Source organism: Thermothelomyces thermophilus, chromosome 3 (genome assembly GCF_000226095.1).
Source record: "Thermothelomyces thermophilus ATCC 42464 chromosome 3, complete sequence".
Lineage (NCBI taxonomy): Eukaryota > Fungi > Ascomycota > Sordariomycetes > Sordariales > Chaetomiaceae > Thermothelomyces > Thermothelomyces thermophilus.
In genome coordinates this window covers 4,319,885-4,453,766 of record NC_016474.1, presented here as the reverse complement: position 1 = coordinate 4,453,766, position 133,882 = coordinate 4,319,885, and the positions used below count along the sequence as shown (strand labels likewise).

Here is a 133,882-nt window from a genome sequence, read left to right as displayed (position 1 = left end):
ATTAGCCCGTTTATACTAGTAGCTTAGGCAGTATCTATATATATATTTCTATGACACGATGCCCTCCCTCTAAGGCTTTTAACCTGAAAGCCCTCTTTAGGTCGTTTTAAATAGCGCTAATATCCTTTTCTATATATACCTCGTAATTTTTCCCTTTTTCTATACTGCTAGTAGCTAACAAGATAGTAGATCGTATCTCTAAGCGCCGATCTTCGAAATCCTAACAGCGTGCCACGCTTGCTTCTTTTATTAATTCTTCTAGCGTAGACCTCATGCCGTGTTTGTAGTGTTTTAAGCGGAACTTGGCTTATCGTATAGCGTTAGGCTCTTCTCACTATAGCGAGTACGTACGTTAGGGTCGTTCTTATAATAGTTCCGACGTAGTGTTTACTTATTTGTAACCTAGTTTGTTACCTTAATATTTATAGCTGACCTTTTATAGTAACGAGGATTATATCTAAATAAAAACGTATAGAATAAGAAGAGGCTAATATTAAAGAGGCCCTTTTCGTTCTTTAGACTTAACTTTAGATAGCTATTAGCCGATTAGCTTGTCTTTATCGCTAGAAACGTTTTTTAAAGGAGCAGGGTTCCGAGCTATTTCGTTAAGGTATATAGTCCCTAGAGGAAATAGAAGCGGAAGAACGGAAGGTATAGGATTCTAAGGTATATATTATTAGTGACGTACGGTCCTAGGGTGCTAACGTCCCGTTTAACTAGTCTTCTTTAGGCCTAGATTTATTAGAGGCTAACTTGACCATTTTATCTAAGCTAATGCCTATAGTCGATCTAGGTTCTACCGGTAGAACTGTTCTAGTTTCTTAGGGTAGTTTAAGTTTTTAACTAGTTCCTATAAGTTGTCTTCTAGTCTAAAATCAAGCTATTTGACTAGGTACTACAGTTCTCCGTTAATAATACGTAAATCTAGAATTTCTTTAACGTCCTATTCTTTCTCTTCGTCCTTTGCTTCAATATATATAATAACCTTAGCGTTCTTTAGTACTAGTTTAAGAAGTGAAATATAAAAAATATCTATCTGTAGTTATATAGATGACGGTAACGATAGTCGGTAGTTAGATGTCGAAATTCGTTCTTTGATAACGAAGGGTCTGACCTTCTTAAAGTCTAGCTTTATATTTGGTCGTTTAGTTTATAAGTTTCGTATAATTAGGTAGACTTTATCTCCCCTCTCTAGGCGAGGTCCCTTGAGCCTATATTTGTTATAGTAGTTCTTTATTCTAGTCTTGACAAACTCGAGTTCCTTTTTAAGCTTTTTATATAGTATATATATTTGTTCTGCTTTAACTACTACTTCTGGTACTATAACCTCTAGTCCTTGCTTAAGGTCTGCTTTATATCTGTAATTCGCGAAGAATAGTATAACTTTAGTTATTTCCGTTAGTATTATATTATAAGCGAGTTATACTATTAGTAATAGTATAACCTAGTCGTCTTGCTAATAGTTAACGTAAGAACGGAGATACTACTTAATAACTTAGTTTAGTTGCTCTATTTGTCTGTTAGTCTACGGGTAATATGCCGTTAATAGCTTGCTATTAACGCCTAATCGTTATATTAATGCTTACTAGAACTTCGATATGAACTTAGTATCTCTATTAGTAATCTATTCTTATAGCCAAGCATATACTAATGTAACTTGCCAATAGATTACGTTTACTAGCTATTTAGCTATCCAGGACTCCTTATAGGAAAAGAAGTATACCTATTTAGTTAGGTAATCTACTACAGTAAGAATACTATTATAGATTACTCCTATAGCCGTATCCTTAGATTCTAGTAGCTTTATAATAAAGTCTATCATGACTAAACTCTATAGTTTGTCAGCTATTAGCAATAGCTAAAGTAGCCTATACAGCTTATATTATACTATTTTGCTTCGATTACAAATGTCGTAGTTCTATATAACTTCCTTAACTTATACTATTAACTATAGAAAGTCGTAGTGTTTCTTAACTTATACGATGGTCTTTATAACTCCTTTATATCCTCCGAGCTTTAACTTGTAGAGTTCTTAAATCATTCGTAGCTATTGATCCCCGTTATAGATATATGCTTTGCCTTAGTACTAGAGTTTCCTATCTCTTTCTTCTACTCCATTAGGTACTAGTAATCCGGGTGCTGCTTAATATTATACCTCGTTAATTCTTTCTTCTCAAAAGATTACGTAACATTCTAAGAACAAGTTAAGTAGATCATTCTCTATAGGTATCTATATTTCATAATATAGCGTTCCGTCTATTCGTTCCTTGAATAACGGTAGTATTGTTTCCATTTGTCCTTCTATATAATCCGTTCGTTAGCTTAAGATGTCCGCTTGTACGTTCTCTTTACCCTTCTTATAGCGGATCTTAAAGTTAAATTCCGTAAGGAATTTTGCCTATCGTATTTGTCGTCTGTTAAGCTCCTTTATTATCGTAAAGTATCGTAAATTTTTATAGTCTATATATACTTGTACTAGTTTAATCGTACCACTAAGGTATAGTCGCTATTCCTTAAAAGCTTCGATAATTGTAAGTAGTTCCTTATTGTAGATTAGATAATTAAGACGTAGTCTATTAAGCTTCTTTAAAAAGAAGGCTATAGGATATAGCTTTCCTTGTTTGTCTCGTTATCCTAATTATCCTCCGATAGCGTAGTCTAAAGCGTCCGTTTCTACCTCAAATGACTTCTTAGGGTCTGGTAGTACTAGTATTAGATCTTTAGTAATAGTATCGCGAATCTATATAAATGCTTACTTATATTATTCTTCCTATTAGAATTTAGCGTTCTTCCTTATAAGTTTGTATAAAGGTTATATAATCGCTCTAAAGTTCCTAATAAATATTTGGTAGAAGTTTACAAATCTAATGAAGCTTTATATTTCCATAACTGATATTAGTTATAGCTACTCCTTAATAGCTTTGACCTTTAAAGGTTCTATTCGGATTTATCCTAGAGATATTTCATATCCTAGAAACACCGTTTTCCTGATATAGAATTCGCTCTTTTCCTTATTAACTAATAGTTTATACGTATATAGCGCGTCTAATACTACTTTTACGTGCTTCTGGTATTTGTCTATCGTCTTAGAGAAGATAAGTATATCGTCGAGATAACATACCGTAAATTTGTCAAGAAAGGGTCGGATAGCTTAATTAATTAGGGCTTAGAATGTTACCAGCGTATTTATAAGTCTAAATAGCATGACAAGGTACTTATAGTAGCTATAGGGTGTCCTAAAGGCCGTTTTCTACTTGTTACCTTCTTTGATCTATATATAGTTATAGGCCGATAGCAAGTCAAGATACGTAAAATATTAGGCTCCTATTAACTAATCTCGGAGCTATAAGATTAGCGGTAACAGGTATCGGTTTTTCACGGTCTATTCGTTAAGTTATTAATAGTTAATATATAATTATAGCTTTCTATCTTTCTTAGGTATAAACAGGATTAGGTAGCCTACTAGCGATATCGATAGGCAGATATATCCTCTTTAAAGGTTCTCCTCTAAATATCGCTTAAATTCTTCGTTCTAAGTCTAGCTTATATAATAGATCTTAAAGAACTTTAGTTATACTGCTTTCTTAAGCTTAATCTTATAATCCTATAGACTATATTCTAATAGTCCTAGATGTTTTGGTTCGAATGCTAGGTATCCTTCGTATTCCTTTAGTACTTCCCTAGTCTTATCTCGTCTCTTAGTTTTCTAATAGTATACAAACTTGGTTCCGTCTATAGTAATACTAGCGATTTCTCCTATCTTAACCTACTACTCTAATTACAATGCTCCGCATTCGTCAATAGAGAGAACAGCTATCGGCGGTTTAGCTCGTTCCTCCTATTGTAATATCGATGTCATTATACTGCCTCTTCTAGAGTTTATAGTGATCTATCTACCATTATCTGTCTCTTATAGTAGATTTATAGGATATGCCTTCCCCTAAGCATTGTCTGCTTGCGATCCTTATATGCTCCTCATCTTACTAGTCAAATATAACTCCGTTTAGGGTTATAGGTAGCTACTATTCCTTTAGCTAATGTCTAGGTTATAATCTTTATACTATAGTAACCCTAATATTATATCTTTATCGTTACCTATATTTATAATGCTGAATATAACTACTATAGTCTTCCCTACTATAGTGATATTAATTAGTTTAGTCTCCTTATATACCTATTACGTTAGAAATGGCCCTTTAACTATGCTATGCTTCCACTTTATTCTCTAAGGTATCTATAGCTAATTTACAAGCGTTGGCAAAATCAGGTTTATCTCTACTTTACTATCTACTAGTACGAGCATTTTATACTATTTCCATTGTACTATTATCTATAGTCGCTTGTCTTACCGCCGTTGTCTAAAGATTGCGGCGATTTCCTATATTTCTACCGAGAGGTCTCGATATAGTAGTCTCTTACGCTAGTTCCTCTTATACTACGCTACTACTTATTACTATATAGGTATTAATGGTTTCCGGGCCCCTCGAAGGGCCCTAACCCGTTTCCTAGGTTAGTACTAACCTCTTTGGTTATTTAGCTAATAGCGGCTTCGTCGATCGTATTCATTTCCGTAAGCTATTAAGTGCTTATAGCTTTTTACTATTAAGTCTGTTTTGCTTTTCGTTATATATGCTATAGCTTTATCTAAAGCTCCCGAATTTACGATTTATTTTCGTCTATATAATAGAGACAGTCGTTACTCTAACACGAGTCCTATATATCTCGTCCTGTTCTATAGTGCCTAGGCCAGGCTTGTCTTAGAACTATTGTAATGCCTTCTAGATCGCGGGCTTTAATCTTCTAGAGCAATTCGGCCGCTCTGTTTCCTATATCGTAGACCTATTCCATAGGACGTAAGCTTCTATCCTCATTTCCTTGTTAGGTCGGCTAGTAATTATTTTCGAATTTATTACGGAAGTAGTATTAGCATCTATATACTATATACTAGAACTAGGGCACTTATATATATACCTTATATTAAGGATATAGTTATATAGTATTGCCTAGGAGGTATTAGAATTCTTTCCTAAATCCTTCCTACTATATATAGACTATAGGTACTTTAATGCTAAAGTAAGAGTATTTCTTCTAATAGCTTCCCCATATACGCTTATCTTTTCCGCAGTTCGTACGTATAAATTGGTATTCTAGGTTCTATACGTCGTTACTAAGTTACTAGTTATCAAGGTACTCGGCATAGCTATTAGGCCTATTATATATTATAGGCTATCCTCCTTTGATAGTTTTTATAATATATTAAAGTTCCCTCGTCTTATCCCTTATCTTATCGCTCTACTAGACAAGTCAAATCAAGCGTCTATCCCGTTCGTATAGTTCTATATTAAGCCAGAAAACTTCATTACGGTACTATTCGATTCGTTCCTAGAGGAATAGAACATTAGGTCCAGGTCTTTCGATTCCTTAGGTATCGGTTATCTATAATCTATCTTGCCTCTATATAACCGTAAAACCCTACTGCCTTAAGGCTAGGAGAATCGAAATTGGCAGTATATACTCTCCTACCGTATCCTATTCGGCAAGACCTATCTCTAGGTCTATAGTAACTAGTTCGGAGTACGGTGCTTGTTCGTCTTTACCATTGCCGTCATATTTAAAACTATCTATATTATTATCCCTGTCTTTGTAGCCTGTGGCCGCTACTTTGATAATGTCCTTAGTAATTTCGTCGATAACTGTAATTTCCTTTCTAGAGACTGTCTTTTACTCTTTCTTTAGGCTTTAACATTCTTGCTTATAGTGCCCTTTCTTTCTATAGTTATAGTAGATAATATTAGACTTGTCTTTAGTTATCTTCTTCTAGTCTTGCTTTTATATTATATCTATATCTATAGCTCTAGGGTATATCTTATATAAGGTACTAATATACGTTTGCTTTTTCTTATTGTTAGCCTTAACTATAGTTCCGTTTATTTGACCTTGTTTTTACTACTCTTATATATAGAGTTAATTATTAATTCTAATAGCTTATATAATATATTTATCTAGGGTCTTAGGCTAATTATACTTATATAGCTTATCTTTAACCTTTTTCTTTAAGCTATTATAGAATAGTTATATTAATACTTCGTCGTTAAGCCAAGACTTAAATATATTCTATCTAAACTATATAATATAGGAGGCTATTAACTTAGTCTGTTAGAGATTAGCAAGTCTTTCTTATATATAAATCTTCTTATCTTTATTACTAAAAACCTTCTAAAGCTCTTCTTCGAAATAGTTATAAGATCGAAAGATTACCTATATAAACGCGTCTTAATTATCTTCGTCTTCCTTAGTAAGATAGTCGTTCTATATAGGCTTAAACTATCTAAGTACTTTGCCCTCTAGTCTTATAGCTATATAAAGGACTTTAGCTTTATTATCTGGAAACTTATCGTCATTAAGCCAGAAGTAGGATCAGAGGTTTATTAGGAATCCTATAAGATCCTCCTTAGTTCCTCTATATTTACTAGGTAGTTTGATCTTAATATAGCTCGCTTTAGCACCCTCGAGTGCCTTGATTCCAGCGTAGGCCTTGTTAACCAGCTTCTATAAGTGCTTTTTGCCGTTCTCGAGTTCCTTAATTCGAGCTTAAGCAGCCTTATCTCTCTAGTCTAACTCCTGGATTTACTAATAGAGTTAACTAAGCTAGGCAAGTAGCTATTCGGCTATAACGTTAGTAGCTATATCGATATCGAGGTCGAAGTTACCTCCGTTCTAAACTATAATAAAACAAAGGGAATAATAGCAACGTATAACGAACCTAACTTAGACTTCTTCTAAAAGGGTTCAGACGAAGGTAGATTAAGCAGAACAAGTAAGCAGGTCGTCTAAGGGATTCGGTAAAGCTAAAGGGTTTATAATAATACTAGAGTTATCTCTTATAGTAGTTAATAACGATGCTTAGTATAAGTATTATAATTATAAGTTGCTATTACTAGTAAACTCTTAGAGTCTACCGTAACGAGTGACTATCTATATATATATATAATCTTAGGATTACTAGTAGTTGTAGTGATTCTCTATATTAGCTTACCTAGCTTATATCGTAAGCTAGTAATCCTTTGCTAGGATTATTTCTTGCTAAGTGTAATCCTATCCTAATTAGTCTATCATTCCTTTAGCTTGATTAGCCTATTTATGCCAGTGGCTTAGACAGCATCTATATATATATTTCCGTGACATGAAGTATCGCAAATTCTTATAGTCTATATACACTTGTATTAGTTTAATTATACTACTAAGGTATAGTTGCCATTCCTTAAAAGCTTTGACAATCGTAAGTAGTTCCTTGTCGTAGATCGGATAATTAAGACGTAGTCTATCGAGCTTCTTTGAAAAGAAGGCTATAGAATATAGCTTTCCTTATTTGTCTTATTATCCCAATTGTCCTCCGATAGCATAGTCTAAAGCGTTTATTTCTACCTTAAATGGCTTCTTAGGATTTAGTAATATTAGTACTAGATCTTTAGTAATGGCGTTATGGATCTACGTAAATGCTTGCTTGTGCTATTCTTCCCATTGGAATTTAGCGTTCTTCCTAGTAAGTTTGTATAAAGGTTGTATAATTGCTCCGAAATTTCTAATGAATATCTAGTAGAAGTTTATAAATCCGATAAAGCTTTATACTTCTATAACTAACGTCGGTCGTAACTAATTCTTAATAGCTTTAACCTTTAAAGGTTCTATCCGAATTTGTCCTAGGGATATCTTGTATCCTAAAAATACCGTTTTCCTAATGTAGAATTTGCTCTTTTCCTTGTTAACTAATAGTTTATATACGTATAGCGTGTCTAGCACTACTTTTACGTACTTCTAGTGTTTGTCTATTATCTTAGAGAAGATAAGTATATCGTCGAGATAATATACTATAAATTTGTTAAGAAAGGGTTAGATAGCTTAATTAATTAGAGCTTAGAATATCACTAGCGCGTTTATAAGTCTAAATAGTATAATAAGGTACTTATAATAGCTATAGGGTGTTCTAAAGGCCGTTTTCTACTCGTCGCCTTCTTTAATCTATATATAGTTATAGGCCGATAGCAAGTCAAGACGTATAAAATATTAGGCTCCTACTAACTAATCTTAGAGCTATAAGATTAGTAGTAACGGGTATCGGTTTTTTATAGTCTATTTATTAAGTTACCGATAGTCGATATATAACCGTAGCTTTCCATCTTTCTTAGGTATAAACAGGATTAGGTAGCCTACTAGTAATATTAATAGGTAGATATATCCTTTTTAAAGGTTCTCCTCTAAATATTACTTAAGTTCTTCGTTCTAAGTCTAGCTTATATAATAGATTCTAAAGAACTTTAATTGTGCTCCTTCCTTAAGCTTAATCTTATAATCCTATAGGCTATATTCTAGTAGTCCTTCTAGATATTTCGGTTCAAATGCTAAGTGTCTTTTGTATTCTTTCGGTACTTCCCTAGTCTTATCTCGTCTCTCAGTTTTCTAATAATATACAAACTTAGTTCCGTCTATAGCAATACTAGCGATTTCTCCTATCTTAACCTACTACTCTAATTATAGTGCTCCGCATTCGTTAATGGAGAGAATAGCTATCGGCAGTTTAGCTCGTTCCTCCTATTGTAATATCGGTGTCGTTATGCCGCTTCTTCTAGAGTCTGTAGTGGTCTGCCTACTACTGTCTGTCTCTTACGGTAGATCTGTAGGATATGCCTTCCCTTAAGTATCGTCTGCTTGCGATCCTTATATACTCCCTATCTTGCTAGTTAAATATGACTCTATTTGGGGTTATAGGTAGCTACTATTCTTCTAGCTAATGTCCGGGTTATAATTTTTATACTATAGTAACCTTAATATTATATCTTTATCATTACCTATATCTACGATACTAAATATAACTATTATAATCTTCCTTACTATAATAATATTAATTAGTTTAGTCTCCCTATATATCTATTATATTAGAAATGGCCCTTTGACTATGCTATGCTTCCGCTTCATTCTCTAGGGTATCTATAGCTAATTTACAAACGTTAGCGAAATCAGGTTTATCCCTACTCTACTATCTACTAGTATAAGCATTTTGTACTGTTTCCATTATGCTATTATTTATAGTCGCTTATCTTACTACCGTCATCCAAAGATTACGGCGATTTCCTATATTTCTGCTAAGAGGTCTCGATGTAGTAGTCTCTTATGCTAGTTCCTCCTATACTACGTTACTACCTGCTACTATATAGGCGTTAATAGTTTCCAGGCCCCTTAAAGGGCCCTGACCTATTTCCTAGGTTAGTACTAACTTCTTCGGTTATTTAGCTAATAGCGGCTTCGTCAATCGTACTTATTTCCGTAAGCCATTAAGTGCTTATAGCTTTCTACTATTAAGTCTATTCTACTTTCCGTCGTACGTGCTATAGCTTTATCTAAAGCTCCTAAATTCGCGATTTCTTTTCATCTATATAATAAAGGCAATCGTTGCTTTAGTACAAGTCCTATATATCTCGTCCTATTCTATAGTGCCTAGGCTAGGCTTATCTTAGAACTATCGTAATGCCTTGTAGATCGCGGGCTTCGATCTTCCAAAGCAATTCGGCCGCTCTATTTCCCATATTATGGACCTATTCTATAGAGCGTAAGCTTCTATCCTCATTTCCTTATTAAATTAGCTAGTAATTATTTTCGAATTTATTATAAAAGTAGTATCGGCATCTATATACTATATATTGGAACTAGGGCACTTGTATATATGCCTCGTATTAAGGATATAGTCGTATAGCATTGCCTAGGAGGTATTAGAATTCTTTTCTAAATCCTTCCCATTATACATAGACCATAGGTACCCTAATACTAAGGTAGGAATGTTTCTTCTAATAGCTTTTCTATATACGCTCGTCTTTTCCATAGTTTACACGCATAAACTAGTATTCTAGGTTCTATACATTGTTACTAAGTTACTAATCGTCAAGGTACTTAACATAGCTATTAGGCCTATTATATATCATAGGCTATTCTTCTTTAATAGTTTTTACGATACGTTAGAGTTCCCTCGTCTCGTCCCTTATCTTATTACTCTACTAGACGAGTCAAATTAAGCGTCTATCCTATTTATATAGTTCCGTATTAAGCTAGAAAACTTTATTATAGTACTATTCGATTCGTTCCTAGAGGAATAGAACATTAGGTCCGGGTCTTTCAATTCCTTAGGTATTGGTTGTCTACGATCTATCCTGCCTCTATATAACTGTAAAACCCCACTGCCTCAAAGCTAGGAGAATCGAAATTAGCAGTATATACTCTCCTACCGTGTCCTATTCGGCAAGACCTATCTCTAGGTCTATAGTGACTAGTTTGGAGTACGGTGCTTGTTTGTCTTTACTATTGCCGTCGTATCTAAGACTATCTATATTACTACCCCTATCTTTATAGCCCGTAGCCACTACTTTGATAACATTCTTAGTAGTTTCGTTAATAACTATAATTTCCTTTCTAAGGACTATCTTCTACTCTTTCTTTAGGCTTTGACATTTTCGTTTATAGTGCCCTTTCTTTCTATAGTTATAGTAGGTAATATTAGACTTGTCTTTAGTTATCTTCTTCTAGTTTTACTTCTATATTATATTTATATCTATAGCTCTAAGGTACGTCCTATATAAGGTACTAACGTATACCTGCTTTTTCTTATCATTAGCCTTAATTATAGTTCTATTTATTTGACCTCGTTTCTATTACTCTTATATATAGAGTTAATTATCGATTCTAATAGCCTATATGATATATTTATCTAGAGTCTTGGGCCGATTATACTTATATAACTCGTCTTTAACCTTTTCCTTTAAGCTATTATAAAATAGTTATATTAATGCCTCATCATTAAGCTAAGACTTAAGTATATCCTATCTAAACTATATAGCATAAGAGGCTACTAACTTAGTCTATTAGAGATTAGTAAGTCTTTCTTATATATAAATCTTCTCGTCTTTATCGTTAAAAACCTTCTAAAGCTCTTCTTCGAAACAATCGTAAGATTAAAAGACTACCTATATAAATACGTCTCGGTTATCTTTATCTTCCTTAGTAAGATAGTCATTCTATATAGGCTCAAACTATCTAAGTGCCTTACCCTCTAGTCTTATAGCTATATAGAAGACTTTAGCTTTATTGTCTAGAAACTTGTTATTATTAAGCTAGAAGTAAGATTAGAGGTTTATTAGGAATCCTACAAAATCTTCCTTAGTTCCTCTATATTTGCTAGATAGTTCGATCTTAATATAGCTCGCTTTAGCACCTTTGAGTGCCTTGATTTTGGTATAGGCCTCGTTAACCAATTTCTATAAGTGCTTTTCGCTATTCTCGAGTTCCTTAATTTGAGCTTAAGCAGCCTTATCTCTCTAATCTAACTCCTAGATTTGCTAATAGAGTTAACTAAGCTAGGTAAGCAGCTATTTAGCTATGATGTTAGTAGCTATATTAATATCGAGGTCGAAGTTACCTCTGTTCTAAACTATAATAGAACAAAGGGAGTGATAGCAACGTATAACGAACCTAACTTAGACTTCTTCTAAAAGGGTTTAGACGAAGGTAGATTGAGTAGGACAAGTAGGCAGGTTGTCTAAGGGATTCGGTGAAGCTAAAGGGTTTATAATAACACTAGAGTTGTCTCTTATAGTAGTTAACGATGCTTGGTATGAGTACTATAATTGTAAGTTACTATTACTAGTAAACTCCTAGAGTCTATTAGAACGAGTAACTAACTATCTAATATATTTGTCTAGTTCTCTTATTCCTAAGTGTTCCCTATTAGGTCCTGATTGTGTGATTGCTACTATGATCCTTTGATTATTATTTAGGTGCTTGCCTTGATCGAAGTATAATCACTGTGATCACTTCCTAATTGGTCCTTGGATCTTGTGGTTCTTAATTGGTTCCATATGCCTTGTCGGGTCGCCTTATGTAGCCAAATCGTGATACGATTATTCCGGCGCTAGCTCTTACTACTACTATTATACCTATAGTTCTTATAAGTATAAAGATATATATACTAATTACCTATACGTTTAATAGCTCTTATAATGCTTATACTAACTATAATAGTAGTCTTACTTTTTATATTAGGTCGGCAAAAGATTTAATAAAGGCTTTACTAGATAGAGCTAAAGCTTCTATAAGTCCTTAGATCTTAAACCTCTACCCCTAATATATAGGCAAATCGCTAATAGTTATATATAGGATCTTAAGAAGTTATATATAGTTCTTCGGAATAATCTTAAATGTACTAATATAGACGATATAGAGGAGTATAAGCTTAATAAGGCTAAACTCACGCGTTTTACAAAGATCGCTTACTCTATATACGATATTTTCTACTAGTTAGGCAAGATCAAGGAGGCTTATAATACTTGTATTAGCGCGTCCGATAACGTATTAGGCGCTATATCGTTACCTAGCTAGGATAAAGACAAGGGCAAGGCTATTAATCCTAGCAATGGCTAATAGTAATAGATAGAGAGTATTAAGTGGTATTTTGTTTAACGAATTTAACTTATTTTCTACCCCCTAGTTATATAAGCCTATAACTAATATCTTAAGGATTAAGGAGAGCCTTCTAGCGCTTAAAAGATTATTAGCTAAGTCGTTTAGTAAGCCTATCTACTAGTATCTAACTAGTTAGTAGATATATAGCTTTAAACGTCCCTTTTGCTATTTCCTAGTATAACTATATATTATAGATATCTATATACCGTAGGTAAGTATTAATACGTTCATTCTTAGCTATTACTAGTCGAATAGTTTACTAATTGTTATAGTAAATGTTCTAAGGTTCCCTAAGCTTAAGATTAATATCTATAAATAGCCTTTTAAGTGTTATAGCCTCTCTTGCTATAAAGGAGAGCATTGGAAGTTCTACTTTAGTGCTTAACGTTATAATAGTATCCTAGTACGATGCCTTTTACATAATAGGACCTTTAAACGAAAAGAAGATATATCCCTATAATGAATATTATATATCTAGATTATCTATATATAACGTGTCCCTAGCGATTATAAGTATTGGACTATCCAGCGCTTGCTTTCCTCTATACTAGATTAATAGGCAAGAGCTCCTAAATAGATATCTTACTACTTACTATACCTCTAATAAGTAGTCTAGTCCTAGGTTAGTTAGGTATTAAGAGAGTATTAAATAGGTATATACGATGTCTAGATATAGTATAATTATATAGTATAGGATTGATCTAACAAGCTCTTAATACTCTTTAATCTATATACTAGTAGCACTCCCTTTAAACTTCTTAAGTTCTTTATAGCTTAAGGGAGTTAGCTTATATATACTAGGTATATCTAGCCTATATCTTCTTACCACCTTTCTAATATATTAGTTATAGATTAACTATATCTTATATATAGGTTAGTCTTAAATCACTCTAATACTAAGGAACTAATCGACATTACCTTACTTATGGACGTTATATTAAGCTTTAATTCCTTCTATTATATACTTAGCCGCTATAGCATTACTTTTATAAGAGAAGACTAAAAAGTCGTTAATATGGAAGATTAGGATAACTCGTTTATTATAGCTTAAGAAGAGGTACTTCTCTTTACCTAATGGTTCTATACCTAGATCTAATAACGTTTTATAGAACTCCTTATATTATTAGAGTAGCAAGTCTCTTAAGCTATATAGAGCTCTTTATAACTCTATATATTTCCCTAGCTATTTAAATCCTTCTAGCAATTTGTAGATAACAGGATCATCTTCCGGTCGTTTAATATTAAGGAACGCTTATACTATATTAAATTACTTAACTTCTAAGTCGAAGTATATAGCGATCGCCATTATTATACGGAACGACTATACCGCTAGAGTAGCTATATATATACTTTCTATTAAGCTAATATCTTATAGATCTCCTTATATATAGATTCTTATCTTACACTTTTCTAAGAAACCGTCCTTATCAAACTTATATATAAAGACCTATTTTAATAGGATAGGTTATACTTTTGTCTACTTATATAGTACGATCTTCTATATTCCCCTGCTCTCTAAGTTATATATCTCCTTATAAGCCGTGTCTTTAAACTATTATCCTAATAGGTAGTTATATAGGTCTCGCTAGTTAGTAGGAACGTAAGTAAGATTATTAATATACTAATATAGCTTATTTAAGGCTACTCTAAAGTATATAGTATCCTTCTATTATATAGTGGTAACAAACATTATATATATTATTCTTATACTTTAGTCCTTTAGGTAAGCTTTCTATTAATTAGGCAGGTAAGTCTTATGGAACTATCACTAGAGTTCCTTTATTATATAGATAAAGGAGTAGTAGTAATTGACCCTCTCCTTATTTTATAGCCGTTTACTTGACTAGATAAGGTCCCTAGGCTTATAAGCCCTCTTCCTGCCTCTACCTCTCCTTATAGGAGGTTACCAAGTAGCTTCTCCTTCGCTTCTACCTTCTAAAGGATACGTTAGCTAATCCGGACTTCGCTTAACGTTTTACTCTTCTAGCCTAGCTAGGTACGATATATTAGTAATATTATTCCTAGCTCCTAGCTCTTTTGTCTACTTATTATATATACTAGATTCTTTTATAAAAGGCATTCCTCTATTAGATTCGACGGCTCCTTTGCTCTCCCTAGCGTCTAGTTAGCTAGCTAGTAGCTAGGAAGGTTCTAATTTAAACCTTCCTACTTCCTAGTAGATATCCCCTTTACTAGCTAGTATAAGGCAAGTCACTAAGGGCTTAGGTATATATTTAGAGGTCAAGAGTCTTCTAAAGCTTTCTATCTATTTAGTAAGTTTATCTATTACTTACGTCTCTATTATAAGAGTCTTTAGAACTAATTACTTACTTATAAGCTATATATTAGAAAGCTCCCTTACCCTTTAAGTCTTAACCCTATTAGAGAGGTTAATCTACTACTAGACTCTTTTATAATAAAGGTAGCTAAGCCACTATAATAGAGTCTTCTACTAGTTATTAGGTTTATTATAACGCTTCCTAGAGAAAGTTAGTATTCTAGGAATCTTTGCTAAGATTAAATTGATTAACTTCCTAGCTTGCTACTACTAGCGACGACTCTATCTGTGACGAACCCAACTCAGACTTCTTCTGAAAGGGTCCAGACGGAGGTGGGTGAAGCAGGACAAGCAGGCAGGTCGTCTGAGGGATTCGGTGAAGCCAAAGGGTTCACAACAACACTTAGAGTTGTCTCTCACAGTAATCAGCAATGCTTGGTATGAGTACTGTGATTGTGATTGTTACCACTGGTGAACTCCCAGAGTCCACCATAACGAGTGACTAGCTAGCTATATATACACAATTGTCTGTCCTTCTTCAATAGTTATCACCAGTACCACTCCTCCTTTCACTTCGTGATTCTGCGTTGTCGACGGTGACATGTTATTATCACCAGTGAAGACCTTAGTCTTGGCGGTGATAATCTTCTGATTGGTCCGTCAAGTGATTGGCTGTCGGAATGTCCCGCGTCCTGGCTGCAGCCTGCCAGGCCGCCCATGTGCTTATTCGTGACACGATGCCCCTCCTTCAAGGCTTTCGACCCGAAAGCCCTCTTAGGCCGTTTCAAATAGCGCCAACAACCCTTCGCTTGTGAGTACTGCATTCTCCCTGTTTCTGCGTCGTGGTCGCCATGTTGACAAAATGCCGATAGAGAAACGGAAGTCGCATTCTGCACGTTACCGTGCTTCCCTTGCTCAGAACATCGCTGAGAACGGTTTTGTCGTTATGCCTTGCTCTTGGTGCGCGTCGCAAGGCCTCGTTTGCAAAATGATCGCGCGTACGAAGCGTTGCGAAGCCTGCGTTCGTCGAGGTCGTTCTTGCGATGGCTCTGGCATACCGCTTTCTTCCTGTAAGCACGTTTTCTTCTTCTTTTTTTTTTTTTTTTTTTTTTTTGAATGTGATTCCTGATGTTCGTTCTAGTGGATCGCATTCTCCAGGAGCAGCGTCGTATCAAGGATGCTGAACGTCGTGCCGAACTTGAGCTGGATGAATCTCAACGCCGTCTGGAAGAAGCCCAGCGCGAGTTGTCCGAAAAGCTTGCGCGGCTCCGGCGTCTTCGTCAGCAGAAGGAGTTTTTGGTGGAGAAAGGTGCCGACATGGTGGCGCGTGGTCTGTCGACCTTGGACGAGTTGGAGGAGGTTGAGCGGCAAGAGACGCCTGCTATGCCCTCGTCACAGATTAATGATGCCGTCGATGCTGTCGACTGGGGCGCCGTCTTTGGTTCTGTCCCGGGTTTTCCTTTGGTCGATCCGGATTCTGCCGGTGGAACTGTTCCAGTTTCTCAGGGCAGTTCAAATTCTTGACTGGTTCCCATGAGTTGTCCTCTGGTCCAAAATCAAGCCATTTGACCAGGTACTGCAGTTCCTCGTTGATGATGCGTGAATCCAGAATTTCTTCGACGTCCCATTCTTCCTCTTCGTCCTCTGCTTCGATGTGCGTGGCAACCTTGGCGTTCTTTGGTGCTGGTTCGAGAAGTGAAATATGAAAAACATCCGTCCGTAGTCGCATAGATGACGGTAACGATAGTCGGTAGTTGGATGTCGAGATTCGTTCTTTGATAACGAAGGGTCCGACCTTCTTGAAGTCCAGCTTCGTGCTTGGTCGTTTGGTTCGCAAGTTTCGTGCGATCAGGTAGACTTTGTCTCCCCTCTCTAGGCGAGGTCCCTCGAGCCTGTGTTTGTCGTAGTAGTTCTTCATTCTGGTCTTGACAAACTCGAGTTCCTTTTTGAGCTTTTCATGCAGTGCGTGCATCTGTTCTGCTTTGACTGCTGCTCTCGGCACTGTGACCTCTGGTCCTTGCCTAAGGTCTGCTTCATATCCGTAGTTCGCGAAGAACGGTGTGACTTTGGTCGTTTCTGTCGGCGTCGTGTTGTAGGCGAGTTGTGCTGTTGGTAACAGCATGACCCAGTCGTCTTGTTGGTAATTGACGTAAGAGCGGAGGTATTGCTCGACAACTTGGTTTAGTCGCTCCGTTTGTCCGTCGGTCTGCGGGTGATATGCCGTTGACAGCTTGCTGTTGACGCCTAATCGTTGCATTAACGCTTGCCAGAACTTCGATGCGAACTTGGTGTCTCTGTCGGTGATCCATTCTTGCGGCCAAGCATGCACTGATGCAACTTGCCGATAGATCACGTCTGCCAACTGTTCCGCTGTCCAGGACTCCTTGTAGGGAAAGAAATATGCCCACTTAGTCAGGCGATCTACTACAGTAAGAATACTGTCGTAGGTCACTCCTGTGGCTGTGTCCTTGGATTCTGGCAGCTTCGTGATGAAGTCCATCGCAACTGAACTCCATGGTTTGTCAGCTGTTGGTAGTGGCTGAAGTAGCCCGTACGGCTTGTGTCGTGCCGTTTTGCTCCGATTGCAGATGTCGCAGTTCCGTACGACTTCCTTAACTCGTGCCGTTAACTGTGGAAAGTCGTAGTGCTTCTTGACTTGTGCGACAGTCTTCGTGACTCCTTTGTGTCCTCCGAGTTTTGATTCGTGGAGTTCTCGAATCATTCGCAGCTGTTGATCCTTGTCGTGGATGTACGCTTTGTCTCGGTACCAGAGTTTCCCATCTCTTTCTTCCACTCCGTCAGGTACCACTGGTCCGGGTGCTGCTTGATACTGTGCCTCGTTGATCCTTTCCTCTCGAAAGATTGCGCAGCATTCTAGGAACGAGTCAAGTGGATCATCTTCCACGGGTGTCTGCGTTTCGTGGTGCAACGTCCCGTCTGTTCGTTCCTTGAACAACGGTGGTGTTGTTCCCGTTCGTCCTTTCGTGTGATCCGTTCGTCGGCTTAAAATGTCTGCTCGTGCGTTTTCTTTGCCCTTCTTGTAGCGGATCTCGAAGTTGAATTCCGCGAGGAATTCTGCCCATCGTATTTGTCGTCCGTTGAGTTCCTTCGTCGTCGTGAAGTATCGCAAGTTCTTGTGATCCGTATACACTTGTACCGGTTCAATCGTGCCGCTGAGGTATGGTCGCCATTCCTTGAAAGCTTCGACAATCGCAAGTAGTTCCTTGTCGTGGATCGGATAATTGAGACGTGGTCCGTCGAGCTTCTTTGAAAAGAAGGCTACAGGATGTAGCTTCCCTTGTTCGTCTCGTTGTCCCAATTGTCCTCCGATGGCGTAGTCTGAAGCGTCCGTTTCCACCTCGAATGGCTTCTTGGGGTCTGGCAGTACCAGTACTGGATCTTTGGTAATGGCGTCGCGGATTTGCGTGAATGCTTGCTCGTGTTGCTCTTCCCATTGGAATTCAGCATTCTTCTTGGTGAGTTCGTGCAAAGGTCGTGCGATCGCTCCAAAGTTCCTGATGAACATCCGGTAGAAGTTCGCAAATCCGATGAAACTTCGTACTTCCGTGGCTGACGCTGGTTGTGGCCAATTCTTGATGGCTTCAACCTTTGAAGGTTCCATCCGGATTTGTCCGGGGGATATTTCGTATCCCAAAAAGACTGTCTTCCTGACATGGAATTCGCTCTTTTCCTTGTTGACTGATAGCTTGTACGCGTGCAGCGCGTCCAGCACTGCTTTCACGTGCCTCCGGTGTTCGTCCATCGTCTTGGAGAAGATGAGTATGTCGTCGAGATAACATACCGCAAATTTGTCGAGAAAGGGTTGGATAGCTTGATCAATCAGGGCTTGGAACGTTGCCGGCGCGTTCGTAAGTCCGAATGGCATGACGAGGTACTCGTAGTGGCCATAGGGTGTCCTAAAGGCCGTTTTCCACTCGTCGCCTTCTTTGATCCGTATGTGGTTGTAGGCCGATGGCAAGTCAAGACGCGTGAAATATTGGGCTCCTGCCAACTGATCTCGGAGCCGTGAGATCAGCGGTAACGGGTATCGGTTTTTCACGGTCTGTTCGTTGAGTTGCCGATAGTCGACACATAACCGTAGCTTTCCGTCTTTCTTTGGCACAAACAGGATTGGGTAGCCTGCTGGCGATGTCGACGGGCGGATATGTCCTCTTCGAAGGTTCTCCTCCAAATATCGCTTAAGTTCTTCGTTCTGCGTCTGGCTCGTGTGGTAAATCTTGAAGAACTTCAGTCGTGCTCCTTCCTTGAGCTTGATCTCGTGATCCCATGGGCCGTGTTCTGGTAATCCTTCCAGATGTTTCGGTTCGAATGCTGGGTGTCCCTCATACTCCTTCGGTACTTCCCCAGTCTTGTCTCGTCTCTCGGTTTTCTGATAGTATGCGAACTTGGTTCCGTCCATGGCGATACTGGCGATTTCTCCTGTCTCAACCCACTGCTCCAATTGCAGTGCTCCGCATTCGTCAACGGAGAGAACAGCTATCGGCGATTCAGCTCGTTCCTCCTGTCGCAATATCGATGTCGTTGTGCCGCCTCTTCCAGAGTCCGTAGTGGTCTGCCTGCCACTGTCCGTCTCTTGCGGTGGATCCGTAGGACATGCCTTTCCTTGAGCATCGTCCGCTCGCGATCCTTGCGCGCTCCCCATCTTGCTGGTCGAATACGACTCCGTTCGGGGTCGCAGGTGGCCACCATTCTTCCAGCTGATGTCCGGGTCGTAATCTTCATGCCATGGTAACCCCAATATCATGTCTTTGTCGTTGCCCATGTCCACGATGCTGAATACGACTGCTGTGGTCTTCCCTGCCACAGTGATGTCGATCGGTTCGGTCTCTCTGCGTACCCATTGCGTCGGAAATGGCCCTTTGACTATGCCATGCTTCCGCTTCATTCTCCAGGGTATCCGTAGCTGATTCACAAGTGTCGGCGAAATCAGATTCATCTCTGCTCCACTGTCCACTAGTGCGAGCATTTCGTGCTGTCTCCATTGTGCTGTTATCCACAGTCGCTTGTCTTGCCGCCGTCGTCCAAAGATTGCAGCGATTTCCCATGTTTCTGCCGGGAGGTCTCGATATAGTGGTCCCTTGCGCCAGTTCCTCCTGTACTGCGCTACCACTTGCCGCTGCACGGGCGTTAATGGTTTCCGGGCCCCTCGAAGGGCCCTGACCCGTTTCCCAGGTCAGTGCTGACCTCTTCGGTTGTTCGGCTGATAGCGGCTTCGTCGATCGTGCTCATTTCCGTGAGCCATTGAGTGCTTGCGGCTTCCCACCATTGGGTCCGTTCTGCTTTCCGTCGTGCGTGCCATAGCTTCGTCTGAAGCTCCCGAATTCGCAATTTCTTTTCGTCCGCGTGATAGAGACAATCGTTGCTCCAGCACGAGTCCCATGTGTCTCGTCCGGTTCCGCAGTGCCTAGGCCAGGCTCGTCTTGGAACTATCGTGATGCTTTCTGAATTGCGGGCTTCGATCTTCCAGAGCAATTCGGCCGCTCTGTTTCCTGCATCGTAGACCCATTCCACAGGGCGTAAGCCTCCGTCCCCGTTTTCCTGTCGGGTCGGCCAATGATTGTTTTCGAATTTGTCGCGGAAGTGATATCGACATTCGTGTGCCACACACTGAAACCAGGGCACTTGCGCATGTGCCTCGTGTCGAGGGTGCAGTCGCATGGCGTCGCCTGGGAGGTATTGGAATTCTTTCCCGAATCCTTCCCATTGTACGTGGACCGTAGGTACTCCAGTGCTGACATAGGAGTGTTTCTTCCAGTAGCTTTCCCACGTGCGTTCGTCTTTTCCGCGGTTCGCGCGCATGAACTGGTATTCTGGGTTCCGCACGTCGTTGCTGAGTTGCTGATCGTCAAGGTACTCGGCGTAGCTATCGGGCCCATCATATGTCACAGGCTGTTCTCCTTTGATGGCTTCCACGATACGTCGGAGTTCCCTCATTTCGTCCTTCATCTCTTTGCTCTGCTGGGCGAGTCGAGTCAAGCGCCCATCCCGTTCGCGCAGTTCCGTGTTGAGTCGGAAAACTTCGTTGCGGTACCATTCGATTCGTTCCTGGAGGAATAGAGCATTGGGTCCGGGTCTTTCGATTCCTTGGGTGTCGGTTGTCCACGATCCATCCCGCCTCTGCGCGACTGTGAAACCCCACTGCCTCAAGGCTGGGAGAATCGAAACTGGCGGTGCATATTCTCCTGCCATGTCCCATTCGGCAAGACCTGTCTCTGGGTCCACAGTGACCAGTTCGGAGTACGGTGCTTGTTCGTCTTCACCGTTGCCGTCGTGTCCGAGACTGTCCGTGTCACTGCCCTTGTCTTCGTAGCTCGTGGCCGCTACTTCGATGACGTCCTTGGTGGTTTCGTCGATGGCCGCAATTTCCTTTCCAGGGGTTGGTTTCCATTCTTTCTTCGGGCTTCGGCATTCTCGCTTGTAGTGCCCTTTCTTTCCGCAGTTGTAGCAGGTAACATTAGACTTGTCTTTGGCCGTCTTCTTCTGGTCCTGCTTCTGCGCTGCATCCACATCCATGGCTCCGGGGTGCGTCCCGTACGAGGTACTGACGTACGCTCGCTTTTTCTTGTCGTTGGCCTTAACCGTGGTTCCGTTCATTCGACCTCGTTTCTGCTGCTCTCGTGCGTAGAGTCGATCATCGATCCTGATGGCCTGCGCGATGTATTCGTCCAGAGTCTCAGGCCGATCGTACTTGTACAGCTCGTCCTTGACCTTTTCCTTCAAGCCGTTATAGAACAATTGCATCAACGCCTCGTCGTTAAGCTGAGACTTGAGCATGTCCTGTCTGAACTGTGCGGCGTAGGAGGCTGCTGACTTGGTCTGTCGGAGATTGGCGAGTCTTTCTTGCGCATGGATTTTCTCGTCTTTGTCGCCAAAGACCTTCCGAAGCTCTTCTTCGAAACGGTCGTAGGATCGAAAGACTGCCTGCGTGAACGCGTCTCGGTCGTCTTCGTCTTCCTCGGTGAGATAGTCGTTCCACGTAGGCTCGAACCATCTGAGTGCCTTGCCCTCTAGTCTCGTGGCTGCGTAGAGGACTTTGGCTTTGTCGTCCGGAAACTTGTCGTCATTGAGCCGGAAGTAGGATCGGAGGTTTGTCAAGAATCCTGCGAGATCCTCCTTGGTTCCTCCGTATTTGCCAGGTGGTTCGATCTTGATGCGCTTCGCTTTGGCGCCCTCGAGTGCCTCGATTTTGGCGTAGGCCTCGTTGACCAACTTCTGCGAGTACTTTTCGCGGTTCTCGAGTTCCTTGATTCGAGCTTGAGCAGCCTTGTCTCTCTGGTCCAACTCCTGGATCCGCTGCTGGAGTTGACCAAGCTGGGCGAGCAGTTGTTCGGCCGTGACGTTGGTATCCATGTCGGTGTCGAGGTCGAGGTCTCCTCCGTTCTGAACCATGACAGAACAAAGGGAGTGGTAACAACGTGTGACGAACCCAACTCAGACTTCTTCTGAAAGGGTCCAGACGGAGGTGGGTGAAGCAGGACAAGCAGGCAGGTCGTCTGAGGGATTCGGTGAAGCCAAAGGGTTCACAACAACACTTAGAGTTGTCTCTCACAGTAATCAGCAATGCTTGGTATGAGTACTGTGATTGTGATTGTTACCACTGGTGAACTCCCAGAGTCCACCATAACGAGTGACTAGCTAGCTATATATACACAATTGTCTGTCCTTCTTCAATAGTTATCACCAGTACCACTCCTCCTTTCACTTCGTGATTCTGCGTTGTCGACGGTGACATGTTATTATCACCAGTGAAGACCTTAGTCTTGGCGGTGATAATCTTCTGATTGGTCCGTCAAGTGATTGGCTGTCGGAATGTCCCGCGTCCTGGCTGCAGCCTGCCAGGCCGCCCATGTGCTTATTCGTGACACTATCGGCTACTCTTTGCCTAGACGGTAGAAAGTCTTCTTATTAAAGCAAACGTTATAAGTTATAATGACCCTATTAAGCTTAGGTATCTAAATGCGATAGATATTAGATATATAATATCCTATAAGATACCTTATTAGCCTGCGTAGTAGTACCTTAAAGTCCTTTATATGCCGTTTAGCTTCCCTATCCTTATAGAGGATATATACCTAGTATCTATATATAAAGATACTACTCTAATCTAGGTATAAGTTGCTAATTAATGTAATTTTCAAGCTAGGTTTGTACTAGCGAAAATACTATTTAAACTAACTATAGAGCACTTCGTTAGGAGTTCTAAATAAGTAAGTATAGCTTAGGCTTATTATATATAAATATACCGCCGCTTATACGCTTTCTAACTAGAGCTTTATAGGCAGATTCATACTATTAAGTATCTTAATTAAGCGTAAGATTAGTTCTTGCCTTACTTACTCTACTAGTCTATTTGTCAAAAGCGTATTAAAGCAGGGTAAGAGAGTTTGTAATAGAAGAAGCTACTACTAATATTAAAGATATGTTGGTAGAGGAGTAGTCAAGGCGCCAGGCTTATAACTGCCAAATGTAGTAGGAGCTCTGGGAGCGTTAAAAGCAGTCTATAGTAGGTGGCTGTACGAAGGAGACAGTGCCTTGTTGAAACTATCTACAAAGGAGACAAAACGACTGATATTTATAGACAAAGGAACTGGCCAATGCGTTGGCAACGACGCCTTATATGCTGTGGCACGTATGTGGCTAATACTCTTAGAAGCTCTACAGCTTCTGACAGCATGGTATGACACCTAGGTATTATGCTTTACATTTCAGTCTTGCCTCGCAACTGACCAAGCCCTCCTCAACCTCCCACGACTGTGTTTAATAATCCTTTCGCCTGTCGCGTGGTGCACCAAGCTGAATTCTTCCGTCTGACGGCTGTATTGGCTTGGCTTGGCTGATGCCTAGCCTACACTAACGTCATGTCAAACGCGTCCTCGCTTGCCCCCAGGCCTGTGATTGGACCATCTCTATCCGTATGCAGTATCGTTCCATTTCGTTCTGAGAGTGTACTTCCGGGATGGATCGTCATCAGCCCTATGTTTGACGATCGTGGAAATGTGGACCTCGACCAAAGCGAGGAGATTCACGGCGAGGGATGCGGCGATGCCGGATACCGACGGATTTTAATAGGTAGCCACGCTCTGTGTTTTGGCATGGCATGGTTTAATTAAAGCCTAAATAATTGGTGCTGCATTTCAGCATCTTCACCACCGCAACAACTCTCCTCTCAAACGCAGCCGTTTAATTATCGCTGAGCAAGGTCGACGACCCCACAGCTTCCGCTTCTCAAAATGCACATCACCGTCGCTCCCGCCTCTCCCAAGACGGGCCAGGCCGCTATCCGAGCTCTGCTCCGTGACCCCTCCAACCCGACCGTCAGGGGCTACTATCGCGACATCAACAGAGTGCCCGCCGAGTTCAAGGACGACCCGCGTTTCGAGGCCGTCCAGGGCGACGTGGAGAACGCCGGGACGCTGGACTTCTCGGGCTCCGACGCCGTGCTCAACATCACCCCACCCGTGTACCAGGACATCGACAGCGTCGCGCATGCCCACCTGGTGTCGGAGAACGTCAAGGCGGCGGTCAAGAGGGCCGGGTCCGTCAAGCGGCTCGTCCTGCTTTCCAGCATCGGCGCGCAGTATGATCACGGAACGGTACGCTACCTTACCCATAATTAGTCAACTATTAAATGCCTGCTAATAACCACACACCGGACAGGGCGAGATCTTGACCAACCACGAGGCCGAGGTCGTGCTCAGGGACGCGGCGCCAGAGGTCGTCGTAGTGCGAGCCTCGTACTTTATGGAGAACTGGGCCTCGAGCCTGGAGACGCTCCCATCCGGCTTCTTCTTCACCACCGTCACCCCGGTGGACCGTCCCCTCAACATGGTAATAATTACACCTAATAATAATAATAAGCCAAAGAGAAGAAAAGAAAAGAAAGAAAAAAGACAACGAGTCTTGACATTGCTAACATGGAGGCGCTTGTTGCGCATTCATCATCATCAGATCGCAGTGCGGGATATCGGCGCGACCTTGGCGGGCGAGCTCCTGGCCACGGGCGGCGCGCTGCCGTCCAACCCGCACGTCTTTGAGCTGCGCGGGCCGCGCGATTACTCGTCGCTCGACGTGCAGAAGGCGTTCGAGGAGGTGACGGGTCGGAGCATCGAGCTGCGGGCGGTAGGACGGGACGAGCTGGCCGGCTTCTACGCCGCCGTCTTCCCGCCCTCGGTGGCCGCGCGGTTTACGGCCATGACCGAGAGCTTCCTCGAGGGCGGCGTCCTGTATGAGGATCCCCGGCCGACGCGGGAGAAGAAGTACGGGACGACGGAGCTGGCCGAGGTCCTGAGGGAGTTGCTCAACGAAGCCTGAGTTGAGCGAGTGAGTGGGCTCGAATCTGGCTTAAATAAATAGTAATTATTAGTGGTTATGTGAACTTTGCTATAATTAATTGTGTTTCTTCTCATGGAATGGCCGCCGTTTCAATTCTTCCCTCTGTCCTATTTCAGATTGCACCGCTACCATCGCTGATGCAGTTAGTAGTGCTGGGTTTTTCTTTTTTTAAGGTCTCCCTGCCATCGTAGCTCTTCTTGGTATACCTTGTTTAGTTAATTAGGCATTGTACGGAGTACAACCTGATGCAAAAATATGTGGAAGTGGAACTACCGGACGTGGAAGCCAACGAGCGGACCCGGCTGCTGGACTCCCGCATGCAGCAGCAGCACCCACCGCTACCCCTTCGCCGCAGCTCCTTTTCCTTCTCGCGCCCAAGGCCCGACAGGAAGAAACCAGTGGCAAACAGCTTTTTCGTTTGATTTTTTTACGGTTATCGTGGCTAATGTTCATAGTATCCTCTGATATTTACAATCACTCATCGAAGAAAGGAGAACGCGGGGGAAGGGACAAACCGCCCTCTTAAAAAATCGATAACTATACCCCCCCCCCTTTTCCAAAGCTCAACCCCGGAAGGAAACGGGCTTCTTCAGGCTCCTCCTCCTCCTCATTGTCGACAACGAGGTCGCGTTCAGGCCGCAGCCCTCTACCACGCAGGCCGAGGCGGTGTGGATGTACTTGATCTTGCCGTGCTCCACCCTGAACAGGTGGCTGTCCGGCATGGGCGCGTCGCCCTGGGTGCGGTCGAGGCCGGGGAAGCCGACGAAGAGGCTGGCGGCGCCCAGGGTGACGTCGACGACGTAGCGGCGGTAGGGCACGACGATGCTGCTGGGGAACGCCATGACGCACTCGCCGTCGCGCACCTCGCCCCGCGCCGCCAGGCCCCCCTCTAGCCGGTAGCACGGCTCGGCCGCCCACAGCACCACCACGCTCTCGTTGCCGAACCGGTCAAAGTACGCGTCCCCCAGCGCCTGCACCTCCGCCGCCGTCGCCGCCCGATCCGACTTGGGGATCTCGTCCCACACCTCCCCCGCGTTCAGCTCCAGCGTCCCCGTCGCGTTGAACAGCCAGTCCCCCTCGTCCGTCACCACCGACTCGATCAGGCTCGCCTTAGGCACGGCCTCCGTAGCCGCCGACGACGACCGGGCTAAGTGGTTCCAGGAGGAAGAAGAGAAGGAGGAGGATGAGGAATTCGAGGGCGGAGCGGCGGTGGGGGAAGAAGGGTCGAGGACGAAGCGGGTGTGGATGACGCGCGGGTGGGGGTCGGAGGCGCCGATGATCTCGGTGAAGGCGGCGCAGCGGTCCGGGTCGTGGATGGAGCGCGAGAAGTCGATCCGGAGCGGCTCGGCCAGCGCGCCCCCGGCCAGGTCCGCCAGCCCGTTGTTCTCGACGTAGATCTGGTTCGGGTGCGGCGACACCAGCGCCGTGAGCACGCTCGCGTCGCCCGCCTCCTGCGCCGCCACGTACGCCCTCGTCACCTGCTGCAGCACCGCGCGGCTGCACGACGCCGCCGAAACCACCACCGCCGCCCGGGTGCTGGCCAGGACGGCGAGGGAGAGACTGGTCAGGGAGGACGGCATCGTTGGTTGGTTGCGGGCTGGTTCGTCCTGTGTTTCTTTTTTTTTTTTTTTTTGTATTCTTTCGCTTGGCTAATAATTAATATAATAATTAATACTTCTTCCTGCGTAAAGAAGAGTTCAAAGTTCGATCACTCCCCAGGATCCATGGTACGGTGCTAAAGAGGTTTCCCATGTCTTATATACAGTGAGGACCGGTCAGGAGACAGAACTGAGAGCCGAATACTTACAATGTGACGGTTTCTGTTATACGATCTATTGCATGTACATACTACTTGCGGACATGCAGGTACTGTACGGTGTAATTAGTTATGCGCTGGGTGAGGGGAACCATCGAATAAGGGGCCGAAACTGTCGCCTTCCGTGACGCTCCGCTAATTACACGCGCCGCCCCTGGAGCTAAGCTTCTGAATAGTTGCAAGAGCCGTTGGACGATGGGCAACTGCCGAGCCCATGGTAATTCCCGAACCACCCCTGATGGGTAATATGGAAACACCGGATATACGGAATACCGTGTTTCCAAAGAGAAATAGGACCGGCCCTCTACGTCGATACCCGTGTCGAGCGCGACAGTGCAATGGACACCTTATGATTGATCGCTAATTATAATGAGCTTCGTCGGTATTCATCTATAACGTTTCTATTGCTCTTGGGTCCATGTTTTCTGTTTCCCCTCTCTGCGAGCGACCTATGCATAGCATAGCAAAAAGTTTATACTCTCAAACCAACTCGTCCCAGAAGATAATTGTCGAAGAATAGAAAGTGTGAAAAAAAGATAATACCCCAAAAAAATCTAACCAGATTATTATACCTCGATGGCAGACGTGGCGCTATCGCGCAGCACCGGGTTGACGGCGCTCTCGTCCCACTGGAAGACAAAGTCGTCGCCGAGCTCCTTGCGGCAGGCGGCCGTGACGGCCTCCCAGACGTCGGCAAAGACGCCAAAGTTGGCCGGGTTCTCCTCGTCGTTGTCGCCGCCCCGGAAGACGCCGGTGCGGACGAGGCAGGTGTTCCAGCCGTACATGTTGCCGCCGACAATGTCCGAGGCCGGGTTGTCGCCGATCATGTAGATGTTGTCGGGCACGCGCTCCTCGCCGTGCAGCGCCTCCATCCACGACGCGAGCACCTCGTCGGCGTACTTGTACGTCGCCGGCTCGGGTTTGCCGTAGACGACCCGCTCGAGCTCGACGCCCGTCAGGGCCTTGTACATGGCCTCGAGGCCGATCCGGAAGGCGCCCTGGCTCATGCGCGGGATCGGGTGCTCGGTCGGGCAGAGCAGGTCGCCCTGGGAGAAGTAGATGGGGATCCGCCGCGAGACGGGGTCCTCGGCGACGGTGCCGAGCCGCCCGTTCTCGGACCGCAGCAGGTCGACGATGATCTGCATGTCGGTCGCGTAGTCGCGCGAGTCCGAGAAGACGAGGATGGCGTCGATGTTGGTCTTGGAGAAGTCGCGCGGCCGCGACGTCGCCCGCTCCTCGTCGGTGAAGACGCGGTACGGCGCGATGGTCGGGTCCCACGCGACGATGTCGTTGGGCACCACAACATCCTTGAAGCCGTACTCCTCGGCCACGTCCCGGCACCGGTAGCCCTCGCCGCCGACGACGAGGACGGTGTGGTAGTACTCGGCCAGCGCCCGCATCGGCGTGTGGCTCTGGATGAACTGCTCCGTGCTGACGGGGTTCTCGAGGATCTCGGACAGCTGCTCCGTCCGCGCCAGCTCCGGCTTGCCCGACCCGTTGGTCAGGAAGATGTGCGGGATCTTGATGCCCAGCTGGTTGTCGCCGTTGAGCATGGCCAGCACCCGCCGGCCCTCGGGGATCGGCCGGTCGCCGTGCACCAGCACGCCGTCGATGTCGAAGACGAAGGCCATGTTCTTGGCCTTCTGCACCTTGTGCGAGAGCACGTCCTGCACCTGCGACGTCAGGATCTCGCGCAACGGTTGCGCCACCGCCGCTTTATTACCGCCCCCGACCGCCTCCTGGCCGTCAGCCGGGTACGTGACGCTGCTGAGCCGCGACTGCCGCTTCGACTTGGGGATGGGCAGGGCTGCGCCGAACGAGTTGCGCGACACTCTCCGCTCCTTGGTCGACGGGTTCGACGACAGGTGATGCATGAACTGCGTCGTGTCCGCATCCGGCGACCTCAGCGCTGGCACCTCGATCGTATTGTGCGAGCTCGGTGATGTCGGGATGGTGAGGCCATGCTCGATGTGTCCCAGGCTCGTGTTCCTCCTCTCGCCCCGGCTATCTTTCCTGGCGTGGCCGGTCCCGATGCTCAGCCCGTCCGGCTTCTTGGAGCGGAGTGGGAAGTCCTTGGGATGTGTGGTCTTCTCCGGCGAGTCAGGAGGAGTCTGAATCTGGCTCTTTGGAGAAGCGTCAAAGTCGACTTCTTTCAATCCCGGCTTCGACATCATGATGATGATGATGATGATAACTGGAGTCTATGTATGAAATTTTTTTTCTAATAACAGAAAACAGAGAAACGAAAGGCAAATACACAGGGTATATCTCAAAATGAAAAAGAAAGAAATACTCTTCGGATGAGATATGATATGGTGGCAGTATGAGTGATATATTTGTCAGAGACCCAATTTCCAACCGCGGGAGCAGGGAAGCTCTTATATCCCGGATGTGCGCGAGAGAACCTCTCAGGATATCCTCGGAACTATAGGGTCCATGTCGGGATTGTGAAACTCGTCTGGCGAAGCGGTGAAGTCGTGGAGCTGTACTTCGGGTTGGAGGCCTGTCTGTTCGTGCCTATCAAGCAGCGGTGGGTGTCAGATAAACCCTCCCAACATCCACCGCCTGTGCTCCGTTATGACGACAGTACGGAGTGGCGCGCTCAGAAAATTCCACAGGGGTCCTGGAGCTGGATGGAGACATCTGGCCCAGCTGGGCTGCCGGTATCCGCGCGGTACTCATCCACTCATGTCATCATGTTGCCTCTCTATGACACCTCGGTATTTCCTCAGCCGCCTCGGGAACCATGAGCGTAAGACAAGACTGCGTTGGGACCATCGAAACCGAGGCCAAGAGTTAACCGAACCCTCGAGCCAATTCACCTTGGGGCCTTCCTCCCTCTTTTCCTGGCGAGCTGGACGCATGGAACGATGATGATGTTGGCAGCTTTTCCCCTGATAGCTTAGTAGCTTATTATGCCATCGTTCAGGGGGGGAATTGCTGTTGAGACCAGCTGGGATGAGGGACAACCTGTCAGACGAACCGTTGGTGCCAGCTGGTTGATGGCGTCACACACTCCAGCGTTCCGGTTGTCTGATACACAGAGGTGAAAGTAGAGGGGCGTCGGCGGAGCCTAGTGTCCGTGATGTTCGCCGCCGTGCCGCCGAAGCGTTCGTTGACGGCATCCCCTGATAGGGTCTCTCGAATAAGCTTTGACAGGACAGGCCTGTCTTGAAGGCGAAAAAAAAGCAAAACAGTCTTGGCAAGGCCAAACCCGTCCAATTTTGGCCCAAAACAGCGGATCCGCGGAGCGACTCGGGAGATTTGCGGACATGACTCGGACCTGAAGATCGAACCTCCATTCAGCGAGAGAGCCTGCGAAAATGTGGATTTGGCGAGGTCCAGAAAAACGGGGTCAAACATGAGAGAGGCCGCGAATCTCCTTCATGCGAGATGCCGTATCTTGCCGGTCCGAAACAAAGGCCTCAGATCTTTTGGTGGGCCCCTTTGTGATCTCTCTCAAAGACGTCACACTGTGGGACCGCTTCCGAGGGGCGATCGAACGTTGACGTTATCTCAGTGGTCTGTTTACTTGCCAACGGCAAGGGCAGAGGTCCGACATGTTGCCGCCAGAACCGCGGGAATTTTGTCCAGGAACCGGATCTTGACAAGGAAGCAGACGGCTTGACCGAGATTTTTTTATTCTTTATTTTTTTCATTTACCGCGATTGTCCCCGTGATATTCCCTGAGGAAGTGACCTCAGAGGGGTTGTTAATCTGATCGACCAGAGCTTCTTTTATCCCCCTTGTCTCTTGGTCAGAAGAGACCAAACCCGAAGCTATCATCACATTTTCAGCTGCAACTCATTCTTCGTGCTGCTCTGGTAAAGCAGAAAAAGAAGAAGGAACGGAAAGAAAGAAAGATCAAGAATAGGAAAGAAAAGGAGCTTGGTGAAAGAGGGCAATCCCAAAAAGAGACAAGATGGCCTCCTCAAAGACATACACGCTCAACAACGGGGTCAAGATACCGGCCGTCGGGTTTGGCACCTTTGCCAACGAGGGTGCCAAAGGGGAGACCTACAGGGCGGTGACCAAGGCACTTGAGGTCGGGTACCGGCACCTCGACTGCGCCTGGTTTTACCAGAACGAGGACGAGGTGGGCGACGCGCTGCACGACTTTCTGAGCAGGAACCCGAGCGTCAAGCGCGAGGACATCTTCATCTGCACCAAGGTGTGGAACCACCTGCACCGGCCCGAGGACGTCAAGTGGAGCTTTGAGAACTCGTGCTCCAAGCTTCGTGTGGACTACATCGACCTCTTTCTGGTGCACTGGCCGATCGCGGCCGAGAAGAACGACGACTATTCGGTCAAGATCGGGCCGGACGGCAAGTACGTCATCCTCCGGGACCTGACCGAGAACCCGGAGCCGACGTGGCGGGCGATGGAGGAGCTGGCCGAGAGCGGGCGGGCGCGGGCCATCGGCGTGTCCAACTGGACCATCGCCGGGCTGCGGCAGCTGCTCAGCTTCGCGCGCATCAAGCCGGCCGTCAACCAGATCGAGATCCACCCGTTCCTGCCCAACACGGAGCTGGTCCAGTTCTGCTTCGACAACCAGATCCTGCCGGCCGCGTACTCGCCCCTGGGGTCGCAGAACCAGGTGCCGACGACGGGAGAGACGGTGCGCGAGAACCGGACGCTCAACGAGGTGGCCGAGCGCAGCGGCCACAACCTCGCCCAGGTGCTGCTGGCCTGGGGCCTCCGCCGCGGCTACGTCGTGCTGCCCAAGAGCTCGACCCCGAGCCGCATCGAGAGCAACTTCCAGATTCCCGAGCTGTCTGACGATGACTTCGAAGCCGTCGAGGAGGTCGCCCGCGGGAGGCACTGCCGCTTTGTCAATATGAAGGACACCTTTGGCTACGATGTCTGGCCCGAGGAGTCCAAGTAATCAATCTTCATCATCAGCACGGTTCCATCATTCATCGGCATCATTCTGCATGTCCAAAACTTCGGAGATAGGGGATTATGACTAATAACTGATGACGTGCGTAACTGGCATTGCTGTTAGCGAGGGCGGGGTTGGAAATAGAGTGCGGGGGCTAAAAAAAAGACAGGATTTAGGTAGAGCGATGCAAGTTGGTAGAAAATGAAGTTTCGCGGAAAGTGGAACACCCAAATCGCGACAGTGTCAGCATAACTAGTCTCATCTATTGGTATTAATCAGCAAAGGCCATAGGCTGATGGTGAGGCACCTGACCGCCAGCCGCGCCTCAGCTGACAAGATATCTTGTATTCATCAGGACCTGCGTAAGGTACAAGTAGGAATTGCGTGCAAAATACCTACCTTTCCTTTTCCGGCAAGTAGGTCGGTTTCCCTCCTCGCCAAACCCTGGTCCGAGCCCGTGGTATCATCAAGTAATTACACTTGGCTCTTGAACTGGGGAGCCACAATGCCTGCTTGCCATGGTTACCTTGGGTTACCTCTGTGCCATGACCGCGTCAAGGAGGATCAGCCGAGCATCGCGTGTGCCTTCCTCCCTACGGTCCTGTCCTTTCAGACCGCCAATAGTATTAGGAATGTAGCTCGAGCTTCACTGCGGATTTGACGGCTGCCCGGTCGGACCCCTTGCAGCTAGCTTACCGTCTTAGTACCTCGTCACCGTTTAGGCTCCCTTCTCCTCCCGTCCCTTTCCACCACCGTGGCGAACCGCACACGTGTGTTTCATGCGATAAGCCGTCAAGGTACCGAGATCGATCAAATCAATCCCGACTGCTCTCGGAGACTTTCCACCACGCCGGGGTACGATATAGTCCGTACACACGAGTCTATAAAGCTGTGAACTCTGCCGGCACTCGTTGAGTTAGTTGCCCTACTTACCCAATCCGCACACCAACATCGAGACAGCATAGAGTGTTCAACTGCGTTTCTCAAACCTCCCCCATTACCAAGTCGCTTGTTCAGCTAAACCCCTCTTTTGCCATCGTCCACCATGGTCAAGGTCGCCATTGCTGGTGCTTCGCGTTAGTTCTCTGCCTGCGTTCATCCTGGGCTCCCTCGACGCTGACCTGTCAACCAGAGCTCGCCAATGAGGTCATTGATGTCCTCGTGGCTGCTGCAAAGCATGAGGTCGTCATCTTCTCCCGGAGAGTATGCTGAGCAACCACCCCCCCCTTTTTTTCTTCTCAAACTCTGTCTCCCGCCTTGCCGGCTCGCTAACATCTCCAAAGGATGCGGCCCCGGAAGATGTTCCCAAAGGCACGGCGTGGGTCAAGGTGGACTATCAGGATAAAAAGGGTCTTGTCCGAGCCCTCCAGGGTGTCCATACCGTCCTGTCCTTCAATGTTCTACACACCGAGGCAGATTTTGCCGAGCAAAAGAACTTGATTGATGCCGCCATTGAAGCCGGCGTCAAGAGGTTTGCTCCCAGCGAGTGGGCAGTGTAAGTGCAAACGTGACCCTCCTTGGCCGGCCGTCACCATACGACACGTGATGGTTCTAATCAATGACCTGTAACCCCATTTCTCAGTGGCAATCTCAAGCATCTTGACTTCTATCGTATCAAGCTCGATATCCGAAGCTACCTGCGGGAGAAGAACAAGAACAAAAAGGTAAGCTTTCCCCGAATTCTTCTCGCACTTGTCCGAGACGTGATCAGAAACCGATTCTGACCTCATTACGGTTCTCCAGGTCATTGAGTATACACTCTTCCAGCCCGGATGGTTTATGAACTACCACGGTGGCGGCCGCCAGACGGCCAAGTTCGTCGAGACCCGCAGGAGCATCCTGCCGACTAACCATGATGAAGGTTGGATCCGCGTTGTCGGCGACCTCACCAGCCGGGTTAGCTACACCGCGGTCCACGACATCGCCAACATTGTGGTGAAGGCCATTGACTACGAGGGCGAGTGGCCCGAGATCGGCGGCATCAACGGCGACACCTTGTCCCGCGCTGAAGAGGTGGCCATAGGCGAGAAACTTACGGGTAAGTCCAAAAAATATGGGCGGTGTTCTGGCCCCTCCTCTCTCCCCCCTCCTTCCCCCCCCCCCCCCCCCCCCCCCCCCCGGGGGGCGCGACAATGGCACCGAGTTTTGACAGGGGGGAACAGGAAAACGGTACCGGGTGGACACTATCAGCATCGATGACGCAAAGGCCGGCAAGATCCCGGACTCATGGATTCCCAAATTCAACTGGCCAAATTTTAATGCATCCGCGGAGGAGAAACGGGCGTTCGAACGCCAGGTTTTCACCGGTCTCTTGCTCAGCATCGCCGAGGGCGGTTCCGTCGTGTCGGACGAGTGGAACCGCATCTTCCCCGACTACAAGTTCACCAAGGTCGAGGAGTTCCTGAAGGGCGTATACGCCAAGGATGCTTGAGTTGACCCGAGATATGAGAGAGACACTATTATTTCATAGATCTAGGGACCGGGATCATGGCTTCACTGAAAGAATACTTCTTGGATCTTCCATTCTTTGTCACAGATCATTTAGAGCAACCCGTCATAACCCTGCCAGTCACCCTCATGCGTGCATGATAACTCGTCTGATAAATTCTTGATGCCGTAAGCACATATCATGCCACCGCCTGGATGGCTCTGTCCACCAGCGCACCGGCAGCACCGCACCCTAATACTACCCAAATCTTTTGGTTTCAGACCTGGTCCGGGTCCGGCCAGAACAAGTTCCTCTGGCGGTGGTACTTGTCGAAATCGGCTCTCTTTGTGATGTTGTCAGCGCCGTGGCGTTGGAGCTGGGACGGGGCGGCATTCGAACCCCGCCCGGGCTTCGGCTCCTAGAGAGCGGCAGCAACATCCGGCAAGACTGTTAACAGCCCTTGCACCAGAAGGGGCGTACAAGTCGTAAGCTGACTGGCCTGCCTCCGGAGCTTGGATAACAAGGCTCTATCTGTGGTGTCCTGTGGATGGAACACGAGGTGAACAGAGGGGGCATTCGCCAGGCCCATACCCCTTGCGATGCCGGTCTCGCCGAGCTCACCACTGGAGCACAGATACTACATAATTAGCTTTCTCCGGGATACCTGTGCTCCGACCATAGGCCTGGACACAAGCGTCTAAGAGGCCGGGAGATTTTCCAAACGATCTGTATCGTTAAACCATCTCATGGGTAATGTGACCCAGCTCCGAAACTGTGAGGTATTATACGAAGGAATCCTTTATAATCGTCTCAACATTGTTTGTCCCTCTACTAATCACGAAATCATTCTCAGCCAGAGCAGCCCAAAACCCCCTTAGTCCCTGGTAAAAACTTAGAGACGTAGTAGCAACAGGAGCCCGTATCAGCCCGCTTCTTCAATAGTCTACGGAATGCGCGATAGGAGAAAAGCGAAACGGGAACGGGTATAAACTGCGGCCTCACACGCCGCCAAACGCTGTCGCCATAAAGCTATCCAACGGCTTAAGTCATAATTAGCTCACAAAGACCTAAAAAAAAAAAATCAAAATCGATTAGATAGTATCCCTCCGAACGCCTCGCGAGCTATTTTTTGATTCCGTGCTTTAATTTCCATTATCTCGCCCCCAGTGGATATCAAGAATCAGGAGGCAAGCCGGTTGAACGGCAGCAGCGCTCTCGTCAATCCCCGACGAGAGCCGAGAACTTCTGAAAACGGATAATCTTCTTTGGCCTTCATAGAGCTTGAGATGAGCATTTTTCTGGTTCCAATTGCGTATGAAACTCGGGAGATGCGGCTCCTTAGGAAATTACGCAGCGGGGACAGGGTCCAAGCCCGAAGATTTCTCGGTAAATAGCTGGTCGCGAAACCGATGCAGGCAGCAAACCCACCGTGTCCACGCTACTTCAGCTTTGTGTACGAGAGATCCCAGCCGACCACTTTGCGATTCCCGTGCTCGGGGTCGTCCTCGACACGCCTCACCATCGTAAGCCCGGTCTCGAGTACGATCACCTCCAGGGCACCAAAGTACCTCTCCACGGGCGTGGGAGGACGGTCTGGGTATAGAGCAGCCGGATGGCGCGGCGCTGCGGCCGCGGTAGCCTCTTTTCCTTCATGACGAAGCGGTCCAGTACTCGCAACGACTCGAACGACCAGGCGTTGAGGCGGAAGGGCAGCAGGGCTGTTTCGTGGTAAAGTTGGCGGCAGACGGGGGATAGCAGCGTCATGCCACGACGCGGTGGGGGTCCATCACGATGGGCTTTCCACGGGTTCTGGTTCCTCTCGAGGATGCGGCAATAGAAACCGCCCTCGATCGTCTCGTAGTACCGATGCCCGGGATTTCCGGGTTTGATCCGCAGCCTGTGTTCCCATCTCTTGAAGCACACGTTGATCTGGCCGACGTTGAGGACGAGTTCGAAGATTCGGTTGCGGAGCTCGGGCGGTAGGCGGAGAAGCGGAGACAATTGTTGATTGCGCGTCCATCTGCGGAGTCGGCGGCGCATTCATGAGCGGCGTGCTATTAACTTCATGAAAATACATGGCGAATACGACGGAAAAGACACCGGAAGCCGACTTACAGCGCGTGCTCTGGCGTATCTTCTCGAGGAAGCGACCTATGCAATGCGTTGCGGACTTTTCGCTGGCGTTCTTTGTTCAACTGCATTATCGCGCGACTGTGGGGAACAGTCGTTGAGCGGCGACGTCTCCTGAGCGTGGAGAACGAGGGCCGTTGCAAGCGCGAAGCAGTGACATCTGCTTGATGGTCCGTTAGCTGACCGGTACTTCGCTAGCAGTGCTTGGCCAGCCCCCCCGCAACCACCGGATACTGCTTCAGTTGCCGCGGGCCGCTGGCCTGTGTGGGGCGTGCAGCTGCAGCCCCCTCCCTGGCTTCTGATCGCCAAGGCCCAGAAGTGGGATGGGAATGATGCCGAAAACGCAATTATAGGTACATACCTTGACAGCCATCATGGAGACTTGTAAATCGCTTCGTTCGTTTCCAACTATCGCTTCCTATGAGTGAACAGCAATCCCTACTTAAGCCCATCGTTCCCCTTGAACTCTTGATACTCCTCTCCCACCTCCGAGCCTTATGCCTACGGAGCAATGGTGCCACTCTCGCTGCGGCATTCTCCGGTCTTTCCACAACGAAGTATTCATGGAGAGAACCTGTCTGCATCCGGCTTACAACCGGCCGTCGGGTGTTGCGGTGTCTAGGATGGGTTCAGAGGCATCCAGGAACTGCTCAGCGTTGATGCAGCGGCCCTCCTCAACAACTTGGGCGATGCCCACCACAGCAAACCCTTTGCTTCGCCCAGCAAGCTATCTCGCCGTACCACGTCCCACGAGTAATATCCACGTCTATTACAGCTCGCTTCGTGATTACCACCACCTCCCAAATGCTCGTTCGGTATTGGTTCCAGGTTAAAGACCATTCATGGTGATCAAGGGTGAATCCAGAAAATAGAGGCCCCTTGCCAAGTTACCAGATGTTCCGCTGCCTTCTGTACACCGATGTCGAAGCAAGCCAGCGGCTCTGCCAGCGGCTCTGCTCGAGGCGGTGGCAAAAGCGGCTGCCGCACGTGCGACGAGTGTTAGACCATTCCAGAAAGCATTGGATCGCTGATTTATAGGCGTTGACAGGGAACAGATTAGCGAGGTATGTACGGAGTACAGTAGATGCTTTGCGGGGTCGCACGCCACGAAGAGCGTTGGCCGCCATCCTAAACCCAGTAACTGAGCTTCGCTCCTGACAAGAAGTGGATCGCAAAACATCCCTTTTTTGGGGAGCGGGTGCGCGTCTAATGCCGATATTCTGGCCAGACGCATCATTTCTCCGGGCGTTGCGTTGCGCAACCGTTTGCGGTCTCAAAGAAAGATACGGAAGCCAAGCTCTTCTTCTAGCATTCACATGCCGCAATCGCGAGCATCACTCTTTCCCGCAACCGATAGCAATCCTGCAGCACCCCCGTCCCGATGCTGAGAAACGAACCGGGGCGGAGCTGTCACCTCAGCTAATTAAGTCAGTTTTTGATACAGTACATTTATTTAGCTGCTGAAGACGACGTGGATCCCATCAGAAGAGAAAGCGGTGCGCCAGCACCAAGTCGACGATGGGACGATCTGCTGGGCCCTTGCACGACATCCTATTGGCTGTGGTTTATGCAAGGGCATTCTGTGCCCCACACCGAGCGAGATACCACGGGCGCCCCACAGCCAAAGTTCCCGATGGCGTTCGAGGCCCTGGAAGCTCAGCCATTCAGGTTGAGCCCCTTTGGGCTCCGCCTCATCGAGGTGCCGTGGCACCGGGCCAAGATCGATCCGTACAACTCGCACATAATCAGTAAGCCCGCGGCAACTTTGACCTCTGTCTGCAGGATGGAACACAGATTGAAGAAGAACAGCGAAATACGTCCGTATTTGAAATCACTTCGGTCTTCCTTCCCAGCCGGCTACGACGGTTCCGCCTGTCGCGTTCTTGTGCCAGTTTCCAACTTTTCCAAAAATGGTCCCATCCAAGACCGGGATCATCAAGCCAAGCATGCAGGACCTCTACACCCACACCGCGGAGGAATGGCAGGAACACAAGGAAACCATCACCCGGCTATATCTGCACGAAAAACTCACGCTGAATGAAGTGATGGAATACATGGCCCTGAACCACTTTTTCTTCGCGACGTGCGTTCGCCTAGGAGTCCCTCAAAGTAAACCTGAAATTGGCCATAATAAGTGGTGAGAACTGACGAATTCCCTCCACAGGCCGAAGATGTACAGGACGAGGATAAGACGGTGGGGCATAGACAAGAATAACAAGGGATCTGAGGTGGCCTACATGCTTCGGCTGAAGAAGCAGCGTGATGCCCAGGGGAAGAAATCTTCTTTTTTTCTCCGGAACCGGCCAGTCGACTGGTATGCCAACTGGGCGATGATGCCCCGACTGTTCTGAAAAGCATTCCGTGGTTGACCCATGCGACAGGGAAGACATCGAGCGATATCTCTCCCGTACGCCTAACTTTTGGGCAAAACATGGCGGCGATGCGTTGGACCTCAGCGGCGAGATAACCTGCGTTACACCACCAGGATCCCCACCGTCGTCGCCTCCCACTGTTCCGCAAAAGCTCGACGCCGCGCGGGAGCTCCGCGTCCACGAAGAGATCTTGCGGTTCTTCCGCGATTACACCCAAGGATCCTTCGAACAGGGGGTTTGGCGCCTTTCACCTGATCACAAGCGATACTTCGGCCGCGGCGGCGTCGAAGCCAGCGCCCGCCTCAACGCCTGGTACGACAGGATACGCAATGTCTCGGACTGGCCCGGCCGGGATGCCGACGTCGTCAGGGTGGTTAATCGCCTTCTTGACGACCTTCCCCAGTTCATCAGGGACCAGGACTACACCGTCTTCCCCGCGCTCATGCGGTGCTGCTTCTACTTGTCCGCTCGGCGCCCAGCCCTGGGACGGGCTGTTGCCGAGTTTGTCGCACGGCTGTGTGGTGTTATTCTAGGCCCGAAACACCCCATGAGCTTAGCATGGTCGAGGATCAAGTCGCTTCCGCTGCCCGAGTACCTCCTGGCCCTCCAGGGAACGGCAAAGATCCGACTCGACCACCTGGAGTCTCGACAATGCGAGGATGCCGAAGACGACAACACGATAACTGCCTTGCGCGAGTATCTCTTGGCGCTCAGGTTGAGGGGCCCTGCGGCGATGGATGAGATTGAGCGCACAACGTGTCGGGCGAAGAAGCAGATAACAACCAAGACCAGCAAAGGCCTCACGGCCTCCCACTGTCGCCTCCTGCTCGGCACAGCAACTTCCTACATCACTTGCCGCAGGTTCGAGGAGGCGCAAGAGGTCCTCGACATCGTTGGAGCGCACCTGCCAACCGCTTCCGCACAAGATCCCCACTTGCAGCGCGTGCTCCCGACCTACCTCTTCGTCATGGGTTTCATCCGCTATGTCACCCGCCGCATGGACGAGGCCGTCAACTACTTTTTGCAGACATACGCTGCATTGGAGAAGGCCAGGGGCCCTCACAGTTCGGCCGTTTCTGATATCCTTCTCGCACTGGTCGACTTCCCCGGGCTCCTGCAGAAACCTGAGGATATCGAGCATTGGAGGGAGAAGTTTGCCCATCTGCAGACAGAGACGCTCGCAATGGCGGAAAAAGGTTTCAAGCAGAAGGGACCGGAAGTGGTTGACTCGTGGGATGGCCCTTTGGATACGGATGTTAACACGAGCATGTGGTGAGGGCGGGAAGGTGAGTTTCACAAGTTTTGGTCAGGTGCCGTGGGCGTAACGGACGATCTGATGTCCTCGGTAGTGCTGAAGCCACCATACCATCTTGCGCTCTCAGCGATGGCGTCGTAACAGCGCGGGTCACAATGTTTCATTGCATCGCGGCCTGGCAGTCAGTCGCCCTGCCACAGGGCTCTTGCTAATGCTCTCGAGTTGTTCTCTCGTCGGTCGATCCCGCAGCGCTGCATAATTTGAGTGAGGTATGCAGCCCTGCATATACTACCTAGTTACGACGGCATGGGCTTTTGCTTCTGATCACCTGTCACTCGTTGAGGGTCTAGAAGCCATTTTCCATGTTAATTATAGCAGGAAACCTGTGAGCTCGTTGATGAAACCAACAACCGGCGCAACATGAAGCACGAGGAACAAAGGCAGAGGGGAGGTTCACACCCACGGTACGAAGTAATATTATTTTCCAGAGAGGTTGAGTTAACCCTGGGCCGAACGAATTAGAACAGTAGGAGCGGGTGGCTGGTTGACCCGAGTCGTGATTGGTTGCCGTCGCACTCTTGTGCTCTCGTGGCCAGACCGAACTGCTCCTCCCCCGCATCGAGGTTGACAGGGATAAGCGCACCTGACCACCGGTTTCAGCGGCCCGAAACGGGGGTGGTTGTTCGTTGGGGTAACGCGACCCGTATTTGGGAGTCCAAGGGCGGTGTCTCCAACAACACCTACTCTACTCTGGTCTCAAGGTCCCAGTTGGGGGATTGTCTGTTGATACTTGCTAGATAAATCAACAGCAACCCCTCCAGAGTCGGATCTCACGCTTTCATCCGCCCAAACAAACAAACGAACAGAGACAATGGCCAGCAGCCGGTACCGGTACACGTTCCCGAGGAATCCGAAGGCCAATCCGAAGGCCGTCGTGACAGGCGGCAAGGGATCCTCTTACTATCGCTTCACCCTCCTCACCGAACGGTTGATCCGTTACGAGTGGTCCGAGGACGGAGGCTTCGAGGATCGCGCGTCCACGTTCGCGGTATTCAGATACTTTGATGCCCCGCAGTACCGCGTTGTCGAGACAAACGACAGTCTCGAGATCATCACGGACTACTTTCACCTCACCTATGACAAGAAGAAGTTCTCATCGGAAGGACTTTCCGTCAGAGTCGGCTCCGACCTCTGGAATTACGACGGCAAGAGTTATGGAGACCTGGGCGGCACCGCCCGGACCCTAGACGGCGCCTATGGCCGCGTGGACCTGGAACCGGGTGTGCTCTCGCGCAAAGCTTATGCGATTCTCGACGACAGCAAGTCTATGCTCTTTGACGACGACGGGTGGATTGCCATTCGCGAGCCGGGCCGCATTGACGGTTACGTGTTTGCCTACAGCGGCGAGCACAAGGCCGCCATCAGGGACTTCTACCGCCTCTCCGGGCGTCAGCCGGTGCTCCCCCGCTGGGTGCTGGGGAACTGGTGGTCCAGGTACCACGCATACTCGGCCGACGAATACATCGAGCTTATGGACCACTTCAAACGCGAAGGAATCCCGCTCACGACGAGCATCGTGGATATGGACTGGCACCGGGTTGACGACGTCCCGCCCAAGTACGGCTCAGGATGGACGGGCTACAGCTGGAACCGCAAGCTGTTCCCGGACCCCGAGGGGTTCCTGCAGGAGCTGCGTAATCGGAACCTGAAAGTGGCCCTCAACGACCACCCGGCGGACGGCATCCGGGCGTATGAGGATCTGTACCCGGCGGTGGCCAAGGCCCTGAATCACGACACGTCGCGAGAGGAACCGATCAAGTTTGACTGCACCGATCGCAAGTTCATGGACGCCTACTTCGACGTTCTGAAGCTCAGCCTCGAGAAGCAGGGCGTCATGTTCTGGTGGATCGACTGGCAGCAAGGCACCGGCAGCAAGCTCCCCAGCGTAGACCCGCTGTGGGTGCTCAATCACTACCACTACCTCACCAGTAAGCGCAACGCGAAAGACATCCAACGTCCCATCACATTCTCCCGCTACGCCGGCGCCGGTGCCCATCGGTACCCGATCGGCTTCTCGGGCGACACGCAGACGACTTGGGAAGGTCTCGAGTTCCAGCCCGAGTTTACCGCAACGGCATCCAACATCGGCTATGGCTGGTGGAGCCACGACATCGGCGGGCATTGGGGCGGCGTCCGCTCCAACCAGCTGACGGTCCGCTGGGTCCAGCTGGGCTGCTTCTCCCCGATCCTGCGGCTGCACTCGAACAAGAGCCCGTGGAACTCGAGAGAGCCGTGGAACTACGAGGACGAGGCGCACAGGATCATGAAGGACTTCCTCATCCTGCGCCACCGCCTCATCCCCTTCCTCTACACCATGAACATCCGGGCCAGCTACGAGAGCGAGCCGCTCATCCAGCCCATGTACTGGAACCACCCGAAGGACGAAGAGGCCTACACGGTGCCGACGCAGTACTACTTCGGGCCGGACCTCCTCGTGGCCCCCATCACGTCTCCCAACAGCACCGTCACCCTGATGGGCCGCGTGCGCGCCTGGCTGCCGCCGGGCCGGTACGTCGACCTGTTCTACCCGCACCTGGTCTACGACGGCGGCCGGTACATGCACCTGCACCGCGACCTGTCGCAGATCCCCGTGCTCGCGCGGGAGGGCACCATCGTGCCGCTGGACACGACGCCCAGGACGGGCCACGGCGCCGCGCGGCCGACCGAGATCACCCTCCTCCTCGTCGTCGGCCGGGACGCGCACTTTGAGCTGGTCGAGGAGCCGGAGCAGCAGGACCACCATCGCCACGGCGGCGGCGACGACGGCGATGACCAACCCCCGCTCAGCGCGTTCGCCCGGACCCCCATCTCGTGGTCGCAGGCGGACGGCGTGCTCACCATCGGGCCGGAGTGGAACGGCGCCGGGGCCCGCCGCTGGCGGCAGTGGAACGTCAAGCTGGTCGGGCACACCAACACGGACGTGCAGGCGCAGGTGCCCGGGTTCCGGGTCACGCGCGACGTCGAGGGCGGGTGCACGACGGTGGCGCTCGGCAACGTGCACCGGTGGCAGCAGCCGCACCAGCGGGACGGCGGCGGGTTCGAGATCTCGCTGGGGCGCGACCTGCAGCTGGACGTGGTGGACGTGCGCGCGCGCGCCTTCGAGGTCCTGCACCGGGCCGAGATGGGGTACGAGGCCAAGGACCCCGTCTGGGACGTCTTCACGTCCGGCGACGCGGTGCAGACGCGGGTGCAGCGGCTGGCGGCGCTCGACGTCGACGCCGCGCTCAAGAACGCCCTCATGGAGGTCTGGGCGGCCGACGGGCGGGCCGAGGGCAGCGCGGCGGGCTACGAGACCTGGGTGGACGTGAAGGCGTGCGCGGGAGACGCGGTCGAGGAGGCGCTCAAGGAGTACGTTATCGTGTGAGCTCTCGGTATTCGGTCTTTTTCTCTCGTATCCGGGTTTTGTTACTCTCTCTTCTTCTTGTTTTTCTTTTTTTTTTTATTTTCTTTTCCCTCTTATGACCTCTTGGGACGATGGATTGGAGTGGAATCGCCTTCTTATGTATTTTAAATCGCGAACACGCTGTTGCACCGGCTGGAAAGAATTAATAAGGGATTAGAACAGGTTTCATGATGCATCAGCTTGGTGTCGGCAATGGAAGCCCTCATGCGCTGCTGACGGCTTGCATTAATTACAGGAACAAACCGCAGGGAGTTTTACCGAGCACGGCAGCCTAATCTCCAGCCCATTGCGCGTGTTGTTGGCGTAGTTGGTGAAGTGCTGTTACCATTCACCGGCCTCGCCGAACGGTACCGTCGGCACCTGTTGTGGGTTTCCATTGGCTCGCTGAATAGGGCGGGTTTGTGTTGCCTAATTCCTCTTTCTTTCTTTCTTTTTTTTTTTTTTTTTTCCTTTGGATGACTGGGATGTCGCCCAAACTTGCCTTTCTTCCGAGTTTCTACTGTTGCTCACCGCAATTGCCTTCGATAATTAATACTTACTTAATTAAGCCCCGAACCTCGACGCCGAACTGCGTTACCTACAACCCCTCCTCATTTTCTCTTTTCCTTACAACAAGTATTCTTGATGCCTTATGAATTGCTTGGCCTCGGGGCCACATGCTACGTGACGACAACCGATCACAAGACCGTCCTGAAGGGTCACCAGGTTTGGCGAGACGGCAAATACTACATCGGCCGAGATGAATGCGAGGACGATCTGGCCCGGGAGGCTACCATCTATGCGCACCTTGGTGACCACCCCCACATTCTCAAGTGCTTCGGCCTCGAGCAGCACTGCGCCGGCGTCCACTCGCTCCGCTTGGAGCTCGCTCCGCTGGGCTGTGTCCGGCAGTTCATTGCCGAGCATCCTTATGAACCGCCACCACAACGGACCCGGCTACGGATGGCTCTCGACGTCGCGACGGGCCTCGCTTATATCCACTCCAGGGGCGTGCAGCACTGTGATATGAGCTGTCGAAACCTGTTTCTCTTTGACGGATTCCGTGTCAAGCTGGGTGACTTTGGCGCGTCGCTTCTCCAAGGCCGCGAATTCAAGCCGACGTTTTGCGAAGAGAGCCAATACGAGCTGCCTTTACGTGGGAGACGATTTAACGATAGACCGCCGGTAAAGCGAGAGCTGTTCGCGTTGGGGTCGGCGATCTACGAGATCACGGCGTGGGAACGCCCTTTTCAGGGACTCGAGGATGAGGAAGTGGAGGCGAGGTATGCGCGAGAGGAGTTCCCTTCTCTTGAGGGCAACATAGCGGCTCCGGTGATATGGAAGTGCTGGAAAGAAGAATTCGAGAGTGCTATCGAAGTCTTGGAAGCATTGACACCATTATTATAGTCCAGTCTGAAACTCCCATGGTGCTCGAACAGCTAATTAGAAGCAGAGTGCTGGAAACAAGCAGATTACTAACGGGAACTCGTTTTTGAGGATATAATTATTATTTAATCTAAAATTAAACAATGGTAAATTTTAATTGCAGGAATCGAAAAGCTTCTGGCCTCTAGCAAACAAAACTGATCCCACCCGCTTCACTCGCTTCGTGTCTAGCAGTTTCACGAAGGCCCAACACTGAATTGATCTTCTGGAGGCGGAAGATGACCAACGTACCAAGCCACGCACGTAACCATGCAAATGTCATGGGCCTATCCAGCTCTGGACATCAGGACTTCGTTGCCTGCAATGGCCCGCTGAGCAGCCACTCCCCGACCAAGTCAATCACCTTGACCGTCTTGATGCGCGCATCCTCCATGAAGACCGGATCCTTGACCAGCCCCTCGATGTTGCTCTGGTCGAACCCGTGGACGGTGTCGGGCACGAGCAGCCACCTGACCCGTAACCCCCCGTCCTCCTCCGCCGTCTCCTCCTCCCACGCGAACCGCTCGTCGCCCCCGGTGACCAGCTCCCCCTTGCCCCCCGCCTCCTCGCGCCCGACGGGCTCGTCCAGCGAGGGGACCCTCCTCCCCGCGAGCCGGCAGGCCACGCGCCAGGCCTCGTGCGCCAGCATGTCCAACTCGCAGCCGATCAGGAACACGCCCGCGGGCAGGTGCTCCCGCGGGGCGTAGCACGGACTCACCAGGGGGTCGTCGCAGCGCTGGCCGGGGCGGAGAGAGGCCCAGTCGAAGAGGCCCATCATGGGGGCGACGAAGTCGCCGTCGCGGGCGCGGAACCCGCCCAGGGCGGGCTTGTACCGGCGGGTGCGGGTCTTGACGGCGGTGGCGGTGGCACGGTCGAGGAGCGGGTAGAGGGGCACGGCGGCGCGGATGCGGCCGCGCAGCGAGGGCAGGAGGGAGGCGGCCAGGACGAGGTTGCCGCCGGCGGACCAGCCGGCCACGGCGACGCGGGCGGCGTCGACGGGCAGGGACCGGTCGGCCAGGATGCAGCCGACGAGCGCCTCGACGTCGTGCACGGCGGCCGGAAAGCGGTGCCGGGGCCCCTTGCTGTAGTCGAGGGCGATGACCAGAAAGCCGTGGCGCTTGGCGAACGCGCGGTTCCAGGCGTCGTTGTCGTGCGGCTCCCCGACCAGGAAGCCGCCGCCGTGGCAGGTGAGGAGGGTGGGCAGCTTGGTGGTGGTTTCCGGCGAGGAGGTCGAGGGGTTGTAGGAGGGTGGGAAGAAAATTCTAATAATTAATTAATAGGTGATGGATTAATTAGCATATGTTTCCATATTATTCTCTGTGCCGTAGGATTGGATCAGAGAAACAGAAAATAGACAGAGAACGTACCGGACCTTGAGAGACTTTCGCACCGGGTAAGCCTTGACATGATCCGGCTCGTTCTCGCCTGGAGGGATAAAGTATTTCTTGAACTCGCTGTAGTACAGCAATGGCTTGAGGATCAACCTCTTCCAGAGGAATGCGATGACGGCGTACTTGAGACGCGAGGAGAGCGGCCAGCGCGGCACTACGAGCCGGGTCGGGTCGCCGTCGGCTGCCGCCTCTGCCGATGTCGTTGCTGCTATCGTTTCAGCCATCGTACCAGTCCTTCTGAACCGAAATCATCCGCAAGAGTGCTGTGGATGAAGAAAATAGAAAGATAGCAGGCCAAGTGACTGACAGGTCGCGAACGAATGCTCACATATTAATTATAACATGCCTTCCCCCACTGCCCGTCGGAGGCAACACGAGCTGGTATCCGTGTGGCATCAATTCTGATTCATTCGGCGTGGCTTCGGGGCAGCATCCCCGACGTGGCCGATGCACCTGGCCTCTCTAATTAATTACCGGCGAGACCTGCAGGGACTCAAGGGGCGCTGCTAGCTTCAAAATATCAACACTGATTGGACGATTAACGAACGATGAGAACCCCCCCTCGCTGAACCAGAAGGGGGGCAATGCCTGGTCGAGACGGTCTGGATGTCCCGTGAACATTTCTATCGCGGCGTTGTGCTGCCAGGATCGTTATTCCCATGCCTTGAGCGTCTGCAGCCAAGTGATTAGTGTGTAACATGCCAAGCATGTTTCTCAAATGAGCTAGAATGAATCATCAAGGAAGCTTACCTTAGTGTAAGCTGTGTGATTTCGAAGTTCTGGTCTGGAGATGGTTTACGGTGGCGAAGGAGGTATTGGGACCTCCCAACCTTAGTAGGAGGGATTGGCAGGGGAGAAACAGATGCACGGGAATATAGTGCTAGATTTACTTTGGTAGTTTTAGCTAATACGTACTCCGTAGCCCTGAGGAGTAATTACGGGGAGTCGGGGGAAACCAATGAACGATGATGTCATTGCAGCAGATCTAGGCTGGTCAGCGAGAATCATCACCACATGCTGGCCCCTTCCCTCAATTTATCGCTCGAGATCGAATTGATGCATATTATATTTCAGGGATAAATTTGAAGAGCGAAACCATTCAGTCATCTCCTTTCAATCCAACCGAACACCAACCGAACCAAAATACAAGCAGTATGAGCATCATGAACCCGTTTCGCACATTGTCAACCCGCCGCATTGCGGTGCTCACCTCTGCACCGCGAACAACCGTCACGGCGCAAATGCTGAGAAACACGAGTGTTCCGTCGGCCCCGGCGTACAGCAATGGCAAGACATCGTCTCCAAAGTCGGCGGAAGGGCCAAGCGCCGCCAGCGGCGGATCCCGGAGCAAAGAGGCCGCCGGGACCGGGTCGAGTCCGACGGCGGGTGTCGTCCCGGACGGCCTGGCCGAGGGTGACGCGCGCGGTCGGACAGGAGGGGGGCCTCCGCTCGAGAGCTCCCGCCACGCGCCTCCCCAGCCCAAGATCAGCAACGCGAGCGTGCCGGGCCACCGTCCCAAGCTCACGCCCGAGCAGCAGGCCGAGGTGGACGAGCACAACCGGTCCTTCGAAAAGAAGCACGGGCTGGCGGAGCCGGCAGGAGACGACAGGGTGGATAAGAGCTTCTGGAGTGGGAGGGGCTCGAGGTACAACAATCCTTAAGGCCGTGGTCACGGGACTGGGTCATAGTGAGAACGGCAATTGATTGTTGGGGTCACTGGGTGGTTGTGTTATATTGTAGTTCATTATGCGTGCGTTGTAACATTACTTTTGTACTGTACCTTTGCTCTTCTCAAAAAGCGACATTGATTCGTCGGAGCCAGGGCCACCGCGTATGCATGTAAAGTACTTCTGTAGCCGGTAAGAGACTCTATTGAAACTGTACTACGAACGGCCGGTGTGATAGATTGTACATACATAGAAACCACCACCTCCTACCAAACGGTTACCTGAAAGCTCCGCGTGTACGCAGCATGACCTGTCCTGGCTAGCTAGTTCCATTTGAGCCACGCCTAGCGCGCCCTCCGCGCGACGTGCGGGGTTCATCTCGTACGGTGTTAAACATGACGCATGCGTACGAACCTAGCAACATCGAGCACTCTACGGATGTCGCTACCAAAAGAACTGGCTCACCGCCTTTGTACACGAACCATCCAAGGTCGCTAAAGTTTTAGAAGGTATCTTCACTAACAATCGGCCACAGTGCCTAGGCTTTCGTGGCTGTAGTGCTTTGCCCCACTGTACTTTATGTTGCTTTTAGCGTATTCATTCTGCCGGTCAAATTTGGCGGTGAGCCGGTTCTTTTGGTAGCGACATCCGTAATTAATATTAATTAATTGCTTAAATAATTAAACAAAACACCATCAAGCCACATCGCGAGCTGTACTGTGAGTACTCACACCAAGGGCACTGATTAATTACACAGTACGCCTATGGCACATATATAATTAATTTTTTTTGTAAAATTCCCTGCTTATCATGGCTGCCTACCTCCATCTCCCACACCAGCTCGCAGGAGCAAACAAGACGCTCACGGCGAAGTGCCACTGCAAGTCGGTCCAGTACACCATCACCGTCCCGACCTCGGCCCTGCCCCTACCCGTGCACCTCTGCCACTGCAGCGTCTGCCGTTACACTCACGGAACCCTCTCGAGCGTGCACGCCCCGCTGCCCAAGGGCATCGAGCCCTCCTTCGTCCCGCCGTCCGTGCTCGAGTCGTCCGTCACGGGCTACGTTCACTCCGCCCAGGCGACCTCGGAGCGCTACTTTTGCTCTACCTGTGGCTGCCACATCGGCGACCGCAGCCTCAAGCCCGACCCGGACACGGGCCGGCCCCACTGGTGCGTCGCCACTTCCGTCTTCACCGTCCACGACGAAGACACCTTCCAGATCCGCTCCCACATCTTCTCCGCCCCGGAAACGGAGCCCAACCTGGCCACCTGGCTGCCCGTCATCAACTCCCGCCCCATCCACCACTGGAACCCTCCGCCGCGGCCGCAGCAGCAGCAGCAGCAGCAGAACGCGGACCGGGACCGTGACCGTGACGACAAGCCACCCTCGGCGGTCGCCACTCCGCCGCCGGCCCAGGCGCCGGGGGATCCCGACCGGGACCACCACCTCCTCCTCCCGGCCCAGTGCCACTGCGGCGGCGTGTGCTTCGCCATCGTGGCCCCGTCCGAGACCGAGGCGGCCGACCCGCTCGCGGCCCGCTTCCTCCGCCGTGCCGGCTCCTCCCTAACCCTCAAGCGCGTCGCCTGCCTCTGCCTGTGCCGCGACTGCCGCCTCGTCTCGGGCGCCCACGCGGTCGCCTGGACCTTTGTGCCCCGCTCGCGCATCCGCCCACCCACGCTGCTGCCCCCGTCGCCCGGCAGGTGGGGAGGAGGAGGCTCTGTTAGCGGCGGTGATGACGAGGGTGGTGGTGGTGGTGGTGGTGGTGGTGATGGTGGTGGCAACAGCAGCGCCACCACCCTGCGGACGTACCGCTCGTCGGACAAGGTGACGCGGGCGTTCTGCGGCGTCTGCGGCGCCACCGTCTTCTACGCGCTCGACGACGACGAGAGGACAGCGGGTGCTTGGGGAAACGGCGGCGGCGAGGGGGACTGGGTCGTCGACGTTGCCGTAGGCCTGTTGATGGATCCGCGGGGGACGGTGGCTGCCGAGGACTGGCTTGCCTGGTAAGTTGAACTCGTTTAATAATATTCCGTTCTTTAATTATTAATCCCCATTCCATTCCGCCTCGTCTCTCCCCCTTCCCTCCCCCACTTCTAATTCTGTGTTATCTCTCCGATAATTACAGCAAGCAGCCTCATCCTGTTCATCATCCATTTTTTTCACTTAAGAAATACCCGGTATTAATTAAATACTTGCTAACATAATCGGCCAGGCGGACGGGACGCCTGGCTGGAATGGAATCGGGGCTGGACTATGATAAGGGGTTCGCTGAGGGTCTAGCGGAGGGGCTCAAGAACTGGGGACTCAAAACGCACGGCGAGATTACCACGTTCCACATCCCGCAGGATTGATAATTGAACTGTGAATAAGAAGGGGAGACAGAGAGAATGAGAGATCCAGAGAGGTGACCGTGACCTAACGAAACAGTTCAAACATGTGCTAATTATTGCTGAATAATATAGAACCCCCCTATTTTCCTCTCAAGTGAATGACGCCAGAGTAGAACCCATTTCTTCATGGCCCCCTACAGCCCGTCTAATTAGTTTCTATTAATTGTCCCGTTTTTTTTTTTTTTTTTTTTTTTTTTGGTTTTTAATTAGTCATGAATAATCCTCTTTGCTCACACCCCCCCAAAGCCAGCAACCCCTCTTCCCCATCAACTCTTCCCTGTTACCTCTTTCATCTTCACCTCGGGATCCTTTCCCGGCATCACCACCGCCGTACTACCTCCCTCTCCCGGACGACCCGCATCGGCGTGCCTCCCTGGGGCTAGCCCGTCCGTGATGGTGGCATGCGATCCGATCGCATCCGCGTCGTCCTCGTCCTCGCCCTCCCCTCCCCCCTCCTCCTCCTCCTCCTCCCGCCTAGCCAACCCCACGGCTGCCGCCCCCACGCCAAGATTGGCAGCGCTCCGAGGCTCCGAGGCGGGGAGCTCCCCCACCGGCTGGGGCGCCGAGTCGCCGTGGACCTCGTCGTACGGCGGCGGCGGGTCTAGGGCACCCGGCGGCGCCGCAACAGAGGCGGATGCGGCCGCCGTGGCGGACGCCGCGCTCGCCTCCTTCATGGCAACCTCGGTCTCCTTGCCCTTCCGTCGTCGGCGGTGGCGCAGGTAGGCGAGCAGGCCGCCGACGACGATGAAGAAGACGACTAACGAGACGACGATGGCGGCGACGGTGCCCTCCGAGAGGTGCTCGTCGCCGTCGTGCAGCTCGTCCCGGTCGAAGGGGAAGATGTCGTCCTTGTCGACGTCGAGGTCGTCGTCGTCGTCATCGTCCGGATGATCATGGAACGGCGGGAATGAATGGACTGTTTGACGGGCCTGTATCGTGCGAGTTACGATCTTGATGGTGCGGATTAATACGGCTGGCATGGTGAGTGAGCGCCGCGGTGGCCCCCGGTTGCTAGGGCCGAGAGACTTCTGTTCTTGCCTCTGCTTTTAAAAAAAAAAACTGGAAACAATTATAATTCCTTACGCGCGATCAGACTCCCCGTACAAAACTTTGCTCTTGGGCGAATCAATTGTAACAGAGTGAACACAGTCGGGCTGGGGAGGGATTTGGAGATGTGATAATTATAAGCCTGATGCCGGGGGCGGGTCTCAGCAAGACAAACTGCAGATTCGGGATTTGCCCGTGTCCGAAACACAAACCTATAATCCGTATAACCACTCCGGATATGGAAGGCGATCGCCCAAACAAAGCTCCAAGAGGGCTTGGTGCGCTGCCATTCCCCCGCCCACAACCGGAAAGCCACACTGCAGAAGAGCAAGGAAGCACCGGAAACCCTCCACTGGGCATGCCCGCAGCAAACCAGCGCGTAAAGGGGGTGGGGGTGGGAAGCCGTTTGCGTCGCCCTATGGAATCATTGATTGGCGTGACTCGTATGCTGTGCGATGCCTTTTGAAACGTCATCCCGACGAGTTCATGAGACCCGTGCGGTGCGACATCCGCTCCGCCGGAGCTGAAGAAGCCCAAGACCGCACCAGGGCGCCCGGGAAATTAGTGTAAGCCTACCCTGGTTACTATTAGCAGAGATAAATCTAAATAAATAAACAATTCCGGGCCAGGCTAAAACAAGAGCCGATTTCTCAAATGACTCGAGGTAATAATACGTCTGTAGGAGAAATCCAAAAAGTTCGAGTGATGTAATTATTGTTTGCTCCGGCGACCGAGTACCTATGTACATACATACAAACAAACGGAAATGCGCAAGTGACGAGCCGCGCATCTCGAGATAGCACCCGGTGGTGGCCTTCGCAAGGAAAAAAAAAAAAAACTTGCGTTTCCCGAATAACACACCCCATAGCCTCCGATTCGTGTTTCATGTGATCTAATTACAAGTCGGCCTCGTCCATGTTCCTCACAAACAAGGTGAACCAACGGACCGCGTTCACGTGGTTCAGCACGCTGACCCGCTCGTCCACGGTGTGGATCTTGCCGAGCCCGGGCCCGTCCTCGGGGTCGAAGCCGGGCCCGAAGCGGAAGATGTGGCGGGTCAGGTCCCAGTAGTAGCGCGTGTCGGTGTTGCCCGTCATGATGCCCGGGGTGACGACCACGTCGCTGCCGTACAGGGCGCGCGTCGTGCCGGCCAGGACGGCGAAGGCGTCCCCGTCGGCGGGCGTCACGGGCGCGACCTGCAGCTCGTGGGAGGACGACGCGAGGACGATGGACGAGGGGCTCTCCTTCCCGTCAAACGCGTGCAGGGTCAGGTTGTGCGCCCGCGCGACCTCGCCCGCGAGGGCGGTCAGCCGGTCCTTGACGACCTGGCTGGTCTCGCCGACGTTGATGCGGTGGTTGACGACCGCCGTGGCGCGCTCCGGCAGCGCGTTGACCTTGATCCCGCCCGAGATGACGTCGACGGCCTGCGAGGTCTGCATGAGGTACTTGATGGCCGGGCCCTGCTTGGCCGCCTCGAGGGCGAGCCGGTCGGGCCGAGCCCTGCAGGCGCCGCGGGACCGGCGGCGGCCCAGGAGCTCCCTGAGCTTCTCGGGGAAGTCGGGCGAGTAGGCGGCGCCGCACTGAAGCTGGGTGTAGTACGGGTTCGCGTCGACGAGCCGGGTCGGGTACTGCTCGGACTCGATCTTGGTGATCAGCTCGCTGAGGATGCCGATGGAGGTGTGGTCGGACGGGACCGAGGAGTGGCCTCCGGGGGCGCGGACCGTGATGTGCACGTCGGTATAGCCTTTCTCGGCCGTGCCGGGCTTGGCGAAGAGGGTGCCCCAGGCCTGCTCGAAGCCGCTGCCCTCGTCGACGATGACCGCGATGCCGTCCTTTCCGTAGCGCTCCTGGATGAAGGCGGCCAGGTGAGAGGCTCCCTGCTTGCCGGAACACTCCTCGTCGAAGCCGAACGAGAGGAGGATGGTGCGCCTGGGTTTGAAGTTGGCCTCGAGAAGCAGCTCGAGAGTCTCCAGGGTGGCGATGAGCTGATTCTTGCAGTCGCTGGCGCCGCGGCCCCAGATGTACTTGCCGTCATACGCTCCGCTCCAGGGAGGGTAGGTCCACGAGCTGATGGTCTCGGGCGGCACGGGCACCGTGTCCTGGTGGGCCATGAGCAGGGTCGGCTTAAGCGACTCGTCGCTGCCCTTCCACGTGTACAGCAGACCGTGGGTGTTGACCTTCTCGACCTGCAATTGCTCATGGATGCGAGGGAAGGTCTTCTTCAGGAAGTCGTGGAAGTTATAGAAGACGTCCCACCTGGGGTCCTCGCCGATAGCTCCGAGGTCGTCAAAGGACTCGGTCTTGACCTGGACGGCAGCCGAGAGGCGCCTGATGGTGGCATTCCTAAAAGCGCTGCTCGTGATGTGCTCGAACGCCTTGTCGAGATCCGGGTTCTTGCTGGGAAGCAGGGGCTCGGGCTGGGCGCATCCTGCTCTGAAAGCCTCCTCACGCGCCGCTGATGATGGCCCGAGCCACCACAAACGTTCCACAGACCGGAAGTCAATGAACGTGACACCAAACAACAGCAGCGCGATTAAAACGAGAGCAACGCTTTTCCCCCGAGAGCGCGGCGTCGGGCGCCCGCTCCGAGCGTTCGCGTCGATGGGCAGCACGTGCGCCACTTCAGACTTCATTTTTGGTGGTTGACAAAGGGGACTCGGTCGTTGGTTTTCAAAGAAGGGCGGAAGTCGGTGTTGACGCAAGTGAGCGTGGAAATGTCAACACTGTGGAGCACCTCAGGGAATTGCTAAAGTCCGACCCGGAACTGAGCTTGACCTTCTTGTTTTGGATGATAGCGCTATCTTCAACCTTGAACATTACGTAAGGCAACCAGGCCCCAACGACGACTATCGCCAGAAAGAAATAACTACTTAAATGCAAAAGCCGCAGAAGTCCTGTTCCTCGTGGATAGTAAGTCATCTTAACAAACAAGGAATTGAGGCGAGTCGTAGGTAGTCCTCAGCCTCCTTTGTGCCAAGCCCTAAACTACCGTAGCTACGCAGTACAGTCGCTTGGCGCTGGTCGGGTAATTACATAATACCTAAGAGCTTCGTGGCGCCCGAGTCCCAAATGCATGCTTGAACTGCCCGGTAATGACACTCAGAGCATCCACACACTCCACTCACTTCACTGCCAGGGAGAAGCACTAGCTCAAACCCTCTTGGATTAAAAACCACCAAAATGCTGCCTCAAGCCCTGACAACCAGATGCGTACCTGGGAAGATAATTACACACGTCAAGGTCCCTCTGGGCACACGAATGAGAGTCTACCTGCGAGAACAAGGCCATATATCAACTGCAGAAAAGAGATTCATTGCTGTTTTGGTTGCCTTGATGTCCTACTAGATGTATGTACATGCATACCCCGCGGAGAGGACACCCATACGGAGTACGTATGATATAATTGAGTGGTCTACACGTATGTGCATGCGGGTTCGGAAAAACAGAAAATGCTCCTCAAGTCCTTCTGATCATCCTGAGGCGCGCACCCTAGTCCTGTTTTAGCATTAAACACGTTAGTACTCCATAAAATGCCAAGATTTGTAGCTTCCGCAAACGTGCACAAATAAGCAACCGTGACCTTTTGCATTGGCGCGTGAGCCAGAGCTCGTGGGAAGCTTAGCTTCATTCTTCCTTTCGACTTAGCCGTCTTTTTGGCCCTGATTTGCTGCTCAGACGAACGTTCACATGATCACCGGTGTATTGCAAACTATAAGGGACAACACTAGTTATGGGAAATTGAGCATGGCCCTGATTAACCGCGTAGTGCGCCAGGAGCAGGAGTAGCCTCCGACGAAACTCCACTGCGGTCCACCACAATTCGCGTCGAGTGACAGACTTTGCGGACACATCGGGGACCCGAGAATGGAGCTATTAGGCTGCAATGTGACATCTAATATGAGCAGATGTTATACTGAAGCAATACGTCGTGGGACAGGTCGCGTCTTAAAATTCCTGACTCGTGTGAATGTACGGATTACACATTGCGGGAGTGTATGTACCGTAGCGAGTGTTGCAGAAAAACCAGCCGATCGTCGCTAGCGCGCTGACAACCTGCATCAGGGCCCTGAACCAACTGGAGCCGATCGCTGTCTTGGCTGCGAGGATGCGCGTGGGGCAATCTGGTTATTTCCCCGCGATCCCCTGCCGCTTCCGGAAAGTGCGCTAGTTAAGCTTAGTCGAGCTGGAAATTATGAACAACATCTCGCCCCACGTCAGCGCGAGTCCTTTCCTGGAAGGCACCGTTTCAAGTGTGCAACCCACCATTGAATCCATGGCGCATTCGAGAGATGATTACTGCTTACAGCCTAAAGATTGCTTGAAAAGGGGCATGTTGCCCAATGCTGCAAATGAGACAGCATTTCCCGCTGATTCTCACCTGCACCGCGCCTTAGTCCTTGGTTGAGCCGACTGATTGAAGCAGAAGGATCAAATTATTTTTAGCACCAAAGTGCTTCCGGCAAAAACAAACCACCACAAATCGTCGCCAGCTGAATTTTTTCTTTTTTTTCACGTTCTGTCATTTTCACCGCCCGCAGGCTAGCTATCTGAGCACAAAACTGTCACCATGCCCAGTTGTCTCCGCGCCCTCGGGTTCCGAAAAAAGAAAAGCAAAGCCCATCTCACTACGACGACAAATGAGAAGCCCAAAGTAGCCCACCCAGGGAGCGCCCCGGGTGCGACAAAGGTGCCACCGCTGGAGGAGGTGCCGCATGCCGAAGTCTCGCACGTGCAGTCGACGGGCGTCCCCGTCCGACCGGGTGTCAACCCATTGTATTCGGCCTACTCGACCCCGGTAAATACCCGGTGGGCCGATTCCGCCGCGGCGCCGCCACGGCCGTCGGATGGCATGGTCGAATCGGCGGACAAGGCTGTCGATCCCGAGGAAGCCGCCCTCCGGAAGGCCGCGCAGGAGGAACAGGAGCGCCTGGATTTCTTCCAGATGATGTGATCCAGAGGGTAATTAGCCCTTCCCGTCACAAGCCAACACCTCGGCCGACCCCGCGGTATGCACACCGACGGGAGTCGCGAACTTGGCAGTCGCCTAGGCGACTCCTTAACGACTCAACCCAGCCCTCCGCCGACGCTTTAATTAGCGGCGTGGCTGGGGCTACCAAGTCCCACCAATGACACGAACATCCGGCGAAAGCAACCCCTGTCCGCCCGAGTCTCCACGAACGGCTCCGGCCATGTCACTACCGTGACGATCAACAATCGGCTGTTGTTGTTCCTGTCGCTCATATATGCTGGAGCCTCGTCGGCGCGGCATCATCAGCGCGGATCGTGTTCGCCGTCAGCAATTGGGACATGGGAGCTGGGAAGGAGTGCCCGCTTTCCGAAACCAGTTCAAGAAACGTCCTGGTTACTCGGCGAAGTGAATAGAAGACCGGCACGCCTCGATAGAGGAGCCGAAAACAGGAGCAAAAAAGGAGTGAGAGCGCCGGTTATAAAAATCTGGTCTGCCCTGCTGAGGGAGCGTACACCTGCGCTCGACCACGCTCCCGTGGGGTGCATGACATCGTGTGAGGCCCAACATTCGTATCACTCAACTCTTTCGCAGACGTCGAGTCTGAAAAAAGGAATGGTTTTAGGACGCGGTCAAATCACTAATTTATTGCCGAACGCAGTGATGAGCTTCCGGGAGCGTTGAAAGCAGTCTGCAGTAGGTGGCTATACGAAGGAAAAGAGTGCCTTGTTGAAACTATCTACAAAGGAGACAAAAAAAGTGGTATTTATAGACAAAGGGACTGGCCAATGCGTTGAACAGCCTCATACAGCTGTGGCAAACGCGTGGCTAATACGTTTGGAAGCTCCACAGCTTCCGACATTTATCTTGTCAAAGGGGCGGTGTCTTACTTGGATTGAACGCTGCAACAACGTCAGCTGATGGGAGGTTGGGAGTGTCAGAGCCCTTCCACGTCTGAAATGAATCCACATCGAGGAGAGGAGCGGAGAGAGCGGTCTACACAGTACGGACGTAAAGGCAAGGCGGTGTACCGCAAGGCGGGCAAAAAGCTGTCAGCCTCGGCCAGAGCCGCCGAGGAATTGATCGAAGCTTCGTTGATCTCGAGTCTCGTCCACGACAAAGAATTCGGGGCCGACGTGGCAAGGAGATGAGGTTGCATGCACTGCCAGATTGATTTGAGGAATGGGTGCTTTCGGCTCAAGCAGCAGCCAATTCAGGCTGCTACGGCTCAGCCCGCCTTTGTCCACCGGCATCAGCATGCCGCTCGATGTTGACAGTTGGCCGCAACTCCTGTTTGGGCGCTGGCATTGAGCCCAATTCTTGGCGTGAGGTCCGGGCCGCAACGCGGTTGGCGGATCCGTTTCCGGGAGAGGGCAGACCCAGTTCGCCGGCGCCGGCGACTGAGGGCCCTGGGACTCGGTGGGGATTCGGGTGCCAACGAAGGCCAGTCAAGGGGGGGGGGGGGGTGGGGTTCTTCCCATGCAGGCTGAAGGGAGGAGAGGAAAGGAAAGAAGAGGCAGCGTCGAGGGGAACTCGATGACCCTTCCTCTGTCTCTCCGGCAACATTGCCAGCATCGCCGGGTATGCCCGAAGCAAGCATTGCACTTCATACTAGTATCTATGTATGTACAACGGGTGGTGTATGCTGGCGCTGCAAGTCTGTGGGGGGCGGAAGAGGCGGAAGCGGGGCCAATCAACGCCAAGGGAACCCCTGGCGGCCGAGTGCTGGCAACGGATGCTGCCACGTCAAGAGCCTCGATGGAGCCCCATCAATGACAAGGAAGCGGCCCAAGCCTGTTTCGAGTCAAGCGAATGCAGATTGACGAGGCGGGTTGCGCGACGACGGAAATGAGAATGGGACCCGGCCAACGGCAAGAACAAGCCAGCGAGCAATGCCCGGAAATCTAGCTGGCTGGTTACCGCTGGAAGGCTGGCTGCAGGTGATGAGTGGTTAGAACGTTGGGCTCCGTCGACGTCTGCCACATCTGGCATTCTGTGATGGGCTGGCCGGGGCCGGTGGGGGGACCCATCGGCGAACCACTGCGCGCTCTGGGGCAACTGTGAGCCCAATTGACACCCCCAATTTGACAATTTGGAGGGCGGTGGGCTTCGGAGACTGGGCACCGCGGCAGTCTGGTGATCGCTTGTTTGGTGTTTTTGCCCGGGTAGGTGAGTCAATGCCAGCCAACCCCCTGGGTCTCCCTCGTCTCAGCCTCCCCTTTTGTGCCGGTGTGGATGTAACCCGTACGCATGCATGAGGGTCGCCTCAGGCGGAGAAAAACCCACCAGGGGGGTTGAAAGGCGTCAGTTCGCGGTATATAGACAACTGAGCGTCGTCCAATTCCGCCGCTGCCGCACCGCAACAGCACTTCAATCACAAACCTCGACCCGAGATTGGCCATAATTGCCGTCGTCAGGCCCACGATATCCTTCCCTCTGATATCGGGCAGAGCACATCCTTAGCTCTCCCCTAATTAACCCCCTCCATCATCCCCTTCCGTGCTTCCATTAATTAGCTTCACGAAGAAACACGCCCAAGCTGGCTACCCCAAAGGTCCGCAGTTCTTATTCTTCTTTCCAAAGAACCACCAAACCACCCCCGGCCCCGCCCAGCCCCAAGCCAAAGATGGGTTCCCATGTCGATGCCGACCCCACCCAGGCGGTTGACGGGCTTGTCCGGGCCATCCGCGACCTGACGTCCGACCCCAACTACAAGTTGGTGGCCGACGTCTTCAGCGAGTTCCTGTACGTCAAGGAGCAGAACAACAAGCTCTCGAGCTCGCATCAGGTGGTCTTGGAGGAGTACCGCAAGTTCCGAAATGAGCTCGAAAAGCAGAAGGAAGAGCTCGAGAACGAGAAGAAGGAGATGGAGCTCGTGGTGCAGGAGAAGGTGCAGGAGATCATGCAGCTCAGCGCCGTCAGGACGCGGTTAGAGAGCGACCTCGAAGACACGCAAAGGACGCTCGAGGACAAGATCAACGAGGCAGCCGAGGCGGCGGCGACGGCTGCTAAGGAATATGCAGACCTCCAAGAAGCCACGGCCAAGGCATACGCCGAGCTCGAGGAGAAGACGGCCAAGGAGTACGCCGACTTGCAGGAGAAGACGTCCAAGGAGTACGCCGACTTGCAGGAGAAGACGGCCAAGGAGTACGCCGACCTGGAGGAAAAGACGGCCAAGGAGTATGCGGATCTCGAAGCGGCAAAGGCTGCGGTGGAGGAGGAGAAGCGACTTGGCGAGGAGGCGGCGGCCGCCGCCGCCGCCCAGGCCGCCGACGAGATTGCGGCGCTCACCGCGGCCAAGACCAACCTCGAGGAGATCAAGGCCAACAACGAGGCCGAGATCGAGTCGCTCAAACAGAACGTGGCCGACCTGGAGGCGGCGAAGGCGGAGCTCGAGCAGATCAAGGCTGACAACGAAGCCGAGATTGCGTCCTTGAAGGAGACGATCGCGAATCTGGAGGAGGACAAGCGGAAGCTCGAGGAGGAGCTCGAGGCGGCGAGGCAGGAGATCGCGTCGCTCAACGACACCATCGCCCAGAAGAACAACGAGATCGAGAGTCTGCAGGAATCACTGCGTGCGGCCGAGGAGCAGATCGCCTCCCTGCAGCAGACGGTCGAGGAGAAGAACGCCGAGATCGAGGATCTGCACGGCAAGCTCACGGCCGAGGGCGCGCGGGCCGACAAGGCGGAGGCACACGGCCGGGACCTGCAGGCGCGGCTGGACGAGACGACGCAGGACCTCCAGATAACCAGAGGCAAGCTCAGCGACCTCGAGCAGTACCGCATCGTCCTGAAGAGCGACAACGATGACACCTAGTAAGTCCCTTCTCCTTCTTCTCCTCCTCCTCCTCCCCCCCCCCCCTTTTACCTTTACCCTCCAGCTCTCCGTAGCCATCAGCCAAACAAAAAAACAACAAAAAAAACGCTTTAGCTGACACCCCTTTTTTTTTCAGCGTCACGGTACTCGACAAAATCTGGACGACAATCGTGACCCTGGTGGAGAGCACGTTCCGGCCCGACATTGACGAGCAGACGCTGGCGGACCCGTCGTGCTGGAGCAACCTGCGCAACTCGCCGTACCTCAAGCACGCGACGCAGCTGCAGATCCCGCTCCCGCAGTCCAACACGCCGGCGGCCAAGGGGATGCGCATCAGCGCGGTGCTGGCGGTGCTGTCGCGGGCGATGCACAAGCACCTCTTCCGGCCCGTGTACCTGCTGGACGACGACGACGAGAACCTGGTCAAGTTCCTCCGGGCGCTGGAGGACGAGGACCCGACGCGGGAGGCGCACGTGCGGGCCACGCTGCTGTCCATGATGCCGGACCGGCAGGCGGAGCAGGGGGCGCGGCGGGTCAAGATGGTGGTGCGCGAGGTGTCGTGGCTGGTGCAGCACCTGCTCACGGCGCTGCAGTTCGAGGCCTTCTGCACCGGGCTCGAGGCCGCCTGCAGGGTCGCGTGCGAGCAGTGGAGGCGCATCCAGCTCGCCAACGTCAAGATCGAGCCCTACTTCGGGCCCCCCTACGACGACTTCGACTGGCAGGTGCTGGAGCTGCCCGAGTTCGCCGAGGCGGCCGAGCGCGACGCCGGCATCCCCCACACGCGCGACGACGGGGACGATGCCATCGCCGACGACCGGCTCGAGACGGTCGAGATGGTCGGCGGCGCCGCCGACGCGGCGGACAACCACAGCTTCCGCGACAGCGCCGGCGCCGGCGCCACCGCCTCGTCCCTGCACGGCCCGGACGACGAGATGCTGGACGGCGACGTCGACCCGGACGAGATCCTGCTCGTCGTCTGGCCCAGCATGTGCGCCGTCGAGGGCGGCGAGCTCATGTCCATCACGCAGGGCCTCGTCATCTCCAAGGAGCAGGCCCGGCCGGCCCTCGAGGAGCAGCGGTCGCGGTCCCGCATCATCCCGCGGCCCGGCTCGCGGCGCGCCCGCACCATGTCGATGCCCGGCCAGAGCAGGGGCAACAGCCCCGCGCGCGGCAGCAGGTCGCACTTCCTCGCGCAGTCGCAGACGGCGTCCGAGCTCATGGACGGCGCCGACAATGTCTGAGGGCCGCCGGACGAGCGCATCGGTCGTCCCCGCTGCCGGTGTCAAACCACGTTCTATTATTATTAAGTGATTAAACCCTCAGCATGTCGTTTTGTAACTACCTACCAACGCTGGCTTTTGCTTTTTCCTTTGCTTTCCCTTCATCTCTCGTTCTTCTTCTTCTTCTTCATCATCTTCATCATTTTCCCTTTTCCCTTTGTTCGTTTTTTTCCATCTCGCTTGTCTCGCCGTGGCGTAGGGTGGGTGGGCTGGGTTCGGCCGCGGCGGCGTACACAAAAGTTTCCTTTCAGCTGTATAGGTTGATGTGCTTGCTTCGGCTAGAGGTTCTTTCTCACTTCAGCTCCTTTGATCTCCTTCCTTTCCTTTTTTTTCTCTTTTCTTTTTGTTATGCGACGACGAGGTAAAGCATCGTGGATGACGGATTATGCATTGCGTGGGGACAAATCGGTTCTCATCGGGTCAGCTTCGGTTAATGATTGGGTATTCGGGTATGTTGGTGGTTGGGCGATAATGATGGGAGATTGATGTCTGTAACTGAATAAACAATGTATGGTGCATTTGTGCCCTAGGCCTCTCTTTGTCTCTGATGGCGCTGCTGCGTTGCTGCGTTGCTGCATTAAGGTTTCCCTGGCTGCTCAAAGGACCCCATTGCCTGGGGGGACAAAGCAGGCATGCCTTGGGGTGCTGTGAGTCAGCACTGTATGCATGTCCAGTACATACATACATTACCGAGCAAGGCACTTCTGGAAAGATGCCTAATTACTCAATATTCGCAACCTCTTTGGGAAACCCTTCAACCGGTAATAGGTAGCACAGATGGTCGCTGCCAACCTTGTCTTGATCGGCAGGAGCCTGATCGTACATATTCCCTACTCTCAACCGTCAACCTCATCGCAGCTGCAATAAATCATGCGAGAAATTGTAAACCGAGCTTCTGCAAGTACGTTGTGCCATTCGACGACGACCCCTGAGCTCTTCAGTGCCTCAACCTCGGGAACTCGGGTGACGAAGAGACTGGAAAATCCCTTGCGGCCCCTCAAGCAGCTGGGAATCATCACTCGAGTAGCCGTTCTGCGAGACAAACAAATGTGCTGCAACACCGGAAGTCTACGGAGTAATTACACCTACACCCCTTATTAAGGGCCTCACAGTTGAGTTTGTGGCTACGTCGCCCATCACGATTGATGATGATCCTGTCGGGAAAAAAAAAACAAAAAAAAAAAAAAAAACCTAAGAGAGTTGCAGCATAATGTTCTCTCTCCATAATCTAAGGCAGCAAAAAAGGGATGGGGCCGGTACTTTAAAGATGCCCGTGGCCAGCAGTGGGTGGCCTCCCCCGCAGCCGCGGAGGCTGTCCCGCAACGACCAAGCGGGCCAGAGACCATGATGTAATCCGTACACTATGAACAGAGTCCAGAAATGGTTGGAAATTCAGCAGAACTACATAGTAAAGTACTCTGCACCCCATGAAAATCGTGCCTACAGCAAACGTACCTGGGTAACATAATTAACAGCCGGGTGGAATTGGCGTCTGCAAGATGCGCGATCGGCGATCGGCGGCTGCGGGGGAAGTCCCGCATCCCGTGCACTTTATTCAGGATTGGCATGCCCACAAAAAGAAACAGATTTGCATCCTTTCGTCGTCTGTTAATGAAACCATTCAGTTGTCTAATAAGCGCCCGTCTCATTCTTCTTCGGTTGCGGGTGGCACGAAGTACAGCGGCACCCGTTCGATTGGCGGCGGCTTTCTGGTAAGAGTTTGGCGCCCAGAAGATGAATGGGCAAATAACCAAGCATTGGAGACCTCCTGAGAACCCCACTGACTGACTTGCCTTGCTGTGTGTTGTGGTGTGTTTCAGGCCTTTGCTGCGCTTGGCAATCGGAGGCTCGAGCACCACTAGCTGTTTGAATTTTTTAAGTCTACGACCTCAAAGTTTGCTTTGTGAGTTTTTGTTCTCAAAGTGTAGCTAATATCCCAGAATTCCTTGCAAGTTCTCCATATATCACCTTTCTCCCCCCTCTGATCTTCGAGAGATGCAGTCGTCCAATACTTGATGCGGCGCAGTTAGTGTACGCGTACGTCCGTAGTCGCTCTCGTCGCTGGGTGGGCCTGCCCAACCCCAGACCCTTTCTTGGCCGCCGCTTTGAGCCAATCGTGGGGCACAAGGTCCGACCGCATTCTGTCGCAGACCCCGGTCGGTTCGGCTCGGGCTGTTCCATCGCGTCGATCCGACACTGCTCCTTCATTGCTGAAGGGCGATCACACGCAGGCCGCGCAGTCATCCCGAGAAAGCCGGGATCTCCTCGTATGACAACACAGACCATCTTTTATTATTCTCCGACTTTCAAAGTCCCCGTCTCTTCTCTTCTCATCAGCGTATGGGCCCCTTGATTGGCGTGGTCTCCTCGATTCTCCTTGGCCCGATGTTCCAATCCCATTGGCCAAACTGTCTGTCCATTCACCAGCGTTCTAGCCGCTCCTTATCCTCCTCGACCTGTGTCCTGTGTCCAGTCTACAACTAAAGTCTCCTTTGCTCCTCTAAGACGTCCTCCTAACCCCCCTTCTCTTTCCCCCTCCCTTTCCCTCCTTAACCCTTGATGCAACATCATGCTTTTCCTATGTCTCGCTTAATCCGACCCCTGCCTCACATCTGTCAAGTCAGGCCATTGTCCAGGTCTTGGTCACCTTGATCCCCCTTGCCTATCCTTTTACCTTCAAGTTTTCCGTTTCACTTGCACGCCGTTTGTTCGATAAACTTCGCCTCCGAGCCACCTTCGCTAGATTTCCCACTCCCCTTCTGTTTCTCGGGCGGGCCCCTCTATTTATTTTCACTTCGAGCACACTCTTTTTTTCGACCATCTGACCATCGCCTGCCTGCCTGGTAGGTGCGCTGGCCGCAGGATTGGCCAGCCGTTCATAACACGATCTTTAATACCGTTCATCTCTGGCCGAACCTTGGAGACTTACGGGCGACGAAGTTAATACGGGGGACAACGCGAGTGGGAGAAGAGAGCGACACGGGACTCTGGAGAAACACGAAGGCGGATTCGACCTCCCCGAGTCACGAAGAGATGCTTTGGCACAGGGCGCTCGTCGCCTCTTTTCTTGCGACAGGGGCACGGGCGGGGGTGGGCGGCCTCATCGCGGACGGGTTGTCGCACAGCAATCAAGCAGTGGAGCGGAGGATGGATGCGATGGCGGAAGCAAGCCTGCAATCCAGGGGCTACTTGGAGGCTCGACAAGACCAAGAGCAAGAACCAATCTTGGCCGGCGAAAGCAACACGCCGCTCAATGCCGACGGGAGCCTCAACATGGAGGAATGGAACAACATGGTGGACAAGGCATGCCAGGACGCGTTGAGGAATGTGAAAGTGCCAACGAACCCGTCAGGCACATGCGTCTGCTACAACCTGCCGCTGCTCAACAACCGGACTGGCGCATTCGAGGCGGATCTGAGGTTATACCAGCTCGGCGAGCCGACGGGTGACTTCCAGGGGGTACCGCAGAAGAACATCGAGGTCGAGCTCAGCTACAATGGTGCCTCGGTCACTCCGGTTAACCCGCAAGGGGGGAACTCCCTCAAAGCGAGGCAGGAAGGCGAAGAAGGGGAGATCCGAATGTTACAGTCGTACATGTTCGTCGGCCAAATCGACAAGGACAAAATGTCGGGCAAGGTCACCAGGTAAGCCGGTCACTATTCACGTTGTTGATCTTCTCCGTGCCAACCGCTGTACTCTACTGACACTTCCTTTTTTTTTGTGTGTGTGTGTGTCTATAGGGCTCAGCTCGAGGCCTGGGTCATGCCCGTCGTCACGCTGAAGGCAATTGACGGCACCGGCAAGGAAGTGAAAACCCTCGTGTCGACCAACGAAGCCGCGTTCGTCGTGGGCGAGTTCGCGAACGACCAGGTCATGACAAATCAGCGCCTGGCCGAGCTCGCCGTGGAGAAGATGGTGGCCGGTCTCGAAAACGGCACAGTCGCCTTTGTGCTTCCCGGCGTCCAGCTCCTGATTTTCCCCATCGGCCTTATCATCACCAGCATCTGGCTAGCCTTGGGGCTCGCTGCCTACGGATTCGGGACCTACGAGCGTTACAACTTTAGGGAGGCGCACAAGAGAAGAGTGGCGCTGGCCCAGAAGGGAGGAATGCCGAGGATTTGACCCATGGGGAGAACCAGGGAAAACCGCTTCCGTTGTCTATTATTCCGTGAAACCGACCCGCACACACACACGCCAAAAAAAAAAAAAAAAAATACATGCGACACGTCGCTCTTGCGCCGCTAATGTACAAACAAGCATAAAATTTTGTATAAACCTGATTTTATAAGCCGAATAGGTTCAATCAAGAGGAATTCGAGTTCGCAGTGTTGCGCACAGTCGCACAGTCCCGTCTGTTGACGTTTCCACGGGCTTTCATGTGAAACAGCCCTGAATCCGTCAAGAGTCAGCATTTGCCACAGTTAACAAGGTGCCACCCCTTTCCTAGACTAGACATCTCGTTCATACTACTCAGAACCAGACGTCGCTTGCCCTGAGCATATGCGCGACGGCAACTCGTGAACATTCAACAATCCAACTCAAACGGTTCAAGCCCCCTTTGCCTTGACAAGACGGCCCAAGTTATATCTTAAGATTTTATCATGGGTATCAGTTCTTCTGGATCCCTTTTCCACGGCCTCTTTCGAGTCCATAAGCTTCCCTAGGGACGACAACGGGTCCCCTGCTTTGTCGCAACACTCTGTGTTTAACCAACACCCCCAACTGTGGGGATTGTAGTTCCTGGGTATTGGGAAGTGGCTTGCCCGCTCTACTCCCTCCCGTGAGAGACATGGATGGGCCGGCTCTTGGGAATAATATGTGCTGCAATGACAACCAGCTTTCCCCGTCGCCATAAATCTGGCGGCTCAAAGAATCCCCCGAGGTAGCTCGCTCGATCTCTTTTTCCCCCCTTCCCCTTTTAGAGGCTTGTACTTCTACCTCTGATCAGCAACGGTGATGATGATTACAGCCCGCGCCAGACAATGATCACAACAACCATCCTCCCTCCTCAGCTGGACCTACAATTCCCCGAACACACCGTAGAGTGCTCTTAAGATCCGCCCAGAGGCTGCACACAGGGCTCCAACCGCCCGCGAAGATGGAACCCTCGATGGACGTTTCGGCGCTGGACCTCGACGACTATCTTCGAGAGACATATCACGGAGACGACAGCCGCCAGTACGAACTAGAGCACCAGCATAGCACCACGGTGCACGGCGAGGACGAGCTGTTTGACGATACGGATCGGCGCGAGGATAATCGCGTCTCGCTGGAGAACGCTGTGATCGAGCACCTCGGTATTGATCCACAAGGGGCTCAGGCATTGCGAAGAAGCCTAGGACATCTCGAGCAGAGCGCGGAGCTGCATGCCGACGAGAGTGACGAGGGAAGGGCTCCCGAGCATCCCGCGGACGGCACCGGCACCGGCACCGGCACGGCCGCCGCCGCCTCCTCCTCCCCCAGACGCACCCGCTTCTCCCCGCTCACCAGCCCGACGACCACCGTCGCCCCTCCTCCTCCTGCTCCTCCTCTTCCTCTTCCACTTCTCCATCCTCACGACCGCCTCGGGGGCGGGAGGAGGAGCGAGAGCGATGGTCCTCCGCTGCGTCCGCATTGACCACGCTCGGGCGCGGAAAGGGAGGGCGGACGGGACGGAGGAGGCGGGGCGATCGTGCTGCGGGACAACTTTGATCGGCTCCGCGTGCTGGCCGTCGCCAGGGAGGAGGAGATTGAGGAACCGGAGGGGCCGGGACGCGCCGAGGCCGTGGGCGATGCGAGGCTGGCGTGGAGATGGGTCGAGGGCTGGCGGGCGAGGCTGCGCAGGGGGGCGGACGTGGTCGAGCGGGCCAGATGGGCAGCGGCGGTGGAGGAGGAGGCGGCGGCGGTGGTGGTGGTGACACCGGCGGATCGCCAGGCGCGCGGTGCTGAGTATAATAATCCGTGATTACCTAGGTACTCACGGGTTCTGACTACCACGCTATGCCATCATGGGGGCGGGGAGCGTCCGGTTGGTAACCTTGTTTTGGGCACTTGGGTGCTTGATTGAGAGAGAGTCGTGGAAGCGAAAAGGGATTGTGCGGAGTTCTACGACACCACGGCAAGATCGGCAGCGAGCTGGCTTGCGACCTCTCTCGTTCGGCTGGGGAGTGGCCCACATCCCGCCCGTGAATCTCCGGGTAATGGGATTTACTGTACTCGCTCCGCCAGTTTTGCATGTACAGAGTAATTACCTTCCTCCGTGTACGGATTACTCCCAGAACAATCTCCGAGGCACGGAGTCAGGAACTCCTTTGTAGACGGCCAGATTGGGACGAGGAAGAGCGTGATTGGATCGCTCCCCTGTAGGCGGTCCCTATCCGGCCCACTCGTGTATAAAGAATGCTGCATCCGATGCTTGACTGTACTCCGTAGGCGAGGAGCGACTCTGCACCTTACTTCGTCGCCTCTCGTACTCGCAGCTTGATGGATACATTTTCCGGAAGCGGGGCCCAATAATTACATCAGGAGGTCCTTCTCGACGCCTTTAAAATATTGCCAATAGGGATCGTGTTGGACAAACATTCTACGGATAAAGTCAGAGAGAGGGAGAAACGGCAGGACCATCAAGATAATCATTTCTCGATCATGACCACTAATTACCCTAGGCTGTGGTTGGTAGAGCGGTGATATCAAGAGGGGCAACCAAGCCATCCCCACAAAGCGGCTTCACCTCTACTTAAATCATCTCGCGTAGTAAAATGCTCCATCAAAACCCGGAGCGAAAGCCGCCGCGTCATTCGCACGCCAAACGCGACCGTCCTCAAGGAGACTTAGAAACGATCATACAGTGACACCAAACAAAAAAAAAAAAAAGAGAGGAGAAGAGAAGAGAACGAACAACAATAACAAGTGTAAAACAGTGAAGGCCCAAGCAACGCGGGCAGCAAAAGCTTGGGTGCAATGAGTGCCGACTTCTGGTCCCGGACTTTCAGTTCCTTCCCTTCCGAGGTCGAAGCGTAAATCCGGGGTGCAGGGGTCGGCGGATTCGTCCGGATAAACCTGGTTATTATAGACCCATTCTCGTCCTGATTGGACTTCCCTGGATTTCCTTCGCCCTTGGAAAGTAACCACGGGGCAGGACCGCAAGCAACCGCCGCCGACAACGTGGTACCGGGGGAAGGGAAGTGCTTATGGATATGATCTTTTGGGGAGGGGGAGGTTGTTTCAGTTATACATTGTAGGATGCCGAAATAGGACAGCACCACCACAAACGACTCTCTCGATTGATATAATTTTACGTCATCCCCCCGGTTCCCTTCCCAGCTCCCCTCTGCTACTGCTGAGTGATGTTAATAATAGTACGAGTCGTGGAATCTGTGGATACTGATCCAGGATAAAGTCGCTTCCATTTGGCCCGACCTCATACTCGCGACAAACTAAAACCGCCCCGTGTGACGACAAGATGAAGCTCCTGAGCCAACTCTCGGCGGCACTCGCCCTCGCGGGCGGCAGGCTGGCTGTCGCGCACCCGGTCTTCGACGAGCTGATGCGGCCGACGGCGCCGCTGGTGCGCCCGCGAGCGGCCCTGCAGCAGGTGACCAACTTTGGCAGCAACCCGTCCAACACGAAGATGTTCATCTACGTGCCCGACAAGCTGGCCCCCAACCCGCCCATCATCGTGGCCATCCACTACTGCACCGGCACCGCCCAGGCCTACTACTCGGGCTCCCCCTACGCCCGCCTCGCCGACCAGAAGGGCTTCATCGTCATCTACCCGGAGTCCCCCTACAGCGGCACCTGCTGGGACGTCTCGTCGCGCGCCGCCCTGACCCACAACGGCGGCGGCGACAGCAACTCGATCGCCAACATGGTCACCTACACCCTCGAAAAGTACAACGGCGACGCCAGCAAGGTCTTTGTCACCGGCTCCTCGTCCGGCGCCATGATGACGGTGCGTTCTAATTACGCCTCCCACTCCTCTTTTTTTTTCTTTTTTTTTCCCTTCCTTTTTTCTTTTTCCCAGGAGCGTCTTGGTTGATTGACTGACTTGTTCAAATCCAGAACGTGATGGCCGCCGCGTACCCGGAACTGTTCGCGGCAGGAATCGCCTACTCCGGCGTGCCCGCCGGCTGCTTCTACAGCCAGTCCGGAGGCACCAACGCGTGGAACAGCTCGTGCGCCAACGGGCAGATCAACTCGACGCCCCAGGTGTGGGCCAAGATGGTCTTCGACATGTACCCGGAATACGACGGCCCGCGCCCCAAGATGCAGATCTACCACGGCTCGGCCGACGGCACGCTCAGACCCAGCAACTACAACGAGACCATCAAGCAGTGGTGCGGCGTCTTCGGCTTCGACTACACCCGCCCCGACACCACCCAGGCCAACTCCCCGCAGGCCGGCTACACCACCTACACCTGGGGCGAGCAGCAGCTCGTCGGCATCTACGCCCAGGGCGTCGGACACACGGTCCCCATCCGCGGCAGCGACGACATGGCCTTCTTTGGCCTGTGATGATGAGAGGTTCGGTGGGCTGGGAACCAGAGCGGAAGTACGGTTTAATTAATTAACCATTGAGAAACGGGCAAAACAGGCGCCGGAGATGCCGGGCTGTACATATATACATAAGTACGTAGGTACCTATGTATGTACATCACTAATTAAGTTTCGGAGCTCATCAATACGAAGTCCCACGATCTTGTTCAATCTACCCAACAAACCCCATGAAGTGACCAATAATTATAATTCTGACAAACAGCCTATAATCATGACTCAAGCCTGTGAACTCCCTTCCCGCCCGCCCGCCCGCCAAACCCCTATTAATTAGCCCAAGCTATTAATCAATCCATCAAGACGGCAGCCAAACCACCGCCACAGGGGAAGCAGCAGATGAGGCAGCAGCACAAGGAGGCAAAAATGCCCGCGTCCAGCACCTTGCTGCCCGAGAGCGAGCCCAGCTCGATTCCTCTCTTCCCCTTTGTCTCCCTTCTCCTCTCCTCCCTCGCCCTCTCCTTCTCCCTCTTCTTCTCTTCCTTCTCTCTCTTCTTCCTCTCCTCCCTCTCCTCCGCCATCCTTGCCCGCTCCTGTGCCCTATCAGCCTTTGGGGAGGAAGCCACCAGCGGTTCCTTCTTCTTCTTCTTCTCTTTTCCTTTGTGCGGCTCGTCTGCGGGCTGGTACGGTGGTAACGTGGCCACGGACTCCGAGTCCCGTCGGTGGTCGAAATGAGCTGTTGCAAATCCAGGGAGGCCTGGAGGCGGAGGGAGCGGGGGCGTAGTCGACATGACTTCTCTTTTATGCTTGGTCTGCCCTTTCCTTTCCTTTTTTTTTTGGGTTGTGTGTGTGTGTGTGTGTGTGTGTGTGTTTTGTTTCCTTTTTCAGTCGACGAGGAATAGAAATCTCGCGGAGAATAGAGTGGAGATGGGCCAAGGCTGATTATTATGAGGTGGATGGTTCGCCGAAGCAATGGCGGCCGTGGTGGACTGACTCTCTTTCCCTTCTTTGTGATAAATTCCCGGCCTCGTTGTTGAAGATACAGTACTAAGCAGGCAAATTCGACTCCAAAAAAGGTGACCTAATTACAAAGATCGGCGATGTGGCCGGCAAACATTTCTTTATTGTAGAACGAGCGCTACAAGAGTCACTACCCGCCTCGGTAATTATTAATGACAAAGAACAGCGCGCTTGACTACTTATTGGTGTTGGCCTACTTTGACTCTGCCTTGCTTTGTGAGCTTCTCCGGAGGCTGAGATGAGCTGTGTATCACTTCCGGGCATATTCTGTCCTCGAACAAAGGTCCCGGCCAATCTGACCAAGCGTGATGGCGCCACCGGTGCTTGGTTTGTAACAGTTGGGGCGTGGTGACTGCATTGCATCGTTGGTCTCGGATTGCCAATCAAAAGAAACAAGAACCCAAAACCAATCACTAAGAAACAAGAATCCAAGAGCGAGGCGGAATTGTGGACGGATCCAATCAGGAGCTCAGACAAGAGCAACGACGATCGCAAACAGGACCCGACAATCTGGATAGGCCGACAGGGGGAACGATAGCAAAGCTTCGTTGGCGCATGGCTTTTTTGGTCACGGGAGTGGCGATGAGAGCCGCAAGAACACGCTAGCGGGCTCACGGCCCATAAACACGGCCAGGTCAGGTCTCCTCCCTCCCTCAGGGCCCGCCCTTCAGGATTCGCTCTCCGCAACATTGAGGTTTTCTGATAGGAATGCATCGAACATGTCTTTCTCAACCTGTCTCCTCGAAGTTGGGCAATTGTGGAGAACCACTCTGTCAGCCGCCTGTCTGCCCTACGGTTTTGGGCTGCACCCCTATCCGTATTTTAGTAATTAGTCATTAATATTCGAACAGTGCTTTCTTCAATTTCGACAGGCAGGACTCCAACTCGCAAGTGTCTCTCCCGCAAGCAAAGGCATACCAGCCATGGGCACACCTGGCCAAACCAGCCCAACAAGCGATGGACAAAGCTCGCACTGTGGTCACCGCCCTCAAAAGAGGATTTTGATCCTCGCAGCCGGTGCCGGGGCGAAAACGGCCTCCTCTTCTTCCTCTTCTTCTTCCTCGTTCTCATCGTTGTTGTCGTCGTCCGACAACGTCACCGTGGGTGTATCATTACCATCGCCGTCGCTGATCACGAACAGGATGAGGATGGCACGGCCTTCCAAGGCCTCCAGCGCAGGTTTTGGGACAGGAAGGCGCCGCCGCCGTCGCAGTGAGACTGCATATGGATTCAATTACCTAAGGTACCATGCGCACTCCCCCGAGAGGGAGAAGGCGGGCACGCTCAAAGAACGGATCAAGGTCATCCCTATCAAGCACATGGCTTGGTGCCGTCCGCTTTGCAAAAGTGTCATCCAAGATGCGCGTGGTGGTGTGCGTTGGGTGGATCGCTGTTCCCATCTGCACGGGGTGCAACTGGCCATTCAAGCAAGACATTTTTCTCTGATCGCCTGATCGCAGACCTGATCTGCTTCCCTTGACTGTTTGCAACTTGAGCCTCATCATTCGAGCCAATCGGGCAGTTGCCCTTACCTTCCGCCTTACCCAAATATTACATTCAGTGTCATTTAATTACGTCCGTACTGCGCGGCTTTTCTCCACTGTTTCACACAGCGCACAGGTCCTGGGAAAAAGGGGCAGAGAGCAGCAGGAGGTTGTGCCATTCATAACATAAGAATAGAAATGGGGCAGGTTCTGAACGGACTTGCTCTCTGACTCGATGTTTTGACCCTCCGGCTGACTGTTAGCCAAGGTAAGGTATCTTAAGCCATTTGCCGTAATTACTTTAATAATTATGCAATACTGTAGTAGTAGTAGCGAGTTGCTCGATCCCAGATTTTGTACCTTTTGAACTGGTAGGGAATCCATGAATGTCAACTGACTGCCGTGAATTATCAGGCATTTCATCTATCACATAATTATTCCGTTGTTTTACAGTTGCTGCAGTTTGAGAATTGTTTGTGAGCGAGGTGCTGTGCAGAGGCGACCGATCGGCCATTACAAACAACCACAATTTCTTCTTTGTCTTTGGGGTTACATTGACAAAAAGAGGACGGAGCAATGTCCCAGACAGTCTATATATGGGGAGATCGGAATACAAAGCACGCTCTAGAACTCGGGAGCTCTGGTACTGTTGGGGTCCGTGGTGGAGATTCCAAGGTTGGCCAAAGCTCACGAGCGCGTATGCAAAGGCGCTCGCTAGCGAGGAGCACCGTGCACCGGGAAGAACTGCGCTTTGAACGGACGAACTACGGAGTAGTGTAGTCGGTGAAACTAGACTACTGCACCTGCCTGGCGCCAAGGACCAAGGCGCTTTTCCCCGACGAATGCCTCGGCAGTGTAGATGGGGCATGTCGGACAATGGATCATGGGCCTCCCGCACCCCCCGGTCACCTCGTGGCATCTGAAAGGAAGCCCGCCAATTGGCGTGGACCCCGGTGTCTGGGTAAACTGAGTACACGTGTAGGTGCATTTCGGTAGTAGGCGATCTGTGAGGGTTTCCATCCATGTATGTACACTATGTATGTACGGATTACATACGTACACTGAAATTTCCCAACTTATACACACGACATACACACTGCAAGGCCCAGATACAGCATGCAAGGGGCTATTACTCCATAATTCATACAGACTTCTCCGTATCGGAGATTCATATTCCGTATTGATCCCTACCGAACATGCAGTTATCTTGCCTTGGTCAGTAAACTACGGATTCCATAGATTTGAAGCAAACAGCAGCACACCCGTTGCCCAGCCAGGCCCAGGCACTCTTACACTAGTCGCGTGGATAGACATCTTGGCTGCGGGACCGTTGCGAAAGCTGGTTCATAGCGCCAACATCGGCGTCCGTGCTAGCAAACCTTTTTGCTCCCACGACAGGGTGGGCTGTCAAGAGCACCCCCGCCTCTTCTTCCCCCCTTTCCTATCCCAACGCCCTCAAAAGCCTCGATAACGTCTCCGCCAACCTCCGGTTCCAATCAGGTCCACCCCCTGACGCGCATGTGCAGCAGAAACCAAGCTTTTTTTTTTATCAATAATGACGGGACTTCCAAATGTCCATCTTAACCGGGCAACAATACTTTACTCGAGTGTACTACAGTATGTTTGCTCCCATACCTACGTTGCACCCAAAACACACTATTCGTAGAAATGTCGAATCAATGTCAGCACGGCCATGCTTCAGGCCGAATTTGGTATTTGCCCCTCGTGACTCTGGCGGGGTCTGAACTAGTCGGGGGCGAACAGACCCCTTCGGTCACCCGGAAGCTCTCGACAGGAGGTCTCATGTTACATGGGCACTACTAGTACACTACACTAGCCACCCAACAAGCGATGTCCAGTCCGGCCTTTCTCCGGGGACCTACGGAGTAAAGAGGTCGATCTTTCATGGCTTCGATACCCTAATGGGCCGTCCCAGTTGAGGGCGGACCCGGCTCCGCTGCCTGGACCCTGCTAATACGTAGACTCTCCACTACCGAGGTTGCCAAGGAGCAGCTGTCAATTGCGAGCCTGCACCTTTCCTCGAGCGAATCCACCGCGCCAGAGCGGATGCCGTTTCAAAACAGATAACATAACACGATGTCTGGCTGCTGGCCGACTTTTCCTCCCGCAATACATTGGGGGGTACATATTGAGCCGCCATGGAGGGACCGACTCCTGTTCACATCCCTTCCGGGCCGACGATGCTGCCTTTCTGATGGGCCCTGAACGCAAGCAACACCACGACCCGGGCTCCAGGCGCCCATCCAACCGCAGCCGAAGACTCCCGGACTCCTGAGAGAAACCATACGCGCGCGTGGCCGAGAACCGATCCGGGCCCTGAACACAAGAGCGCCCTGTCCTGCGGCAACCACCACCGCGAGATCAACGAACCATCGACACTGAGAAGCACCCCACCTCAACCTCGACGACTCACCTCTTCTAGCCCGGGGCATATTCTTTTTTTTTTTTTTTTTTTGAATTTCATCCTTTTCATTTTCCAGTAGTTTTTAGGTATTTGCTAGGAGACGAAGCAACCCGGCAAGATGGCGATGTCTAGCGAGAGCCGTGCCCGGACGCTGACCGCCGTCAACATTACGGCACTGGTTCTCGCCGTGACAGTCACGGCGCTCCGGTGTTTCGTGCGCATCTACCTCCTCAAGGCCTTTGGGGTCGATGACTGGCTCATGGCCGCTGCTGCGGTACGTCTAATATGTCCCAACAACACAACAACAGCGTCAAGCACGAAGCCCACATCGTCCTTCCATTAATTAATCTGTGTTGGTGCTAATTAACCTCCATCGGCTGCCTCGCCCAACCCGCGTAGATCTGTTTCGCCTTCTACTGCAGCTTCTCCCTCTCCGGGGTCGCCTACGGAACCGGCCACCTCGTCTCTGAGATCAGTCAAGAAAACTACGCCGAAGCAAAAAAGGCACGCAACCCCACCCCCAAACCTTTTTTGCTTTTATTATTACCCCAAGAACGGAGAGAGAGAGAGAAGAAGAAGAGAGAGAGGAGAGAGGAGAGAGAGAGAAAGTTAAGGCACCTTGAGAAAGAGCATCATCTAACAAGACTTTCGCCTTCTTTTAGTGGTGGTATTTGTGCTATCCGTTCTACGCCGTCACCATGATGTTGGTCAAGATGTCCATGACCTCCTTCTTCCGCCGCGTCATCGTCGAGCGGATGCACAAGTGGATTCTCTACTTGGCCATGGTGGCAACCATCATCAGCTGCATCGTCTTCGTCTTCACGTGCATCTTCCAGTGCTGGCCGGTCAGCTACTTCTGGGACAAGTACACCCAGACGGGCACCTGCATCCCCGACCGCATCGTCATCGCCCTGGCCATCCTCTTCAGCGTCATCAACATGATCACCGACTTTACCTTTGCCCTCCTGCCCGCCTGGATCGTCCTGCGCCTCAACATGAAGCTCAGGACCAAGCTCGCCCTGTGCGCCCTGATGGGCCTCGGCTGTGTGTAAGTGTCCCCCCCCCCCCAAAAGAAATCTTCCTTTCTTTTTTCCCTTTTTTCCCCTCTGATAAACACGGTCATCGACCGAACATTCAACGGAAAAAATGAAAGAATGAAAAAGAAAAGAGAGGCAGGGGGGCTGACGACGGAACAACAGCGCGAGCGCGGCCATCGTGGTGCGGATGCCGTACCTGCAGGCGATCGCCAGCGACGAGTTCCTGTACGATACCGTCTTCGTCGCCGTCTGGTCGACGGTGGAGCAGTGCCTGGCCATCACGGCGGCCGGCTTGGCCACGCTGCAGCCGCTGGTCAAGCTGGTCGGGTATAAGCTGGGGCTGACGTCGCGGCCGACGGTGGTGGGCGGCGTCGCGTCCGGGCAGCACATCCCCATGACTTCGGGCTCCATCGCCGTCAAGCGCTCCTTCGCCCGCCGGACCGAGCAGCGGACGTCGGCCCACAACGACCTCGGCCTCGCTGCCGCCGCCGCCGCCGACCCCGCCGGCCTCAAGCTCCAGCCCGTCGTGGGCGAGTACACGGCCGCGTGCTACAACACCAGCCAGGAGTTCCTCCGCCTCCCTTCCTCCGAGGGCTCCGACCTGTCCCAGAGCTTGGGCGTCGACAAGTCCAGGCGGTGACATTTATATACCTAGGTTCGTATATAATTAGCATGATAATTACCTAACCCGAGGTAACTGTTATTATAGGGAGGGAACGGAGGTGCATAGCGTAATTACATCGAGCATGTCCATGCATCCAGTACTACTACTACCACTACTACTAGTAGGTAATTACCTTACGTGTTATGCAATACCTGCCTGCCTGTGACTTGGGCGCGGACGACTTTTTATGGGTGGGAGAAGGGGGGGTTCGATAATATACCTAATGTGGGCATGGGAGCAAAGCATGGTTCGAACGTACCTAGGGACTGCAAGTATATTACGGACGACGATCGAATGATCAAACGGAAGCATGTGTTTTCATTTTTTTATTCATTCTTTTATATTTTCATCATATTTCTCTTCGGCTGTTCTTCCTTACTACCTTTTCTCTTCTTAGCAGCTTCTCCGATAAGACAAGGCCGTCGCCGGCGTTTCGACTTTGCCAGAACAGGAACTGTGACTAATTGATACAACATCGGCCGACCCCTGAGTTGACGTTAACCTGTTTGAGGCTGGCTAATCCGCCCTCCGCCCCCTAGATCCAAAAACCCCAAATGGTAAGTAAATGCATGCCACCACAGTGGCAGTTTCGAGTCAAAGGAGCAAATAGCTTAAGGTGAGTGACAAGACAGGAACGATGCGGGCTAATCAGGGGCTTCGCCGCTCTCAGTTCCCGTGTTGGCAGCGCCTGACAATGAAATGTTATGTAATTATTTACCCGTACCTAGGTATCAAGCATCTTTGGCCAAGCCAACGTCGTTACCTGAGCATCCACAGCATCGCCAGCGGATGATGATTAGGGCAAGCATGCTAGCGGTTGGTCTCGTATGAAAGATTGAGTACTTCTGATTCAAGCTTGATATAAGGTAGGATATCCAAGGTTGGTGGTTATTTTTTTTTCTGTTTGGCTCTTGCTCAAGCTTTTCCCCTCCTCAGCAGCTGGAGGTCCTTGTGGGCAACGCTCAGCGGGGTGAGCTCGGTGGCCAGGCAGCCGTCCTTGCCGTGGCCCCGGGACAGCCCGTTGGCGTATTGCTTCCTCTCGAGCCGCTCAAGGTACTTGCGCATGTTCCCGGGTGACGGAGTGCCTTTTTTACGAGAGTTGACGAGCTCCGTGGAAAACACTACTTTCGTGATGTTTCGTTTGTCTCTGCTTTTATTTTTCTCTTATCTTTTTTTTTTTTTTATGTTTATCGACGGCAGCAGCACCGTATCCGAGGCACAAGAGGCTAAAATGTTTGTCTCGAACACAAAATGGATACTTGTAAACTGTGGCCAGGCGGTGAGGGTCAGGTACTCAACAGGTACTGAGTAGTGTGTGCCTAACCATCATTTCTCAACAGGCTGCCGCTGATCTGGGTGGGTGATGAGCCAGCGGCCGTGCAACGGCTCTGCAACGGCCCGCCGAGCGCTGCGACCCGGCGGATAAGAAACTGCCTGATCTGCTCCCCGATAACACCCTGGAAGCTTATTGGCAGAATCTGCCCTGCATCGGGCTGCACTGACAGGGAATCAACAAACAAAGGCGTTTGCCATCCAATGGCTGCAGTTGAATTGACTCTCTCCTGTTGTAGGCCTCACTACCCACCCGCCCAATGGCCCAGTCCTTCTGCCTTGGAGCTCAAACAAGGAGACAGGAAAAAGCATAATTAACTGCTTGAGATAGAACAGATAGGTAAATTAGTTAAATGATGCTGTTCGTCGCCATTTTACTTCTGGAGTCTCCTTTCCTTCAAACAGACCGGAGCAGTCATCACCTGCCCAAGTCTTTAGAACCCGGACACGCAAGCTCCTTGTCCTACCCGAATCATACCTGACATACCACGAAATCAAAACCCCTCTTCGCAGCCAATATGGTCACCTTCGCGAGCGGTTCCTTAACCAAGCTGTCTTCCAAGGATCAGCTCGAGCTTCTGGACTCGATCGACCAGCTACGCCTCCAGGGCATCAACCACTACATCTCGCTGCCCCAGATCATCGTGTGTGGCGATCAGTCCTCAGGCAAGAGCTCCGTCCTCGAAGCCATCTCGGGCATCCCTTTCCCCGTCAAGAGTAACCTGTGCACCCGCTTCCCGACCGAGCTGGTGCTGCGCAAGGCCCCCTACGACAGCGTCTGTGTTTCCATCGTTCCCCATGAGTCGCGCACCGAGGCCGAGCGGAAGGCTCTCATGGACTTTAGGGAGGAGCTGGACGAGTTTGACGCCCTTCCCGAACTTGTCGACCGGGCCAAGACCGAGATGGGCATCACGACGCACGGCCGGGCTTTCTCCAGGGACATCCTCCGCATCGAAGTGACGGGCCCGAACAGCCCTCAACTCACCCTCGTCGACCTGCCCGGGCTCATCCACTCCGAGACCAAGAACCAGACCACCTCGGACATCCAGCTCATAAAGGACATCGTCCAGTCCTACATGCGGGAGCCGCGCTGCATCATCCTGGCCGTGGTGTCAGCCAAGAACGACATCGCAAACCAGGTCGTCCTGGGCCTAGCTCGTACCGCGGACCCCAAGGGAACCCGGACGCTAGGCGTCATTACCAAGCCCGATACCCTGGTTCCGGGTGGAGGGAGCGAAGCTATGTATGTCTCCCTGGCCAGGAACCAGGAGATCGAGTTTCGCCACGGCTGGCATGTGCTCAAGAACATGGACTCCGAGAAGGGCCCGTCGACCCTCGTGATCAGAGACATCGAAGAAGCCGAGTTCTTCCGCTCGGGCGCCTGGGCCACCCTCCCGCATTCTTGTCTGGGCATCGATAACTTGCGCACGCGGCTCAGCCGGGTCCTCCTGCAGCAGATATCCACCGAGCTCCCCGGCCTGATCGAGGAGATCGACCAGAAGTTCAGTTGCTGCAAAGACCAGCTTGACCGGCTCGGGCGCCCGCGAGCCAGCCGCACCGAGCAGCGACTGTACCTGATCCGTCTAAGCCAATCGTTCCAGGACCTCGTGAAGGCCTCGACGGGCGGCAACTACGACAGGCCCTTCTTCACCCATGCCGAAGACAAGTTGGGCTACGAGCAGCGCATCCGAGCCGTGGTCCGGAACCTCAACGAGGAATTCGCGTCCGAGATGCGGCTCCGGGGTCACTATCGCCAAGTCGTCGATGGATGCAAGGACTCTTATCCCGCACCCGGAGGCGTGATCTCGATCTCGCGGGACGAATTTGTCGACCATATCGACAAGCTAATGCGCAGGACCCGCGGCCGCGAGCTGCCAGGGACCTTTCACCCTATGATCGTCGTCGATCTCTTCCGCGAACAGTCACGCCCCTGGGAGGCCATCGTGCGGCACCACGTGGAGAAGGTATGGGAGGCCGCATCCCGCTTCGTTAGCCTCGTTGCCACCCACACGGCCGACCAGTCCACCGCCAAAGCACTCCGTCGCTTCGTCATCGACCCGGCCATGGGCAAGATCATGGACGAGATGCGGGCCAAAACGACCGAGCTGCTCAACCAGCACAAGAGCGGCCACCCCATCACCTACAATGACGAGTTCACCGAGGCCCTCCAAAAGGTCCGCGATGTCAGACGAAACAGGAATGATCCGGCCGAGATCCTGCGTCAGTTCTTCAACCTCTCCTCCCTCGGCTCGGGCGATTATCTGTCTAGTTACTACGACCTCAAGTCCCTGGCTAAATCCCTGGCCGAATTTCGCGAGCCGGACCCGAGGCGCTTCGCCGCCAACGAGGCCCTCGACTGTCTGAATGCCTACTACCAGGTGTGTTTGGCTGGGCCACCGTTCCCCTCCCCCGGGGGGCAGCAGAGTCTCCCAAATTCAGGTTCCCAACTGGTGTGCTGTTAGCCCGCTAACACGGAAACACCGAACTCTTTCTCGCACAGGTTGCCATGAGGCGGTTCATCGACGACGTCGCGGTCGAGGTGGTCGAAGAGAAGCTGATGTCTGCGCTGGAGGACATCTTGTCCCCCGTCTCCGTTTCCGAGATGTCCGCCGACGACGTCGCCCGCATCGCCGGAGAGTCCGAGGAGACGCGTGCCGAGCGCGACCGGCTCAACAAGCAGCTCGAGGTTCTCCAAAACGGCTGGGATACTTGCAGGCGCTTCGTGGACGTGAGGTTCAGCGGCGGTAGGAAACACCAAGCACCTTCACTCCTTTTGTTATCCTTTGCTGCCACTGCCGTGGACCATGCTGACCAAGAGTACCCGTAGATTCCGTCTTTGCTGCTGTTGACAGTTCAGGAAGGCTGAGTCTCGTCGAAGGTCCCTACGATGACGACGCGGACAGCATTGCTAAGGAGACTCCGGAGGCTGAATATACTCCTCTGAACCCTGATCCTGAAGCCCCGACTGAACCGCAGTCTGACGCGATCAAGGAAGCCCCCGTGGAGAGGGAAGTCGCAGAAGTTTCAGCTCTCTGGGGTAAAACTCTCGGCACCGGCGCTAAGGAGAAACCCTCGAAGAAGAAAAAGGGCAAAAAGGCGCTGAGCGCGGTATCTTAGCCCAGCGTGCAATTCGACGAGCCCGCCCCGGAGGAAGTTGCCTATTATTGACAGCTTGACATTCCTTAGAGTCGAACCGCATCATATTTGTCGTATGACTAAATCCGTGCACGATTTCATGTTGTACAAGAATATCCCGCATGATACAAGCGTTATCACATCGGAGTGTTTCTCCATCGTCGAGCGGACAGAAATGACCGGCCCGGGGGCAATCGTAGTCCTGGATATATTAAGACATTGTGGTGCTGGGTGTTCGAAGGCGTTTGGTAGAGATTTGAAGCAGCGTCCAACTCAAGGGGTGGCCGAATTAAGGTAATGTCCGGAAACGGTTCTGGTTCTTTGTTTCGGGACTCGGTGCTTGTCAAAGGCAGGACATGAGTCGATATCGAATCCAAAATATACGTGCCTTTGTTCCATTTCCTGAAGTAATACTGCACCTTCGACTCCATGAAAAAGCACAAGTTGTTTTACCGGAGAAGAAAATGTTTTTTTAAAAAAAAGTAATGGAAGGACAGAAGGAGCATCGCCAGATCCGTTTAAGCCCTTACTTTCGCCCCGCGCCGGAACCGCGTGGCTTCCACGCCCGAAGGCTCACGCGCCATCATTTCCTGAGCAATCGCTGGGGCCTCGGGCAACACCGTGCCTCCGGGCCCCCGGCGTTCCTGCCTGAAATGCCGCAGGCAAGATCCGGCTTGCGCCCCATCTTCCAGCGCACACAAGCGGCGCAGACAAGAGAAATAATCCAGTCAACGCTCGATAGCAGTTTCGGCGTACTTCGAGACGAAATCAGAACCGTGGACCGAAGCATACAGCAGCTGGGAAAAGACATTTCTAACCAATTTGCCCAAGGACTGGAGAGACTATTGGAGTCTCGTCTTGGTCCCGCGTGCGCAGAACGGGTCGGCCGAGAAGAGAACGAGAACAGGAAAAATCTGCAGCTGGAGCATCAGCTCGAAATAGACAACTTGAAGAGGGAGGGCGAGTTGGCTAGGCAGAAGCTCAAGGAGGCGGAGAAGGACCTGGAGATTGCAAACATGCAGACACAGGCCGCCATCGGCGATCTCGTCCGCCTGCAGCGTATCATGGACGCTCAACCAAATGGGGCCGAGAACGATGGAAAACGGAAACATGCAGAGAAGTTCATCATGACCGAGTTTTTGCGGTTGAGGTCCTCCGTCCGAGATCTCGCCGAGAGTCCTCTTCTGCAGCTCGGCCGCTTGTCCGACACCACTGCGGCTGGAGGGGACAGCTTATTATTCAGCCCCCAAGCATGGAATCGCGCGAGCACGCGTCAGCGGCGATACCGAGTAATGACTGCCGTATTCCAGCTGCTATTCCGACGGATTCTGCGACCGGGGCTACGCATGTTCGGCGTCCAAGTGTTCCTGAGGAGCAAAGAGCACCAGACCATCTCGGCCTCCGAGGCCCACCTCCGATCTCTGGAGAGGGAGTTGGAGGCCAACCAAGGTCAGTCCTCGTAAAATTGATGGATAACCCTAGCCTACATCTTTGGAGCGCCTTGCTGACCAACCTTTCCTCTTCCTCAGTTGACGACGCGGAACTCAACACCTGGGTCGGCACAACGATCGAGGCGACGACCCCTCTCCGAGACATTCCTTACAACGTCGAGGGGATCGTCCAAGAGATCCTCGAAGCCCTCTCGCCCGTGATCCGTTCCGCTGCCAGTCACACCAGAAACAAGATCAGGGCCCGAATCTCCACCATCTGCGAGGAAGCCGTGCGCCTGAAGCTCGCCATCCGACAGGCCCCTGACAACCACAAGATCGAAGTGCCGTCGCGCGACGCCAAGAAGTGGGGAGAGCCCGGCTGCGACGAGGAGACCAGGTCCCTTAAGACCGTGAACTGGCTCCACGTTGTCGACCACGAGACCGAGCCCGACGTGCAACAGAGGAGAGAGGAAAGGCAGACGAGAGGCGATATCGTATGCATCCCGTTTGGAGCATTGACCAAACTCGACAGAGGGGCGGACGGTAAGAAAACAAAAACCATCCTCGAGAAGGGCTGGGTCGTTGCAAAGGGAGACGTGGTCAGGCGGTCGAAGCGGAAAGCGCCAAGCCCCGCTGACGAGGAATACGAGGATGAAGAGGAGGAAGAAGAGGAAGAGGAAAGGCCGAGGAAGCGAGCATTCCGCAAACGGTGAATCCGAAGGATTGTAAGGCAGACAACTGGGTGTGGATGTGTGAGCGCGACCCGGCGATGACCCGATCCAGCCGCGACTCTCCCTTCGTCATAACTGTAGGGGAGGAACCCCCTTCCCCTCCTCTCACGGAAGACTCAGCCCGCCCTCCTCAGCCTCCGGCATCGCGGCCAACAAGCCGACTGGCAAGATGGCGGCCCCGACGACGGTCAACACAGATCCGCCCGTCACCCCAAAGAAGATGGCAAACGACACAACGCAGAAGATCAGGAAGGCCATATACAACACATGCACCACCCCGCAGAACCCCAGGAACAGTTCGAAGAACCGCTCCCCCTAATTAGTCACGGTGTCTGCTAGTCTTTTCTATTCTCGATCCTACAGAGACTGCAAGTCCCAAAAGAACCAGACACGCAACCGATGGAGACAAGGAAAACAAGGGAAAGACGGGGGAGAAAATTACTTACAACCATCCACTTCGTCCCCCAGATCCTCCTCTCTCCCGCGGCATCCGCAATGAAGCTGACGGCGTACGTGACGACGAGCTGGTCAGCCACGTACCAGAGGCACCAGGCCGGGCGGGCCGACAGGCCGGCGAGGATAAAGTGCGCAATGTTGGCGATGAGGCGGAGCCCGACGGTCGCGGCGACCGCCTTGCCGCGCCCCGTGGAAAGGTCGAACGGCCGGAAGAGGCGGGCCTTGAAGTCGAATGCTGGCGCGGGCGGCGGCGCCGCGGACGGGAGATCGCTGGTGCCGCTGGCGGTGCTGATTGGCAGGGAGACGGACATCTTTTTGTTTTCTTGGTTTGTTGTCTTTTTTTTGGGGGGGGGGTTCTTCTCTTTCTTCCCTTTGTTTCACGATGGGCCGGTATGGCTGTATGATGAATGGGATTGGGGAAGTCAGGCGAGTCGCCAAGTCCTTTTTGTCTGGCTTTTATTTCTCTGTTCTTCCTCTCCTGTTGTGATGGTATGCAGAAAAGAGATGGAGAACCGAATGCACCTCAAGTGATACACCCCAAGTTGTTGATCCCAGGTGTGACGGTTGTTGCCCGAGTTGATTGATGGTGGTGCGATCGAAAAACGCGTTAGGCGCGCCGCCCCTTTTCATTTGCAGGCGACCAAGTTCCATTTCAGCCCCCAATGCAATCCGTCGTCAAAATCCCCCCAAGAGAGCGTCATCCAACTCGTACCACCGTACCATCCTGTATTGCTCAGGTAAACCCTAACCCTGAGGTCTCAGCTTGCTCAACTGGACTCGATCACCATTCCCGCCAGTGGCATTCCCGATAGGGGGGAACACTCATCTACTGTTAGCACGCCTCGTTTTCGGACATGTCATGCTTCGACTACACAGAATTTGTCAAGGTAGTTGAGTTGATGTTTCCGCAGCGCTATTGGTCCCGCAGATGTACTCTGTATGTACGAGACCGTCTTTCGTCTCACTCATCCCGTGTCTCAGACACAAAAGCAGGCGATAATCATCATAAACGCGTCGTAGAGAGAAGAATAACATCTCTATAAGCCATACGAGGCGCAATAGAGAGCCGTTCTTTTGAGAGTTTGCGGACTGCAAGTCGCAGGGTCGGGGGCGAGGACTTCTACCGAGCTCTCCTACCCTTTGTCAAATTGGGAGTTCTCGATGAGTTGGACCGTGGTATAGATCAATACCTGAGATGCCCAAATCGACTTTTCTGGGCAGACAGGCAACCAAAAAAAACACTTTCCTCCTTAGCTTTCTGTTCGGCATGGTAGCTAGTAAAGTTTGACACGCCACCTAGCCGAAATATTGCTTGCAATTGCAACCCAGCAGGAAGAATCATATTAATTATTTCGCCTGACGGTCTGTTGCTCGCCGCATCGTCACCGACCGAGACGGGTGTCGGGTCGACTCAGTCACATGACACGGCTAGGCTGCGTTCAACCAAGCTTTGTGTTACTTCTTGCTACTATGTATGCATTACTTTGTTCCATGCCGTGGCTGCATAAGTGAGTCCGGCATTCTTGAGCCGATAATGTGCATTTCTGTAGTAGCTAACTCGGCAAACGTGCACATGTCACGGAGAATGTGGGTCCCTCGATAACCGCGCGCTGGGGTGCAACAAAGTCTTGTTGTTTGGCAGAATCCGGGATGCTAAGCGAGACTCTCGGGAAACATGCATGTGCATACTCCGTAGAACACAGTACTCCGTACGGGAACTTACCGGCCGCTCAGGTTGCACCCTGCATCCGACTTTGCATTTTAAATCGGAGATTGGGGGGTATATGAGGTGTCGAGGCATGGAAGAGAGAGAGAAAGAGAGAGAGGGCCGCCTGAGGCCAACGTTCCACAACCAAGAAAGCGCCCCCTCTTTCCTTCCTGCCTACAACAGGAAACCAGAAAGCGCCTCGCATTCACCAATTGGCAAATTCAACTGCGCGCATGATGTAATTAATTTTAGGACATTTCCAACCCACCTCCTCACTTCCTTCTTTCATCATTTCTCTTGTTTTCGACTATCTTCGAATCACCCGCTTCCAACAACTAATTATTAATTAACTAGATGGTGGTGGTGCTCAGACGCACGTAGCACTGTGTCGGCTCCCGGGCGAAGCGCTGTACGGCCTCGTAGCTGTTAAGGGCGTCGGGGACCTTGAGGAGGTGGAAGTGCCAGACGATGAGGGCGAACTGGATCTTGAGGCCGTGCAGGGCAAAGCGCTTGCCGAAGCAGCCGCGATGGCCGAGCCCAAAGGCGAGGGTCGGTCCGGCCATGGGATCAAACGCCTCGCCGCCGCCGGCCTCCCGCTTGAGCCACCGCTCCGGCTTGAAGGCGCCAATGTCGCCGTCGTCCCACGCGCCCGTCAGCGCCGGCGCCTTCTTGCCGCTGCCGTCGGCACCGCCGCCGCTGTTGTCGCCAGCAGCACTCGCGTGCTGCCGCCGCGCGCCCGGGCTGCGCATCTCGTCGGGCACGGGCATGTTGGGCTCGAGGTAGCCGGGGCCGTTGGCCATGAGGAAGACGTCGGTGCCCTTGGGGATGTGGCGGCCGAGCACGGTGGTGTCCTGCATGGCGCGGCGGACGACGAAGGCGATGGTGTTGGCGTGGCGGAGGACCTCCTCGACGACGGCGTCGAGGTAGGGCACGTGCGCCCGCGACAGCTCCTGGTACGTCGGGGCGCGGCGGGCCAGGGCGGCGTCCGGGATGGCGGCGCGCAGGTCGGCCCGGAGTCGGTCCTGCACGGCCGGGTGGTCGGCCAGGAACTTGACGCCCCACGCGACCGTGGTGGCCGACGTGTCGTGGCCGGCCAGCATGAAGCCGAAGAACTCGTCGGCGATGGCCCGCTTGCGGTAGTCCGGTTGCCGCCCCTCCTTGGCCGCCACGTCGCGCTCGCGCAGAAGAACCGAGTGCAGGGCGGTGCGCGGCGGCGCGCTAGCGTCCTGCTCGATGAGCTCCACCGCCTCGTCCACCCGGTCGCGGATGTACTGATCCTTGATCGCGGTGGCCCTCTTCATGAAGGGGAACTGCCGCAGCACCCACGAGGTCAGCCGCGGCGCGGGCGACAGCTGCGTGTCCGTGACCGAGTTGGCCAGCGTCAGCGCGGCCGCGAAGATGGCGGGCAGCTCCGGCTCCGGGAACACGACGGGCTCGTCCTCGCTCGCGGGCAGCCGCTGTTCGCGCGTCGCCTCCCAGCCCGACACCTCATCCAGGCGGCCGAGCGTGACGCTTTCTGTCTCCGGATGGCCGAACATGCCGGCGAAGATGGTGTCGAGGGCCATGTAGGTGATGTCGTGGTGCGCGTGGAAGGGGTGGCCCTTGGCCAGGCTGCACTTGAGCTCCCACAGGCGGATCATGGTCAGGGCGACCTTGTAGAGCTGCGGCCCGCTGATCTCGGTGATGAAGGTGGGCGCCATCAGGTGGTTGATGAGGTTGCGGTTGTTCTTGAACCGGGCGTCGCTGGACACGAACTGGATGTGCTGTTCCGGCAGGATGCCGCCGATCAGGTCGCCAAAGAAGCCGCTGCGGTCAAACTCCTTGGTCCGCCGCAGCAGTATGTCCTGGCTCTCGAACGGGTCCGTCACCACCACCCACGGCAGCGCCATGGGCTTGATGAAGGCCTGGATGATGGGGCTCTGGTGCCGCATCGTCAAAGACGTCAACCAGCACTGTCCGACGTGGCGGAGGCGACGACGAAGCCATGGTTAGCCATCGGCGAACGGATGACCTCAATCAAACAGAAGGAAGAGAGATGTTTGAATGGGGGGTCAGGAGGGGGTCAGGAGAGGCCGCCGCAAGAGATTCTCTGCAACACGGATACTGCGGGCAAATATCAGATCTGGCATTTGCTCAGGGAGGAAGACAAACAAGCAATCATGGGATCGAGAGGAGTGGCGTGAGTGGGTGGACATTGGAATGGTGTCCATGGTTCACGCAACAAAGATGGGTATCAATGACTTACAAAGATGCGCTTGGTGCGCATGACGTAGGCCATCATCTCGGGGACATCTCCGAAGAGCTTGTTGGCGGCATCCCGGTTGTACGAGATGTTGGGCAGCGGCTTCGGGAGGGCCGCACGGTACAGCCTGTACAGTCCGGCCAGGAGCGCCCCGAGCAGCAGCGTCCCTGGTAGCGAGGAGAAAACAGCACCCATCCTTTTTTTACCTGCTACTGCGCGCGCGCGCGCGTCTGTGTTGTCGTTCGAGAGAGAGAAAGAGCAGCAGCTGCGTCAACGCCCCGGGTTGCGACGCGGGGTTGGGGGAGGCGGGCTGGGGGGCCGGAGGGAGAGTCAGAGAAATGCAGAAAATGCAACAACCTCTGTCTGCGAAATATGAAGTCGCGGCCCAGCAAAAGCAAATAGAGAGCGGCGGTCAAACCTAGCTGAGGGGATTACAGCGAGCCGAAGTTGTAATTAATGGTTGCAGGACTACACAGTTCGCAGTGCGGGAAGGACGCGGTACGGCGACGGCGTAAGCCGCAATTTGATATTCCCAGCAAGGAGGGTAAAGAGTGAAAAGTGCTACGGGGAAGGTTCTAGCAGGATCCGATTGGTCCGCGACCATGTGCCTTTTTTGGAGAACCCCTTGAACAGAACCACCCCACAACTTTGATTTTGGTGTAAGTAAGCTGGGCGCCGGACGGGACAGGCTGTGACAGACGGGTCAAAACACACTGTGGCATCCCCCCGCAGTGGTGTCCCATTGGCCGGGCAGGACGACCATTGCGGTACGGGTGAGTCGCCTTCATTTATTTCTACATGACATCTGCCGGGCTGCCAGAACGCAAACGGCGGGGAACGAAGGTTGCAGTGACCGCAAGGGGATCCCTATCGGCGGGACTTCGAGAAATCCTAAAAGTTGTTGCGCAGCGGTAAGAAGACAGTAGGAAGGTGGCGTAGATGTAGGTACGGATATTCCTAGGCAGTGCGTTCGGAGGACGGATTACTGCCTAGATGAAAGACGGCGGTGTAGGACTCCAGGGCTCGCAATGTCAGATTCCGAGCGCGGATCCCTTGAGGGACTCGTCACGAACTATGTGGTTCGGAGGCTTCTCCCGTCATCGCTGACGAAGAATGGGGAAGAAAAAAAAAGAAGAGAAAAAAAATTCTCTTGGATCCAAACCAGAGCAGCGGCCCGGTCGATCTTGGGTTGTCTTTCGATCCTTCTTCGGTGGTATTATATACCCTCCCCTTCCCTTCCCCAATTTTTCTCAAGGTGCCCAATATCACGCGGGATGGTGTTGTTGCTCCCGTCTTGTCGTGTAGTGTACATACTGTTATGCACTTCGCTTGTGGCTTCCAGAACTACCCGGTCTCGGCACCCTGTCCTGTCTGGCGCCAGGCCAGCGTTCAGATGCCCTCTGTCACCCGAATATTAAGCCTCGGCCGAAAGGGGAGTGGGTTGGTGGCGAGATCGCGCGGCAGTAAGCCTTGTTCTCCCCTCTTCCCCTTACTCCTCCATTCTCCGGCCTGCATACGATTAGAGCAAAAAAAAAAAAAAAAAAAAAAAAAAAAAAAAAAAAAAAAAAGATAAACACTTACCAACTGCTTCCCTTACCCACCCGTCCCGTCCTCGGCGACCAGGTTCTGTCTCCGTCTTTCCGAGACGGCCACCAAAATGTTCAAGCGGCGCTTCCTCGAGACCTGGATAGACTACGTCGAATCGGTCGCCCAGCAGGCCAAGCACCGGTCCCAGTCGCGCATACTTGACCTCGATAGTTACTTTCTCCTCCGCCGCCACACCTCGGGTGCCCCGTCCACCATTGCCCTGTGGGAGATGGACATGGACATCCCGGACCACATCCGAGAGCACCCGATCCTCCGCATGCTCGAGACGCTCGCAGTAGATTTGATCGTCATTGGCAATGTGAGCGAATACCCGAATCTTCCTTCGAACCAAACGAAATAGAAAAGAAGGTTCTAACTTACCTGCTCGGCAATTCCTCCCCGTCGCACAGGATCTGCTATCGTACAACAAGGAGCAGGCCGTCGGGGACGACGAGCACAACATCGTCACGGTCATCATGGCCCAGTTCGGAATGGACGTGCAGGGGGCCATCGACCGGGCCGGGGAGCTGAGCCGGGAGAAGACGGACCGGTTCAACGCGCTCTACAGTCTGCTGCCGTGTTTCACCCTCTCGCAGGCTTCCCGGGCCCGCTCCTTTGTTCTGTGAGCCGCATCCCTTTTTGGGTTGCCTGCATCACCGGCAAGCAAGTGACATGGATGCATGCGCTCCACCGACGGTACGGCCCCGTGGTGCGCTACGCTCCCACCGACCGGAGCTTCGTGGATGACGGGGGGTCCGTCTGGAAGGCCATCTCCATCGCCCAGCTGATCCAGTACTACGCCTCCCCCCCCCCCCCCCCCTTCTTCCCCTGCAACGCGAACCACGGAGAAAAGGCATCAACGAGGCCCTCCGCTTGTACCCGTTAGGCCAGTATATAGAAGCGAAGCTCTTGCCTTCGCTCCGAGATGTGTAATATGTATACATTTTAAGGTACCAACAGAGCGAAACGCAGGTCGAGCCAATCGCAGAACTTAATTATCTGTCATCTGTCAAGATCTAGATGCAACGGAGCAAACAAACCGCAACTGCAGATGCACATCTAAACGGAAATATATTTACATCCATGGTAAGTAGACCTTGCAGGCCCTGTATCATACACATGAAAAGCACCTCTCCCGGACACGGCGACCAGACTCCGAATGCCACGACCGAACCAAACACGCAGCAGGTTGCACCGTGGATCCCAACTCTACCCTTGGAGCCCCGTCTATTTTCGTTTCCCAAATCTCGGCCTCTGATCTATCCCCCCATCATCCATCCCCTCTCCTGTTCTCCTCGATCCCCGTCGTGACGTGGTGTTCAAGCTTTGGCCTTCATGCTATCAAATTCCCGATCGCGGCTGCTAGACACGGAGGAGCAAGAGAAGAAAACGAGAGATATCAGCATAACCATAATTCGAGGAAAAAAACCAGGAAATTTAAAAAAGAAAAAAGGAAAAAATCAAACAAGCCAATGCAGGAAGCACCGGGATCGCTCTGTCAAACCCATATTTATGCCCGCCCCACTTGCCATGAGTACGTATGTATGTACAAGACGAACAAGGCAATTCCGGATGGTGCGCCACACGCACACGAGGAGGGAAGTCGGGGGAAGAGAGAGTGCGGGGGAGTCAGGAAGTGATGATGGGTGCTGGGTGGTGTTTTTTTTTTCCCCTCTTTTTGTAAGGATTGTAATATTGTTTTGTTCACTCCTCGTACCTTCCACCCGTAAGGATCGCCGGCCCGCTCTTCTCGAGCTTCTCCTTGAGGAATTCGTAGACGGTGAAGGTCACGGCCTGGCCGGGCGCGACACGCATGATCCGCGGCGTGATACCCTTGTAAAAGGCGTGGAGACCTTCTTGTCTGTTATTCGAAGCATTTGTCAGCTCGTCGATGTACGGCACATGGAGAATAAAAAGGGGGGGGGGGGGAGGGAAACGGAGGAAGGATATGAAAAGCATTTGGGAGAGAAGCGGGGGAAAACAACGTACCGGAACATGTCGCCCGCAATCTTGGTGATACGCTGCAGCGCCGTGGTGCCCTCCTCGGCCTTCATCTTCTGCAGGCGCGTCTTGATGGTGTCGATGGGCGCGTTGCTCAGCGGGCCCATGGCGCCCGAGACGAGGCCGATCAGGGTGGTCTGGTAGCTGGGCAGGTTGCCGCCCTTGTACTCGGGCTGCCACTGGTAGAGCCACTCCTTGAAGTAGGTGTAGGCGGTGAAGTTGACGGCCTGGTTGCTGCCCTGCCGCAGCGCCGTCAGCGACACGCCGCGGTACAGCGCGCCCACGCCCTCCTCCTTGACGATGGTGTAGAGCGCGTGCGCCGCGTTGCGGTACTTGGGCACGTCGAGCGGGTCCGCCATGCTGTGGTGCTGCGCCTGCAGGCGGATCTTGACCACCTCCATCGGCGTCACCACGGCGACGGCCTCCGTGACGCCCGCGGCCAGGCCGGCGAAGAACAGGCTCTGGCCCGAGAGGACGCCCGTCTGCTTGTTGGCGAGCAGCTGCTTGTACCACTCGAACGAGGTGAACCGGATCGCCATCTTGGGGATGATGCCCGTCAACACGGCACCCAGGCCCTTGTACAGGCCGAGCGGCGTCTCCTTGCGTACGATCTCGACGCCGGTCCTGATGAAGCCGCGCTTGGGCATGCCCGGTTGCCGCCCGCGCCGCGAGAGTTGCATCCGCACCTTGATGGTATCTGTCGCAAGCGCCCCCATTGCGTTAGATCCCCAAGAATTTCCCATCTCACAAGCGCGCTGCAAGGGACCACTCACCAAGGGGATGGCACACCAGCGCCTCCATCATGCCAGCACCTCCACCCGCTGCACGGCGACTCAACGCATCAGTATGACTGACGAACGCATCAATCGAGCAATGCGACTCGGGCACTGCGGCCCGGGGGGGGGGGGGGGGGTTATAGTAGTGCTCACCGATAAGGTTGGTTGCCGCCGTCGTCGGCTTCTTGCCGTCTTTGCCAACTTTTGTCGCCATCTTTCTCTATCCCCTGTTGTTTAATTGTAATTGTTTAGGCTTTTTACTCCTTTCCTTCTTCGCCAATCTCTCTCTGGATTTGCACCCAGAACTGCCAATGAACGATATCCGAGCAATCGCCGTTGCGCAGCGCCAAGCCCGTTTCTCCGGATGCCGAGGATGATGTTATTATCCTTTAGTTCTAGGGTGGCCAACCAACCTGTGGCGACCGGCTGAAAAGGTTGCAAAGTTGCAAAAACGGTGCTATCGTGTGCTCTCCGTCTTTCGGTTAACCGCGTTCTGAATCGTGTTGGGGGGAAATTGGTGAACCGCGGCTGAGGGGCGTCAAGATGTCCGAGTCCGGGGATATGGGGAGATCGTGGTGTTGACCAAGATCGGGAATGGGAGGGTCCCGACGAGACCGGAAGAGGGCAATGGGGACCAAATGGAACCAAATGGAAAGGGTATCACCAGAGGGTAACAACGAGAAGAAGAAATAAAGGCAATGGGGGGAGGGGCTGGTGTTTTCAGGGAGGTCCGGCCCCAGAAATATGACTCTTCAGGTCACGGCAGATCGGGTGTGTGGCCGGAGCAGCAGCCGAGCCGGGCGGGCGTCAGGCCGAACAAACGAGGTACTGGGGCGCCCCCCAGATATGATTCAAATTCATGGGGCAGACCTAGAACGACTTGTCCAACTTCAGGGTTCGGGGCATGGAAAGCAAAGGAACGAGATCCGCAATGGTGGATTGAGCCAGGGGGGACTAGCCCAGGAGGGTAACTGACCATTCGTCCGTGGCCGGGAAAGCCAGTAGCGAGACGAGTTTAATCCCCAACGGGACAGCACAGCAAAGCCACTTTGATCTCAAAAAGACGGAGGGCGGATCTGCAAGGATCATGACGGGGTGTAACGGATTGGCCAAGAGCGCGCGCTCTCAACGTTCGGACACACGGGCAGGTGTGTGGAGGCGGCTTTTTTTGGTCGGTGACGGCCCGTCCATCGGCTTAGCGGAGCAAGCGCCCCAAGTCTCCAATTTCTTTCTTCCCCCGGTACCTCTGGTCGCGGCATTCTGACTATAGCTCAGCATTTCCCTGTTCTGGGCTGCAGCGCTAAATGCCCCTTTTTTGGTTTCCTTGAGGAATTTCCGCGGGGATTGACCGCAAGATGCGTGCCTATAACAAGTTCGGCTTGCGCTCGTGGCGAGGAACGGTCCAAGAGGCGTCTTCGCTGGCTTGTGATCTTGCAGTGACGTAGCGATAACCGACCCCAAGCCGAGCTTGTGATTGCGGGGAACGCTGAGGGGCGTATGCCCCACACACCTAGCCCCAAGCTCGGACGCTTCCGGGAACGAACTGGCCAGGCCGCAACCATTCAATGCCGAGGTCATCTTGGGTGAGCCGAAAGTGTTTCCTTGCTCGGGCCACTGGCCGTCAGCAGCCGGATGGCCAGGTAAGTAGCGAAAGAAATGAAAGGTACACGAGGAGACTGGGGCGCACCGGCGACGATAAGGGTGACGACAACGGTAACACATCATTGGAGAATGAAGGCGGCAAATCATACACCCCCCACTCCATTGCCAATACGGACTGACAGTAAAAATGAAAAATGGTATTGTTAAAAAGGGTATTGGTGTCCAACGAAAAGAATCCCCCCTGCCCGTCCAGAAATCACGGCGCCTCCTTCTATAAGCCCTTTTTGTTTTCAAGACCCAACGACAAGCGCGTACAGTAGAAACAGAGAATTCGCCAGCGCCGATGCCACTTGTCCAAGCCCGCCCAGAGGAGCCAAAACACCAGTCCTGCTTTTGCAGACGCATCCGCCATAAAGGAACAGAAAAAAAAGAAAAGAAAAGAAAAGGAGATAATGAGAAAGAGAAACGAGGAGGAGGACCGCGGTTGAACGCCGTGTCGTCTCCGATCTAGCTGGGGGTGCTGGCATCCAGCACACACTGCCCGTTTGGAGTTCCGATGTCCTTGAACGAATAAACCCGGATTTCTCCGTCCTCGCTGCCGCTCGCCATGCGGCTATCGCTAAGCCCCACACACGTTACGGGGCCCCGGTGCCCCACAAACGTTGCATCGCACTTCCCGCTGCGCGGCTCCCAGGATTTGACCATGCCGTCGTTGGCTCCGCTGATGACGCGAATCGTGTCCCCGGCGAGCGACCAGATGCCCTCGAGATGGCCAAACATAGTCTTCAGGCACCGGCCCGTTGCGCTGTCCCAAAGGCGGATCGTGCTGTCCAAGGCGCCCGAGAGGAAGTATCGTGGGGGAAGAGGACGTGACGGGTCCGAGGCAAACGACGGCCCGTACATGGACCGGATGTCTCCCTCTCGAGACGGCGAGCTGCTGCGCCGTTCCGGCTGGACGAAGGACACCGTCGGGGTCCCGTCGGTGCCGCTTGCCACCGATACCGCGTCGCTGTTGTCACCCAGCCCGGCGTTGCCGGTCAGCAGCTCATCGTCTGGCTCGTACTCCGGGGGGAGGAGTAGAACCTGTTGAACGTGGCCGACGTGACCTTCAAAGGTGCGGATGGGCTGCCTGGTATCCAGATCCCAGAGCTTCACGGTAGTGTCATCCGAGGCCGACATGACCGTCCTGCTGTTGATGTCTAGCCGCGTGCAGTTGACCCAGTCGCTATGGCCTTTCAGACAGAAGGCCTCCTTGGAGTTGAAGTCAAAGATCTTGACGCTCTTGTCGATCGAGCCACTCGCGAGGAGCTGGGCCTCAAAGTTCACACTGACAACGCCGTCGGTGTGGCCCTGCAGCGTCGAGATGCACTCGCCAGTGTGCCAGTTCCAGATTTTGATGGTGTCTACTCCGGAGTCAGCAGCTTGAATTAGCTCAAGGACGAGGGGGGGTTGGTGACATACGGTCCAAGCTGCCGCTGATCAGTTTGGAATCATCAAACTGCAGCGCCCGGATTCCCCGCGTATGGCCACGGAGCGTGCGGATTTCCTCGCCCGTCTCAATGTTCCCTGACCGGCTTGATTAGCTTCAAGAACCAGCAAACAATGTTGCGAGAGGCACATACATATTTTGATGGTGGCGTCGTACGACCCGGTTGCAAGAATGTTATCGTCCAGTTGAAGACAGGTCACACCGTTAGTGTGCCCTTTCAACGTCTTGACCGAGCATCGCCCATATTTCCAGTTGTATCCGACCTATCGAGATGATCAGCATCGTATCAGCCCAAGAGGGGACGGTCGAGTATCTCTTACCTGCCACCGATCCTTGTATACTGCCTTCCAGCTCCGGGGCTTGGGTTCCTCGTTCGACGGCTTGTCAACACACTGCCGCTTCGCATCAGGACCGTCGTTCGATTCGAGATGACGTTTTGCTGAAGTCTGCCCTTGAGAGTCCGACTGCAGGGAGTCGGATAGCTCCTGTATCCTGCCGTTGGAGTTGTCCTTGGCGAGTTGCCGCGCCCGCGTGTAATTGCGCAGCCTCTTCCGTTCCAGAAGGGGCAGCCCCCAGCCACACTTGGTGCACTTCCGGTTCACGTGTTGCTCGCACATGCGCACCCAAACAGCATCGTCATCGGCCAGCATCCGCCACCGTTGGCTGACCTGTGCGGCCTTGGTCAGGCTCACGGTGTCGAGGTAGCATAGAATCTTTTGCGCGAGCTCGACGGGCAGCGCGGTGATGAAGTCGATCTTGAGCGCCTCGTTGACTTCGCGCGAGACGAGGGAAAGCTGGGGGAAACAGAGCTGAGCGAGGACGCCCTGCAACATCAGCTCGCGATGGCGTGCCGGCGCGGCCGAGAACAAGGACCACACATGGGTGATGGCTTGTTGGTCCGCCGGCGTGAGCTTATCCAGCTCCCGCTGTATCATGACCATCTTGGCCTCGTCGGCGGCTCGTCGGCATTTCGAATCGGGTCTGTGGCGATAGCAGTACTTGGTGTTCGGATTATTCTCCCTCGCTGATTCCTCGTTCTTCGACTTCCCGACTGGAGCATACAGGGTCGGGATGTGCTCCCTCAAGAAGGGCTTGACTGTCTTTCCGATCAAAGACGACGACATGTTGGTCATGCTATCGCGCGGTCGCCCCCTCGCCTCCTCCTCTGGTCGTCGCCGACTGCAGTTCGTGCCTGCTTCAAGTGGCTGATCCTGGTCGTTCTCTGGCCTATCCAGAATCTCGCGGTTCTTATGGGTCTGGAGAGAGTGGCCCGTCAAGATCGCCTGGTCGGCGTCATCCGTCGAAAGATCGATGCCATGGTGCCCCGGAAATGGCGGACGGTCATGGAGGGAGATGGAAGATTGCGGGCGCTCCATCAGGGGCTGGAGGGTGGGACGCAAGCAAAGGGGCGTCTTGCGTCTGTACCAGGCTAGATGGCCCGTGCAAGCATTGGGCTCGCTTGCCAGTGATGGTCAGGCTGAGTCGATTGCGTGCTGCTTCTTGTTTCGGTCGAGAAGCTGGGCTTTGTGTTACGGCCAGCCGGGTTTCGGAGCGGTCAAGCGGTCCGAGTAAGTTTCGATAGGAGCGGCACGGTGGCACGCAATGCGCGGCTGCGAGTTCGCAATCCTGCTATAGGCAGATGGTACGAGAGCTAGGGGGGCGGGCTTGGAAGCGGATCGACAACCAGGTAGGTGAGATAAGATGGATCGCGAGTCGCTTGGAACTCGATTGCTCGATCTTTTGTCTCCTTCTACCTTCCTCCGTGAGTTGTAGTTTAAACACTAGACCACTTCCCAAGGTATAAGCGCCGTGGACACTAAGTTGAATTGCGCTTGGCAGGGAACGGCTTCAGTTTCGTCGGAATGCTGTGGTCGAGGAGCCACGCTGGTGCAAAAGGCGGGCAGAATGGCGAAATCGGATGGTGGAGCTGCTTTGGTGCTTTGCGCCAGGAATTGCGTTATCAGGTAATTGCATGGTCTGTGCGTCCCGCTGCCGCAGCTTCGGATATCGGGAGGGTAGCAATTGTTAGTGCAAAACTCCAGGTGAGACATCGATCGAGAGGCCGTCAATTGACAAGGAAAAGCTGCAGCGGGAGTGAGATCAAGGATAAATGTCTCACACACATTTCCTAAAAGGAGCTGATCAGGTGTGTGTACTAAGAGGGGTTTTGAATGCTTTTGAGTGCTTTACTGTGTACTTTCATCTTCAGAGATATTCGGTTCTCGGGTGAACGATAAAGCGGAGCAGCACGTTCCTCGGTGTCCTTGCGGGCGGTGTAAACCACTAACAAAAAGATCAGAGACCCACATCATCGCCAGAGAAAAGGCTTTACGGAGTACTGTTCGCTCTCGCGAAATTTCATACATGGAACCGTCAATTCAATATAATGAAGTTATCCTCGTAAAGTCTCGCCAGTGGAAGCAGTAATGAAAGCTTACGCCATGGATAAGGAATCAACTAACCCTCCGGGCCAGAGAGATGACTGGAAAACAGAGAATTGGCACTTTACAGAATTCGGGAAAGCCATTCATTGGCTCACATCAAACTAATAAAGCAGGTCACGCGACTAGCCTTCTTAGAAAAAAATTCTTGACGAATGCTCGTCCCCTGCAAGGTCGTCGTAGCCAGGTACGGGCCGTCACTGGAGAGCGGGTGGCAACCCGGACAATCAAGCTGCAAGCGGAGGTCCTGTGTCTCGTTGATAAACTCCAAGTAGGCTTCTTCCGCTAGGTGTCGAATGCTATCGTTCGGCGGCCATTCCGATATTTGACGCGCGTTTGCGCCCAGCGTCGAGACTAATCCGCTACAAGTATGCTGTATAGTTCAGGCACTTGCGGAGTATTATAATGTATGCAAGGTAGCTATGTATGTACGTATGTATGTATTCAAGACATGCTTCGTACTCCGGATGGTTACCTGGCAAGAGGAAGTCCATGTCCATCAAGGTGCTCAACCATACCGCAACTTCAGACTGGCTAGCGGCACGTGCATTTTATTCGCTAGAGAGAGCAAAGTTCAAAACCGACCACGGCCCGGCCTTCCATAGATGGCGCTCGCTAATTTGAGTGTCGCCATACTAATGGTCTATGGAATATGTCCAAAGTATTTCTGCAAACGCACCTAACGAAGCATAACATGCCACAAGCTCCTACCGGCTGTCGCGGCTGTCGCGACCAGTCGCCCAGCGCTGATCGGATTGCGCCATTCCTTGGCGCCCGGACCACGGAAGATGGTGGCAAACGGAATCTTCAGCCCCACTCGGCCTCGAGCTCCCTCCGAGTCGGACCCAACAGCGGCAAAAGCAGCCAACTGAACCGACCTACGGAGTACACACGCTCTCTCGATATACGCGACTCGGACAATTGCCGTACGACATAGGATTGATCTCTGCTACGGCCAAGGCTCATAACGGAGTATTCAGGGGCCTGACCCCTCTGAAACAGATTTCCAGCAAGAGCGTTGAATCATTAATTACCGATCAATTACACTCTCGGTTATATTCTGTATCAACATAGTATATAGTATAATTAGACGATTGCGACTCTCTTTGCCCCGATGAGACCGCGATGTCTATGTGAGATGTTATCTCTGTGAATCCGTGACCTCAAATGGCTCTGCCAAGTTCTTTGTCGACATTGACAAGGTCCAGATTAGGCAGCTGTAGATCTCTTCAGACAATCTCCTAAACATGTACGGAACCCCTAAGTTGTCTCAAAGAATTCTCTCATCTTCTAAACTCGCATGACCGGGTAGGCTCCAAGGTGTTATTGCCCCGGTGGACACCCACATTTCGGAAGAGAGCGGTCGCGGCACGGCAGTTCAACCGTTACGGAGGCCCCGCCGAGACCCGGAAGAATTAATCCTGTATCCGTAAACCCGACTGACCCCGAACATTACAGCCCTGGTGCTTGCCATTATTTGCAGTATTAAAACACCCTGCATCATCAACCTCGAGCCGTGCTCACCCAAGGAGTCGCTGAGTCCACCCACCTATATTAAAGCTCAAAGCCAGGTTCGAAGAACTGCGGGCCGGCATTTCCCAATTCTTTGCGAGATAATTAATCTCCCCGCTAGGTGTACATAAGACGACGGGATACCCGGTAGCCGACTACCACTGTATCTATGATCTCCTAGTGATTATTTACCAAAATGGTTTGGTTCATCTGAAGTTTATTATAGTGGATAACAGGGTGGAACTTTAAGCCAGTACTTCCGTCTTCGTTCTGCAAGAGGTTCAGCTGGCTATTCCTTCCACCGGTCTCCAAAGTCCTTTACATTAGCTTTAGATAAGCTTGCGTAGCATAGCAGCCTTTGTTGGTTCCTGAAGTTTAGCGAAGTTCCCTACTTTCTTACCATTCCCGTACAAGCTCAATATTTTCCTTGCGTCCCGATACACACAGGTCCTCCCCCCCTGGCTAAGCTTGAAGAGGCATATAATTAGGCTACATTCTCATCTGATTCAGCTTTTCCAAAGTCCCATTTTCCTGTTTGGGAAAGGGGGGGGGACTAGAAGGTCAACCATTTCCCGGCTCAGAACGTTGGCCTTGCCACATGGAGTCAATGCTGCTGCCACTTCAAGTTGACATCATGAATAACCATGCACCATGCTCACGTCTCAGACCCAGTCTGTACTACATGTACTCTTTCGATAATTAGTCCCTGGGCTAAGGCGCGTGCAAGCTGGCCCTACTTGTGCTGCTGGGATGTTCACGGCTTCTGGTACGCTGCAGATTGAGAGAGGCTCTTCAGTTAGCATCAAGGGAGTCTTGGACCCGCCGGACTCTCCGGCCTGACGTTAGGGGCCAGGCTGATATCCTCCAGCAGAACCGTGTTTTCGTAGAGCGCTGATTCCAACACCGCCACTGACCACCACTCGCGACCTGAAGCACGTCGGTTCGAGTCCTTGAGGGTAGGCTTCTAAGCGTAAAGTAGCTATGCCCATTTCCGAGGTGGCTCGGAATGGCCCAACAGGCGGCTTTAACACCACTCCGGGCGACCTGGAGGGCGGTAAGGGGCCAGGAGGGCCGCAGGAACGACAACTGACAGACACCATTTTGCTGGTGCGAATTCTGTGCTTCTTTTTGCCCGCTACCTTCGCTCTAATTAGCTAATTACTCCAGCTCTCCGCTAACCAGATTGCTCTCGTAGGTCACATGGGAAGGCGACGGCGACGCGGGTCACCCGCATAATTGGAGCGACATGCATAAATGGGCCATCACGGTGCTGCTGTCCCTGGGTGGGCTGGTGACGCTCACGTTCGGGGCGATGCTGGCGCCCGCGCTTTCTTCCATTGCCTCAGATCTCGGAACGAGTCAGGATGAGGCGCAGATCTTCCTGTCCATCTTTGTCTTGTCCTTTGCTTTCGGCCCGATGGTGCTCGCGCCTCTTGCGGAGACGTTTGGGCGGCGGCAGGCCTGGATCGTCCCCAACTGCTTCTATATCCTGTGGAATACTGTGTGCGGGTTCATCGTGACCGCCGGCTTGCTGATCGCTGGTCGGCTTCTCGCTGGCATCGGTGCAAGCGTAGACTTTGCAGTAGGCACTCGGCAAAACCCCGCTTACAAGCTTTCACCACCTCTCATTCCCCCTGATGATATGATCCGAGACTAACTACATGTACGTCAACCTAGCTCACGAACCCCGTTCTAGCGGATCTCTGGCCGCCATCGCAGGGCAACAAGTCGTTCGCCATCGCGACCTTCCTCGCCCTACTTGGGCCAGCGTTGGGCCCCATTGGCGGCGGTGCCGTGACGCAGACAATCGGTTGGCGCTGGATCGTTTGGATCCTTTCCATCTTCGACGGTGTCCTTGTTCTAGTGGGGCTCGCGGTCGTTCGCGAGACATACGCGATCATCCTTCTGCGCCGGTGGGCGGCAACCCTTCGCAAACAGACGAACCAGCCTTACCAAGTCGCCAACAACGACGGCGGGAGCGACCCGCTCACATCAAAGCTCTCCAGGGCTCTGACCCGCCCGGTCCGACTCCTCGCGACGCAGCCTGCGCTGCAGATCATGTCCCTGTTCCTGGCTTACAACTTTGGGGTCCTCTACGTCGTCCTGTCCACCTTTGCCAGCCTGTGGGTGGAACGGTACCGCCAGACCGAGGCGCAGAGCGGACTGCAATACCTTGCGCTAGTCATCGGGTACACGCTGGCGGCCCAAGTCGGCGCCCGAGCCACAGACCGCCTGTGGAGGCACCTGAAGGAGAAGAAGAAGAAGGCCCGTGGCGACGGGGACGCCGTGCCCGAGTACTGTGCGCCGCTGATGGTGCCCGGCGCCATGCTGATCCCGGCGGGCTGTTCGTCGACGGCTGGACGACTGACCGGTGCACGCCCTGGATCGGGCCCGACGTCGGCGCCGCGTTCTTCGGCTGCGGTATCACCCTCAACACGCAGGCCATACAGGCGTACGTCATGGACGCCTACAGCACCTGCGTCGCCTCGGCCGCGGCCGCCTCGCAGTTCCTTTCCTTCGCAGCATCGCCGGCTTTGCCTTTCCGCTCTTCGCGCCGCTCATGTACCGCAGTCTGGGGTACGGTTGGGGGAACAGCTTCTTGGCCTTTGTTTCGCTCGCCTTGGGCCTGCCGGCGCCGCTGTTGATCTGGCCGTACGTGGCTAGGATTCGCGCAAAGGGAAAGCCGCAGTCGTAGGTAAGCGATTCCCGTCTCTTGGGGGGTTTCCAATTAGGGAGGGAAGAGAGGAAAGAGGGAGCTCACGATGAACAGCTGCCGATAATGAGTCTAATCGGAGGCGAACGGTCTGGCTGGTCTTGGCCTTTCTCGTAGTTTTTTAAACAGGATGGGCCTCACAATACAACAGCACAGCTTCAGCGACTCGTTGCCCTCACGAGTAAGGACATAATCTAAGGTTTATTATTAGAGACCGTCTTTGACCGATTGTATAGGTAGTATCTGGCACTTTCGGCTAAAGTACCTCTTGTGTTCTGTGAGGGCAGCATTGTCCTGATGACCGATAACAGCTCGGAGGGGATCTTCAGTACCGTAAAGAGAATCATAACACCCGAGGCTTGGGTCGGCGACACACGTTGAATAACCTCAAACCGATTGTAGTGGTTTTGCCACCTATCAAAGAGAAACCCTCTTCACCTTGACCAGAAGGATGTTGGATGTTGCAATGACCTCAATAAAGCATACCTGACTTTTAACTTCAGAGCAGTCGGTTGACCGAACAATCGCTGATTCCGGAACAATCTGAATTTGCACTCCGCTATTGCCTTCTCTCCTTTGACGTCCGAAACAGACCGCCTCCTCGGCTGTTATCGGGAGAGGTGGACGCTACTCGTTGGCAATGCTGGTCTTCCGGCATGTTCGCTGATTGTCGGAAGCTGTAGAGCTTCCAAACGTATTAGCCACGTGTTTACCACAGCTATATAAGGCTGTTTAACGCTTTGGCCAGTCCCTTTGTCTATAAATACCACTCTTTTTGTCTCCTTTGTAGATAGTTTTAACAAGGCACTCTTTTCCTTCGTACAGCCACCTACTAGAGACTGCTTTTAACGCTCCCGGAAGCTCATCACTACGTTCGGCAGTTATAAGCCTAGCGCCTTGACTGCTCCTCTGCCGACGTATCTCTAATATTAATAGTAGCTTCTTCTATTATAAACTCTCTTACCTTACTTTAATACACTTTTAACGACGTATCCGTCTATTATATCTGAGATCCTAGTCGAGACTTCTACGTGCCTTATAGGGCCTAGTTTCTAGAACTTGTAGTATATCGAACTATAGTTATAGGCTAAATTTGCCGGTCTATAGGGATTCGTCGACCCTAATGGCGACTATAAGCTAGATCTAGAAGTTCTATAGTATCTAACCTATAAGTAAGCTAGAGATAACCTTATCCTAGCTTCCTAGGAGTAACTCTTAGAAGGATTATTACCTTTAATATCTATAGATTTAATACCTTCTAATATAGCTATTATAGCTAAATTTACGTGATTATAAGACTCCTTTTATAAAGATATTATATATACTATAGATATTGGTAAGTAAATAGGATAGCTATAACGCTAGCTAATGTATATTATAGATTCTAAACTCTATAAAGCTATAAAAGTGTATGGGAAGAAGGATATTAACCTTATTAGGGGGATTATCTAGGCGCTTTACTCTATACTTACATTATCTATTGTAACGCTCTATATAATAATTATCATATGAGAAATAGCTAGTTTTAATATAGCTAAGTATTTAGGAGTTAATCTATAGTACTAGATTTATAACTTTAATATTACCTTCTAGCAAGCTATCTAATATAATATCCTAGAAGTTTAGGGTATATAAGGACTTTATACCTTTCTTAATACTATTATTATATATATCTTACTAACCTAGGTAGTAAATAAGAGGATAGAAATTAAGCTTATTAATAGTATAGGATAGCTACTTCTAGAGCTTAGTACCCTTATTACGATAGCTAAGATCCTAATTAATAATGATATATAACTTAGAGTCTCTTAGAAGTATAGAATCTTTTTAATAACTTATATATTAATACTTCCTATAGCTTAAAAGAGTAGTAAAGAAAGAGGTAAAGACTTATATACTTAGTAGTATAATATAAGATATCCTTATAAGCGTCTAAGATATCTATAGGATCCAGTAGACTATTATACGCTTAAGTAAGCTATTTATAATAACGAGTAACGCTTATACCTTTCTAATAAGGAGTATAAAAGAATTTACTAAGAGCTCGATAAGCTAAAGTAGACTAGATTAAAAAATTAACTTATTACTAAGTAAGAAGAGCTATCCTATTTTAGGTAATTAGGGGTAAGATACCTTAATTCCCTTGATATATTAATTATTAGCCTTCAACCACTTAGTAAGCTCTTGACTTACCATAGAGCATTTAATATAATCATTCTATAGTATTATCCTCTTTTAGAAAGTACTTTACTAGACTTATATAATATAACCTACTTAATTAATATTAAGAAGTTCCTTTTACCCAGGATATTTATTAAGATAAAAGATCTTAAGTTCGTTAAAGTAGGTATAATAACCTTTCCTATTAGTAAAAGGGGTACTTAGATAATCAGTTCTAGATAGACTATATAGACTATATACCAAGAACCTAACACTTAAGGATATCGCTATTATTAAAGGATTCTATATTAATATTATCTCGGAGGTTCTATTACTTAAGGTAGACACTTAGTATTATAGCTTAGACTACTTACTACGTTTTAGAATACTAGAAAATAACGTTATCCTTTATAAGCTAGAACGTAAGTATAATCTTACCTTCCTTAAATATAAGCTACTTTCCTACTACTTAAGCTTTCTAGACTACATCTTAATTAATAAAGTAGGTACTATAAATATTTATATATCCTTATAGAACGTATTTACTATATATAGTAGAAGGTCCTAGACGTAAGCGTTACCTACTATAAGAGAGGATACTAAGGATCTTTAGCACTTAAGAGCTAGCTACCTCGGACTAGAAGCGTTAAAAGCGCTTATTAATAACACTAGGAACGTCCGTATCAAGGGGATAGTATATATTAAGTATAAGAGCTACGCTTATACTTATGTAAGTAAGGTTATCTTCAGGAAAACACTGCCTAAGCAGAAGTTAGTATACCTATTTTGGAGAGTAGCCTAGGATCTATTTGACTATCCTAAAGCGATTAATGGATTATAATAGCTACTTATAATTATTGACGAGTATAGTAGAAAGCTCTTCCCTTTCCTTCTAACGATAAAGTCGCTAGATTAGATTATGGGAGTTATCTAGAATTTTAAGAGCTAGGTAGGACGTTAATATAGGCTTATTATCTATAAGATCAAGTAGGATAATAATATTATGACGATCAGTTTAGCAAGGCATATATTAATATACTATTAGACTTAGGCTATAGAAAGTAATATTAATCTTGAACTCTTACCTTTATATACCTACAAGCCTAATAGACTAGTAAAATAAGTAGGGTAAGAACTAATCTTACACTTAATTAAGATACTTAATAATACGAATCTACCTATAAAGCTCTAGTTAGAAAGCGTATAAGCGGTAGTATACTTATATATAATAAGCCTAAGCCATACTTACTTGTTTAGAACTCCTAATAAAGTACTTTATGGCTAGTTTGAATAGTATTTTTGCTAGTATAAATCTAGCTTAATAATTATATTAACTAGTAACTTATACTTAGACTAGAGTAGTATCTTTATATATAAATACTAGGTATATATCCTTTATAAGGATAGGGAAGCTAAGTAGCATATAAAGAACTTTAAGGTACTACTATATAGGCTAATAAGGTATCTTATAAGATATTATATATCTAATATCTATCGCGTTTAGATACCTAAGCTTAATAAGGTTATTATAACTTATAACGTTTACTTTGATAAGAAGACTTTCTACTGTCTAGGTAAAGAGTAGTTAATAAAGTCATTACTAGTAGTAACAAGCTAGGAAGTTAATTAATTCGATCTTAGCAAAGATTCCTAGGATATTGATTTTCTCTAGAAAGCATTATAATAGACCTAATAACTAGTAGAAGACTCTATTATAATAGCTTAGCTGTCTCTATCGTAAGAGAGTCTAGCGGTAGATTAACCTCTCTAATAAGGTTAAGACTTAGGGGTAAAGGAGCTCTCTAATATATAGCCTATAAGCGAGAAATTAGTTCTAGAGACTCTTATAGCAGAGATATAAGTAACAGACGAACTTACTAAATGGATAGAGAGCTTTAGAGGACTCTTGACCCTTAAATATATACCTAAGCCCTTAGTAACTTACCTTATACTAGCTAGTAAAGGGGATCTCTACTAGGAAGTAAAAAGGTTTAAATTAGGGCCTTCCTAGTTATTAGCTAGCTAACTAAATACTAGAGAGAGCAGGGGAGCTATTAAATCTAATAGAGGAATACCTTCTATAGAAGAATCTAACGTATATAACGAGTAGACAAAAGAGCTAGGAGCTAGGGATAGTACTACTAATATATTATACCTAGCTAGGCTAGAGGAGTAGAGCATTAAACGAAGTCCGGATCTGCTAACGTATCCTCTAGAAGGTAGAAGTAAAGGAGAAGCTACTTAGTAACCTCCTATAAGGAGAGGCAAAGGTAAGAAGAGGGCTTATAAGCCTAGGGACCTTATCTAGTCAAGCAAACAGCTATAAAACAAAGAGAGAGTCAATTACTACTACTCCTTTATTATGACAAACCTAACTCAGACTTCTTCTAAAAGGGTTCAGACAAAGGTAGGTTAAGCGGGACAAGCGTACAGGTCGTCTAAGGGATTCGGTAAAGCCAAAGGGTTCACAACAACACTAGAGTTATCTCTCACAGTAGTTAACGATGCTTGGTATAAGTACTATGATTGTAAGTTACTATCACTGGTGAACTCCTAGAGTCTACCATAATAAGTGGCTATTTACATGTATATATACTTCTGCCGATCGCTTATAGTCCCTTTCTATCCTGTCCTTGGATCGCCTTTGGTAGCTAGTTATCCTTTGCTATCTTTCCCTTTTGGCAATTGTTTGCCTATAGTAGCCTACGCTCCCTAGCGATCCTATATTAGCCTTGCTTTATGCCCTTCTTGATTAGTGGCTCATTTAGCCTCCTATGCCTTACCAAGTCATGGTATATGGTTAGCTTATAATATAATACCCCCTCTTTAGGGCTTTCGACCTAAAAGCTTCTTATAACTTGTTTTAAATACTACTAATACCCCCTTTTTCTAGTAGGTAATGTCTTTCTTCTGCTAACTTCCTTTTGTTATAGCTAATTATATTCCTAGGAATCGTTATAATCTCAAATATAAACAATATACTATTATAATTAAGATTAAGCGAGAGGGTTACAAGGTTGCTATATCTTGTAAGCATTATTAGAATACGAAGTTACAAAAGCATTATATAATAATAGAGGGTTTAAACAAGTGTCAAAACTGTATTTATATAGGCAAGAAATATAGTAGTCTGAACGTTATAAATGCCTATAGGTTCCTCGTTATTTTTCTTCATAATCTTAGGTTACTAACTATCTTAGTCCTTTCGAATTTGTTAGAGTAGGAGAAGGTTTCAAGAGAGATTGCTAAGACCAAGGCACTACTTACTTAGACACTAAGCCATTTAAGTTAATTACATCGTTTATAACAATCTCTGCACGATCGTAGTACCGAAGTTTTTCGTCGTAGCGTAGCTTGTCTAGAGGAGGAGGAAGAACCAGATACTCCTCTGCCGATATCGGAGACGTAGACCTTCGCGGGTTAGGCTTAGGCATTAGGTGCTTTTGACGTACTCGATTAGGAGTTGATCAGGTTAGATCTTAGTCCTAATTCTAGCAGGTTCCCCTCTTTTTCTATTGGGGAATAGGCTTTAGAGCCGGTTCTTATAGCTAGTTAAGATTCTATTAGTAGAACTACTCTAGTTTCTTAGGGTAATTTAGGTTCTTAATAGGTTCTTATAAGTTATCTTTTAGTCTAAAATTAAGCTATTTAACTAGATACTATAGTTTTCTATTAATAATACATGAATCTAGAATTTCTTTAACGTCCTATTCTTTCTCTTTATCCTTTGCTTTGATATATATAGTAACCTTAGCATTCTTTAGTGCTAGTTCGAGAAGTGAAATATAAAAGACATCTGTTTATAGTCGTATAGATGACGGTAACGATAGTTAGTAGTTAGATATCGAAATTTGTTCTTTAATAACGAAGGGTTTAACCTTCTTAAAGTCTAGCTTCGTGCTTAGTCGTTTGGTTTATAGGTTTTGTACGATCAGGTAGACTTTATCTCCCTTCTCTAGGCAAGGTCCCTTGAGCCTATATTTGTTATAGTAGTTCTTTATTCTAGTCCTAATAAACTCGAGTTCCTTTTTGAGCTTCTTATATAGTATATACATTTGTTCTACTTTGACTACTGCTCTTGGCACCGTAACCTCTAGTCCTTACCTAAGGTCTGCTTCGTATCCGTAGTTTGTAAAGAACGGTATAACTTTGGTTGTTTCTATTAGTGTTATATTATAGGTAAGCTATACTGTTAGTAGTAGTATAACCTAGTTATCTTGCTAGTAGTTAACGTAAGAATAGAGGTATTGCTTAATAATTTGGTTTAGTCGCTCCATTTGTCTATTAGTCTGTAGGTAATATGCTATTAATAGCTTGCTATTAATGCCTAATCGTTACATTAACGCTTGCTAGAACTTCAATACAAACTTGGTATCTCTATTGGTAATCTATTCTTCTCGAAAGATTACGTAACATTCTAGGAACGAGTCGAGTAGATTATCTTCTATAGGTATCTACGTTTCGTGATATAGCGTTCTATCTATTTGTTCCTTAAATAACGGTAGCGTTGTTTCCGTTCGTCTTTCTATATGATCTGTTCGTCGGCTTGAAGTGTCTGCTCGTACGTTCTCTTTGCCCTTCTTATAACAGATCTTAAAATTAAATTCTATAAGGAATTCTACCCATTATATTTGTCGTCTATTAAGCTCCTTCGTCGTTATAAAGTACTATAAATTCTTGTAATCTATATATACTTATACTAGTTTAATTATACTACTAAGGTATAGTTACTATTCCTTAAAAGCTTCGATAATCGCAAGTAGTTCCTTGTCATAAATCAGATAATTAAGATATAGTCTGTCGAGCTTCTTTAAAAAGAAGGCTATAGAATATAGCTTCCCTTATTCGTCTCATTATCCTAATTGTCTTCTGATAGCATAGTCTAAAGCGTCCGTCTCTACCTTAAATGGCTTCTTAGGGTCTAGCAATACTAGTACCAGATCTTTAGTAATGGCGTCGCGGATCTATATAAATGCTTGCTTGTATTACTCTTCCTATTAGAATTTAGCGTTCTTCCTAGTAAGTTCGTATAAAGGTCGTATAATCGCTCCAAAGTTCCTAATGAATATCTAGTAGAAGTTTATAAACCCGATGAAACTTCGTACTTCTATGACTGACGTCGGTTGTAGCTAATCCTTAATAGCTTTAACCTTTGAGGGTTCTATCTAGATTTGTTCTAGGGATATCTTATATCCTAAAAACACTATCTTCTTAATGTAGAATTCGCTCTTTTCCTTATTAACTAATAGCTTATATATATATAACGCGTCTAGCACTACTTTTATATACTTCTAGTGTTTATCTATTGTCTTAGAGAAGATAAGTATATTGTCAAGATAATATACTATAAATTTGTCGAGAAACGGTTAGATAGCTTGATCGATTAGGGCTTAGAACGTTACTAGCGTATTTATAAGTCTAAATAGCATGACAAGGTACTTGTAGTAGCTATAGGGTGTCCTAAAGGCCATTTTCTACTTGTCGCCTTCTTTAATCTGTATATAGTTATAGGCCGATAGCAAGTCAAGACATATAAAATATTAGGCTCTTACTAACTAATCTTAGAGCCGTAAGATTAGCAGTAATAGGTATCGGTTTTTTACGGTCTATTTGTTAAGTTACTAATAGTTAACGTATAACTATAGCTTTCTATCTTTCTTAGATATAAATATAAATAAGATTAGGTAGCTTACTAGCAATGTCAATAGGTAGATATGTCCTCTTTAAAGGTTTTCCTCTAAATATCGCTTAAGTTCTTCATTCTATATCTAGCTTATATAGTAAATCTTAAAGAACTTTAGTTATACTCCTTCCTTAAGCTTAATCTTGTAATCCTATAGGCCATGCTCTAGTAATCCTTCCAGATACTTCGGTTCGAATGCTAGGTGTTCTTTGTATTCCTTTAGTACTTCCCTAGTCTTGTCTTGTCTCTCGGCTTTCTAATAATATACAAACTTGGTTCCGTCTATAGCGATACTAGCAATTTCTCCTATCTTAACCTATTACTCTAGTTATAGTGTTCTATATTCGTCAACGGAGAGAATAGCTATCGGCAGTTTAGCTCGTTCCTCCTATTGTAACGTCGGTATCGTTATACCGCTTCTTCTAGAGTCTATAGTAGTTTGCCTACTACTATCTGTCTCTTATAGTAGATCCGTAAGATATGCCTTCCCTTAAGCATCGTCTATTTGTAATCCTTATATACTCCCTATCTTACTAGTTAAATACAACTCTATTCGGGGTCGTAGGTAGCTACCATTCCTCTAGCTAATGTCTAGGTTATAATCTTCATACTATAGTAATCTTAATATTATATCTTTATCATTACCTATATCTATAATACTAAATATAACTACTATAGTCTTCCCTATTATAGTGATGTCGATCGGTTTAGTCCCCCTATATACTTATTATATTAGAAATGGCCCTTTGACTATACTATACTTCCGCTTTATTCTCTAGGGTATCTATAGCTAATTTATAAGTGTCGGCGAAATCAGGTTTATCTCTGCTCCACTATCTACTAGTACGAGTATTTTGTACTATCTCCATTATGCTATTATCCATAGTCGCTTGTCTTGCCGCCGTCGTCTAAAGATTACGGCGATTTCCTATGTTTCTACCAGAAGGTCTCGATATAGTAGTCTCTTATACTAGTTCTTCCTATACTACGCTACCACTCTCCGTTATATAGGCGTTAATGATTTTCGGGCCCCTCAAAAGGCCTTAACCCGTTTCCTAGGTTAGTACTAACCTCTTCGATTATTTAGCTAATAGCGGCTTTGTCGATTATACCTATTTCTATAAGCTATTAAGTACTAGTAGCTACCTACCATTAGGTCTGTTCTACTTTCTATCGTATATACTATAGCTTTATCTAAAGTTCCCGAATTTACAATTTCTTTTTATCTATATAGTAGAGGCAATCGTTACTCTAGTACGAGTCCTATATGTCTCGTCTTATTCTATAGTACCTAGGCTAGGCTCGTTTTAGAACTACCGTAATGCCTTCTAGATCGCGGGCTTCGATCTTCTAGAGTAATTCGGCCGCTCTATTTCCTATATCATAGACCCATTCCATAGGGCGGAGGCTTCTGTCCTTATTTCCTTATTAGGTTGGCTAGTGATTGTTTTCGAATTTGTTATAAAAGTAATATTAGCATTCGTATACTATATACTAGAACTAGGGCACTTATATATATACCTCGTATCGCGGGTATAGTTACGTAGCATTGCCTAGAAGGTATTAGAATTTTTTTCTAAATCCTTCCTACTATACGTAGACTATAGATACTCTAATACTAAGGTAGGAATATTTCTTCTAATAGCTTTCCTACGTACGCTTATCCTTTCTGTAGTTCGCGTATATAAACTAGTACTTAGGGTTCTATATATTATAGCTAAGTTACTAATCGTCAAAATACTCGGCGTAGCTATTGGGCCTATTGTATATTATAGGCTGTTCCCCTTTAATAGTTTCTATAATACGTCGGAGTTCCCTCATCTTGTCCCTTATCTTATCACTCTACTAGGCAAGTCAAATCAAGCGTCTATCCTATTTACGTAATTCCGTATTAAGCCGGAAAACTTCGTTATAGTACCATTTGATTTGTTCCTAGAGGAATAGAACATTAGGTCTAGGTCTTTCGATTCCTTAGGTATCGATTATCTACAATCTATCCTACCTCTAGGTGACTATAAAACCCTACTACCTTAAGGCTAGGAGAATCGAAATTAGTAGTATATATTCTTCTACTATATCCCATTTAGCAAGACTTGTCTCTAGGTCTATAGTGACTAGTTCGGAGTACGGTGCTTGTTTATCTTTACTATCGCTATCGCGTCCGAGACTATCCGTATTGCTATCCTTGTTTTTGTAGCTCGTGGCTACTACTTCGATAATATCCTTGGCGGTTTCGTTAATAGCTATAATTTCCTTTCTAAGGACTAGTTTCTAGTCTTTCTTTAGGCTTTAATATTCTTATTTATAGTGTCCTTTCTTTCTATAGTTATAGTAGGTAACGTTAGACTTGTCTTTAGTTATCTTCTTCTTATCTTGCTTCCATGCTACGTCTATATCTATAGCTCTAGGATACGTCCTATATAAGGTGCTGACGTATGCTCGTTTTTTTTTATTATTAGCCTTAACTATAGTTCTATTTATCTGATCTTGTTTCTACTACTCTTGTATATAGAGTCGATTATTAATCCTAATGGCCTATATAATATATTTATCTAAGGTCTTAGGCTAGTTATACTTATATAATTTGTCTTTAACCTTTTCCTTTAGGCTATTATAAAATAGTTATATTAATACCTTATCATTAAGCTAAGACTTGAGTATATCCTATCTAAACTATATAGCATAAAAGGCTACTAACTTAGTCTATTAGAGACTAGCAAGTCTTTCCTATATATAAATCTTCTTATCCTTGTCGTTAAAAACCTTCTAAAGCTCTTCTTTAAAACGGTCGTAGGATCGAAAGACTACCTATATAAACGTGTCTTGGTTATCTTTATCTTCCTTAGTAAGATAGTCATTCCATATAGGCTTAAACTATCTAAATACCTTACCCTCTAGTCTTATAGCTATATAGAGGACTTTGGCTTTATTATCCGGAAACTTGTTATCATTAAGCCAAAAGTAGGATTAGAGGTTTATTAGGAATCCTATAAGATCTTTCTTAGTTCCTTTATATTTGCTAGGTAGTTCGATCTTAATACGGCTTGCTTTAGCGCCTTCGAGTGCCTTAATTTTGGTATAGGCCTTGTTAACTAGCTTTTATAAGTGCTTTTCACCGTTCTTGAGTTCCTTGATCTAAGCTTAAGTAGCCTTATCTCTCTAGTCCAACTCCTAGATCTGCTAATAGAGTTAACCAAGCTAGGTAAGCAGCTATTCGGCTATAATGTTAGTAGTCATATCGATGTCGAGGTCGAAATTACCTTCGTCCTAAACCATAATAGAACAAAGGGAGTAATAGTAATGTATAACGAACCTAACTTAGACTTCTTCTAAAAGGGTTTAGACGAAGGTAGGTTAAGTGGGACAAGTGTATAGGTTGTCTAAGGGATTTGGTAAAGTCAAAGGGTTTATAATAATACTAGAGTTATCTCTTAGAGTAGTTAATGATACTTAGTATAAGTATTATAATTGTAAGTTACTATTACTAGTAAACTCCTAGAGTCTATTATAATGAGTGGCTATTTATATATATATATACTTTTGCTAATTGCTTATAGTCCCCTTCTATCCTATCTTTGGATTGCCTTTGGTAGCTAGTTATCCTTTGCTATCTTTCCTTTTTGGCAATCGTTTGCCTGTGGTAGCCTGTGCTCCCTAGCGATCCTATATTAGCCTTGCTTCATGCCCTTCTTGATTAGTGGCTCATTTAGCCTCCTATGCCCTACCAGGTCGCGGTATATAGTTGGCTCGTGACATTTATCTATATAATAAAGGAACTCTAATAATAGTTCTATAAGACTTACCTATCTAATTAATAGAAAGCTTACCTAGAGGACTAGAGTATAAGAACAATATATATAGTATTTAGTACTATTATATAATAGAAGGATACTATATACCTTAGAGTAGCTATTATAAGCTAACTATATACTGTGACCTAATAAGGTATAGCAGGCTAAATAAGCTACCAATCAAGAAGGGCACGAAGCGAGGCTAATATAAGATCGCTAGGGAGCATAGGCTACTATAGGCAAATAATTGCCAAAAAGGGAAAAATAGCAGAGGATAGCTAGCTACCAAAGGCAATCTAAGGATAAGATAGAAGGGGACTATAAGCGACCAATAGAAGTATATATATATATAAATAGTCACTTATTATAGTAAACTCTAGGAGTTTACTAGTAATACTAATCTATAATCATAGTACTTATACTAAGTATTGCTAATTATTATAAGAGATAACTCTAGTGTTATTATAAACCCTTTAACTTTACCAAATCCCTTAGATAACCTGCCTACTTGTCCTGCTCAATTTACCTTTATATCACAAGCCAACTATATACCGCGACCCGGTAGGGCATAAGAGGCTGAATGAGCTACTAATCAAGAAGGGCACGAAGCAAGGCTAATATAGGATCGCTAGGGAGCACAGGCTACTATAGGCAAACGATTGCCAAAAAGAGAAAGATAGTAGAGGATAGCTAGCTACTAAAGGCGATCTAAGGATAGGATAGAAGGGGACCATAAGCGATCGGCAGAAGTATATATACATATAGATAGTCACTTGTTATAGTAGACTCTAAGAGTTTACTAGTAATAGTAACTACTACTATAGGAGATAACCCTAGTGTTATTATAAACCTTTTAACTTTACCAAATCCCTTAGACAACCTATACACTTGTCCTACTTGATTTACCTTTGTCTAAACCCTTTTAGAAGAAGTCTAAGTTAGGTTCGTCATATATTACTATTACTCCCTTTATTCTATTATAGTTTAGGACAAAGGTGATTTCGACCTTGACATTGATATAGCTACCGACATTACGGCCGAATAGCTACTTGCCTAGCTTGGTCAACTCTAGTAGCAGATCTAGGAGTTAGACTAGAGAGATAAGGTTGCTTAAGCTCGGATCAAGGAACTCGAAAACGGCAAAAAGCACTCGTAAAAGCTAGTTAACGAGGCCTATACCAAAATCAAGGCACTCGAGGGCGCTAAAGCGAACCGTATTAAGATCGAACTACCTGGCAAATACGGAGGAACCAAGGAGGATCTTATAGGATTCCTAACGAACCTCTGATCCTACTTCTGGCTTAATAACGACAAGTTTCTAGACAATAAAGCCAAAGTTCTCTACGTAGTTATGAGACTAGAGGGCAAGGTACTTAGATAGTTTAAGCCTATATAGAACGACTATCTTACTGAGGAAGACGAAGACGACTGAGACGTGTTTACGTAGGTAGTCTTTCGATCCTATGACCGGTTTGAAGAAGAGCTTTAGAAGGTTTTTAGCGATAAAGACAAGAAGATTTATACGTAAGAAAGACTCGCTAATCTCTGACAAACTAAGTTAGTAGCCTCCTATACTGTATAGTTTAGACAGGATATGCTTAAGTCTTAGCTTAACGATAAGGCGTTAATATAACTATTCTATAATAGCTTAAAGGAAAAAGTTAAAGACAAACTATATAAGTATGACTAGCCTAAGACCCTAAACGAATATATTGTATAGGCTATTAGAATCAATGATTAACTCTATATATAAGAGTAGTAGAAACAAGGTTAGACGAACAGAACCGCGGTTAAGGCTAACGATAAGAAAAAACGAGTATACGTTAGCATATTATATAGGACATATCCTAGAGCTATAGATATAGACGTAGTATAGAAGTAGGACAAGAAGAAAACGACCAAAGACAAGTCTAACGTCACCTACTATAACTATAGGAAGAAAGGATACTATAGACGAGAATGTCGAAGCCTAAAGAAAGACTAGAAACCAGTCCCTAGAAAGGAAATTATAGCTATCGACAAAACTATTAAGGACATTATCAAAGTGACAGCTATAAGCTACAAAGATAGGGATAGCGACATAGATAGTCTCGGATACGATGGTGGCGGTAAAGACAAATAAGCACCGTACTCCGAACTGGTCACGGTGGACCTAGAAACAGGTCTTGCTAAATAGGACACGGCAGGAGAGTATATACTACTAATTTCGATTCTCCTAGCCCTGAGGCAGTAGGGTTTTATAGTTATATAGAGGCGGGATAGATCGTAGACGACCGATACCTAAGGAATCGAAAGACCCGGACCTAATGTTCTATTCCTCTAGGAACAAATCGAATGGTACTATAACAAAGTTTTCCGGCTTAATATAGAACTATACGAATAGGATAAACGCTTGATTAGACTTACCTAGTAGAGTGATAAGATAAGGGACGAGATAAGGGAACTCCGACGTATTATAGAAACCATTAGAGGGGAATAGCCTATAACATATAATAGGCCTAATAGCTACGCCGAGCATTTTGACAATTAGTAACTTAGCTATAACGTACAGAACCCTAAGTACTAGTTTATATACGTAAACTATAGAAAGGACAAGCGTATATAGGAAAGCTATTAGAAGAAATACTCCTACCTTAGCATTAGAGTATCTACAGTCTATATATAGTAAGAAGGATTTGGAAAAGAATTCTAATACCTTCTAGGCGACACCACGTGACTATACCTACAATACAAGGCATATATACAAGTGCCCTAGTTCTAGTGTATATCATACAAATGCCGATACCACTTTCGCGACAAATTTAAAAATAATCACTAGCCAACCTGATAAGGAAATAAGGATAGGAGCCTTCGCCCTATAGAATAGGTCTACAATATAGGAAATAAAGCGGCCGAATTGCTCTAGAAAATCGAAGCCCGCGATCTAGGAGGCATTACGGTAGTACCAAAACGAGCCTAGCCTAGGCACTACGGAACAGGACGAGACATATAGAACTCGTACTAGAGTAATAACTACCTCTACCACGCGGACGAAAAGAAATCGTAGATCTAGGAGCTTTAGATGAAGCTATAGTACGTATGATAGAAAGTAGAACAGACCTAATGGTAGGAAGTTATTAGCACTTAATGGCTTGTAGAAATGAGCATGATTGACAAAGCTACTATTAGCCAAACAACTAAAGAGGTTAGCACTGACCTAGGAAACAGGTTAGGGCCCTTTAAGGGGCCTAAAAACCATTAACGCCTACGTAGTGGCGAGTGGTAGCGTAGTATAGGAGGAACTGGTGTAAGAAACCACTATATCGAGACCTCCTAGCAGAAACATAGGAAATCGCCGTAATCTTTGGACAATAGCGGCAAGATAAGCGATTATAGACGACAGCACAATAGAAACAGCACGAAACGCTTATACTAGTAGATAGTGGAGTAGAGATAAACCTAATTTCACCGACGCTTGTAAATCAGCTACAGATACCCTAGAGAATGAAGCGGAAGTATAGTATAGTTAAAGGGCCATTTCCGACATAATAGGTATATAGAGAGACCAAACCGATCGATATTACTATAGCAGGGAAAACTATAGTAGTTATATTTAGTATTATAGATATAGGTAACAATAAAGATATAATATTAGGATTACTATAGTATAAAGATTACAACCTAGACATTAGCTAGAAGAATAGTAGCTACCTACGACCCTAAACGGAGTTATATTTAACTAGCAAGATAGGAAGTATACAAGGATCATAAGCAAACAATGCTTAGGGGAAGGCATATCCTACAGATCTACCATAAGAGACGGATAGTAGCAGGCAGACTACTACAGACTCTAGAAGAAGCGGTATAACAACACCGACATTACAATAAGAGGAACGAGCTAAACCGCCAATAGCTATTCTCTCTATTGACAAATGCGGAGCACTGTAACTAGAGTAGTAGATTAAGATAGGAGAAATCGCTAGTATCGCTATAGATAGAACCAAGTTCGTATATTATCAGAAAACCGAGAAACGAGACAAGACTAGGGAAGTACCGAAGGAATACAAAAGACACCTAGCATTCGAACCGAAGCATCTAGAAGGATTACTAGAACATGGCCCATAGGATCACGAGATCAAGCTTAAAGAAGGAATACGACTAAAGTTCTTTAAGATTTATTATACGAGCTAGATATAGAACGAAGAACTTAAGCGATATTTAGAGGAGAACCTTCGAAGAAGATATATCTGCCTGTTAATATCGTTAGTAGGCTACCTAATCCTGTTTATACCTAAGAAAGATAGAAAGCTACGGTTATACATTAACTATTGGTAACTTAACAAATAGACTATGAAAAACTAATACCTGTTACCACTAATCTTATAGCTCTAAGATTAGTTAGCAGGAGCCTAATATTTCACGTGTCTTGACTTGCTATCGGCCTATAACTATATATAGATTAAAGAAGGCGACAAGTAGAAAACAGCCTTTAGGATATCCTATAGCTACTACGAGTACCTCGTCATGCCATTTGGACTTACAAACACGCTAGTAACGTTCTAAGCCCTAATTGATTAAGCTATCTAATCCTTTCTCGACAAATTTGTAATATATTATCTCGATAACATACTTATCTTCTCTAAAACGATAGACAAACACCGGAAGTACGTAGGAGTAGTGCTAGATACATTATATATATATAAGCTATTAATTAACAAGGAAAAGAGCGAATTCTACATTAGGAAAATGGTGTTTTTGGGATACGAAATATCCTTAGGACAAATCCAGATAGAACCTTTAAAAGTCGAAGCTATCAAGAATTGGCTATAACCAACGTTAGTTACGGAAGTACGAAGTTTCATCGGGTTTACGAACTTCTACCGGATGTTCATTAGGAACTTTAGAGCAATTATACGACCTTTATATAAACTTACCAAGAAGAACGCTAAATTCTAATAGGAAGAGCAACATAAGTAAGCATTTACGCAGATCCGCGACACCATTACTAAAGATCTAGTACTAGTGCTACTAGACCCTAAGAAGCTATTTAAGGTAGAAACAGATGCTTTAGACTACGCCATCAGAGGGTAATTAGGATAACGAGACAAACAAGGGAAGCTACATCCTATAGCCTTCTTTTTAAAGAAGCTCGATAGACTATATCTTAATTATCCGATCTATAATAAGGAACTACTTGCGATTGTCGAAGCTTTTAAGGAATAGTAATTATACCTTAGCAGTACGATTAAACCAGTACAAGTATATATAGATTACAAGAATCTATAATATTTTATGACGACAAAGGAGCTTAACAGACGATAAATACAATAGGTAGAATTCCTTATAGAATTCAATTTTGAGATCTGCTACAAGAAGGGCAAAGAGAACATACGAGCGGACGCCTTAAGCCGACGAACGGATTATACGGAAGGACGAACAGAAACAACGCCACTGTTATTTAAGGAACAAATAGACGGAACGCTATATTACGAAACGTAGATACTTGTAGAAGATGATCTACTTGACTCGTTCCTAGAATGTTATATAATCTTCCAAAAAGAAAGGATTAACGAGGCATAGTATTAAGCAACACCCGGACTAGTAGTACCTAACGGAGTAGAAGAAAAAGATGGGAAACTCTAGTACCGAGGTAAAGTGTATATTTATAATAGAGATTAATAACTACGAATGATTTAAGAACTCTATAAGTCGAAACTTAGAGGATATAAAGGAGTTACAAAGACTATTATATAAGTTAAGAAATACTATAACTTTCTATAGTTAACGACACAAGTTAAGGAAGTCATATAGAGCTACAATATCTATAATCGAAGCAAAACGGCATAATATAAGCTATATAGGCTACTTTAGCCACTACCAATAGCCGACAAACCATGGAGTTTAGTTACGATAGACTTTATTACGAAACTGCTAGAATCTAAGGACATAGCTATAGGGGTAATCTACGACAGTATTCTCACTATAGTAGATCGCCTGACTAAATAGGTATACTTCTTTCCCTATAAAGAGTCCTAGATAGCGGAACAGTTAGTAGATATGATCTACCGGCAAGTCGTATCAGTGTACGCTTGGCTATAGGAATAGATCACTAATAGAGACACCAAGTTCGTATCAAAGTTCTGGCAAGCGTTAATGTAACGATTAGGCGTCAATAGCAAGCTGTTAACGGCATATTACCTATAGACTGACGGACAAACGGAGCGACTAAACCAAGTTGTTAAGCAGTACCTCCGTTCTTATATTAACTACTAGCAAGACAACTAGGTTATGCTGTTACCAATAGCACAACTCGCTTACAATATAACGCCAATAGAAACGACCAAAGTCATGCCATTCTTCGCGAACTACGGATATAAAGTAGACCTTAGGCAAGGGCCAGAGGTTACGGTGCCAAGAGTAGCAGTCAAAGTGGAACAAATGTACGTACTATACGAGAAGCTTAAAAAGGAACTCGAGTTTGTTAGGACTAGAATAAAGAACTACTACAATAAATATAGGCTCGAGGGACCTTACCTAAAGAGGGGGGACAAAGTCTACCTAATCATATGAAACTTACGAACCAAATGACTAAGTACGAAGCTAGACTTTAAGAAGGTTAGACCCTTCGTTATTAAAGAACGAATCTTGATATCTAACTACCGACTATTGTTACTGTTATCTATACGACTACGGACAGATGTTTTTTATATTTCACTTCTCGAATTAGTATTAAAGAACGCCAAGGTTGCTATATACATCGAAGTAGAGGATAAAGAGAAAGAATAGGACGTCGAAGAAATTCTAGATTTATATATTATTAATAGGGAACTGTAGTATCTAGTTAAATAGCTTGATTTTAGACTAGAAGACAATTTATAGGAACTAGTTAAGAACCTAAGTTGCCCCGAGAAACTAGAGCAGTTCTATCGACGGAATCCTAACTAGCTATAAGAACTAGCTCTAAAGCCTATTCCCTAACAGAAAAAGAGGGGAACCCGCCAAAATTAGGACCGGGATCTAACCTAACCGACTCCTAATTAAGTATATCAAAAGTACCTAACGCCTGAGCCTAACCTGCGAGGGTCTGCGTCTCCGATACCGGCAGAGGGGTATCTAGTTCTTCCTCCTCCTCTAGACGAGCTACACTATAACGAAAAACCTCGGTACTATAATCGTGCAGGGATTGCTATAAACGACGTAATCGACTTAAACGGCTTAGTGTCTAAGCAAGAAGCGCCTCGGTCTTAGCAATCTCTTTTGAAACCTTCTCTTGCTCCGATAAATTTAAAAGGACTAAGACAGCTAGTAACCCAGGGCTACAAAGGGAAATAATAAGGAACCTATAGGCATCTATAATGTTCGGGCTATTATACTTCTTGCCTATACAGATATAGTTCTAACACTTATTCAAACCCTCTATTATCATATAACGCTTTCGTGGCTTTATATTCTAATAATGCTTGTAAGGTATAGCGACTTTGTAACCCTCTCGCTTAATCTTGATTGTAATAGCGTATCGTTCGCGCTTGAGATCGCAACGGTTCCTAGGAACACGATCAGCCATGGCGGAAGGAAGCTAGCAAAAGAAGGACGTTACCTATAGGAGAGAAAAGGGGGTGTTAATAGTATTTGAAACAAGTCATAAAGCTTTCGGGTCGAAAGCCCTAAAGAGGGGGCATCGTGTCACGAGCCAACTATATACCACGACCTGGTAGGGCACAGGAGGCTAAATGAGCTACCAATTAAGAAGGGCACGAAGCGAGGCTGACATAGGATCGCTAGGGAGCGCGGGCTACCACAGGCGAACGATTGCCAAAAAGGGAAAGATAGCAGAGGATAGCTAGCTACCAAAGGCGATCTAAGGATAGGATAGAAGGGGACCATAAGCGATCGGCAGAAGTATATATATATATAGATAGTCACTTATTATAGTAGACTCTAAGAGTTTACTAGTAATAGTAACTACTACTATAGGAGACAACCCTAGTGTTATTATAAACCTTTTAGCTTTACCAAATCCCTTAGACAACCTGTACGCTTGTCCTATTTGATTTACCTTTGTCTAAACCCTTTTAGAAGAAGTCTAAGTTAGGTTCGTCATATATTACTATCACTCCCTTTGTTCTATTATAGTTTAGGACGAAGGTGATTTCGACCTCGACATCGATATAGCTACCGACATTACGGCCGAATAGCTACTTGCCTAGCTCGGTCAACTCTAGTAGCAGATCTAGGAGTTAGACTAGAGAGATAAGGTTGCTTAAGCTCGGATCAAGGAACTCGAAAACGGCAAAAAGCACTCGTAAAAGCTAGTTAACGAGGCCTATACCAAAATCAAGGCACTTGAGGGCGCTAAAGCGAGCTATATTAAAATCGAATTACCTAGTAAATACGGAGGAACTAAGGAAGATCTTATAGGATTCCTAATAAACCTTTAATCTTACTTCTGGCTTAATGATAATAAGTTTCTAGATAATAAAGCTAAAGTCCTTTATATAGCTATAAGACTAGAGGGTAAGGCACTTAGATAGTTCGAGCCTATATAGAATGACTATCTTACTAAGGAAGACGAAGACGATTAAGATATATTTATATAGGTAGTCTTTCGATCTTATGACCGTTTTAAAGAAGAGCTTTAAAAGGTTTTTAGTAATAAAGACAAGAAGATTTATATATAAGAAAGACTTACTAATCTCTGATAGACTAAGTTAATAGCCTCCTATACTATATAGTTTGGATAGGATATACTTAAGTCTTAGCTTAACGATAAGGCGTTAATATAATTGTTCTATAATGGCTCAAAGAAAAAGGTTAAAGACAAGCTATATAAGTACGATTAGCCTAAGACCCTAGATAAATATATTATATAGGCTATTAGAATCGATGATTGACTCTATATATAAGAGTAGTAAAAACAAGGCTAAATAAATAGAACTATGGTTAAGGCTAACGATAAGAAAAAGCGAGTATATATTAGTACCTTATATAGGATGTACCCTAGAGCTATAGATATAGATATAGCATAGAAGTAGGACCAGAAGAAGACAACCAAAGACAAGTCTAATGTTACCTACTATAACTATAGAAAGAAAGAGCACTATAAGCAAGAATGTTAAAGCCTAAAGAAAGAGTAGAAGATAGTCCCTAGAAAAGAAATTATAGCTATTAACGAAACTACTAAGGACGTCTTCAAAGTAGCGGCTACAAGCTACAAGGACAGGGGCAGTAATATAAATAGTCTTAGATATGATAGTAATAGTAAAGACAAATAAGTACTATACTCCGAACTGGTTACTATGGACCTAGAGATAGGTCTTACCAAATAGGATACGATAAGAGAGTACGTACTACTAATTTCGATTCTCCTAGCCTTGAGGTAGTAGGGTTTTATAGTTATATAGAGGCAGGATAGATTATAGATAACCGATACCTAAGGAATCGAAAGACCTAGACCTAATGTTCTATTCCTCTAAGAACGAATTAAATAGTACTATAATGAAGTTTTCTAGCTTGATACGGAACTATATAAACGGGATAGACGCTTGATTTGACTTATCTAGTAGAGTGATAAGATAAGGGATAAGACAAGGGAACTCTAACGTATCGTAGAAACTATTAAAGGAGAATAGCCTATAATATATAATAGGCCTGATAGCTACACTAAGTACCTTGACGACTAGTAACTTAGTAATAATGTACAGAACCTAGAATACTAGTTTATATATACAAACTATAGAAAAGATAAGTATATATAGGAAAGCTACTAGAAGAAACATTCCTACTTTAATATTAGAGTACCTATAGTCTATATATAGTAGGAAGGATTTAGGAAAGAATTCTAATACCTCCTAGGCGACGCTACACGACTACATCCTCGATATAAGGCATATATATAAGTGCCCTAGTTCTAGTGTGTAGTATATAAATGCCGATATTACTTCTATAACAAATTCGAAAATAATTACTAGCCGACCTGACAAGGAAATGAGGATAGAAGCCTCTACCCTATAGAATAGGTCTATAATATAAAAAACAGAGCGGCCGAATTGCTCTAGAAAATCGAAGCGCGCGATCTAGAAGGCATTATAATAGTTCTAAAACGAGCCTAGCCTAGGTACTACGGAATAGGATAAGATATATAGGACTCGTGCTAGAGTAATAACTGCCTCTATTACGCGGACGAAAAGAAATCGCGAATTCGGAAGCTTTAGATGAAGCTATGGTATATATGACAAAAAGTAGAACGGACTTAATGGTAAGAAGCCATAAGCACTTAATAGCTTATAGAAATGAGTACGATTGACGAAGCTACTATTAGCTAAATAACCGAAGAAGTTAGTACTAACCTAAGAAACGGGTTAGGGCCCTTCGAGGGGCCTGGAAACTATTAACGTCCATATAGCGGCGAGTAATAGCGTAATATAGGAGGAACTAGTGTAAGAGACTACTATATTAAGACCTCCTGGCAGAAATATAGGAAATTGCCATAATCTTTAGACGATGGCGGCAAGACAAGCGACTATAGATAATAGTATAATGGAAATAATATAAAATGCTTATACTAGTAGATAGTAGAGCAGAGATAAACCTAATTTCGCTAATACTTATAAATTAGCTATAGATACCCTAGAGAATAAAGCGGAAGTATAGTATAGTTAAAGGGCTATTTCTAATATAATAGGTACGTAAGGAGACTAAACCAATTAATATTATTATAGTAAGGAAGACTATAGTAATTATATTTAGTATTATAGATATAGGTAATAATAAAAATATAATATTAGGGTTACTATAGTATAAAGCTTATGACCTAGATATTAGTTAGAAGAATAGTAGCTACCTATAACCCCGAATAGAGTCGTATTTAACTAGTAAGATAGGGAGTATACAAGGATTACAAGCAGATAATGCTTAGGGGAAGGTATATCCTATAGATCTACTATAAGAGACAGATAGTAGTAGGTAGACTACTATAGACTCTGGAAGAAGTGGTATAACGACACTGACGTTACGATAGGAGGAACGAGCTAAACCGCTAATAGCTGTTCTCTCTGTTAACGAATGTAGAGCATTGTAATTAGAGTAATAGGTTAAGATAGGAGAAATCGCTAGCATCGCTATAGACAGAACCAAGTTCGTATACTATTAGAAAACCGAGAGACAAGATAAGACTAGGGAAGTACCGAAAGAATATAAAGGATACTTAGCATTTGAACCGAAGTATCTGGAAGGATTACTAGAATATGGCCTATAGGATTACGAGATTAAGCTTAAGGAAGGAGTATAACTAAAGTTCTTTAAGATTTACTATATAAGTTAGATATCGAATGAAGAACTTAAGTAATATTTAGAGGAGAACCTTTAAAGAGGATATATCTACCTGTTGATATTACTAATAGGCTACCTAATCCTATTTATACCTAAGAAAGATAGAAAGCTACGGTTATATATCAACTATTAGCAACTTAACGAATAAACTGTGAAAAACTGATACCTGTTACTGCTAATCTTATAGCTCTGAGATTAGTTAGCAGGGGCCTAATATTTTACATATCTTGACTTACTATCGGCCTATAACTATATATAGATCAAAGAAGGCAACGAGTGGAAAACGGCCTTTAAGATACCTTATAGCTACTATAAGTACCTTATTATACTATTTAGACTTACAAACGCGCTAGCAACATTCTAAGGCCTAATTGATCAAGCTATCTGACCCTTTCTTGACAAATTTACGGTATATTATCTCGACAATATACTTATCTTCTCTAAGACGATAGACAAATACCGGAAGCATATAAAAGTAATACTAGACACGCTATATATATATAAACTATTAGTTAATAGGGAAAAGAGCAAATTCCACGTTAGGAAAATGGTGTTTTTAGGATATAAGATATCCCTAGGACAAATTTAGATAGAACCTTTAAAGGTTAAAGCTATTAAGAATTGGCTACGACCGATGTTAGTTACAGAAGTACGAAGCTTTATCGGATTTGCAAACTTCTACTAGATGTTTATTAGAAATTTCAGAGCGATTATACGACCTTTGTACGAACTTACTAAGAAGAACGCTAAATTCCAATAGGAAGAATAGTACAAGTAAGCATTTATATAGATCTATAACGCCATTACTAAAGATCTAATACTAGTACTACTAGACCTTAAGAAGCTATTTAAGGTAGAAACAGACGCTTTAAACCATACTATTAGAGGATAATTAGAATAATAAGACAAATAAGAAAAGCTATATCCTATAGCCTTCTTTTTAAAGAAGCTTAATAGACCATATCTTAATTACCCGATCCATAATAAGGAACTACTTACGATTATCGAAGCTTTTAAGGAATGGCAACTATACCTTAGCGGTATAATTAAACTAGTATAAGTATATATAAACTATAAGAATTTATAATACTTTATAATAATAAAGGAGCTTAACGGACAATAAATACGATAGGTAGAATTCCTCGTAGAATTTAACTTTGAGATCTACTATAAGAAGGGTAAAGAGAACGTATAAGCAGACATCTTAAGCTAATAAACGGATCATACGGAAGGACAAACAGAAATAATACTACTATTATTCAAGGAACGAACAGACAGAACGCTATATTATAAAATGTAAATACCTATAGAAGATGATCCACTTAACTCGTTCCTAGAATGTTACGTAATCTTTCGAAAAGAAAGGATTAACGAGACATAGTATTAAGCAGCACCTAGACTAGTAGTACCTAATAGAGTGAAAGAAAGAGATAGGAAACACTAGTACCGAGGCAAAGTATATATCTACGACAGGGATTAATAGCTACGAATGATTTGAGAACTCTATAAGTCAAAACTCGAAGGATATAAAGGAGTTACGAAGACTATCGTATAAGTCAGGAAATACTACGACTTTCTATAGTTAACAGTATAAGTTAAGGAAGTCGTATAAAATTATAATATTTACAATCGAAGTAAAACGGCACAATATAAGCTATATAGGCTACTTTAGCTACTTCTAATAGCTAATAGACTATAGAGTTTAGTTACGATAGACTTTATTACAAAGCTACTAGAATCTAAGGACATGGCTATAGGAGTAATCTACGATAGTATTCTTACTATAGTAGATCACCTAACTAAATAGGTATACTTCTTTCCCTATAAGGAGTCCTAAATAGCTAAACGGTTAGTAGATATGATCTATCGGCAAGTTATATTAGTATATACTTGGCCGTAAGAATAGATCACCGACAGAGACACTAAGTTTATATCGAAGTTCTAGCAAGCGTTAATATAACGATTAGGCATCAATAGCAAGCTATTAACAGCATACTACCCGTAGACTGACGGATAAACAGAGCAACTAAACTAAGTTATTAAGTAGTACCTTTACTCTTACATTAACTACTAGTAAGACGACTAGGTTATACTATTGCTAATAGTATAACTCGCTTATAATATAACACTAATAGAAACGACCAAAGTTATACCGTTCTTCGCGAACTATAGATATAAAGCAGACCTTAGGCAAAGACTAGAGGTTATAGTGCCGAGAGCAGCAGTCAAAGTAGAACAAATACATATATTATATAAAAAGCTTAAAAAGAAACTCGAGTTTGTCAAGACTAGAATAAAGAACTACTATAATAAACATAGGCTTAAGGGACCTTGCCTAGAGAGGGGAGACAAAGTCTACCTAATCGTACGAAACTTACAAACTAAACGACTAAGTACGAAGCTAGACTTTACGAAGGTTAGACTCTTCGTTATCAAAGAACGAATTTCGACATCTAACTACTGACTATCGTTATTATCATCTATATAACTACAAACAGATGTTTTTTATATTTTACTTCTCGAACTAGTACCAAAAAACGCCAAGGTTACTATATATATTAAAATAGAAGATAAAAAGGAAGAATAGAACGTTAAAGAGATTCTAGATTTACGTATTATTAATAGAGAACTATAGTACCTAGTTAAATAGCTTAATTTTAGACTAGAAGACAACTTATAGGAACCTATTAAGAACCTAAATTACCTTAAGAAACTAAAGTAGTTCTACTAGTAGAATCCTAACTAGCTATAAGAACTAGCTCCATATGACGAACCCAACTCAGACTTCTTCTGAAAGGGTCTAGACGGAGGTAGATTGAGCGGGACAAGCAGGCAGGTCGTCTAAGGGATTCGGTAAAGCCAAAGGGTTCACAACAACACTAGAGTTATCTCTCACAGTAATCAGCAATGCTCGGTATGAGTACTATGATTGTGATTGTTACCACTGGTGAACTCCCAGAGTCCACCATAACGAGTGACTATTTACATGTATATATACTTCTGCCAATCGCTCATGGTCCCTTTCTATCCTGCCCTTAGATCGCCTTTGGTAGCCAGCTATCCTCCGCTATCTTTCCCTTTTTGGCAATCGTTCGCCTGTGGTAGCCCGCGCTCCCTAGTGATCCTGTGTCAGCCTCGCTTCGTGCCCTTCTTAATTGGTAGCTCATTCAGCCTTCTGTGCCCTACCGGGTCGCGGTATATGGTTGGCTCGTGACACGATGCCCCCTCTTCAGGGCTTTCGTCCCAAAAGCTTCTTATGACTTGTTTCAAATACCATTAACGCCCCCTTTTTCCAGTAGGTAGCGTCCTTCTTCTACTAACTTCCTTTCGCTATAGCTGATTGTATTCCTAGGAATCGTCGCGATCTTAAATGCGAACGACATGCTATTACGATCAAGATTAAGCAAGAGGGTTACAAGGTCGCTATACCTTGCAAGCGTTGTTAGAATACGAAGCCGCGAAAGCGTTATATAATAATAGAGGGTTTGAACAAGTGTCAAAACTATGTTCGCATAGGCAAGAAGTGCAGTAGTCCGAACGTTATAGATACCTGTAGGTTCCTTGTTATTTTCCTTCATAGTCCTAGGTTACTGACTATCTTAGTCCTTTCGAATTTGTTAGAGCAGGAGAAGGTTTCGAAAGAGATTGCTAAGACCGAGGCGCTGCTTGCTTAGACATTAAGCCGTTTAAGTCGATTACGTCGTTTATAGCAATCCCTACACGATCGTGGTACCGAAGTTTTTCGTTATAGTATAGCTTGTCTAGAGGAGGAGGAAGAACCAGATACTCCTCTGCCGATGTCGGAGACGCAGACTCTTACGGGCCAGGCTCAGGCGTTAGGTGCTTTTGACGTGTTCGATTAGGAGTTGATTAGGTTGGATCCCGGTCCTAATTCTAGCAGGTTCCCCTCTTTTTCTGCCGGGGAATAGGCTTCGGAGCCGGTTCTTGTAGCCGGTTAGGATTCCATCGGTAGAACTGCTCTAGTTTCTCAGGGTAATTTAGGTTCTTGACGGGTTCCTATGAGTTGTCTTCTGGTCTAAAATCAAGCCATTTGACTAGGTACTATAGTTCCCTATTGATAATACGTAAATCTAGGATTTCTTCGACGTCCTATTCTTCTTCCTTGTCTTCTACTTCAATGTACGTAGCAACCTTGGCATTTTTTGGTACTAGTTCGAAGAGCGAAATATGAAAAACATCTGTCTGTAGTCGTATAGATGATGGTAACGATAGTCAGTAGTTAGATGTCGAGATTCGTTCTTTGATAACGAAGGGTCTGACCTTCTTAAAGTCTAGCTTCGTACTTAGTCGTTTGGTTCGCAGGTTTCGTGTAATCAGGTAGACTTTGTCTCCCCTCTCTAGGCGAGGTCCCTCGAGCCTGTGTTTGTCATAATAGTTCTTCATTCTAGTTTTAACAAACTCGAGTTCCTTCTTGAGCTTCTCATATAGTACGTGTATCTGTTCTACTTTGACTACTGCTCTTGGCACTATGACCTCTAGTCCTTGCCTAAGGTCTGCTTTATATCCGTAGTTCGCGCAGAATGGTATAACTTTGGTCGTTTCTGTTAGCATCGTGTTATAGGCAAGTTATGCTATTAGTAATAGCATGACCTAGTCGTCTTGCTAGTAATTAATATAAGAGCAGAGGTATTGCTTAATAACTTGGTTTAGTCGCTCCGTTTGTCCGTCGGTCTGTAGGTGATATGCCGTTAACAGCTTGCTATTGACGCCTAATCATTACATTAACGCTTGCTAGAACTTCGATGCGAACTTAGTATCTCTGTCGGTGATCCATTCTTATGGCTAAGCATATACTGATGCAATTTGCCAATAGATCACGTCTGCCAGCTGTTTAGCTATCTAGGACTCCTTGTAGGGAAAGAAGTATGCCCATTTAGTTAGGCAATCTACTACAGTAAGAATACTATTATAGATTACTCCTATGGCCGTGTCCTTGGATTCTAGCAGCTTCGTAATAAAGTCTATCGTAACTAAACTCTATAGTTTGTCAGCTATTGGCAGTGGCTAAAGTAGCCTATACGGCTTATATCATGCTGTTTTGCTTCGATTGCAGATATCGTAGCTCCATACAACTTCCTTAACTCGTACCATTAACTGTGGAAAGTCGTAGTGTCTCTTGACTTGTGCGATAGTCTTCGTAACTCCCTTGTGTCCTCCGAGTTTTGACTCGTAGAGTTCTCGAATCATCTGTAGCTATTGATCCTTGTCGTAGATGTATGCTTTACCTTGGTACCAGAGTTTCCCATCTTTCTCTTCCACTCCGTTAGGTACCACTGGTCCGGGTGCTGCTTGATACTATGCCTTATTAATCCTTTCCTCTCGAAAGATTATATAGCATTCTAGGAATAAGTCAAGTGGATTATCTTCTATAGGTGTCTGCGTTTCGTAATATAGCGTTCTGTCTGTTCGTTCCTTAAATAACGGTGGTGTTGTTCCTGTTCGTCCTTTCGTGTGATCCGTTCGTCGACTTAAAATGTCTGTTCGTACGTTTTCTTTGCCCTTCTTGTAGCAGATCTCGAAGTTGAATTCCGCGAGGAATTCTACCTATCGTATTTGTCGTCTGTTAAGTTCCTTTGTCATCGTAAAGTATCGTAAATTCTTATGATCTGTATATACTTATACTAGTTTAATTATACTACTAAGGTATAGTTACCATTCCTTGAAAGCTTCGATAATCGTAAGTAGTTCCTTGTTATAGATCAGATAATTAAGACGTAGTCTATCAAGCTTCTTTAAAAAGAAGGCTATAGGATGTAGCTTCCCTTGTTCGTCTTGTTATCCTAATTGTCCTCCGATGGCATAGTCTAAAGCGTCCGTTTCTACCTCGAATGGCTTCTTAGGGTCTGGCAGTACTAGTATTAGATCTTTAGTAATGGCATTACAGATCTACATAAATGCTTGCTCGTGTCGCTCTTCCTATTGGAATTTAGCGTTCTTCTTGGTGAGTTTGTGTAAAGGTCGTACGATCGCTCTAAAGTTCCTGATGAATATTTAGTAGAAGTTTGTAAACCCGATGAAGCTTTGTACTTCCGTGACTGATGTCGGTCATAGCTAATTCTTGATGGCTTTAACCTTTGAAGGTTCTATCCGAATTTGTCTGGGGGATATTTTGTATCCCAGAAACACCGTTTTCCTAATATGGAATTCGCTCTTTTCCTTGTTGACTGATAGCTTGTACGCGTGTAGCGTGTCTAGCACTGCTCTCACGTGCTTTCGGTGTTTGTCTATCGTCTTGGAGAAGATAAGTATGTCATCGAGATAATATACCGTAAATTTGTCGAGAAAGGGTCGGATAGCTTGATCAATCAGGGCTTAGAACGTTGCTGGCGCGTTTGTAAGTCCGAATGGCATGACGAGGTACTTGTAGTGGCTATAGGGTGTCCTAAAGGCCGTTTTCCACTTGTCGCCTTCTTTGATCTATATATAGTTATAGGCCGATGGCAAGTTAAGTTGCCGATAGTCGATGTATAACTGTAGCTTTCTGTCTTTCTTAGGCATAAACAGGATTAGGTAGCCTGCTAGCGATATCGACAGGTAGATATATCTTCTTCAAAGGTTCTCCTCTAAATATCGCTTAAGTTCTTTGTTCTACGTCTAGCTCGTGTAGTAAATCTTAAAGAACTTTAGTTATACTCCTTCCTTGAGCTTGATCTCGTGATCCCATAGGCCGTGTTCTAGTAATCCTTCTAGATACTTCAGTTCGAATGCTAGGTATCCTTCGTATTCCTTTGGTACTTCCCTAGTCTTATCTCGTCTCTTGGTTTTCTGATAGTATACGAACTTGGTTCCATCTATGGCGATACTAGCGATTTCTCCTGTCTCAACCTACTACTCTAATTACAATGCTCCGCATTCGTCAATAGAGAGAACAGCTATCGGCAGTTTAGCTCGTTCCTCCTGTCGCGATATCGATGTCGTTATACCGCCTCTTCTAGAGTCTGTAGTGGTCTGCCTACTACTGTCCGTCTCTTGCGGTAGATCCGTAGGACATGCCTTTCTCTAAGCATCGTCCGCTCGCGATCCTTGTACGCTCCCTATCTTGCTAGTCAAATACAACTCTATTCGGGGTTGCAGGTAGCTACTATTCTTCTAGCTAATGTCCAGGTCGTAATCTTCATACTATAGTAACCCTAATATTATGTCTTTGTTGTTACCTATATCTATAATGCTAAATACGACTACTATAGTCTTCCCTGCCATAGTAATATCGATCGGTTTAGTCTCTCTATATACCTATTACGTCGGAAATAGCCCTTTGACTATGCCATGCTTCTGCTTCATTCTCTAGGGTATCTATAGCTAATTCATAAGCATTAGCGAGATCAGGTTTATCTCTACTCTACTATCTACTAGTACGAGCATTTCGTACTATTTCTATTATGCTATTATCCACAGCCGCTTATCTTGCTGCTGTCGTCTAAAGATTGCGGCGATTTCCTATATTTCTGCCAGGAGGTCTTGGTATAGTGGTCTCTTACACCAGTTCCTCCTATACTACGCTACCACCCGCCGCTACGTAGGCGTTAATGGTTTCCGGGCCCCTCGAAGGGCCCTGACCCATTTCCCAAGTCAGTGCTAACCTCTTCAGTTGTTTAGCTGATAGCGGCTTCGTCGATCGTGCTTATTTCCGTAAGCCATTAGGTGCTTACGGCTTCCTACCATTAGGTCCGTTCTACTTTCCGTTATACGTACCATAGCTTTGTCTGAAGCTCCCGAATTTGTAATTTCTTTTCTTCCACGTGATAGAGGTAATCGTTGCTCTAGCACAAGTCTTATATGTCTCGTCCGGTTCCGTAGTACCTAGGCCAGGCTCGTCTTGGAACTATCGTAATGCTTCCTAGATCACAGGCTTCGATCTTCTAGAGCAATTCGGCCGCTCTATTTCCTACATCGTAGACCCATTCCACAGGGTATAAGCCTCCGTCCCTGTTTTCCTATCAGGTCGGCCAGTGATTGTTTTCAAATTTGTCGCGGAAGTGATATCGACATTCGTACGCCATACACTAGAACCAGGGCACTTGCGTATATGCCTTATATCGAGGGTGTAGTCGCGTGGCGTTGCCTAGGAGGTATTGGAATTCTTTCCCGAATCCTTCCCATTGTACGTAGGCCGTAGGTACTCTAATGCTAAGATAAGAGTGTTTCTTCTAGTAACTTTCCCATGTACGCTTGTCTTTCCCACAGTTCGCTCGCATAAACTAGTATTCTAGGTTCTATATATCGTTACTAAGTTACTAGTTGTCAAGGTACTCGGCATAGCTATCAGGCCTATCATATGTCATAGGCTGTTCTCCTTTAATAGCTTCCACGATACATCGGAGTTCCCTTATTTCGTCCTTTATCTCGACGCTCTACTAGGTAAGTCGAGTCAAGCGCCTATCCCGTTTGCATAGTTCCGTGTTAAGTCAGAAAACTTCATTACGGTACTATTCGATTCGTTCCTAGAGGAATAGAGCATTAGGTCCAGGTCTTTTGATTCCTTAGGTATCGGTTGTCCACGATCTATCCCGCCTCTATATAACTATGAAACCCTACTGCCTCAAGGCTAGGAGAATCGAAACTAGCGGTACATATTCTCCTGCCATGTCCTATTCGGCAAGACCTATCTCTGGGTTTACAGTGACTAGTTCGGAGTACGGTGCTTGTTCGTCTTTACCGTTGCCGTCGTGTCTAAGACTATCCGTGTCACTGCCCTTGTCTTCGTAGCTCGTGGCTACTACTTCGGTGACGTTCTTAGTGGTTTCGTCAATATCTGCGATTTCTTTTCTAGGGACTAGCTTCTACTCTTTCTTCGGGCTTCGGCATTCTTGCTTATAGTGCCCTTTCTTTCCGCAGTTGTAGTAGGTAACATTGGACTTGTCTTTGGTCGTCTTCTTCTAGTCCTGCTTCTACGCTACATCTATATCTATAGCTCTAGGGTATATCCTATACGAAGTACTGACGTATATTCGCTTTTTCTTGTCATTAGCTTTGACCATGGTTCTATTCGTTCGACCTCGTTTCTGCTGCTCTCGCGTATAGAGCCGATTATCGATTCTAATGGCCTATACAATATATTTATCTAGAGTCTTAGGCCGATCGTACTTATATAGCTTGTCTTTGACCTTTTCCTTTAGGCCATTATAGAACAATTACATTAACGCCTTATCATTAAGCTAAGACTTGAGTATGTCCTATCTAAATTGTATGGTATAGGAGGCTACTAACTTAGTCTATCGGA

General features: G+C 49.0%; 33 protein-coding genes across 33 annotated transcripts; 20 read left to right on the top strand and 13 right to left on the bottom strand.

Annotated features, from left to right (window-relative positions):
- Nucleotides 1–15,644: 15,644 nt before the first annotated feature.
- Nucleotides 15,645–16,481, top strand: MYCTH_2062163 (uncharacterized protein; the record flags this gene model as incomplete). The annotated part of the gene is made up of 3 exons (XM_003663464.1): nt 15,645–15,852; nt 15,924–16,279; nt 16,392–16,481. 3 exons carry the CDS (start codon nt 15,645–15,647, stop codon nt 16,479–16,481), a joined length of 654 nt encoding a protein of 217 aa, XP_003663512.1.
- Nucleotides 16,482–19,930: 3,449 nt separating this feature from the next.
- On the bottom strand, nt 19,931–22,192 carry MYCTH_93554 (uncharacterized protein; the record flags this gene model as incomplete). Its single annotated transcript, XM_003663463.1, has 2 exons — nt 19,931–21,169; nt 22,010–22,192. 2 exons carry the CDS (start codon nt 22,190–22,192, stop codon nt 19,931–19,933), a joined length of 1,422 nt encoding a protein of 473 aa, XP_003663511.1.
- A 1,634-nt stretch (nt 22,193–23,826) lies between these two features.
- MYCTH_2305470 (uncharacterized protein) lies at nt 23,827–25,202 on the top strand. Its single transcript, XM_003663462.1, has 3 exons — nt 23,827–24,396; nt 24,461–24,631; nt 24,752–25,202. Exons 1-3 carry the CDS (start codon nt 24,034–24,036, stop codon nt 25,112–25,114), a joined length of 897 nt encoding a protein of 298 aa, XP_003663510.1. The 5' UTR covers nt 23,827–24,033; the 3' UTR covers nt 25,115–25,202.
- A 565-nt stretch (nt 25,203–25,767) lies between these two features.
- Nucleotides 25,768–26,643, bottom strand: MYCTH_2038764 (uncharacterized protein; the record flags this gene model as incomplete). The annotated part of the gene is made up of 2 exons (XM_003663461.1): nt 25,768–26,256; nt 26,368–26,643. Coding segments are annotated over 2 exons (765 nt in total), but the record flags the coding sequence as incomplete, so codon positions are not given.
- A 668-nt stretch (nt 26,644–27,311) lies between these two features.
- MYCTH_2315383 (uncharacterized protein) lies at nt 27,312–29,426 on the bottom strand. The gene has a single exon (XM_003663460.1). The coding sequence runs from the start codon at nt 29,120–29,122 to the stop codon at nt 27,518–27,520; it is 1,605 nt and encodes a 534-aa protein (XP_003663508.1). The 5' UTR covers nt 29,123–29,426; the 3' UTR covers nt 27,312–27,517.
- A 1,167-nt stretch (nt 29,427–30,593) lies between these two features.
- Nucleotides 30,594–31,972, top strand: MYCTH_2305468 (uncharacterized protein). The gene has a single exon (XM_003663459.1). It carries the CDS (start codon nt 30,874–30,876, stop codon nt 31,834–31,836), a length of 963 nt encoding a protein of 320 aa, XP_003663507.1. The 5' UTR covers nt 30,594–30,873; the 3' UTR covers nt 31,837–31,972.
- A 600-nt stretch (nt 31,973–32,572) lies between these two features.
- On the top strand, nt 32,573–34,406 carry MYCTH_2305464 (uncharacterized protein). Its single transcript, XM_003663458.1, has 6 exons — nt 32,573–32,909; nt 32,966–33,036; nt 33,117–33,328; nt 33,416–33,497; nt 33,577–33,871; nt 33,996–34,406. Exons 1-6 carry the CDS (start codon nt 32,879–32,881, stop codon nt 34,262–34,264), a joined length of 960 nt encoding a protein of 319 aa, XP_003663506.1. The 5' UTR covers nt 32,573–32,878; the 3' UTR covers nt 34,265–34,406.
- Nucleotides 34,407–35,797: 1,391 nt separating this feature from the next.
- MYCTH_2305461 (uncharacterized protein) lies at nt 35,798–36,528 on the bottom strand. The gene is made up of 2 exons (XM_003663457.1): nt 36,377–36,528; nt 35,798–36,281 (listed from the first exon to the last, which is right to left on the bottom strand). Exons 1-2 carry the CDS (start codon nt 36,460–36,462, stop codon nt 35,807–35,809), a joined length of 561 nt encoding a protein of 186 aa, XP_003663505.1. The 5' UTR covers nt 36,463–36,528; the 3' UTR covers nt 35,798–35,806.
- A 1,724-nt stretch (nt 36,529–38,252) lies between these two features.
- On the top strand, nt 38,253–40,202 carry MYCTH_2305460 (uncharacterized protein). Its single transcript, XM_003663456.1, has 3 exons — nt 38,253–38,474; nt 38,556–38,705; nt 38,773–40,202. The coding sequence occupies exons 1-3, from the start codon at nt 38,302–38,304 to the stop codon at nt 40,037–40,039; spliced, it is 1,590 nt and encodes a 529-aa protein (XP_003663504.1). The 5' UTR covers nt 38,253–38,301; the 3' UTR covers nt 40,040–40,202.
- A 382-nt stretch (nt 40,203–40,584) lies between these two features.
- MYCTH_2305458 (glycoside hydrolase family 31 protein) lies at nt 40,585–43,628 on the top strand. The gene has a single exon (XM_003663455.1). The coding sequence runs from the start codon at nt 40,890–40,892 to the stop codon at nt 43,440–43,442; it is 2,553 nt and encodes an 850-aa protein (XP_003663503.1). The 5' UTR covers nt 40,585–40,889; the 3' UTR covers nt 43,443–43,628.
- A 477-nt stretch (nt 43,629–44,105) lies between these two features.
- Nucleotides 44,106–44,867, top strand: MYCTH_2061275 (uncharacterized protein; the record flags this gene model as incomplete). The annotated part of the gene is made up of 1 exon (XM_003663454.1): nt 44,106–44,867. One exon carries the CDS (start codon nt 44,106–44,108, stop codon nt 44,865–44,867), a length of 762 nt encoding a protein of 253 aa, XP_003663502.1.
- Nucleotides 44,868–44,939: 72 nt separating this feature from the next.
- MYCTH_2305456 (uncharacterized protein) lies at nt 44,940–46,986 on the bottom strand. Its single transcript, XM_003663453.1, has 2 exons — nt 46,253–46,986; nt 44,940–46,147 (listed from the first exon to the last, which is right to left on the bottom strand). Exons 1-2 carry the CDS (start codon nt 46,498–46,500, stop codon nt 45,190–45,192), a joined length of 1,206 nt encoding a protein of 401 aa, XP_003663501.1. The 5' UTR covers nt 46,501–46,986; the 3' UTR covers nt 44,940–45,189.
- Nucleotides 46,987–47,243: 257 nt separating this feature from the next.
- Nucleotides 47,244–48,181, top strand: MYCTH_2305455 (uncharacterized protein). The gene has a single exon (XM_003663452.1). It carries the CDS (start codon nt 47,440–47,442, stop codon nt 47,935–47,937), a length of 498 nt encoding a protein of 165 aa, XP_003663500.1. The 5' UTR covers nt 47,244–47,439; the 3' UTR covers nt 47,938–48,181.
- A 572-nt stretch (nt 48,182–48,753) lies between these two features.
- On the top strand, nt 48,754–50,363 carry MYCTH_80223 (uncharacterized protein; the record flags this gene model as incomplete). The annotated part of the gene is made up of 4 exons (XM_003663451.1): nt 48,754–49,338; nt 49,411–49,634; nt 49,731–49,949; nt 50,159–50,363. 4 exons carry the CDS (start codon nt 48,754–48,756, stop codon nt 50,295–50,297), a joined length of 1,167 nt encoding a protein of 388 aa, XP_003663499.1. The 3' UTR covers nt 50,298–50,363.
- An 87-nt stretch (nt 50,364–50,450) lies between these two features.
- On the bottom strand, nt 50,451–51,490 carry MYCTH_2305454 (uncharacterized protein). The gene has a single exon (XM_003663450.1). The coding sequence runs from the start codon at nt 51,314–51,316 to the stop codon at nt 50,603–50,605; it is 714 nt and encodes a 237-aa protein (XP_003663498.1). The 5' UTR covers nt 51,317–51,490; the 3' UTR covers nt 50,451–50,602.
- A 575-nt stretch (nt 51,491–52,065) lies between these two features.
- On the bottom strand, nt 52,066–54,095 carry MYCTH_2305453 (uncharacterized protein). Its single transcript, XM_003663449.1, has one exon. The coding sequence runs from the start codon at nt 54,014–54,016 to the stop codon at nt 52,280–52,282; it is 1,737 nt and encodes a 578-aa protein (XP_003663497.1). The 5' UTR covers nt 54,017–54,095; the 3' UTR covers nt 52,066–52,279.
- Nucleotides 54,096–55,791: 1,696 nt separating this feature from the next.
- MYCTH_2305452 (uncharacterized protein) lies at nt 55,792–56,540 on the top strand (the record flags this gene model as incomplete). The annotated part of the gene is made up of 1 exon (XM_003663448.1): nt 55,792–56,540. A coding segment is annotated over exon 1 (379 nt), but the record flags the coding sequence as incomplete, so codon positions are not given.
- Nucleotides 56,541–58,975: 2,435 nt separating this feature from the next.
- MYCTH_2127287 (uncharacterized protein) lies at nt 58,976–61,407 on the top strand (the record flags this gene model as incomplete). Its single annotated transcript, XM_003663447.1, has 2 exons — nt 58,976–60,165; nt 60,303–61,407. 2 exons carry the CDS (start codon nt 58,976–58,978, stop codon nt 61,405–61,407), a joined length of 2,295 nt encoding a protein of 764 aa, XP_003663495.1.
- Nucleotides 61,408–64,373: 2,966 nt separating this feature from the next.
- Nucleotides 64,374–65,876, top strand: MYCTH_2305448 (uncharacterized protein). The gene is made up of 2 exons (XM_003663446.1): nt 64,374–65,090; nt 65,187–65,876. Exons 1-2 carry the CDS (start codon nt 64,480–64,482, stop codon nt 65,566–65,568), a joined length of 993 nt encoding a protein of 330 aa, XP_003663494.1. The 5' UTR covers nt 64,374–64,479; the 3' UTR covers nt 65,569–65,876.
- A 680-nt stretch (nt 65,877–66,556) lies between these two features.
- MYCTH_2305447 (uncharacterized protein) lies at nt 66,557–67,494 on the top strand (the record flags this gene model as incomplete). The annotated part of the gene is made up of 1 exon (XM_003663445.1): nt 66,557–67,494. One exon carries the CDS (start codon nt 66,557–66,559, stop codon nt 67,061–67,063), a length of 507 nt encoding a protein of 168 aa, XP_003663493.1. The 3' UTR covers nt 67,064–67,494.
- Nucleotides 67,495–68,853: 1,359 nt separating this feature from the next.
- On the top strand, nt 68,854–69,939 carry MYCTH_80233 (carbohydrate esterase family 1 protein; the record flags this gene model as incomplete). The annotated part of the gene is made up of 2 exons (XM_003663444.1): nt 68,854–69,376; nt 69,487–69,939. The coding sequence occupies exons 1-2, from the start codon at nt 68,888–68,890 to the stop codon at nt 69,937–69,939; spliced, it is 942 nt and encodes a 313-aa protein (XP_003663492.1). The 5' UTR covers nt 68,854–68,887.
- A 303-nt stretch (nt 69,940–70,242) lies between these two features.
- Nucleotides 70,243–71,064, bottom strand: MYCTH_2305443 (uncharacterized protein). Its single transcript, XM_003663443.1, has one exon. The coding sequence runs from the start codon at nt 70,704–70,706 to the stop codon at nt 70,266–70,268; it is 441 nt and encodes a 146-aa protein (XP_003663491.1). The 5' UTR covers nt 70,707–71,064; the 3' UTR covers nt 70,243–70,265.
- A 590-nt stretch (nt 71,065–71,654) lies between these two features.
- Nucleotides 71,655–72,389, top strand: MYCTH_93575 (uncharacterized protein; the record flags this gene model as incomplete). The annotated part of the gene is made up of 3 exons (XM_003663442.1): nt 71,655–71,760; nt 71,808–72,147; nt 72,179–72,389. 3 exons carry the CDS (start codon nt 71,655–71,657, stop codon nt 72,387–72,389), a joined length of 657 nt encoding a protein of 218 aa, XP_003663490.1.
- A 2,486-nt stretch (nt 72,390–74,875) lies between these two features.
- MYCTH_2305442 (uncharacterized protein) lies at nt 74,876–76,654 on the top strand. The gene is made up of 5 exons (XM_003663441.1): nt 74,876–75,118; nt 75,244–75,348; nt 75,507–75,892; nt 76,044–76,536; nt 76,591–76,654. Exons 1-4 carry the CDS (start codon nt 74,963–74,965, stop codon nt 76,519–76,521), a joined length of 1,125 nt encoding a protein of 374 aa, XP_003663489.1. The 5' UTR covers nt 74,876–74,962; the 3' UTR covers nt 76,522–76,536; nt 76,591–76,654.
- Nucleotides 76,655–77,460: 806 nt separating this feature from the next.
- On the bottom strand, nt 77,461–78,078 carry MYCTH_2127280 (uncharacterized protein; the record flags this gene model as incomplete). The annotated part of the gene is made up of 3 exons (XM_003663440.1): nt 77,461–77,630; nt 77,870–78,002; nt 78,064–78,078. 3 exons carry the CDS (start codon nt 78,076–78,078, stop codon nt 77,461–77,463), a joined length of 318 nt encoding a protein of 105 aa, XP_003663488.1.
- Nucleotides 78,079–78,180: 102 nt separating this feature from the next.
- Nucleotides 78,181–80,755, top strand: MYCTH_2305439 (uncharacterized protein). The gene is made up of 2 exons (XM_003663439.1): nt 78,181–80,621; nt 80,705–80,755. Exon 1 carries the CDS (start codon nt 78,396–78,398, stop codon nt 80,337–80,339), a length of 1,944 nt encoding a protein of 647 aa, XP_003663487.1. The 5' UTR covers nt 78,181–78,395; the 3' UTR covers nt 80,340–80,621; nt 80,705–80,755.
- A 649-nt stretch (nt 80,756–81,404) lies between these two features.
- MYCTH_2305438 (uncharacterized protein) lies at nt 81,405–82,578 on the top strand. Its single transcript, XM_003663438.1, has one exon. It carries the CDS (start codon nt 81,498–81,500, stop codon nt 82,473–82,475), a length of 978 nt encoding a protein of 325 aa, XP_003663486.1. The 5' UTR covers nt 81,405–81,497; the 3' UTR covers nt 82,476–82,578.
- Nucleotides 82,579–83,278: 700 nt separating this feature from the next.
- On the bottom strand, nt 83,279–83,940 carry MYCTH_2118668 (uncharacterized protein; the record flags this gene model as incomplete). Its single annotated transcript, XM_003663437.1, has 2 exons — nt 83,279–83,488; nt 83,620–83,940. The coding sequence occupies 2 exons, from the start codon at nt 83,938–83,940 to the stop codon at nt 83,279–83,281; spliced, it is 531 nt and encodes a 176-aa protein (XP_003663485.1).
- A 1,618-nt stretch (nt 83,941–85,558) lies between these two features.
- On the bottom strand, nt 85,559–87,964 carry MYCTH_2305436 (uncharacterized protein). The gene is made up of 2 exons (XM_003663436.1): nt 87,583–87,964; nt 85,559–87,289 (listed from the first exon to the last, which is right to left on the bottom strand). The coding sequence occupies exons 1-2, from the start codon at nt 87,772–87,774 to the stop codon at nt 85,688–85,690; spliced, it is 1,794 nt and encodes a 597-aa protein (XP_003663484.1). The 5' UTR covers nt 87,775–87,964; the 3' UTR covers nt 85,559–85,687.
- A 1,007-nt stretch (nt 87,965–88,971) lies between these two features.
- On the top strand, nt 88,972–89,792 carry MYCTH_2060085 (uncharacterized protein; the record flags this gene model as incomplete). Its single annotated transcript, XM_003663435.1, has 3 exons — nt 88,972–89,042; nt 89,203–89,485; nt 89,577–89,792. Coding segments are annotated over 3 exons (570 nt in total), but the record flags the coding sequence as incomplete, so codon positions are not given.
- A 566-nt stretch (nt 89,793–90,358) lies between these two features.
- MYCTH_2305433 (uncharacterized protein) lies at nt 90,359–92,303 on the bottom strand. Its single transcript, XM_003663434.1, has 4 exons — nt 92,097–92,303; nt 91,941–91,988; nt 91,156–91,864; nt 90,359–91,027 (listed from the first exon to the last, which is right to left on the bottom strand). Exons 1-4 carry the CDS (start codon nt 92,155–92,157, stop codon nt 90,871–90,873), a joined length of 975 nt encoding a protein of 324 aa, XP_003663482.1. The 5' UTR covers nt 92,158–92,303; the 3' UTR covers nt 90,359–90,870.
- A 1,475-nt stretch (nt 92,304–93,778) lies between these two features.
- MYCTH_2305429 (uncharacterized protein) lies at nt 93,779–96,541 on the bottom strand. The gene is made up of 4 exons (XM_003663433.1): nt 95,355–96,541; nt 95,168–95,297; nt 95,007–95,111; nt 93,779–94,948 (listed from the first exon to the last, which is right to left on the bottom strand). Exons 1-4 carry the CDS (start codon nt 96,408–96,410, stop codon nt 94,053–94,055), a joined length of 2,187 nt encoding a protein of 728 aa, XP_003663481.1. The 5' UTR covers nt 96,411–96,541; the 3' UTR covers nt 93,779–94,052.
- A 3,452-nt stretch (nt 96,542–99,993) lies between these two features.
- MYCTH_2118664 (uncharacterized protein) lies at nt 99,994–101,682 on the top strand (the record flags this gene model as incomplete). The annotated part of the gene is made up of 4 exons (XM_003663432.1): nt 99,994–100,041; nt 100,183–100,569; nt 100,665–101,331; nt 101,495–101,682. The coding sequence occupies 4 exons, from the start codon at nt 99,994–99,996 to the stop codon at nt 101,680–101,682; spliced, it is 1,290 nt and encodes a 429-aa protein (XP_003663480.1).
- Nucleotides 101,683–133,882: the final 32,200 nt, after the last annotated feature.

Excerpts from the sequence above, each read along its gene's own strand:
- MYCTH_2305436 (XM_003663436.1), bottom strand. The coding sequence starts at position 87,774 with ATGGGTGCTGTTTTCTCCTCGCTACCAGGGACGCTGCTGCTCGGGGCG. Across the intron at positions 87,290-87,582 it reads TGCGCACCAAGCGCATCTTT|TGCTGGTTGACGTCTTTGAC; the intron begins GTAAGTCATTGA and ends CACGTCGGACAG.
- MYCTH_2305460 (XM_003663456.1), top strand. The coding sequence starts at position 38,302 with ATGGTCCCATCCAAGACCGGGATCATCAAGCCAAGCATGCAGGACCTC. Across the intron at positions 38,475-38,555 it reads AACCACTTTTTCTTCGCGAC|GCCGAAGATGTACAGGACGA; the intron begins GTGCGTTCGCCT and ends TTCCCTCCACAG. Across the intron at positions 38,706-38,772 it reads CGGAACCGGCCAGTCGACTG|GGAAGACATCGAGCGATATC; the intron begins GTATGCCAACTG and ends CCCATGCGACAG.
- MYCTH_2315383 (XM_003663460.1), bottom strand. The coding sequence starts at position 29,122 with ATGTCGAAGCCGGGATTGAAAGAAGTCGACTTTGACGCTTCTCCAAAG.
- MYCTH_2305442 (XM_003663441.1), top strand. The coding sequence starts at position 74,963 with ATGGCGATGTCTAGCGAGAGCCGTGCCCGGACGCTGACCGCCGTCAAC. Across the intron at positions 75,349-75,506 it reads ACTACGCCGAAGCAAAAAAG|TGGTGGTATTTGTGCTATCC; the intron begins GCACGCAACCCC and ends GCCTTCTTTTAG. Across the intron at positions 75,893-76,043 it reads CTGATGGGCCTCGGCTGTGT|CGCGAGCGCGGCCATCGTGG; the intron begins GTAAGTGTCCCC and ends ACGGAACAACAG.
- MYCTH_2305464 (XM_003663458.1), top strand. The coding sequence starts at position 32,879 with ATGGTCAAGGTCGCCATTGCTGGTGCTTCGC. Across the intron at positions 33,329-33,415 it reads GCTCCCAGCGAGTGGGCAGT|TGGCAATCTCAAGCATCTTG; the intron begins GTAAGTGCAAAC and ends CCCATTTCTCAG. Across the intron at positions 33,872-33,995 it reads CATAGGCGAGAAACTTACGG|GAAAACGGTACCGGGTGGAC; the intron begins GTAAGTCCAAAA and ends AGGGGGGAACAG.
- MYCTH_2305461 (XM_003663457.1), bottom strand. The coding sequence starts at position 36,462 with ATGCAGTTGAACAAAGAACGCCAGCGAAAAGTCCGCAACGCATTGCAT. Across the intron at positions 36,282-36,376 it reads GATACGCCAGAGCACGCGCT|ATGGACGCGCAATCAACAAT; the intron begins GTAAGTCGGCTT and ends CCGACTCCGCAG.
- MYCTH_2305433 (XM_003663434.1), bottom strand. The coding sequence starts at position 92,157 with ATGGCGACAAAAGTTGGCAAAGACGGCAAGAAGCCGACGACGGCGGCA. Across the intron at positions 91,865-91,940 it reads GCTGGTGTGCCATCCCCTTG|ATACCATCAAGGTGCGGATG; the intron begins GTGAGTGGTCCC and ends CGCTTGCGACAG. Across the intron at positions 91,028-91,155 it reads ATTGCGGGCGACATGTTCCG|ACAAGAAGGTCTCCACGCCT; the intron begins GTACGTTGTTTT and ends TTCGAATAACAG.
- MYCTH_2305429 (XM_003663433.1), bottom strand. The coding sequence starts at position 96,410 with ATGGAGCGCCCGCAATCTTCCATCTCCCTCCATGACCGTCCGCCATTT. Across the intron at positions 95,112-95,167 it reads CGACGCCACCATCAAAATAT|GGAACATTGAGACGGGCGAG; the intron begins GTATGTGCCTCT and ends CAAGCCGGTCAG. Across the intron at positions 94,949-95,006 it reads GATCAGCGGCAGCTTGGACC|ACACCATCAAAATCTGGAAC; the intron begins GTATGTCACCAA and ends ACTCCGGAGTAG.
- MYCTH_2305453 (XM_003663449.1), bottom strand. The coding sequence starts at position 54,016 with ATGAAGTCTGAAGTGGCGCACGTGCTGCCCATCGACGCGAACGCTCGG.
- MYCTH_2305448 (XM_003663446.1), top strand. The coding sequence starts at position 64,480 with ATGCTTTGGCACAGGGCGCTCGTCGCCTCTTTTCTTGCGACAGGGGCA. Across the intron at positions 65,091-65,186 it reads ATGTCGGGCAAGGTCACCAG|GGCTCAGCTCGAGGCCTGGG; the intron begins GTAAGCCGGTCA and ends GTGTGTCTATAG.
- MYCTH_2305458 (XM_003663455.1), top strand. The coding sequence starts at position 40,890 with ATGGCCAGCAGCCGGTACCGGTACACGTTCCCGAGGAATCCGAAGGCC.
- MYCTH_2305456 (XM_003663453.1), bottom strand. The coding sequence starts at position 46,500 with ATGGCTGAAACGATAGCAGCAACGACATCGGCAGAGGCGGCAGCCGAC. Across the intron at positions 46,148-46,252 it reads CGAAAGTCTCTCAAGGTCCG|AATTTTCTTCCCACCCTCCT; the intron begins GTACGTTCTCTG and ends ATTAATTATTAG.
- MYCTH_2305439 (XM_003663439.1), top strand. The coding sequence starts at position 78,396 with ATGGTCACCTTCGCGAGCGGTTCCTTAACCAAGCTGTCTTCCAAGGAT.
- MYCTH_2305443 (XM_003663443.1), bottom strand. The coding sequence starts at position 70,706 with ATGTCGACTACGCCCCCGCTCCCTCCGCCTCCAGGCCTCCCTGGATTT.
- MYCTH_2305470 (XM_003663462.1), top strand. The coding sequence starts at position 24,034 with ATGCACATCACCGTCGCTCCCGCCTCTCCCAAGACGGGCCAGGCCGCT. Across the intron at positions 24,397-24,460 it reads CGCAGTATGATCACGGAACG|GGCGAGATCTTGACCAACCA; the intron begins GTACGCTACCTT and ends CACACCGGACAG. Across the intron at positions 24,632-24,751 it reads TGGACCGTCCCCTCAACATG|ATCGCAGTGCGGGATATCGG; the intron begins GTAATAATTACA and ends CATCATCATCAG.
- MYCTH_2305438 (XM_003663438.1), top strand. The coding sequence starts at position 81,498 with ATGGAAGGACAGAAGGAGCATCGCCAGATCCGTTTAAGCCCTTACTTT.
- MYCTH_2305455 (XM_003663452.1), top strand. The coding sequence starts at position 47,440 with ATGAACCCGTTTCGCACATTGTCAACCCGCCGCATTGCGGTGCTCACC.
- MYCTH_2305454 (XM_003663450.1), bottom strand. The coding sequence starts at position 51,316 with ATGCCAGCCGTATTAATCCGCACCATCAAGATCGTAACTCGCACGATA.
- MYCTH_2305468 (XM_003663459.1), top strand. The coding sequence starts at position 30,874 with ATGGCCTCCTCAAAGACATACACGCTCAACAACGGGGTCAAGATACCG.